This window comes from Pholis gunnellus, assembly GCF_910591455.1.
Source record: "Pholis gunnellus genome assembly, chromosome: 20".
NCBI lineage: Eukaryota > Metazoa > Chordata > Actinopteri > Perciformes > Pholidae > Pholis > Pholis gunnellus.
Genome location: NC_136547.1, coordinates 8,486,224 through 8,630,402, shown reverse-complemented (window position 1 = coordinate 8,630,402; position 144,179 = coordinate 8,486,224). Strand labels below are relative to the sequence as shown.

General features: G+C 40.3%; 2 protein-coding genes across 3 annotated transcripts; one reads left to right on the top strand and one right to left on the bottom strand.

The window, feature by feature from the left end:
* Positions 1–18,583: 18,583 nt before the first annotated feature.
* On the top strand, positions 18,584–32,535 carry cdh19 (cadherin 19, type 2; the record flags this gene model as incomplete). The annotated part of the gene is made up of 11 exons (XM_079181789.1): positions 18,584–18,829; positions 18,963–19,257; positions 20,797–20,916; positions 22,792–22,959; positions 24,027–24,217; positions 25,863–26,116; positions 27,390–27,526; positions 28,826–28,947; positions 29,166–29,283; positions 30,083–30,334; positions 32,015–32,535. 11 exons carry the CDS (start codon positions 18,584–18,586, stop codon positions 32,533–32,535), a joined length of 2,424 nt encoding a protein of 807 aa, XP_079037915.1.
* A 21,958-nt stretch (positions 32,536–54,493) lies between these two features.
* Positions 54,494–136,179, bottom strand: LOC306712379 (cadherin-7-like; the record flags this gene model as incomplete). 2 transcript variants are annotated; one of them, XM_079181627.1, is made up of 11 exons in its annotated part: positions 54,494–55,048; positions 62,698–62,975; positions 65,649–65,766; positions 74,964–75,085; positions 77,358–77,494; positions 78,567–78,820; positions 80,908–81,095; positions 82,931–83,098; positions 92,845–92,964; positions 105,221–105,515; positions 135,943–136,179. In XM_079181627.1, 11 exons carry the CDS (start codon positions 136,177–136,179, stop codon positions 54,494–54,496), a joined length of 2,472 nt encoding a protein of 823 aa, XP_079037753.1. The 2 variants fall into 2 exon arrangements, with proteins under 2 accessions (XP_079037753.1, XP_079037754.1); XM_079181628.1 differs by having other exon boundaries at positions 54,494–55,008; positions 62,727–62,975.
* Between the last annotated feature and the right edge of the window lie 8,000 nt (positions 136,180–144,179).

The following is a 144,179-nucleotide window of genomic DNA, read 5'->3' as shown; positions in this document are numbered from 1 at the left end:
TGTCTAATTTCAATTCAATCTACTGACAATTTTGCCAATTGACTGGTTCGTTAAGCACTGACCCCTAATTACTGTTGCTTTGCGTGTCAAGCTATTTATTCTAGCACGGCACATACTTAGTTTACATCGTTAACAGTGGCAGATTTACCGCTCCTTATCATCAGTAATTCAGTCATTTCTTGCTCACAACAATCAATTTTAGTCCGCTAATATGACAACTGTGGCTAGCAGACTTTGTCAGCTGTAGCTAGCTCGCATGAGCTAAGGCGAAACACTAAAATAGTGGAGTGGCGCGCCAACGCAAGCATGACAGTGTTTATGCCAAAGTGTTTTGAATAGTAAGGTTTCAGCAAAGATGCGTATGTTTGGTAAAACTGAGCATGTGACTGGATGAATGGGAACATGGCCCCCATTTACTTCAATTTACATCAAAGACAAACACATTTCTTTCTTCAAGATTTCAAGGCAACACAGAGGTAGTAATGGATATTTTTAGGGTGAAGTATTCCTTTTAGGTTGTTTTGCAAAGAGTTTGTAGCGTAAATCTTATAGCTGCTTACTGGACATGCAGTTAGCACATCGACATTTCATTTTGCTTCAGATTACTCTTCCACTTGCAGGATATTATGGGATCTGCCTGTATTCGTTATCGCTCCGTGTCATCTTTGGATTGCTGTGAGGAAGTGAGACATGACGTATGCTTCTGTCTCTTGTCATCATGAAATTACCAGAGGCAGTGCAACTATTGCAATTATTCAATTTATTCTGATGATACTGATGTTCCCGCCGCACATGTATTCTTTGTAATCTATGATGCAATAGTTACACAAGGTGCATCAATAAAACATTACACAAATGTAAAAGCCAACAAGCTGTGTGACATATGAATATGCTGATAGGTTGATTTACATTTTTTAAATGGTTTGAAACTTTACTAAAGACGCTCTCTTTCCGCAATCAGATACATCATCAGACTGACAGAATCAGGTGAAATATATTTGAGGTGGCACTCGGCAACCCCAAAGAGACCGGCTCAGCTCCAGTCTTAACGTGTAGAGAGAGACTGAGACGTAGACGAGTTCAACCTCGCTGATTGTGAAACGCAAACCAAAGAGGCCATGCTCACATCAAAGGGAAAGTTAGAAGAGTCAGAGATTTACAAAGTCACCCCCCCCCCCCCCCCCCCCCCCCCCCCACCCTGTTAGCTTCAGATACACTGCTTGATAAGGTCTTTGGATCGATTCGCTGATGGACACTGTGACAGAGGCAGGCTGGTTATGTACTCCCGACCACCGGGATCTTTTTATGTGTTGTGTTGTGTTGCAGGATTGGCTCATCACGCTGCACCTTGGGTGACCCATGAACATCTTCCTGGAAGTAGTGTGTGCTTCTTAAAAAAAAATCTGGATTTCACAGCGCTGGAGAGTAGCGAGCTACAATTTAAAGGTAATTTCAAATGTCCATTCCATGCTGTTCATACTGAATGAATACTATGATGTACTTTTGGTTGCAATGAAGGAAAATCTCCAGCATTTGCCATCTTTCTGCCAACAGTTTAGGGAAGACCTTTCCTATTTCAACATGACAATACCCCTGTGTGCAAAACCAGGGCAACAAAGACATTTTCTCAGATTGGAGAGTAAGAACTCGCCTGGCCTGCACAGAGCCCCTACCTTGACTCCTTCCAACACCTCCAATGTTAACTGGAGCGCCGACGGCAAGCCGAGCCTTATCACTAACATCAGTGTTGGACCTCGCTAATGCTCTGAATGTGAGTAAATCCCCGCAGCCAGCATCCAAAATCTTGTGAAGAGCCTTCCTGTAGGAGTGAAGGCTGTTATAGCAGCTGATATAATGCCCTTGGCTTTTGAGCAAGGTGTTGTAATCAAACAAGGGTGTAACGTTCTGGTGCCCACATACTTTTCACCATGTTTGCAGTGTTATGAAAGGGGCCCTTCTGATAATCTGTACTTAAATAATAGTTTGAATGCAGGGCTTTTGCTTGTAATAATATACTTAAACATTATGGTATTGCTACTGAGAGAGCACTCCAGAGATTTATACAGGTTGTGGACTTCCAAGAGACATATTATAAAAATAGATTGCTCAAAATTGGTGCAGCCGAGGCCAAGATATCTTGACTTTTGTCCTTTGTATGGGTGATGCTCATAAGAACACTGGATCCTAAAACTTGATAGTATTCACTTCATGATATAAATGTGTAGTCTCCAAACCCAAGCTACGATAGCTGAGGGATTATACAACTGTTTTCACGGGCTAACTGCTGTAATACTCCCTGTAATAGATTTTTTTCTCGCATTTGATGGAGTGCCCCTTTAATTTGCATTTGTTTTTCCACCACTGAGACTTCCCTTATCCTATGAACCCACTGTATTTTGTCAGCACCCTTTGAACTGCATACATTACATCAAGCAACAATAGAAGGTTTCCTCTCTTTACCTTCCTCTAAAAACTGAAACCATATTGCCGTGGAAAACATATTGAGCCGAGCTGCAGGGGATGAGCTCCCAAATGTTGTTTTCCTTGCCGGTCTAATGGAGATTTTGCTGTTGCTGACACTAGGCCGTCAAGAAAAGACAGTCCCCCTCCTCCTTCCCCCTCGCAGACTCCTTCTGTTCTTATCAGCAGGAAGGAGATTGAAAGTTTCAATTGGGTTTATCGTATCAATTGTCCAGACTGACATTCAAGGTTCGGACTGGCAGCTTTTGTCATGGTCAACGAAAAATTCACTCTAAACTAAGTTGTGCTCTTAACTTGGATGCAATGTCAAAGTGTTGCAATAACGTGTCAGTGATGCAGTAATGTTATTTTATATAATCTAGTTACTGTATATTACAAAATCTGTTGTTTTTGAAAGAGCATTTATTACAAATAATTAAGTGAGTATGGCCTGACAAGTCTGTCCATACATCATTCTGTCTCATTGCAGGGAGCTGGTGTCCCAGCATGCATTGTGAAAGAGTCGAGATACACCATGGACAGGTTGTCTATCAAAGGGAAAACACACAGAGCCAACTCAGGTTTGAACTGAGGCCCTTCTTGCTGTGAGGCAGACACTGAGCCACCATGCTACCAGCCTTATCCCTTGAGGCGTCGTATCCCTTTGTGCCTTTTACCTTTTTATCTTGTTGTTCTATAGTGAAAATGCATGGTGTTTTATTTATTTCCATGAAAATATGAAAACATGCTGGGAAGTCTAGGGAGAGTAACATCTGACAGGTTTGTTTCTAAACACATTATAAATGTTGGAAATTCATTGCTGAAAACATTTTACAATACGGCCGTCTCATAATGTGATGTAAAAACACATACTATCAGTACTTCTGCTGCCCAATTGCGAGTTAACACTGTAGCCTACAGTTTGCCAGCTAGCCGTGGTGTACTGGCCATCTTGCATCCTGGTGGAAGGTAGAAAATCCATAATGTTTTTATCCGTCCGGCGCTGTCTGTCTCTTTACCGTCCCTCCATGTGTGTCATTCGGGGTGCACATGAGAGCGTGCTGCATGCATTTTACAGTTTAAAATGTGCTTACGTCCATGGCTACCCTATCGCTCGCGTTGTGGCTGTTAAATGGTGGATAGATAGAAAATTACATCATTTCACTATCAGAATTTGATCATTTTGCTTGGATAACATCTGGAAAGTCTGGAAGACCAACACGATTAGAATATTTTATCTGCATTCAAGTTAGCATCGGGCTTTACAGGAAGTTCCCGAAAATCAACCCTAACCCCTCGCCATTGGACGTAGTTTCATTGCCTTCAGTTGACATTCCCTCAGAATTTCAGAGCAGAGAGGACTGCTTATTTTTTCATGGTTTTGAAACCGAATTTAATATACCTTTCTTTTTTTTATCATTCAAATTTGCTAATTAGTACAAACAGGTAAGGCTGAACAGGGAATGTCATTTTGGAATTCAGTAATAAACCAACATGTTGACCTGATGATGGTGCTAGATTAAAAGTCAGGGGATCACCAACGTTTTAAAAATTCATCTTGAAAGGGAAATTAATATTTGTAACAAATATCATGGTAATATATCGTTGTTGAGACATTTCCCTAAAAAAGTCAAAAGTCAACCTCATTAGTGGTGTGGGAGAAAACAGACTCTGGAGAACATGGATATTTGTACCAGTTTTCATGCTAATCCATTGAATAATTGTTGAACTATTGCAGCCTGCACTTCAGTGGTGGACGACCAACAGACTAACATTTCTATCCCCATAGTCAGGCTTCTTGCATGGCTTAAAACATAATATTTGCGAAATCTGACAAAAGACTCCAAAGAATATAGATCCTAGAGCCATCCAAAGACAAATCCTGGAGCTCTTAGCAATTAAATATAAATCACTGGAGACTGAGTCTGTGCTGAGCATTTGTTTGAGCGATCACACCCAAATTAGCTTTTGCAATAATAGTGCTGAAAGGTCTGGACTAGGCGATCAGAGTCTGTCTTATCTCACGAGTCCAACATAGGAAATATCCCCTTTTGGAATTTAGTTCTCTCATATAGTCTTATGTTTGTTTTAGGACGTCCTAAAGTGAAGGTAGAGTTACCGAGGGGGTTGAAGGCTAGCAAGGTTTTACTTTTAAACTGTGAATAATTGAAAACCTGTGCAAGCGTCTTCTTATATTACTGACTTTCATGTTGGTTTTGATCAAATTCCTGATGACTTTTGTGAGATGTTGCACGGCAACACGTTCCAAAACAATATCTCATGACTCTTGAGTGCTCCTGCTGTGGCCTTTTCACATGGACTCTCTTTTACTCACATTTATCTACAGTTCAAATGGTTTCAAAAGACCTGCTCCCACTTTCCACCCCACTATTACCCTGTAGTGTCCTCTTTGTCAGTGACAAAGGCTGCTGCAGCTTCTTGTCCTAATAGGTTTATAGGTTTCTCACGACTGTCAACTTGTGAGGTTGAAAAAAAAGGAGTTAGTTTGTACGTCAGTTATTCCAAGGGCAGGAAGTTGACTTTCCAATATGTGTCAAAGAAGATTATTCAAATTCAGTCCACCATACTGTCAGAAACTGGGCTGCTTGTATTTCTTTCCAATTTAGAGATACATCTCAATGCAGTGATTTGTTTTAAAAATAGCTCCTATTTCAGTTTCCTGACCGTTTGATTTAGGTTTTGCTTATTTTTCACTTGTTCTAAGTTAACTGAAACCTTCCTTGATGATGTAACATTACCATGGTGAGAGATATTTATATAGCATATAGCAAGTATATTTTCAGCACCTTTTCATCTAAATTTTTTTGCTAAAATGTGTCTGAAAGTAGCTGTAGAATGAATATAGTCACACAAAAGTTAACTCTTGTTTGCTCAGTAATTATTCAGTGTACAATTTACAACATGTGTCAAATTGGAAGTAACAGCTGCTCTGCGGGTGTGAGAGGTGTAGAGATTTAACAACAGCATTTTGATTCAATGTCCTGTTCTCTAAGAAGAAATGCGGCGCAACATAAAATCTGACATTCTGCCCATGATTCAATTTGAAGTGATTTATAACAATGCTTACAAAGTATAACAGCTCTATGAATGTAGAAAAGCAACAAACACCTGAGGGAATGCAGGCTTGTGATGGAATGATTAGTGGGGCTTGAAACAGAGAAACAGATACAAGTGTTTATCTAATGATAACATTTTAAAAGGTGCAAATTAGCAATTTACACAATGTCTAGCATGTTTAGCACATAACTTCTAAGCAGGAGTTGGTAATTAAGAAACCAGCAGAAGTACGCGCTAGATTATTAAAATTATGCAACCGAAAACCCAGCCCAGTGTTGCCACATTTTTTCCAATGAAAGCAGCTAGCAGCTAGCAGCACTAGTTCCAAAAGTCAAGAAAGTCGTCAAGTCAGCAACATCGACCGCCCAGCCCTTCAGGCCTCTCTCCAAAGCTCTCCCCAATAGTATTATAATAAATGTAAACAACGAACATGCCTATCATTAGCACTCGCAGCCGTCAAGTTAGCAGGTAGCCCGACCAATCATTGTATCCGTGTCGAATGAAATGATTGGACGGGTCATGCAGCCACAAATGTCAGATTGTTTTCTCTTATTTTTTTTGTTAGAGCATTTAATTAATTGTTTGCTCTCAGAATGTCAAATTTAAATTATCTCCAAAATATTTAGTGCCAACATTTTTTACCTGCTACAATATATTTAGGTTTCAACCACATAAACTAGGTGCTGCAGTTTATATCTGCAAAATAAGGAAAATAAAAACTAAATAGACAGGAAATGAGACAGCCCTGTGACGTCAGGCCACGTAATGGATTTTGAAAGACTTCCCTGCACCACCAGTGTTCCCAGCACTCTGTCATTAGTCATTTATACCTTAAAAAGTGGATACTTGTTTACGTAAATGTCTTGATAAAAATTGCTTTTGGTTTTAGATCAGTTATTCGCAAAAACTGGGCTGTGACACATCAATGAGTCGCAGGAGATTTTATTAGGTTGCCAAATGAATTTGCAGAATTTCTTACATAGTCTTCTATTCAACATGTTATATCTGCAGCCACAAGTATTTAATATGTGTATATGTTTTCAATAACATGCAAACATACATCTCTGCATGCATCTAAATGGCTCATTAGTGATGCAGAAATGGTTGTAAAACTATAAGATACGACCTTTTGTGAATTGGGTCGCTCTGGTTTGTCATTTTTAAAAAGTGGTTACCCAGGAAAAAAGTTTGGGTAACACTGTTTTAGAGCTTAAATTACAGACATTATTTTAACAGCAGTTTTGGAGACCTCATCATTTTTCTTAAAAAAGTCCAGGATGAAGTGACAGTGCAGCCTTCCAGCCAGAGAGAAACGCAAGTGTCCAATAAATCCCCAGAACTATTATAAAATATTAGCTAATCTTTTTACAATTCAGAATGACATGGATGGGGATTTTTTTAACAGGTGCATTACTGCTGAAGTGCCTTGGGGAGAAGAGATTAGCTACTGCGCCAATGCATGACTGCAGGACTGAATGAATAATGCCACGAGCTGAGTATTACTGTGACCGGCTACTGTGAGGACTGATTCTGCTGCAATCTGAATGTCAATATTTAAGCTCATACTGTATATCCCCACGACTGACATTTGTTAACCCCACAGATATGTTTGCAGCTTATAAAAATAATGTCAGAGTCTGTAGTAATTTGTCAACTGCATCTATTATTTATGAAAAACCAGCCGGGGCAATAAACTTCTCGACGTACCAACATATCTATACGCATTAACTGCAAACACATTTTGTGCTCATTTTGTTTTTGGACGTACAGCGTAATATGAAAAGTTGTCTCACCGCGGCAGGGTGGTTGCAAGATTATGTGCAAAAATAAAGGTTGGCAAAAGTTAACAAGACACGCTGTTCTCGCCGGCTTGTCAGCTTGTGTCAAGATGCTCCTTGGCAAGCACTTTAATTTAAAAATATCTTCGGATGGGCTGCTTGTGGCTTTCTAGTTTGCAGACATACCTGCGTTTAGAGTGGTAATGTTATTTGCTTGTATACAAACAATTTATTGAAGTCAAACTGGGCGACACCACAGTGTAATTACCCGCCACTTACCGCGTAAGTCCCCTTAATTCATGGTGTACTATCATTGGATGAATCTGTACAAATAAATACTTACCGGTTCCTACTGGTACTTTAATGTAGATACAGCAGAACAACGGAGTAACAATTGGGAATTTTGGAGGAAACATGAGTTATACTGTAAGTATTTGACTAAGTACTGTACCCACGGGTTATGTAAGAGGAAAGAAGAAATGACTTATACTGTTAGTATTTTGTAGTCATCAGAAAGGGTAAAATGTCTTGTATCAAGATTAGTGTTTTCTTTTGTGATAAGCTAATCTCATTCACGGTAGCTTGGACCGCTAACGTTGTGATCGATACAGTCATGTGATGCAGAGGAGAGGAGAGAGAGTTTACTTCAGTGAGCTGGTTATGGCAAAGGCTACTTAATCGGTATCTTAGTAGGCAGTTCACAGTACATGCAGAGTATATATGTGTAATATGCAGTACGTTTATGGTGCGAAATCCTCTAGCACAACACGTTCTTGGTCATGGATCTCAGAAGCAACACCCTCTTGGAGAAAGACCTTGACGAACAGATCTTAACTGCTCCGCCCAATCATTGCTGCTATGTTGAACAGCTGTCTACCAGCAATACCGGCACAAATCACTCATTAATCACCTGTTTGTCTTAAATACTGCTGCACGGAGGTGGCAAAAACGGGTGCCAGCTATATTATGCTTTCATTAGCGGCTAACAGAGATGATTACCCGGAGGGCATTTGAAGGTAATGTTCAAGTTTTTTACAATTCAGAGGTTATTATTACTATTATTAACTCTCAAACCTGGTCAGGAAAGCTTTGCTGGAATACCAGCAGCTTCACGATAAATACATTTTTTGGTGGGATAGAGAGATTAGGAGCCTCTGCTGCAAACAGAGATGAGATCACAAAGAAGCTGAGATGTTAACATCGGCCCTGTTGTCCTTATATAACGCCTTCCTGCCGCAGGTTTTAGACTTACCACTTTTGTTCATGTCCCCAGAGGTGCCTGCTTTCCCACCAACTCAAGGTAGAGGACATTGTCGGGACACGGCAGCTTATACATGTTAATGTCCCCTTTTTCCTATTCCACTCCTGTTAGATTGATGGCTCAGCAGTGGTTCTCATTGATCAATCAGACACAATCTGCGTCTCAAATGAACCCAGGCCAGGGGGATTGTGCATTCTTCCAGGGGAACCACATCCCTAAGGGTATGACAGCGCGCTGCACTGGATCGATTGTTTTCAACTTATTTGTGTAAATACTTTGTAACCTTGCCGATTTATCATCTTCATTTCTTCGCCACTGTGTGAGAAAACTACAATAGATATCAAGCCAGCCTGCTGACACGGGCCCCGACTTGTAATTTCCATCTTTGCGGTCAAGTCTGGAAAGGATTACAGGAATGATGAGAATTAATTATGCATTTCCTGAGCATGATGGATACTGCACGTTAAACTCAAAACTATATTTCCCCCGAGAACAGAGAGGAGTCGGCTTGTTCCTTGAGTGATTCCTTTGAGAAATCCTGTCAGTTCTCACTCTCAGAAGATGAAACTTTGCTAACATAAAAAAAAAAAAAAAAAATGGATGACTTTCTTACCACTGCGGAAAATGTAGGTAGCGTTACGTCTTGCCAACTTAACACTGTGTGAACAAATCTTCAGGATACTGCACTATATAATCGTAAGTAAATAGACTGCAGAAGATACTCAGACACGGGGACATTTATGACACTTATGTTGTCGTGGAAGTTTTAGGCCACATTCGTCATGTTTGAACATTTTAAATCATGACCTCAGTTCCACATAAGGTGTCCACAACCATGTTGCCTCAAACCTCTTGTGGCTTTGGTCCATCATCTCTAATCTTGATATTGGCAGTTTAGAATTGATATTGTGAGTAAAAGCTGGGTAGCAAACTTACAAATGATTATACAGTCCAAAACAACAAATAGAAGCCTTTTGATTTGGTGTCGACGTGGCATCCTCTCTGTGTTATCAGTGGCTAACACCAACGCAGAGTTGTCGGCCTCCAGTCTCTCCTTGCACATATACCACGGCCACTTTCCAAGGGAAAAAGATTGGATCAAATTTAATTAAAAACAGTAGGATTTTCCTAAAAAACAATGATCTCTACAAAAATAATCCCTCTCAACCCTCACTTATGACCCACTAGAAGTGCAGAACCCTCTGTCTGTGTTTTCTCTTTTCTTTTCTTTTCCCCTCGCTGTGTTCGGGTTGTTTCTGAGCGTTTCTCTGCCCCTCGCTCTGTCCCTGCCTCCAGCTCTCACTCCTCACCCTCCTCACCCTCCTCTCCCTCCTCTCCCCCGGGGCTCTGCTATGCCCTGGTCTATCTATCTAGACGCTAGTGTCGTTGAGCCTGGAGAGGACGGGCTGGCTCTGAATATTGTGTGTTTACAAACCGCAACAGACGCATCCTATTTATTCTGTGAAGTGTTATGGTGTTTTCAACCAATGCTTATTAAGGTCACTGCATAGCAGCATATGGCATTGATGTTGTTGCTATGGTTATCTTCATCTTGATTAAGCTGTGAGATGGAGGTGGCTACCAGGAAGCATTTTTCCCCTCCACTCTAAATGTACCTTTACATGTTTTCTTTCAATGGTATTCTCAGTATTACTCAGCATAGAAATATTTCTCCCGGATAATAATAATAACATCCGATACATTTACTCTAAATACTAGTACACCCATAATCACGCTATGGGTATTTAAAATGCTTTGTTGTTGCGGTTGGGAACAAAATGCTATGCTTGGGTATTTCTATTCAATGCTACTTTACACTTCTACTTGGATGACTTTACTTCACTTCACTTTACTTCTACTTGGATGACTTTACTTCACTTCACTTTACTTCTACTTGGATGACTTTTGCGTATCCTTGCCCTGCCCTCAGTTCGTTGCAGGGCCTTTACTTGTAACAAGCTTAAAGTTCTCAAGTATACATACCTCAAAACTGTATTTAATACACTACTTTATCAAATGCACCTTGTTACTTCCTCCCTCGAGCTACATATTTTATAGACGGACCACTTTATGTAAACAAAACATTGCTGTCTGGTTCCAGGAGATTTCCCTCGCTGCCCAGGCGTGCAGTTAGCGCTCATTTGTGGCAGATTCCTGGAGGATTTAGGAGACCTGAGATGTCTCACAAGTGTCGGTGAGCAGCTGGTCGAGAGTTGGCTGCCGGCCATTAGTCGGCTGTCTTATCTGTTGCTTCAAACATTACTTGAAACCGCAAACAGTGTTTATACATAAACAGCGATGTATGCATTTTAGCTTTCGTTGAGCATTTCCAGAGAAAGTGACGTGAATTTATGTATCATTTATCCGATGAAATCCTTTTTTGTTTCATTTTTCTCTCCGACTTTTGTTTAGAAGTCCATGCAACTTTTCAATTGCGACCCAATTTCTTTTCCCCTCCATCAGCCCATGCGGTTGACAAATGCTCGGTCTCATGTGGAGGAGGCAGACTCTGGGAGGAGATGCTGATGTTTCCTGTCGAATAGAGAGATCCACCTCGGGCAGCGTCAGCTCCGTCCTTAATTGTCATAAGTGTCCACTGTTTCCCATGGCTAAAGACAAAGGCCAAAGAACGTATGAGGTACATGCATTTTTAATGTGACATTCTCATCAAATTCACCACAGTGGACTGAGCAGAATGCCAATGACGCTTTATTCTTCTTCCAATTACAGCGAGACGATGCAACAATATGAATGTAAGCCGTGAAGGGCACGACATGACGGAGCCTGAACTGCTCAGAGCTTCATCTCCTGTGAGTCTGAACTTGTGAACTTTATATTGACGCGTGCGTTGTGTTGGATTAGGCATTAAAGAAATATTCAGAAATCATTAATCAGAAGAGCACAACAGCGGGGAAAAATGTGAAAAACAACACAGTACGCCGGTGTGAAATCATCAGTTTAATGTCGGAGCCACATTATCTTCTCTTTGTGCTTCCTGTGAGCAGAATGATGTCTTTGCTGATAGTGAAATATACAGGATACCAGCATGCAGTTTATCACCATTACAGCCTACATTATTTACACAACATGACATCCCTGTGAATGCTGATTTGACCGGACTCACCTTTATCTTGTCGCAAATATGCTGACCATTACTCTGTGCCCATCATTTGACAGCCCTGAAATGTCACCGGAGACTGAGAGATAGTCCGGTTCACCGCTGCGTTCAGGGAGAAGAAGACAGCGGGAATGTAAATAATCCGTGCTGGCACCAAACCATAGCTTTTCATGTCTGATGTTCTTTTGCAGTGGTCGGTCCACACTCCATCATTATAATGAGGGAGGTTCAATTAGACAAGGTCTACAATGGGGTTTTTAAATGTCACAGTGCAGGTCCTGACATTTCTCTGTTTGATATGGAATCAGAATGGGAGGCGGAGGAGTTCACGCGGAGAACTAATCTCAACTACCGAAATAACAAATTCCACCCTGTCACAAAGTTCTGAGGGAACGATGGTGTGTCCACTGAGGAGACATTTACGCCCCCAACAGTGCTAGCTTTCTCCTGTTAGAACATTCTAATGATTGAATCTATTAGCATTCTGCAGGTTTGTAATTAGCCCTCGGGGGGTTAGCATGTGTACGAGAAGCACTTAATGAATGCTCTTTGTGTATTTTAACCAAAAGGTTATTTGGTTGTCAAAAAAAAAAAGACTCAATAAATGACAAACTTTTAACTTGTTGAAATTGGAGTGACCATCATTAGCGGGGCGCAAGTGGAGGGTAAACGCCGTTCAAGCATTGCTCTTCTGAAAACATTGTACAAAAGATACTCTTTAACAAAAATGACGATTACAAGCTCCGGCAATGTTTTGAAACGACTTCCTGTCACCTAAGTGACTTATATTACTTTACTTTTGTCATGTAACTTAAGGCCTATATGTAACATAACGAACACAGTTATTTTACATAACAAACGTACTTATTTTAACCCAAACCACAATCTTTCCCTGAACCTAACAAAGTAGTTTATTACTCGTATGGTCTTGCACAGGCGCACTGCTCACTCATTTGAAGTTCCACCCGCAACTTCAATTCACTAGCTATGATAAGGGAGAAATCAGTAAATTAGCGCATAATCACACACTTTCGTAATTGTGAAATTATAATTAGCCAACTGGAAAGTGCGATTTTATATGATTGATGGGATTTGCTCGAATCAAAACTCAAGAGGTACAATAACAATAGAAAACCGAACAATTAAACCTTGGAAAACTTTTTTGTCACTTGTTTGTCACTTTTACTATAATGCTGATTCAATCAACTTAATCTGACTTGTTACTATAGTTTAAATTAGCATTAATGAAACTCCGTAGCTAATTAACTCCCACAACATTAAATTAATCGACTGTTGAAGCAATTAACAGTAGTCAAAGGAAGCCGTTTTATATTTAGGGTTAATTAGAGGGGAGACAGGATTTTATAGTGGAGCCAAAGAAACATGGAGAAAGTAAAGAAGGTTACTGATTCAGGATTTAAGAAAAAGGAAGAAAAACCTGTTTTAGAAATAGTTTTTACAGCATAATTTAAATCAACTCAATTCAAAAACAAGCTACATTTAAATGATTGTTTTCCTTTCCTTTTAAAGCTTTGTTTCAGTTATAATCAGTTAAAAAACACAACATTTAGATTTTTCATCCATAAGTCTTCTTGTGATTTGGCTTCAACAAATCCACCGTTTTGGTATTCTGATATATTCCAAACATCGACATAATAAAAACCTTATAGACTGCGTTTCAGAGTGATAGATCTGTCTTTCTATCCAGAGGAGCTGAGGTGATTTGACCCACCCTTTATTTCCCACTGTGGCCCTCAATACATGTACATGTAAACATCCGGGAGACTGTGGAGGACAAACAACGTCTCAAGTTATTTTGCATACTCCGTGTCATGACAGGTCAATTTCTTGAATGCGAACATATCAGAACGTGCAGTAACAGCGTGCCCTCTCGGCTTGAATGTCAAAAAACAGACTGTTGCCTTCCTATCACTAGCAGAAATAGTTGTCATACAGTGGATGAATTACCGTCCCCTGCATGCTCCATCTCAACTCTAATAAGCGCTGGATTGTTCACAAAAATGGGGAGGAAAAAACCAGAGAGGGTGAAAAGATAGAAATCCATTTGTAAGCCTGGCTGTGACTATTTGCATGGCGATGAAGGCCCCGAGTGTTCTGCAGAGTCCCAGACAATAGAGCCTGTGTTTGTTCTTCCCCGGGAAGTTTGAGAAGGGCAGAAACGGGGAGAGAAGAAGAAGAAAAGGGGAGGTCGTCAGCGGAGGGGATTAGGCATTGTGAAAACCAGACGCATTCGCTTCTGCTATTGTGGTGACTGAATTGCTTTCCAGTACCAGGGCATTTAGTTAAGCAGATTGTGTTTCTTCACACCCCTGCGATGATCTCTCTCGACGGCGGTTGGTGACAAGTGGCTCGGGGGACAGCAGAATCACACAAACAGGTGGGTGTGGGTGGTGGACGCTGTACATCCTGTGAGAGGGTTTTGTTCTGTCAGAAGATATTTAGACGCAATTTCATGTATTATCCAGGAAAGGATGGATAGAGGAACTCGAAGAGCAAATGCACCTTTCAACATAAAAGCAACAGCAGGAATTCTGAGATTCATAATCATTTAAAGGGTTCTTTGTGTTCGTCACGCAGCGAGAAATCAGCATCTTTTGAGATGGCTTCTTGCTTTTTTTGTTGCAGCTTCTGAAATGACTGACAATGACGTTTTACACTGTGGAGGAAGAGCGTGCTGAGGAAAGTGGAATCTTAGTTTACCAAAGTGATTATTCAGAGTTGACAATTTGAGGCAGCTGTATTGATAATCTAAAATGTTAATTTCATAGAAATAAACACTTTTAAAAAAGAAATGCCGTATTTAGTAACTGATCTTTTTGTACTAGTTTATATTATAGCAACAAAACACGATCCTTCAGTTCAGTCCACCGCCTGAGTGATGTGGTGTGATTTAATAATTATTTTACAGTTTCCCTGACCTTTCTTTCAGACGTCCAATAGTTTGGTCCACTCATTCAAAGGCAGCAGACAGTGAGGCACAAATACCACATTTGTAACCGCAGAACATCCTCAGTGTACGAGGGGAAAACCTTGGCCAAACAATGAGAGGTGTGGGAACCGCTAACATGATGTAGCAGTTCAGTATGTTGGAAAGAATGTTGTCATTCTCTGCTCCCTGAATGTTGTCCATGTCATATGTTTGATGAAACTTTGTGAGAAATTGTGTTACAAACTTTTATCACCATAATTAATTCTGTATGGATAATTGCCTGTAGTTTAAATTCACCACTCTCTTTTTTTTTAGCTTCAGTTAATTGTTTTTGATGAAAAAGGGAAAAAAAAAAAATAATGGGATGAAGTCCTGTCGCTGATAAATGTCAGAGGAAATTCAGAACACTTTGCTGAAGAGTAATGATTTTTCCACTTGTGCACATAATAAAATAACAAACAAATTACTTTCTAGCGAGTACATGATAGCTTGACATTCCCCTGTTGTTCTCACTCAGTCTCTGGACTCATTTGAGGTCCTGATTTAGGAAACATGAACAACATGTCAGCGCTGTTGTTTTACAGAGCTGAACAGTAAACATCAGGTCCCATGATAGGCTCCCAAATGACCAATTAAGGACATTGTTTTGGAAGGGTGAATTTAAAGAAGCGAGGCTTAACAGATGGATTTGTCTTCAAGGTTGCTCATAGCTATACAGTCTGTATTCAGATCCATTGTCACGTTTTCAGCTTTCCACCTTTTCATATTTTTCCATGATGCTGGAAAAACTACATAATTAATGCTCAAATAGAGTTGGCATTACTTAGCAGTTAGCGTTGGCAGTGCATATTGATGTGTCATTCACAATGTCAAGTAGAAGATTCTTTTCCGTTATTGCCACGATTAAACATCTTTAACAGCATCCCCGAACCGCTTCTACAACGGAGCGACATTTTGTTAACTAGAACACATCGCCATATAGGAAAATAATGCCACGGTCTCAGCACATCTGGTGCTTAACATTGTGAGACTGCAGCTCATTGTCATTCTGTCATGTGGCAGAGAGGCATGTACTGTACATACAGGCTACAAGAGGTGTGCTGGAAGTGGGAGGAAGGCCTAGCCGAGCTAATGAATGGCTGTCAACCACAGGGCACTCTGCATGTCATGTCGAAATGAGAGTTTCTTTTTGAAAGGAGAAAATTGACCATGTAGAGTTTAGCGTTTCTTGGGGATATTTTTAGTTTCTCGTGACTCCTCTCAGGGCATTTAATGATACCTGATTGATTTGTGTTTTTATAGGGTTACACTATATGGATATTATACTTTTTAAAATCGGCCACAATTATGATCAAGCACCATCAAGTTAGCTGTCACACATGCACATGTGTTTTTCCAGCTCCCTAATACCTTTGCTATTTACAGACCTGGAGCTGGAAGTTTTTATGGTCCCCTCATTATTTTCCCAGAATTTCATCACTTATTTCTCGAAAGACCCATCTTGTTAAATTGGCACCAAAACATCTGTTGACCTGTGCACTATTCCAGCCACATCAGTAAAGGCCGATACCCCCGGGAAGGTTTTTTTAAGCAGACTCCTTGGCATGCTGGCAGCCAAACAGTTGCTCAGAGTAACATCATTGAGGGCTGTTGTCTAGTATCGTCTCGAGGCGTTCAGTTTGGGCGCGTGCTTGGCAGCCCCATGAAAGACCATAACAGCTCACGATTCACTGGCTACTAATTGGACTGTCACTCCGCAACGCTCAGAGATTTGAATCTGGCCCGTAAAGACATACATAAGCACAAACACATACTCTCATTCACGGTCTGTATTGAAATTGAATTTCAGAAATAAAAGCCTGCGTCAGTAATTGATTTTACCAGCCCATTACAAATGGGTCTTGGCAGCTAATTTAGTTTTACAAGATTAAACATGAACATTATGAGCTGTTAAGCATTAACGCTGCAACTACTCTAACCGCTGAAACGACGTCCTGAAGTATATTCTAAATTTCCACCGGGACCACCCATGCTAAAAATGCATGCACTTGCGCTCCTGCACAGCACTTTGGATTAAGGTGTCCACATATTTGGGACTCTATATGTTATGTGCTGATATAACAGTGTCAAAAAACTCTATTAGAACGCTTTAGAATTATGGCCGTTACTCCTAGCCCTTAATAACGTCTGATCCCACTGACTGGTGATGTATGGTTTGCTGCTTGACTGGAGAGCAGTAAAGTCGGGTTCAGGGTTTCGTGTCTAGACAAATAATTTGTGTGGCTTCGCAAAGCAAACAACTGTAAGAGACTGTAAGACTGCAAGAGACATAACTGTAATGATGAGAAAGCAAAGGAACATCCATAGTTTCCGGGTAAACACACCTCTGCTTCAGAGGCAAAAATACTAATTTCACCGGAGAAATGAATTGCTAATTTACTGAAATGAAAAGGCCAGTGATCACACAAGTGATATTTTCGTCTCTTTGACAGTGACACGTTGACAGTGGATCATTATTGCTGCTAGTAGAAAGAAAATGAAAAGCACACCACAGTTAACCCCGTTAACGTTGACAGGGGGGGGGTTTAAGATATTGTATTTGTGTTGTCTTGACTAATTTGCTGTCTTGTCTGACTTTCATTGTCCTTTCACTCTTGACCCTGGTGCACATTATAATTGCATCGATTCCACTCATAGTTGGTCAGAGGCATGTGTGTCTCTGTTTTCCATGTCTGGGGAGACATTGATCTAATTAGAAATCTTCATTAGTCAGCTGCAGAGTGCAGTGTCATGCTTTAGGAATGATGTTCAGGCCCTGCTCCCCCCCCCAGTGAAACACAATGCAGGGCCTTGTCTGAATTCAAAACAGAGGGCTGTTTTCAAACGCCTGTTCAGGAGGCAAAAGACGAACAAAGGGTTTGTCTTTCTCGTGTAAAATGCAATCCCTGATCCAGCTTTCTTAGTTGAATTTGTTATACATCTGAGTTGCTGTTGTGCAACAGATTTGATATAACTCTTGGGATGGATAAAAGGGTAATCCTAATGTCATCACAGAGCTCAAGGACAACACTTGGTTCTCAGCCAAGCCCCATAGCCGTGCTGACCTCAAGTTGCCTTCATCGACGCCACCCATCATGTTGAATTTTATTTTTAACCTGGATGTTGTTGAACACTATTATTTACAGAAAAGGGGATATTGTTAGGGTGCAATGGTGTTTTCATACAATTGAACTGTCAATGTTTGGTTTTGTTTGGTAAATGTTGTATTTTAATATACTTAAAATAGCTGAAGCTGCAGCTATTTACATGTAACATGAACCATTTTAACCATTTATATCTAACGGTTGAAATAGTTAGCTTCAAGTAATGGATTAAGATTTTTAAATATTTTAAAAGAGTTAATTCATTCATTCATTCATTTTAGCAACTTTTTTATTCAAACAGCTAACCGTAATAGATAAACTAACACGTTTACTTCACACTCGCTAACTAGTTTACATTCACTCTCAATCACGGCACGTATTCATGCTCATATTTGATTTTTCTTTTTTTAAACCACTTTTTTTATTTACTGCAAGTAAACTCTTCCAAGTCAGATTTGACTTTCTATTATACAGCTTTTAAATGGAGCTTTGTGAAGAAATACAGAATATTACACCTATGTATTTAAAGCTTTGTCAAATTAAACACTTGATTTTTGAATTCCACAGTGCCAGAGACTTAAATTTCCTCATTTTGCAAATGCTGTGCACTGCTGGAGTTTCTCACTGCAGCCATTAATTAAATTGTTAACTTTTATTTCAGAGACATGAGCATGCATACAAACCACATCGTAACGAGATGGGATACAGCACTGCCGGGATCATGAATTACTGTGCTGTTGAATGAAGAATTGGTAATACTGGACCAGTGAAACCTCCGTCCTCTGTCCACTAACCATGGGAAGTGCAGAGGAAATGCACGGATGGACAGTAAAAATGAGCATGCCGAGTGTGTTGGCCATCGTTACGGTCTTTTCTATGATTCCTGGCGGGGTGCTGAGCGATATGGGAGGTACTCAGGGTCTGGAAGCCCAACAATTGGCCCAAGGGTCCACTCATCTGCACCGTCGCCTGAAGAGAGGCTGGATCTGGAAACAGCTGTTTGTCCCCGAGGAAGATCCCACTCCTCGCGTTATTGGCCAGGTACCATTTCAGTTTGAATGTCCTCCATGTCCTTGACACGCTACTTCTCTTTGAAAAAGCTTGTTTTCTGGTTACCTCTGAGTTTTTTATTTTTTCAAATCAAGCTTTGATGTTCCCCCTCTTCTTTTTGCAGCTCAAATCCGACTATGACCGAGGTGAATATTCCATCAAGTACATATTATCAGGAGAAGGGGCCGGAGATGCGTTTGAGATGGATGAGTATTCTGGTGAGATCCGGACACTCAAAAAGCTCGACCGAGAGGAAAAAGCCTTCTACGTCCTTCAAGCCCAGGCTATCAACAGGAGGTCCAATGAACCAGAGGAACCCGAGTCAGAGTTCATCATCAAGGTGCAGGACATCAATGACAATGTCCCGCAGTTCCAGAACGAACCGTATGTGTCCAGCATCCCTGAGATGTGTCCAACCGGTATGTTTTTGAAAGACGAGAGGAAAGTTTTAACAGTAAAAAAAAAAAAAGCACAGGCAAGTTAAATGAAATATAACGGGTCGGTTCAACAAAAGAGATGTTGTCAATACAGTGGAGGTGAATGGATATTCATGACATTTTTGAAATGTCAGTTTCAAAGAAAGCTGAAAATTCAACAGCAGCATCCGTTTCCAACATTCCCTCCTAATGTCCCTATTACTCAGGGTGATCCACAGGCCCCACTCACTGTCATCAGTTTTTACTGGAACTGCGTTGTACTGAATGAATGGTACTTATATACAAATCAGTTGACAGTGAGGTCTGTGCTTTAGCCAGAAAAGGGATTTTGATGAATGTTACTTTTGATGTCGGCAACTTTAGTTCAGACTGAAATATCTTGGCAATTGTTAGATGAGTTGAGAATGTGTACAGCTATTACTCTTCTCCAAGGGTTGACCCCCTTACTTTTCATCTAGCAACAAAATCTAAATTTGTACTTTGGTTCGTGACAAAATATGCATATTGGCTTTCTTGTCAACAGATCTTATGTCTTTACGATACAAATATAGACAAGTTGACTTTTTAATGCCTGGTTTTGGTAAGACCTGTTATATGCTAATGGCTTACTTATAATTCCAATGTGTCAAGGGAATTATGTATTTAACATATTATTCGCACAAACAGGTGATTACGTTGTTTACGGATACAATTTCAACTTTGCTATAAACTTGCAATTGGCTTTATTGTTTCCAGAGTTATACTTTTAAAATGATTTTTCTTAACTTAAATCTTGACTGAAGACAATGAACAAAAGGTTATATAAATGTCTGTCACCTGTCCCCATTCAGGAAGTTAAAAGTATTGGATTCTGAATTGTAGCTTGGATGCCTTTTGTGGATACATTTCTTATATAATGTTATTATAACCACTGCCCTTTCATACCACAAACATTACCATTTCAATTTATATGTAATCTGCTTTTGCAGCAATATCTCGCTCGTAATAAATCATAATGCATTTGACTCGGAAAAAGAAAGCGATAGGGGAAGGTTGAAATGCTGTGGTAAACCCCCTGCCTGTGTAGAAAAAAAAAGCAGAGTGCTTTCTGGGAAAGAAAAAAAAAAAAGAACAAGATGGACGAGGACTGAGGGAGAGGATATGGTCAGTGGAGAAAAGGGTAGTAAGTGTGAAAGATAGAGAGGCGAAACTGAATGAGAATGCGATGGAGAGAAAACGAGCAGCAGGTGGATGGTGAGAGAGATGTCGCTATAGGGCTGTGGAGGTTGTCACACACACCTGCACAGCCGTACGGAGTTGTGAAAGGCCAACATTGCTCCCCCACCATCCTCCCCATTGTCAACATCCCTCCCCGAACCCTACCGCAACCTCCCCCCTCCCTCCTTCCATTCCCACTGCTCCCCCCCTGAGCCAGACAGACAGACCCTGCGGGACTGTGGCATAATCACTTTATTTCCCCGTCGACTGGAACTGCTGCCCGAGCTAACTCTGACGGTGTGATCTGCTCCCCCCCCCCCACAGGGACCACAGTGGCCCAGGTGACAGCCACAGATGCTGATGATCCCATGTTTGGAAACAACGCCAAGCTCATCTACTCCATCCTGCAGGGGGAGCCCTACTTCTCTGTGGAGCCAAAGACGGGTACCCCTTCCAGATAAAAAGGCTTTTAGCTTGAACTGTACTGACTTTAGTCGCTATCAGTGGAAGCTGCGCAAATCTCTCGACAACCACAGTTTGGGCTTTTAGGGAGGCGCACTAGAGATTTGGCTGTGCAGAAATAATGTTTAACTTCATAGCGAGTGGGCTTAAAAAATAAACAGAAGGGCAGACATGTTTTCAATCTCAGACTCTTGAGACTGAAATCTGTTTTGTCTTTCTCCCTCTGGTCCTAGTCACTTTTGACAAGTGATTCACTACTCATCACTTTGAAAATTTTATAAATTCCCCAGGCAACTTTTTTTCCTTTAAACAACTATTCACAGATTTAGCTACTGTTTTGAAGCCATTGGGGAATATGTGAGTGTCGACACCCCTACGAGGAGTCTGGTTCAATTGATGCCAATGCATGTACATTTATTGTGTGATACAGAGGTCAGTTGCAGCACTTCCCACACACATTGTTAACCTCTGCGGTCAAGACTTGGGGAATGGCATTATTGATGTCAGAAAAATGTTAACATGCAAATGAATGCAATGTGTAAAAGGGTAAATCTAACTTTTTGGGGGAACCGACTTTTCATTGAGGAGTGGGCAGCAGTCAATATAAGTTAGTTCTGCTCAAGGCTTCAGTTAAGGATAAGCCTGGAGATACTTTATATTTTTCTTATTTAGATTCCATGTAAAGACTAAAACCACCAATGAATTGATCCTCGGAGCAAATACTGTTTCCAAAGTCCAATATACATTATTCCTCTGTGCAATAGAGCTCCATTGTTCTCCAAAATGTGTTGCATCATCAATGAGGCACAGTGCTGCTCACAATGGACTGTACATAGGCCATCTTCACCACCAAGTACAACCAAATGCTAAATATGACATTTTTTTGTGGACAAAAAAGGTTACAATTAACATCCACGAACTGAAAACAAACTGTGAAAAGGTTAAAAAAGACTTGAAACTAGCGATTGAGACCATAAACTCGTGTTTGTAATGTTTTTCTTGGTAACAAATCAAGTGAGAAGTAGGTTCATGGACTTTTATACAATCAGACTTCTTTTTTTTTAGTGTAAGGCTCTCCCCCTTTGGCTTCACTTTTCAGACCAGAAGGTTTTATACCTGATCGCACTGCTGTTCCTTCATTGCAAAGAACATTGGCACTTCACAGCCTTGATGAATATTTATTACATCAAATATGTAATAACCCTCTGCTAAAACTATAGTCCCCAACAGATACACTATTTAGTTCTTTTTGTGTAACATTTTCTAAAAAAGGACATTTTCAAGGCTTTTTTTTAGGAATGAATAGACTTGAGACGGACAGACAACATAATGAAAGACACACTGACAAATATTTGGTTTGGGTCTTTACATGAGGAAAAATAAACATTGTTATCCTTAAAAAAGATACAAACTGACCAGGTGGCTAAGTCAGGTGTGTTACCAATACAAATAATGTCTGACTATAAGATAGTTAATGGCTGCTGAAAAAATGATGTAATCTAAACACAAGATTAGATGAATAAGTAGTTTAAAAGCTGACATCTTAGGCAAAAATAGCGTCTAATTCTCTTGATTCTAATTGTTCGGTTTACAGTCGCCCACAGTCTCCACTTTGGCCAGACGGAGGAAGCATTAGTCATTAAACAGCTCTCTTGATATTATAATGTATCAATCAAGTTTGCAGACTTTAAATTTCTAGTGGTGCTGTTTTGCTGCAGGCACCCTTGAAGACTACTTGAGGCAAAGTTTACTTACATTTTCAATGAAACAAACACAGAAAACCACCCACAGATACACTTGATGGCATCCTATGAACCTCTTGTATACCTCCTCTCTGTCTGTCTCCTCCACCTGCAGGGATTATTGTAACATCATGGCAAAACATGGACCGCGAGGCCAGAGAGCAGTACCTGGTGGTGGTGCAGGTAAAGGATATGCTTGGTCTCAGCGGCGGTTACTCCTCCTCCACCACCGTCACCGTCAGCCTGACTGATGTCAACGACAACGGACCCACTTTCCAGCATCGTGAGTCACTTCTATGAGTCACAGTGATGCAAACACCGGGCCATACACACTCCGGGAATCAATGAAAGAGCACAAAGCGTTGCAGACTGCGAGGACATGTTTAATATTACACCTAAGAGGCATTTATTTGATAACACTTCTCCGGTTCGGGTGGGTGGGTTTGTGCTGCCGGCGCTGCATTCGGCTGTGCACGTCTTGTTATTCAGCCGGCAGCTGAAATTAAAAGGAGACGGTCTAAGAATGAGACAGAGAGAGAGAGAGAGAGAGAGAGAGAGAGAGAGAGAGAGAGAGAGAGAGAGAGAGAGAGAGAGAGATGTTCATCTGCTCGTGCAAATGCGCACGCGTCGCCCACTGGATGAATTTAATCATTCACACATGAAAGGACATTTGTCATGACCTTTAGAAACAAACCTAGGCTTCTCAGTGATAAACCCCACTAAATGAATGCCCTGGGAAGAAATCAATTCTGTAGAAATGAGACAGCAAGGATGATACCTTTAACTATTAATGTCACATTCGCATTCATTGCCGGTGCTACTGTATCCCTTGGATTCAGCGTTGAGTCAAAAGGCCTTATAAATATTGTATGACCACACTTCACTTTGAACTGCGCCCTCTGTTTTGTAACATAATTGGTAATTATTATCAGGGATTCTTTTTTTTTTTCCAGGAGCAGCTGGTTGCTGTTAAATTCCTCCCAGTTGTGGCAGCCGTCCAAATAGAGTCGCTCAAAGACACGATCACATTTTCTCATCTCCTTATTAGTGAGTTGCTGGGATTACGTGGAGTTGCCACGATTTATCTGTGACTCACACAAATTGACCCTCCACCACAATGTTCTCCCTTCTTATCACTTTACACACTAGCAGACTCTCTTGACAAACTATTAACAACTTTCTGTCAAGCGATGTAGGCGATGTTTTAGTAAAGAAACTTTTTTTAATTTGTCGTTTTTTACCGAAAGTGAGCTTGCGTTACGTGCTGTAAAAGTACCAATTTGACATCATCAAGATTTTGAATTTCCAACGTTCTCCGGCTAATCGTTTAAAACATCCTCGTTTCTTCAGACCTGTACGCATTTGCCGTCCCTGAGAATGCAGCAGTGGGCACCACAGTGGGCAGGATCATGGCACAGGATGGAGACACTGGCATCAATGCCAGGATGACCTACAGTCTGGAGGATGACCTGGAGGAAAGCTCCACTTTTATCATTAAAACAGATCCAGTGACGCAGGAGGGAGTGGTTCTGCTAGCCAAGGTGAATACATACACTACATTATCACTTTGTCTAATATATTAATTTGATATGGCTTTCTTTAATCTGATGTGTCAAGGGCAGCAGTGCAGACAGAAATCAAAGTATCATTAGGTTCTGAGACATTAATTCAACAAAAACTCCTTTTTAATCTCCGGCGTTAGGGATTGAATTAACATTACAGACACCAACGCGAACCAAATTTGAAAAAATCATTTCGGCTGTTAGAGGGCACGGCAACATATCCTGGCACTTTGCGCGCACACAGACAGCTGGCAGACACAACAGCAGCAGCATCAAAGCCGACCAGACGCAACAGTGTAAGAGCCTGGCACAGGGACCCAACAGTCACACAGAGTCACACACCTGGCAGCAATATTGACTCCTTTCCAGGTCACGAACATATAGCAGCGTAATCTGAGCCAATGTGCACAATAAACTCGTGAATGCTAGGCTTCAGCTTGAGCATGGGGAATGTAAATAGCTTGCTTTGATGATTGCATATCAGCCCTGAAATTAGCCAGTTTGTATCCAATTGACACATTAGATGAGGGATCACTGTACAGTTAGTTGTGTAGAGGGACAAGGACTGTATGCCTATTGGGACAATGTGAAATGTCCCACATTTGTCTACTTACTGGCAAAATAGTGGAGTCAGTGGGAGCGGGTACCTCTAAAAATGAGAGCTGAAGTATCACTTTGTTCTAAACCTCACAGTGTTTTTGTGTAACAGACTTGAAGCAAGCTTGGACATTTTGGGGGAAAATGCTTGTTCAATTTCTTGCTCTCAAGTCTTTTTGGTATATATAAGGCTACAGCCAGTTAGCTTAGCACAAACACTGGAAACCATAGTAAACAGCTAGCCTGGCTCCATCCGAAGATCATTTAGAGAACAGTAAGAAGTGATTGATTGACTGGAATTTATTCATTTAATTATTATTATTAGTAATAATCACATAACTGAATTATAATTATTGATGCATCAATGTGTTCATCACTTTAATGTTGCAGCTGTTAAAGGTGGGGCTACATGTATTCACCTTATATACTGCTGGTTAACTTAACCCCTAATAATGCATTATGTTCTATTTGTTGGTTCATATTTCGTACAACTGAACTAAAAGGTACTTGAGTAAATATACTTTGTTACATTCCATCACCTGACAGTCCTAAATATACTCTCAGATTACTCTTGTTTTCCGCTCAGACTTGTGCTCTGTTTTTTTCCCCCCACGTATAGCATACTTCTTCATCGCACAGGAGAATTCAATTTAGATGCCGTGATAATGAAATAACAAACACATTATTGACTCTGTCTCTGAATCATTTTGGAAATGCAATAATAGTTTTCATGCTGTTTTCTTATTACTGGGATCATAATGTTAAAAAAGCTCTTAAACGCAGTATTATTTAAGCGCATGTTCACAGCTGGGAACTTATTGACATTGACTAAACAATTGTAACATCTAGTCAGAGTCGTGTCCTGCTCCCTCAGGAATAATCATCTGTCTTAAATTCAAGTTGGCAAAGCGTATTTGGAAAGCTGTTACTCTTTAAGCCTGCTTAATGATGATGGACCAGGTGTTCTCTGCTTATAGGAGCCTCTGTAATAATATGAATTGTTTAAAGGTATTTCTTTTTCTCCCAGCCTTTGGACTATGAAACCAAAAGACGTTTTGTCATGGCCGCAGAGGCAGTCAATGATCACGTGGACACTCGTTTTCTGACTCTGGAGGAGTTCAGGGACCGGACGACGCTCAAGATTGTCGTGGATGACGTGGATGAGCCGCCTGTCTTCCTCTCAGTGGCCTACGAGTGGAAAGTCCCTGAAAATGCAGCCGTGGGAACTGTCGTTGGCAGTGTTAGTGCCAGAGACACTGACACAGTCAACAATCCCATCAGGTACAGTAATGTGAACCGTCTAAACCAGGAAGAATGGCACCTGCCACCCAACTGCAAGTATGATAATGACGAGGCAGATGCCCAAGCCGGTGGGTGCGTAACGTCCCTAGACAGGTTCCTCCACACGGTGAAAAATCATTCCATTCCGAAAAGTGTTACTGGCTCGGTGCATCCATTTTTACCCTTGATCTCTGGATACCCTGTACATGGTCATATTTATCTCACATTACTTTAGTAGGAGATGATCCCCGCTGAATAAATCATTACGATTCTTTTTTTTTTTCACACCTCACAGGCTTTTTCTATCTATTGCCGTGGTATTATCACAAAGCGACGTGGCTAGGACGTAGGGATGTAATAAAGCACCATACGCTGTGGCATATGGAATTGAGATTTGCAGTCATTTGTAACTGGGGCACGTTGCAGAGGAGACATCAGCAGTACTGGTGCCTGTAGTCCATCTCAGCAGAGCTTAAGAGTGGCAGGTGCTGCATATCATCCTCAGCCTAGCGTGTATTACTGTCCCTTTGGAGACAGTGTCTCATTGATTAATAAATTCAGGCTGACATTTAAGGGGTTTCCACAGTTCTTCTAAATATGATTAAGTTTGCTTTGGTCAAATTGACTTATTTTCTGTGTTGTTATAAAAAAAATGGCTCAGAGAAATGATTCATTAGTCAGTGTGTTTCACTACCTTGTTACCCTGTAACATGTATGAATGAGTCCTAAAGGTATGGTAGTGTGAAAGACCTGTGCAGCACATGAGCAATTCTGCTTGGTCTGTGGATGATGCTTTTTATTTTTTTTATTGTTTATTTTACATTATGTATTTTAACACAATAAATCGCTCGCACTAACTTGTCACCCACTATCAGAAAACAAGACACGGTGATGCTGCACCACATGTTTTTATTTATTTATTATTCATTTCAAAAAGACTGAACAAAGTGTCCCTATATTTACAAGATTCCCTGCCCCACTGTTTTTACATTTTACATTTCCTCACTGAAGACAAATATATATGCTCTGTTGTCAGGTTTAAAAAAATATTAAGAATTCATAAACTTGTGTCCATGCCATCTGTGTGAGACGCTTTGTTTTCAGTGTTGTTGTCACACTAGCTGGTGTGCGTGCTCTCTTTGTTGGATATCTGTCACAGATTTTTAAAAATGAGCAGTTTGCCTAATTAATCTCCCTGTGGTATCACAATGTTTTGTTGGCCCAAAAAGCAACCTCGACTGCTAAATGTGTGTCTCTGTGGTTTTTCTTCCAGATATTCGATTGACAAAAGGAGTGATAACACAAAAGCTTTCAAAATAGACCCAAACAATGGAACTATAACTGTCGCTAAAGCTTTGGACAGGGAGACGACAAACTGGCACAATGTGACGGTTGAAGCCAAGGAAACAAGTAAGGAGAATGTCCGTGCTTTGCTCAATAGCATCTTGTTGATACAGCCATCTTATGGCACTTTCACTCAGTCATGAAACCTGTTCAGAATATATTAACAGCAATGTGTTGATGACACGTATTTTGTCTAGAGCAGTGGTTCACAGCCAGAAGTACCCCAGGGGGCACAGCGGTTGTCTGATTTAATGTGGAAAGACTATGCAGTTAATTAACTAGTTTGAAAAATATAAGCTACGGTTTGGTCAAGAGAAAATGCATTCAGCTGTAACACCTAAACAATACATGTTGAGACTGCGGCTAACTAAACGATAGCTAAAAGTAATGAATGAGTAAATGGTTAATAGTTCAACGTGCCGTACGTTGTCCTTCGAATGTCCAGCAACACGAGCGATCAGGGAGACTGCACAAGCTTGATTAAGTTTAGGCAACAAACCGACTTGGTTAGGTTTAGGTTTGTGATTGTAGTTAAGATAACTGCAAGTTTGTAAAATTAAGATTTGACTTGTAGTTTCCTGGGGACAAGAGCAGCGGTCTCCTGGGTGAAAGTCCTGTGTCCTGTCTGTCCCCCTTATAGACTGTCAGGTTTTATACCACGTCTCCTGACTTCCTTAGAGGCATTCCTTCGTGTCCTGGGTCACAACAGATTACGTGGGTTATATATGAATTATGGTGCATTACGTTTTGTAGGTATAAGTACCAACAGTTAATGAGAACAGCCTGAATAGTTAGCTAAAATTAATGGGATAAACAGTTGTCTGAATTATCTAAAAGTAATAAGTAAAAGATTGAAATAGTTATTTATAAGTTTTTGATAAATAATTGAAATTATTAGCTAGGAGTAATCAATAAATGGTTGAATTGTCCAGCTTCAGCAGCTTTAAGTGATAGTACAAATGCAAACCTGGCAGATCTAAAACTTGAGTGCTCAATTATATGATATTATTGTATGCTAACAATGTCCAATTTTAAAAGCAAAAGTGCTAAATAACATCCAGTTCAAAATGAGCTTAACATAAGGCGATATTAATGAAGGGGATAGCTTCAAAAGGTTGGGGACCACTGATCTAGAGTGAAGCAAAACCTCAAATTTTCTGAGAAGAATTAGCTTTTTCACCGTTTTTTTTCATGTTAATTTTGTCTTCGTTTGAAGAGAAACGTCGTTGCACATTTTTTTGAGTCATGTTTCTAAAAGAAGAAACATTCATCAGTCTTAAGTATTATTTTGACAGAGCTTTTAGAAAGCATTTATGATACATGCACCCAGTGGACTCCAGCAAATGTCTATCTTCACTACTGCAGCGCTGAACCATTTATCCTCCTCCGTGGTGGTGTTCATCAAAGTGCTGGACATAAACGACAATGTGCCAAGGCTTGCAAGAGATTACCAGCCATTTATCTGCGAGGGAACACAGGCGGGAGAAGTATGTATATTATGATCCACTGATGTTCATGATTTACTATATAAGAACATTGAGAATTTACATTTTACAGTAAACATTTTCATATTGCAACATATTGTATTGCATCAATGTACTATTTTTAGGAGCCATCTTAGTATTGAAGAGCTCAAATGATATGAGTGTCAATACAAATAAAATCTGTTTATATTTTCTCAGAGATGTGTCTTTGTGTCTCTCAGCTCATTCAGCTGCTCGGTGCGGTCGACCTGGACGACCCTGTGGAGGGACACCACTTCTACTTCTCCATGGTCTCTGAGAAGCACATCAATCCAAACTTCACTATCAGAGACAATCAAGGTTATAATCATTTAGCGAGGCTGGAAGTAATGTTTGGATCTCTGCCTTGAGTGAAAGTGTCAATAACCACTGTTTGGAAACAAATTAAAAAGTAAATCAAAGTACAAAAGTATTAGCATCAAAATATACTTTGAGTACCATAAATCAAAACTTGCCCATCTCAGTATATTATTGTTCTTGATCCATTCGTATGTAATTTGTATGTGTTTCTGGTCTTTGTGCTAAGCTAACAGCACTGCTGCAGTGACAGACTCAGCGTGAACAAAATTTGTTGCTGCAGGAAATTTCGTGCAGTAAATTACTAACATTTTCTGTTTGGAGGCTTTAAGCTGTGGGACACAAGGGAATACATGAAACCGGATAAAACTATACTTTTTTAAGTTTATGAAAATGGGCAGCAGAGGGATATTTGATTGTATCGAATAAGTCGGAATGAAATGCATGCAGGTGAACTGTTTTGGCGGTTGGCCGTGCAAGCAGGTCACGTCAGCAACCAGGAAAAAACAAGGAATCGCATATTAAATAAAACCCATTTTTGAATGCCACAAGGCATATCTAACTTTCAAAAGGTTATTGTTAGGTGACTTGATGAAGTCTTACGAGATTTTCCAAATTTACTTTTGTACACACTGAAAATTACATTTGAGGGTTCGCCTGCCTTTCAGAGAGCTGGGATTGTATTTTAAATCGCATCACGTGTGTCAGCTGAATTCCAAAATATAAGCGCTCAAAGTGGAAGCAGTCCTCATGTTTTTTTTAGGAAATTAAAAAGTGCACCTCCTGTTTGCTTCATTTCTAGACAATACAGCCAGCATCGTGGCACGAAGGAGCACTTTTACACGCAAGGATCGACCCCAGTACCTCCTGCCTGTTGTGGTGACAGACAGCGGCTCTCCAGCTCTCTCCAGTACCAGCACTTTGACCATCAGTGTATGCAGCTGCCAGCCTGCCGGCCATTGTCCCACAGGGGGGGTGGAGGCTCTCGCCCTGTCCATGGGCGTCAGCCTGCAAACCTTGTTAGGGCTAATGGTCTGCCTTGTCACACTCAGCGGTAAGAAAGCATGGATTTATTTTGTATTCACATTCCATCCAAGTTCAGAATATCCATCTATGATATAATAAGGATGCGTATAAAGGAATACACAGTTTTCTTTGGGTGAGTGGGCTGCTGTAAAGCACCCAGGGACCACTTTGGGGTTCAGTGTTTCACTCCAGGACACTTTGACGCGCAGACAGGAGGAGCTGGCTGGGGATTGAACCTTCAATTTTGTGGTTAAAAGGAATACCCGCTCACGAGAAACATAAAGATGAGAAAATAAGGCTGGGCATTTTGTTTATTTTAATGAAAGATGTCTAAATGTACAAACTGACAAAATCTAGTAGAAGTCAAGTCAAAAATATTACCGAATACATCAATATATAATATTTTGTTAAATAAGTAAAAATGCTCTGGGAAAAGAAAAATAATACTTTCCAATCAGTTTCATTTAACATATGTAAACCTGATTTTTGGGAGTTTGTTAAAATACAGACTTAAAAGTTATTATTAATAATGTGCTTTCAGAAGGAAAAGATGCTGTTTCTGGAGTTTGGCTTCTTCAAACGTCTTTCAAACAGCCAATAAAAAGGCTACCGCAGAATCACCAAAGATCTTGTTCTGCCAATTTTTTGGCAAGAGTTTCTCCAGACCTCAGTGTGATTGACAAGAGCGACGTGAGAGGCATTTTTCAAGTCTGTTTTGTTTACACAAAAGAAGTGCAGAGTACTAGCGAGCTGATTGTTTCTGCACGGTGGCCTCACAAAAGGATTCACTAACAATATAGACTGAGATTTTCAGAAGATAGAAAACATTGACAACTTTGAATAATTGCCAGACAGCTATGATTAATTCACTTATAGTCCTTAGATATTAATTAAGGTAACCGAGGATCAAACTCCCCAAAAGTCTGTATAGTTTGATTGATTGATGGATGGATGGATGGATGGATGGATGGTTCATTGATTGATTGATGGATGGATGGATGGATGTTTGATGTTGGATATTTTGTTGTAAAAAAGTCATTCTTTTTCAGCGGATCTGTTGAGCTAGAGCAGCTCCACCTCACATCATTTTGGCAAGTACATAAACGTGTGTTAAACAGCAGGATTTTTCATTAACAAATTTGCTCTTTCATTTGATTCCCTTTTTAAAAACTCACCAGCGTGCCTTTAACACACACTTTTTAAATGCTGAAAGCTTGCAGAGCGATGATGTCAGGTAATGAGCATACTGGTTGCAATACATCAGTAGCAATGCCATCCTGGGACATTGATGGGTTTGCATAGTGAAGAGCTTTATTATGACCTCGGCTGCTTTGTGTCCCCTCTGTGCCCATCACATGAAAGATTAATGACAATACCTGCTATGCTAACATTCTGTCGGATGAGCACAATACCCGATGAAAACACAGCAGAATAAAATAAACACTCTTCTAGCAGTCTGTTCCGCATGGAGCAAATAAAGAAGTCTTCTTTTATGTGTGAGCTGAAATTAAAAACGTTATCGCCTAATTTCCGTTCATTTCGATTTTCCGCATCCACAATAAGTTACAGAAAAACAAATCTGGCTGCCATTATTTTCGGTGCACGAGTTCATGCTATGCTCCATCAGGCACCCTAGATGCTTTTTATCTCACTAAGCTCATGCCCTGGTGTTTAACGGTAATGATCTCCTACTGTGTTGTGTCTGCAGTGCTGTCAGTTCTAATGCTCATGGTGAGGAGGCACCGGCGTAAGCAGCAGGAGGGATTGGAGGTGGAGGTGATGGATCTGGAGCTGCCTGAGACGGTGTCGCAGAAGGTGCTATATTACGGAGAACCGGGGGGTGGGGGAGCAGACCTGGGCTTCTGCCAGCCTGTTGTCCCGCTGCGACACCACCCGAGGAGGAGGGAGCGGAGGCTGCGGAGGGAGGATGTCAGGGCAAGCATACGGATGTCTCTCAGAGAATCCCACCTCATCGGGCCGGACGACGAGGTCTTCCGGCAGTTTATTCTGGACAGGCTGGCTGAGGCGGATCAGGATCCTTACGTTCCCCCATTCGACTGCCTGAGAACCTATGCATACGAGGGGTCGGGGTCTCCCACAGGATCCCTGAGCTCACTGGAGTCATCCGCTTTGGAGCTTGAACATGAGCAACCTGTTTGTAATCCCAGACCCTTCATGGTTAAACTCACCCCGTGGTATGGGGGAGGAGAGGAAGACACCATCTTCTGAGGTGCTCTTCTTCTTCTCCTTTAATGTCTGTTTATCTAATCTTACCTATATATTACCATAATATTACCTCTAGGCGTTGCACTTGACTCAGCAGCCGCTCCCTGAGAAGAACAGAATGAGGCCGAGCGAGTCCATGAGGCCTTTTTGCCTTGTTTGTGTTTGTCTGCGCACCAATTTTGTTGGCTTTAAATTCATAATGTTGCCACATTGGCACGTTTTTAGTTTTATTGGAGACTAACTCTGCCAGGTCTCGTCTCAGCACCCCCCAAAACACACACATTTTCTAATGAACAAACATGACTTTTTCCGCCTCCCACCTCTACAGACATCTGATCCCCTTCATGTTGCCAGCCTTGGCTCGGCAGAGGCTCCATTAGTCCGTTTATAAGCAAACATGATGTTATGTTAATCAAGTTGTCATATTGCTTATTACTAACGCAATACAAGCTGTATTTAGCGCTGTGGTGCTGTCGGCACAGGTTGCTGACGTCGGCTTTTCATTTTCCAGAAGGTGTCGTATCGGTTCAGTCGGTTTACATAAAATCAAAACCGCTCTAGGATTATAGGCTACGCCAGACCGGACCGGAAAATGTACCCAACTATATGATGGACCAGTTCAGTGCATTTAAAATGAGCACCCATCAAGTTCTACTTGAATTTGGGAAATATGTTTGTTCCCTTTCTTGCCCATAGTTAGAGGAGACGATACCACTCTTATGTAGGTACGGTAAATATAATGCTATAGCATCCTGTTAGCTTAGCATTAAGAGTTAGCCTGACTGTTCCTTTGGAAGATTAAGAGGTGTTGGTCGGCGATTTTCTTTCATTCTTCTGTCCAGCTGCTGGCTGTAGCTCCATATTTATCATGCAGACATGAGATTGGTATCTAATTCTCAAACTACTCTGAGCGACTCTGTGTATTTGACAAAATGTTGAGCATTTTCTTTAAAGATGAAATCAATCCATAATAGTAATAATTTAACTTATGCTTGGCATATTTGGACCCGTTTTTGTTTGCTCTATTTTGATTGTGTTCTTCCTGACAAGCGACCTTTTATGGTTGTGCAAATATTGGCTGTGGGTTTAGCATGACCTCACAACATGTTGAGGGTTATTTACTCTCCAGAAACTGCAGATTGCATCCCCTGTTCCACCAAAAGTGAATGTTTGTGTTGTCCAACCATAACCATGTTCCTTTATCAAGTTGAAGACACAGTATTATCACAGTATGACGTTGTTATGGTGACTGCGTTACTACACATCCAGTTGAAACAGATGTGTAAGAATATAGGAAATAATTTTATGTCAGAGTCCAATATTGTCTCTCCTTCTAGCTTTTGTTCTCTACCAACCCCTGAGGAAAGTTATATTGCTTCTTAGCTGGAAGCTGCATATGTTTAGCTTGTCTGTCTGTTGTGTCACACTGGGCGCACATAGGGTTTACTAGAACCTTCTCCTGAAAACAGCTTCCTGCTGCAGCTGAAAATAAAACTCTGTTGAGAGCTGTCTTTGTTGGCTGGAAAACCAAAACAATTAGTTTAGAAAGGCTAAAGCACTCCTCAAGATGAGGGGAAATGCAAAGGTGGTGACAAGTCTTTGTTGGTTCATCACTACGAGAGGCCGCTTAAAATTGCACATTGTCATTTGATCCATTCTTGATTAATGCAGCCTTTACCAAGTACTTCTTGACTTAATTTAATCAAACTTTAATCAAAAGGTGGATCGTTTTTAATCAGTCACATGGGTTGATCTTTAGGGCATTGACACACAACCTATTGTGTTGTTTAAGCACTTGTTGCATGTACAACAGTGCCAATAGCCTATGATGAGATCCACCCACAAGACATGATACATGATACTCCTCTACTGTACACTCTTTTCTTGCTACACACTCTGACAATTGGTCACTAGTGAGTGCACAGATTAGTCTACGCCCAGTCGTTGAGTCACAAGCTGGTATAAAGTCTCTTTGGCAGATATATGTACCTCACAATCTGAACTACAACTAGAAAAACCATCTTAGAAGAAAGTTGATACACCAAAAAGGTAGATTAGACCATAATGAGCTGGGTGAGAGTACAGCATGCAAGGGGGGTTCCCAAAGAGTGCAACAATGTGATTCATGCTTTAATTATTGGTTATTAAAGTGTGATATTAGTACTCTCATTGTATAATACATACAGTATTACTGACCTGTGAAATTTACAATTCTGATACTATTTGTAATATTATTTACTTTTTTATCATGTTTTATATTTTGTATTTTTGCTCAGAACAGTTTGTACTGTACAGTATTTGTATTTGTATTTTACATTATGAAATTATATAAATTAATGCATACCTCACTTGGGTATATGAATGGAAACATCTTTTTTGAGATAGAGATTTTGTTTCCTGATTAGGCTTTTTTTGCACAGAAATTAGAGTTCACATACAGAAGGGGTTTCCATTAAATATGATCTCTTTAACATGTATAATGCTGTATGATATGACTTTCTGCTTTTTGTTGAGTCACGAGAGAGCAGATCACAGGACTCATGTAAGCCAATCAGCAGCGGAGAGAGATCACATGGGTGACTGGCAGCAAAACTCCAGCAAAGTAAGACTGAGAGAAGACAAAAAGGCTTGATTTGAAATGTATAGAGTGAAACTTCAGAAACACAACAGCTGTAGCGCTGTGAACAAAATTATGTATACAGCGCCTGGCTCTCTCCTTTCTTCTTGGCCATTTACAGAATTATTGGCAAACACGATGGCGTCTGTTGAGTGGGTGGCCGCTCGCAGGGTGACTTGAGGTAATTGCATGGGGCTCAGGTCCAGCCCCCTTCACCTTCTCGTCCACTAATTGGGCTGTTTGCTGTCCGCAAAGGTCGACTTTTAGACCAGAGAGAGTATAGTTCTCACTGGAGGAAAAACTGAGCACAAATATATTTACACACCTATTTGGAAAGTAGTTGGAAAGCCTTGAGGTAAGAGACAATGTGAGGGAAGCAACTAATTGCTTGAATCTGTTCAGCTTTTCCTTTGCTGCCGTGGTTACTTGTATGATAGGTGCGCCACTCAGCAGGACATTTTCCAGACATCAGTGCAACTCAAAGTGAGCTTCAAATAGCTTTCACTGTTGGAAACAATTTATCCGGCCAGTTCTTTTTAGACTAAATCATCGGCTGACGATGGTTTCTAAAGACACAGATGCTCTCAAAAAAAAGGTCTTTTTAAAGTTCTTTCAAACCAATCTTCACAGTCCAACATGGAGGGTATTGAATTTGCCCACAAATGCTCCGTTATATTCCCTTTTCAAAAAGTACCTTAATGTCAAAAGTTATTCAGCTCCTGGTGTCATTTAACCTTCTGAATTTCTGTCATTACCCATGGTGAATATCACGGGTAATTTAACCTAACAGCTCCTTTCTTTGTGTAATTATACCCATTACAGCAATGTGAAGGATTTTGCTCCGTCAACTGTCTCTGTCCTCTGAACAGGTTATAGATTCAGCTCTTCTTTTCAAACCCAGTGCCAAACTCATCACAAAGCACCACAATGCTCACTGGAGGGTCTTTGAGAGGGTACTCTCATTTGGCAGACAGAGGGTTGATTGAAAAGATGCCTGAAAGGATTTTGAGACAGATTTTTATATTTAAAAAAAAGGGGGGGGAAAAAATCATTAATAACATGTATGCCTCAAGGTTTGGCTGATCAGATCATTCACGTGCAATTTGGTAACGTGAATGTAATTAAAGAGTATGAAGATAAAGACATGGACGTGATTGTGAACATCACAATAGTTTATTAGTGTCTCTAATAGTTTTCATCCAACAAAACTCAATGATAGAGGAATATAATAATATGTGTCCATATATCCATCATTTTAAATGAATGGTATGACCCTGAATAATATGAGAAAAGGGGTAAAAACTATTTTAAAAAGTGTACAATGAGAAGGATTTTAATGAAAATGTATTTTTAACCAAATTAGAGAGCTCCATAAATTAGGCCCCTATGTTTTATGTCTGATCTCTGCTACTACAGTAAGATGCTTGAGAAGATGAAGATAAGTTGACTGGTTGAGTAGGATGATATGTGAATAATGTGTATGTTTATATATTAAAATCCTTTGTCGATTCTCCACCTATCGCATTAATATCAAATTGCAAACAACTGAGCAGGAACATTAGACTGAAGCCTAAACGACACTCAGCAAACTGTGAGTCATCTCAAACGTATGAGCCTGAACACATGAGGCTGTTATCACCCCAGCATGTGTGCTGGTGTCAAATCCGACAGCAAATGTGTTAATAGATTATGCAAACTTTAATATTTTGGGATTTACGGAATACATTTCCTGCAAGTTGTTTCATGTCAGCCTTGATGAGCTTTCCCTCATTGCGATGAGACTTGGGGATTGTCAGACTTTAAAAATAAATTAATAATCCTGGGCAAATACTTTAGAAACTTGTTTTGTTGCTCAGCAGAGGCTAATTGGTGTCTGTTTGGGGGATAATATGCGGCCTCATTTACAAGACAGTTGATAGTTTCATATCATACCTGCGGCAACTTGATTATTATCAAGACTATTTGGGCTCAAGCTGAATTTTGTTTTGGGTTGATGGATCTGGCTGAAGAAACGGTTTACAATGCAAATTGACTATTTGCTAAAACCCTCCCCCCAACAGTGATTCAATCATAGCATAGCAACTGAGTTTGGCAGGTGTGTTCTCCACATGCTAAAGTGCACTAAGAGTAATACTCAAGATATTAAGTTTAGAAGGTGGTGTGTTTTATTTTCACCGTTTTCAAAATGCAAAAAACAAAAGAGCCAAATTGTAAGGAATGGACAGTGTGTTCATAGTTAAATGTAAGCTTTAATCATTAGCATGCCTGGCTAACTAACTTACAAAAAAAGGTAACTTCCAAGGCCAATAAGCACACTAAGTGAGGTTACAGTAGTTTGTGCAGGTTCACAACTAGACCATCCAGTGTGTAGTATTTTCTTGCTGTGAGGAAGGATGCTAACTGTTAGCCTGGGACATGCACCTTTAGCCTCAATCGTTTAGCATGTTATTGTATGGTATTTATTTTACAGGGTTCTTGTACCAAAATGAGTCGGTTGTAAACATTAGAAAATCAACAAAATCTAATTTCCATTTCAGTGTATTGTAGCTGGACTGGACCGACACACTAACTGTTGCTATGGATCCTCAGATGAAAATTAGCTTTAAGCTAAGCTAACTAGAATACATAAAATGGTAGCTTGTACATATGTTGTACATTGTCCCTTACAAATACAATAGATTATCAAATATCAAGGAAACAAGTGACTGGTTTCTGCACAAGTGGGTACATTTGATAAAGCTGGGCCGGGGAAAATAGCTGGTCGATGAAATTTGTGATGCTTTTGTCAACATTTGGCGGGGTTTTGACAATATTGTGAAAACAATATTAACAAGCTGTCACTTTATGGTCAAAAACACAGATACTAAAATCAGTAAACCCCCTTGTGTCCACACATATTGTTGTCTCATTTAATTTGAGAGATGTTTGATTGACATTAGTTTTATTAATTTGTCAGATTGACCTACTGATATTGACATTGACATGGCAATTTGTGTATAGCCTATTCATCTCACATTTAATGTTTGGTTATTTTATGCAGATATGAAGTTTTGTATGCTTAGGAAGTGTTATCTATTGCACATGTATTGGTTTTACTATTTTGCGGCAAGGTGAAGATTTAGGCTGTTTTTATTGAATTGGCCAAAGTTTTGATTAGGCTGGAAACTGATATGGCAACATTGTGGGTGACGCACAATTGTATTTATGTTGTTATTTCCGGGATAGTTATTACCGTGAGAGGAATATTCTAATATGAACCATAATGGTCAATGATCTACAGAGCTACAATGCTTCTTTATACTATACTCTGAGTATTTCCTCCTGGCCAGCAGGAGGCATTGTGGAGACATTAAGTCTCTTTGTGAGTTAAATAACTTTGGAAACTAAGTTTCCATCTGATTTAAAAGTTATGTCTGATAATGTACTACCAAGACCACCATAAAATCCGAACTAAATGTGAATATACAAATACTGCGTGAATTACTGCCGTGACATTGTTAGCCCTAATTGAACACACCACACACACTTAAGGTTAGGCATTACCAGCTTTAAAATATAATACTCATCATGATGTTCATTTAGGAAGCAACCATTTTGCAAGCACCAGCCCGACTAGTGTGACTTCTTCCTGAAATTAGAGGAAAGCAGAACAGACTGTGATTCTGTGATGGTAGAGTTAGTGAGCCTGTTGCTAATCACCAATCATCATTTTGACTACAGCATAAAATGAACATAAAAAAGCATGTCCTGCCATTTTCTTTGACAAATCAGATTGCAATTCACCCTGCCTCGTGAAAACTGAACAGCAAGCTGCACACGAGGCAATAGAGTACCGTTATGAGTGGTAGAGAGGTCATCCTTCAACTACAAAGCCTCGGCTTCAAGCCCCATCACAGCCATCATTATCACTGACAAAGTGCGCTTGGCACTTATGTGGTTCTGTAATTTCCTGTTTGACTTTTATTGGTTGAGATGCACTTTTTGTAGCAGCTAACTAACCTTGCACTCTGATAAAACATACAAATAAATGAGCTGTCTCAGCTGAGCCAGTTGGTTTTCGGTTAATTAAAGGTCATGAATACTTATAATCTCAAACAGTTTCTTCCTGTAAGTGATGGTTTCCTCCATGGAAACACATTTAAAACATCTTTGGTTATTTTTACATTAAAGATTTTTCTATTTCTTGTTTTTTCTCAGTGTTCTTTTCACTGGTTTGAAGTGGGCAGGACTCAGTTGACAGTTGGTGGGATGTGTGGTTACTGTCCATCAAATCTGAGCAAAAAACACCCACACACTCCTGATTAAGCAGATTAACTGGGTTCTTGAGTGTTAAACTCTTAATAAGAATACCTAAGATGTTTGTTTGTTTTTATCTTTGATGATGCGTATTAAGCCATCAATATTAAATTGTATAGAAACATACTTATAATGACACATTTCTTGGCCACTTGTGGGTCGTGGAAACAAGTTATAAACAGCGTTCACATATCACCTTTTCAGTTGCATTCACTTTACATGCTCTATTATTTTCACAAACTAGTCTCTCCCTGTATCAGTCTGGAGAACTGAGAGAATTTATAGAATCTGGTTACAAATTTTAGTATGAGCAATATTATTCACACCACACAAAGTAATTGGATCCAGTGTTATTATAACATATCGATAATGGGAGCTTTAAAGGAGCTCAATTCCGAATTCAAAGCAAATCTAGCATTGAAGGATTGACTCCACACAGCTCTCAACATGGGGATGGCTGAGCCGGCAGCTATACGCTAATGATGCGAAAAGCACAAACAGTAAAAACGATGGCTAGGTCCCCTGTCATGTGCAGTTGGGTCTATTTTCTAGTGTTTGGTGTATAGAAGGGCTGTCTCATGCCAAAGTGTATGCAGCAGCCAGTTTTTCCTGCCACGAGGGTTTTTTATTATATATTACTATTCCTGATTGCCCAGCTATGCTTATGCGAATTTTCAGTCTGCAAATGCATGCTTGTGATTGGAGGAGAGTACCACCCATAGAATCCAATACAGGGCGCCATCTGTTATAGACCTAGTGTTACCATATCGTAACATTTGTTTTCTCAAAAAACAAGGCAAGATCATTGTAACTAGTAAACCTGACCCAGAACACAAATGAAATTGATTTTAAACTGAAGCAACAAAATATTGTGTTTTCCTTTGTTCCTACTCATCACAACAAAGGGTTTCCCTCTCCACACATGCCATCAGACTTTTTCATTTAATCAAAATACACAATAAGCTCTTTTCAGAGATTGGCTTCTTCCATCTCATCGTTTTTTCTTTTCCTTCTCGAAGAGGCTTCTTTCGAAAGAAATACTTTCCACTTATCATACGTAACACATCCACTTGATCTGATTTCATATTGTTCTTTCCTTAGGTCTGTACTACGAAACTACTATTCTGGAATACCAAAGGCCTTGGGTCCAAAGTGAAAAGTCCCATTAATAAAGAAGAGATTACTTTCACTTGCTGTCAAGGCCCTGTGCAGCTAAAGGATTGATGCTCTCACATTAAATCAGACCCTTGAAAGGTCCTTCCAAAACTCTATGAGTGCCAACTGTATAGGTGATTTTTGTTTTTCTCTATTTTGTTTCACTTTCGGGGCATGTTCAGTCGTATTATCAAAGCATTGATATTGGGATTTTGCTGTGTTTGTTTGTTGGTTTGGTCATTTTTTTAAAACTGTGTATCTGTCATTGAAGTTTGCACACTTTCTTTCTTTCTTCCTCTCTTTTTTTTTCGTCCTCCATTGCTCTCCTCAGAGCCACAGGGTTTGTTGTTCACTTTTTGTTGTCGGAGCCATCATTCAAAATGCAGGGCTTTCTTCTGACAGGCACTGAAGCAAGGAAATGAGAAATGACTTACACAGTTTAGCTCCTCTTCATTTTCACGTGCTTTATTATTATCAAACACATGCACATGTTCACACATACACATACACACACACACGCACAGAAGCGGGAGCGTGCATGTACTCAAACTGCACGCACTCAAACTGCACGCACTTTTCACAGATGATTAGTGAAGTCTCCTCAGCAAAAAGACACCCAAATCTGTAAAGTGGTGAGAGGTTTTTTGTCAATGTCCATACATGACATACAGTACATTTAGTAGACTTTGACACTGAAGAGAGTGATGGCCCCTGCACACCACTAATTAGCTGTCATTCATAATTGATTAAAGTCCAAATGTGAATAATAAATGGAAATTGGATTTTATTTGGGGTTTCTTGTCAACTACATTTACCTAGGGCACCACTGAGAGTAGATGTAAACGTGGCTGCATAATTGCAAAATAATTTGCCAGTAAAATGTAGCTAATCATGTTAATTAAAGGGCAAAGTGAGGCTAGACGTGTCACCATTTTTATCTTTTATTTTAATTGTATTTACACATTTCTTTTTGTGACTTTCAATTCCTGGTGTTTCTCTGAAGGGTCTTTAACGTCTTCCTGAGAAGAATGCAAAACAGACTTATTAAAAAATGTTCTGTTCCTTATTATGCATGAGTTAGAATGTCAATTGTAGTTTCTGGTGGTAAAAATGATCCAATCAATCAGTCTATTGATGCATACAGATGGTCTATTCTGAAAAGTGTATGCCATCTTCTTCTCTTTCTGTTCTGTTTAGAATGTAAAAGACAAAATATATTGATAAAGTTGGGAAAGGACTTTGGTGTTCACCTATGATTGGACCTGGCACGATGTGCGAAAAACAACCAGACAGACAGATGAACCTGGAGGAGATGTTGGAGAACTTCAAGGTGCACAGGACTCGCTAATGAAGTTCAGACAGGTGAGTATACAATAACACACTTTCATACTGTCCAACTACGCACCTGCGTGGTGTGTGAAACTGTGCGGTCTCTCCCTTTTTGCTGTATTACGTGTTTGTGTCTGCAGCCATTAGGAGTTTATATATTTGATGCATCTCTATGTTTGTCTTGACGATGTTTTATATGCTGTTGATTCTATCATGTTGAGTGTCAGGTTATTTAATATGTGGTTTAATATTGTTTGTTACAACAGAGAAGCTACACCGTGGAAGTGCTCAGGCTCATATTTGAAATAGATAATCAGTTGGACAATAGGTACTTGTTGGCTTGATGTTGTTGCACTTTGTGTACCTTGACAATTACTGCAATACATGTGATTATCCTATAAATCAGTAAAATTAAATCAGAGTTTGTTACTGAGCTGTTCTTTTTTCTTTTATCTTTGCTCATTTTTACGCAAGAGCACTTTCTTTACTTATACCTATTTTTAGTTGAGTGAAATGTCTTTTGAAGTAATTCTTTTACATGAGTATTAGTATGCTTTCCGTAGTACTCAAGAACTGTACCCCACTTTTGAAGTACTTGCACTTTATTTAAATATTTCCATGTTATGCAACTTTATACTTCGACCTACTCAGGTTTAAGTTGTGCAAAGCTATGCATACCTTTTTATCTTGTTGCACAGCATAATAACTTGTGCACACAAATGATCCTCTCTCACTCTGCATAACAACTACTTCTACTTTAGATACTTTCAGTCCATCTTATATCAAGTACTTGAGTACCTATTCTCAACTGGAATTATAAATGCAGGACTATTATTTTACATTGTAGAATTGCTATTTTTATTTAAGTAAAGGATATGAATACGTCTTCCTTGGCTGGCAATAGTGAACTTAATTACTTTGGCCTTTGGGCTACTGCTCCAAAAAAATAATTTGTTTGGACAAAATGATGAATCATTTTATTGACAAAATAATTTGCAGATTGTTGTAGTTGTGGCTCTAACTTTTATACAATTATAAAAGTGTATTATCGGCTTTTCTTTTAGTGTGTATACCGCTAAACATACCACTGATGCAGGGACTAGGTGCTTTTATTTTGAAGGCCTAGTTTAGTTACATTCTATTGGCTCATAGGACTGCGTATCTTAGGTGTGTTTGACCCTTTTTTAAACCATATTATGGTAAAATAATGTGTACAGTGTGAGTGCACTTGCACCATGCAAGCAATTTTAGTAATCACTACCAGCCAGCCAACAGTCTCTTCTTTATTTTGGATGTCTGCGTGTCTCTATTGTGTATGCGCATATTGTGAGGTGCTCTACAAGTCAGAAAAAAAGCCATCGATGCAGTCCTCAGAAGTAGCACATCATTAATAACGGAGGGACCTTTGAAGATCCTGCATAAATGTCTAATTAGGTTTGGTAACCTTTAGGAAACTCAAGTGGGTGAATACTAAACAGGCCTGGGGATCTTGTACTGCATGGCAAACTAAGCCCTCAACATGTGGGAGAGAGCACTGACATTGAGGAGGTTTGTTCCACCGCCTGAAAGGGCATGCAATTTAAGCCACATTACAAGCACGTCTGAACTCATTGGCCAATTTCTGGCCAATTTATCGTAGTTAACCATCCTGTGTATACACGTCATCAAGGAGGTGGGAACAAAAATATGCACTGCTTTTTTATCCTGCCCTTCAAGCTGCGTGGATCATTGTTCTGCATAACTGTGACAAGCCTGTGTGGCATTTAGCAGACCCAGAAGTCTGAGCATGCGAGCCACCAGCCATGTTCGTGCTGATAGTGTTAGAAGGATGTGACCTGGAAACTACTACAGTGAAAAAAGCACAGGGGCTGGTTTACACTACACTGCCCTTGTCTCTTGTTTTATAACACCTGTATTACAAGTTGACAGCACAGAACAATAAAGAATATTGCCATGTTGTGTTTTAATACACCTCCTGTTGCTGGTTAAGCTTCAATCTTTAATTGCAGGTTGAAACGCTGCTGTCTAACTGCGACTTTGTAGCTGGTTAGCAGCAGATTTACTCCACAATTAACAAAGAAATGACTCTCAAATTAGTAGAAACACAGTAGAAACTCTACTTTTGCAAGTATGCTATATAAGTATCTAAAAACATGAAAATGGATTTATTACTTGGGGTGTGAAGCTTTGCTGGCCCCAAGATTCGATTACGATTCACCCGTCAACGATTTGAATGCACAACGATTCTCGATGCATCGCAGTGTATGGCATCCTCAGTTTTTAATATCACTACACATCATCAATTAATATACGCAGCCATACGGCATGCAAAGACCGAGCAACATAACTCTTCCCAATTTTACATTTTTGAAATGAGTACCCGAGTATTAAATTACTATTAAAAAGTACTTACAGTATAAATATTTTAAATTCCCATATTGTTACCCCCTTTCCTCCCCAACATTACTTCACATCCTGTTTCGCTGTACCTACAAGTGTGTAGCGATACATACGTGTACTCTACTGCAACACTGTTAGTTCAAATAATTACATTGCAAATTGGGAAGAGTTACAGGCCGTAATGTAAAGCAAAACATATATGTGTTGTTTTTTTCCAGATCCTCTGAAAACAAACAGATTGTGTCCCCGTCATGATACCTCGAAGCTCCCTGCTATAAAGCAATACAAACATACACATCCCAAGACATACATCACAGGCACTTAAACATATTTATTATATGCACTAACAGACACACATGCAAGCAGAGGCACCAACACACACACACACACACACACAGTTGTCAGAGCACAGTTAAAAATCAGAGGGGCTGTTAATGGAGGCGGACAGCTTGGCGGCTGTTTCATCAAAGTGCAGAGGAAATGCAGATCTGTGTCCTGCAGGATGCAGGGAATTGGATCAGCTTCCTTCAGTCTGCTGAATTTGAAACACATACCAGCGGGGATTAGACAGCCTTTACCACTGAACAGTGACTTTCTAATGGCCGTCCACAGGAAATATTTACTCTATGTCTCGCATGTGTTGGTATGCCCATCAGGAGCCCAAACTCTTCCCCCTGGACAGATAGCTTTATTTAGCTGCCAGCTATGTCACAACCTAGAGGACATTTTCCATATTTGATTGATCCAAGAAGCCCCAAGCGGCTGAAACTTTTCTTTCTGATTGTGTTTGGTATCTGAATTATGATAATAGCAATACAAGGTTATAACTACCTGCAACTTGCTAATGTTACTGATTAGTCTGGCAAATATGTTTAGAAAGGACAGGTGATATGAGGACACAGACAAGATTTAGTCGCCACTTATTATACTAGGTTATTGATATGATGTTCGGATTAATGTAATGAAGGCTTTTTATTTATATTCATATGTAAACTTGCTTGATTAGTCAAATTCTTGCCTTCTGAACAGTTTTCCAACTAATGTTTTCATCAAATGTATCATAGTACGATAATAAATAAATATGAATGTTAAATGGGATTTTAAATGACATGAACCCAAATTAGACGGACACATGTTGGTATTTTGTGTTTCTTGTACTGTTAAAGAGTCAAGGATGTATTTGTCTCATATTCATATGTCTCAATATGTTTAGTGAAATATATCATATATCAATGAAATTGTATGCACATCATATGATTAGGATGTGTCTTTGTATTCCAGTATACAATATGAGTACCACTTTCTCTAGTACTGCCTCTTCTACTCCTCCAAATAATAAATGTGCAGGAGAGATAAGAGAAAAAGATTAAATGGACAATAACTTAATCACTGAGCACCGTTCTGTTATTAGACTGTCAGAGTTATTTGTGACGTTGCTTATTTGTATTTCAATTTTAACCTCTAATTACCCTGGAGTAGAACGGCTTCACTTTAGAGCAGCTATTTAGTGTGTGAGACAACAACAAAAACAAGTTAGACTTCACGCCATTATAGGTGTCAAAACAAGGTATTTACTAAGACTAAATGCGGGAGCTACAGCCATTCCATCACAGCGTATGAACAATCTACCAGATGTTTTGTCATTAGCTATCAAGGCAGCGCAGTTCATCTCCACCATTCAACAAGGACAGGGTTTTTACTATAGCATTTAAACGAATCACTTTAAGGCTGATGTTATTTTAGGAGAATCCACGTCAGCCCTCGGGAACCATATATGTAATTTTATCACGTTCAACAATCTGTCTGCGCGGTCTTTACTTCAAGGTGAAGGTCAGGGGAAAAAAACATCAATTACCTTCTTTGTTATATTCCATCAACTGCAACGACAAATACAAAGTTTTACAAATGAACGTAATCACCTGAAATACATTCTTACTCCCACTCCTCCCTTCATGCTGCTTCTTTCTCCAGAGAACGACAAAGAGAAGGTGTCAACTGGTTTTGCCATATTGATGGAGCCGGGGGTCTATGGAGACCTCTAATTTTCTGAGTGAACGGTCCCAGAAAGAGCTAATGATATGTTAATGCTGAATGGCAGACATTAGGGAGGCCAAATGACGGCAATCCCAATTACCTCTGAGGGACGTGCCTTGTGTGATTTTGTCACGCAAACAAACTCTGTAAATATAAATAACTTGCGGAACATTGGCTGAAAGGACTCCGGGGTGGCTGACAAAATGTCATGGATCTGAGAAAAGAATTGAGGAACCGGAGCCCATGCGACTGATGCTCAAACAGCGATTACGCCTCCACACTTTGTTTAGCAAAAGCAACACCAAAATGAACTGCACCTCACTGTGCGAGATTTACATCTTTCGGTTTCCTGTGAGAGCAATTACACCGGTGAATTTCTTACTTACCGAGAATGTCACCAAACTTTCTTTAACAATAATGCGGAAAACTTTTGCTTGTTCCCTTTGCTCGTAACTTTTGCAGCCCTCAAGTTTGGCAGGAATACGGGGATATCATCAAGTTTACTTTAGCAGCAGTAGCTGCGTGGGGCGGAAGCTGTGGGAGGAGGTTAGTTTTGAATGGCACAAGATTGAAATATGCCACAGCGGATTTTTGGATTCCCAAGCTTCCCTCCTTGTACATACCCCCTTGTGTGGGTTTAACGGTGAATGTATCTGTTAGTATGTATGTGTTCCTGTTTGGCTCGGCTTAGCTGGAGATTGCTTTCCCCCATCCCCACCTCTAGTGTGTGCAGCATATGGCCATTGTGATGGAGGGTAAAAGGAAATGACAGGCCATTTGAAGATGCTCTAGTCCCTGCATCATGAATAATGCAGAGGGTGCAGCGAGCAGGTTCTCAGCGCGAGCTTCAAAGTTTATCGGCCTCCCCTGTCTCCCTTGGAGAGAGACTACAGTGCTGTGGGGGAGATTAGACCGACACTGAGCAGGGACCTGGTCAAACTCAATTAAATACAACCAGGATAATTCCATCCTCTCATTGTGCCATTCGGTTTTATTGGAAAAATAAACCCGGCATGCTCCCACCTTGAAAGGACAATAGAAGGGGAAAACAGCCAGTGAATTATTAAGCAGGGTGTCGACTGTGTGCTTAGTTGCTTCATGTAAAAATATGTAAATTTGTGGACGGCAGAAGACATGAGTGATGAATATTTTCATTAATTATGTCAGACAAACACACTCTGATCGGCAGAGAGAGGCATCTTCCGCAGTAGATTCAGTCTTGTGAGCGCTGTTTCGCAGCCTAAGGCCGTCAGACCACACAATAGTGGTACTAAAATGCACAGAAGTGGTGTTAAACCTTTGTTGATGCGCTGTAATAGTCCCATTGATGGATGATTTATTAATCATTCTGATTGGATTGTATAATTCATCTGAAGACTGATAAAAAAAAAACACCTACACTGAATCTTGCGGTTTCCCTCCACACTTTCCAGAGTCTTATGAGATCTAATTAGCCCCGAAGCCCCTCCTGATGGCAGATGTAAGCCTACAGAAACACCCCCTTCCACCGAGGCTATTGTAGCATGTAACTATTTTCCGTGTCTACATGATAAACAAACACTTATGCCACCCACATATTCTGTGCTGTATCAAGCCAGGCTTGGCTAATGATGATAAACCTACGTAAAAGTACAAAGTGCCGCTAATTAGGCCTATGTCGATTATGGCTCATTAATGCTGATGTTGCCCTGACATGTTTTTGCCAATCATCACTGGAGAGGGCTCCAGTGCATCATTTTCTAATTACTTTAATTCATCATTGTACCGATGCTCTAAGCATGTTTGTATCTGCGCTCACATGTTTAAATGAGGGTTAGAGAATTCAAATAACGCCCCTCAAAAAAAAAGGAATAACTGGGATTGTTTTTTGCAGGGAGCGCGCTGTCCACTCGCTCCTATTGTATTTTGAATGAGACATTGCTCCAAAAGATTTTCTTTCAACTATCCAAGGCAAAGAAATTGGATGATGTAATAAGATTTTCTTTCAGGGTGAGTTTTCAAAGCTTGACAAAAAGTCAAAGTAAAAAAGTTAGTAGAACTCGGATCAAATACAATCTGGATTTAACAGTCCAGGCCAGCCATTAGGATTTATGGACAAGGGACAACATTTTCCCAAATTGGGCCCCTCATCCACACACACACTTCAGCACCACCTGCACCCAACAACCCTATGCTCTAAATCCCAGCTCCTCACCCTTTAGACTGGAAATAGTATTATGCATGACTGAAACAGTTATATGTCTCTGGCTGAATTGGATGTGCAGATAACAGGTATGAAGTTGTATAAACCCTCAACTCTAACAGGAGGAATTTTGAGTTCTCAAAATGATCTTGTTGTTTCTGACCCTTCTGAGACGAACAAAATGGCAGCTTTTGAAAGCTCAACGATTTGTGCATCCTGACGATCACATTTCATATTTATCTCAAAATGTATATCAACATTTTCCTCCACTGGCAACTTTATCACTCCGGCCAATTTCCTTGGACATCAATGTATCATTGATGGATCCATTTGGAGTTATTTTCCAGTTATTATCCTAAATTTCTCCATTTTTACACTCTATTACCCTAATCTTGCCACTTTGACCTACTTTTCCACTCCTTGCATTCCCCAGGCGCCTCAGGAGCAAGCTGTTGCATTCATATTCCCACACACATCTCAAGAGAATTATTTATATTGCCCAGGTCTGGGACCAGTCTAATTTGTGTGGGACTATAGAGTACACAAACCTCAGGTCTGACATATCTCTTGCAGGCAAACTGTGAGCACTGCTGAGACAGACAGAGAATAAAACATGGTGCTGCAAAGGCTTTTGATCTTCCGTTCCCCCCTTTTCTCTTTTTCAAAGGACCAGTGAGGAGTCGTCCAGCTGATGACGGTGCAGGGGCTCTATTTCTCTGCCACTTACATGCACCCCAGGATGGACGGCCAGCACATTATTTATTTAAATTTTTGTTCTGCGTGAGAGCGAGAAAACGGAGACGGACTTTCTTTGGTGTTTTGGTTCACGCTGGGTAATCGCAGAAATAAATATTCACCCACAAGCATTAATATGCGAGGACTTAGTCCCCAGTTGGCTTAGAGTTAGTGTTGTATTTCAACCCATTCCTCAGTCTCTGTGCTAGAGAGGAGGGTATCTAATACATGTGTTAAATGTCTTAAACCCCTGCAGAAAGACATACCTAGGGCACATTTCTTCACCTTAATATCATTAACAAATTCCTCTTATGATAAACTGCCTACACATAAAAACTCTTCTGATTGTGGTATAGTGTGTCGAAAATTAATTTAAAAAGTCATAGTATATATATTAGTTAATGCATTGTATACTGGCACAATCACAACCATCATTATCTTCTTTTTCATGAAATTTAAAACTCAAAATTTTAATTTTAAAAACACAATTAAAGAGAGTTTCTGAAAATGGACACCTCTTTGTCAGGGCAGTCCGTTGATGATGCATGGTTATGATAAGAATTGAGTGAAGTGTCTGTCGCTGCCCAGGGCCTCCAGAGCCGAGGCCAACACGAGTAATCAACCGAGGTCCAGATTGAGCTCCTGATAGCAGGGGGTCCCTGATTGCTCATAAGTACCCCCAGGCAGCAGCTATTTAAGACACTTTCTGCTGATTTTGATTGACAGCTGGTCAATCAAAATCATCACCTTGTCGCGGCCGTTATCAGTGCAAGAGATTACATCAGGTGTCTGTGTTCAAGTCTATCTGCTTCGATAAAAGACATCTCATGAACTCTATGTGATATACCAGCTGTATCTTGCAATAATATCACTAAAATCTGTAATGGTATTATTGCTAGTAATCATTTTCTATAAAACCCATGGCTTTGGAGGAAATAGAGGAGAGTTGTGTTTGAGTTTCATAGTATAGCAGAGTATAGAAGTTTTAAAGTGAGACGATAGCTGTTGCTGAATAACCACTATGGCTGCAAAGAGAACTATGGATGATGCTAAATGCTAAGCTATTGTTCAGATGCTAAAGTATTAACACAGTAGCATAAATACAATTTTAGACTATACAAATTTTAAAGTGAGACTAACAGACCTTGGTAATCTTCCAGTTAGACGACTGTAATGTAACTTTTTCTCAGGCTAATCTCGTTCTAACTAATTGACTCCAGTTTGTCCAAACTCTCCACTGAGATTACGACCATTATCTCTCAGGCATATGGTACCATCACATAGTAAAGCCCCAGATTATTGAAGAGAGATTGATTAAAATACATCAGTAGATACCCCTCTCGTGAAATTTGAAGCTTTTAGGTGTCTTTTAAAAAGATGGTTGCTAACAAGCGGCTAAATGACACAATATAAAAAGTCCTCACAATGAACACTAGTCTGTCTAAAGCTTAGTGGTGGAGAACTGAAGTCATGCAACTGGGGTGTAGTTTGTTTATAGCCTAATGTTAGCCTTTCACATCTGTGATTGCATTTACACTGCACTGACAGTTATTTTCAATAATCCAATGGAAAAATCCAGTTGAGAGAACCGTCAGCATCTCTTTTATTTTATACTTTATGTACTCTCTATTTTTGATAAGTTAAGTTTCCTAACACTAGATAACTGAAGCAACCTTAAGCTACTGGTCATTCCAGACCAAGTAGTATGGTGGTAGAGTCTATTTCCTGAGCAATGATGCTTTTTGTTGCTCATGAATTCAACTTCTTGATCTGTAAGAGGAAGAATGTTTTTCTTCTCTCCACTGAAACATTGTCTTTAATTAGATTGAAACTTAAAAATGGACTCTCTTGGGAAGTGTTAACGTGCAATGATTGCAACTTCGACTGATTTACAAATGTCGTCCATTTCCACTACAAGAGTTTCCACAAGAGCCCTCTATTTGCTATGTCTAGCTTTTACAAGTGTTGTTTGAATTTGCTATGTAAGAGGCTTTCATGTCCGGTACCTGTGAATATGTAACAAAAGACACTCTCCACATCTCTTCCTTTAGCTTTGTCTGAGCTGCATCATAATGAGTACACACCGTGACCTTGGTTACTCCTGACTCACACTTAAAAAATCTCTGTTTTGTTTTTGCCAGGTTCAAAGCTTTGGAAACTATGTCAATACCTGTAAGGAGACGACATATTTACCAAGCAAAGATGCATAACAAGTTCATTGCAAGCTCTTGCATCACTATGAATTATACTGTCAGTTGTATTTGTGAACTGTGAGTGCTGTTGAAAAGTAGCCTATTTTCCAAACTCAAATCAGGATTTTTACTATATTATTTCCCATACTATATTATATTTTTTCAAGACATGTTATACAATGATTTTTTATCACTATTTTAATATCATACTATACTATGCCTTTTTATGACATTTTTCAAGGACTGTTAATTACTTTTTTATGACTGTTTTACTTCAGACTTAGGAAACTTAAGAAAGAGACTTTCAGAAAGAAGTAAAATAGTCATAAGGCCCCCATGGAATAACAGGAAGAAAGACAGGGATTTTTTATTTATTTTTGTGACATACTATACTTTAAGTATTTTATGACATATTATACTATGACATCTTTATGGAACTATAAAGTTACTTTTTATGGCATTTCCATGACAAACTGTACTATCACTTTAGTATGAGATGCTATACAACGACTTTTTATTTTTTTTGAATGACATACTATGAGTTTTCATGACATTTAAATGCCATACTATACCATGACTTTTCAGGACATGGAATACTATAGTATGACTTATTTGTCATTTTACTTTATTTAGAATTTTTAAGACATTTTTTATTTATTTTTAGATTTTTGTAAACATTGACATGAAGCATTCTTTTTATTGCTTCATGTCAATTGAATTATTTTTGTCGAACCATACTCAGACTATTTTAATGACAATTCTTTTAACTTTTATGAAACACTATGCTATGACTTTTGTAATTACTGTTTTCGACATACTATTCTATGACTTTTTAGTGACTTTTTAGAAAATATTCTTCTGTGACTGTTCAGTGGTGCAGAGGTAGACTCAGAGTCTGTTATTGATAAGATCAGCAGTTCAATCCCCAGTTGTTCTGGTACATTATATTTCATACTATACTATGACTTTTTTCGACTTACTATACTATGACTTTTTTGATCACTTTTTTCGACATGCTATTCTATTAATTTTTATGACTTTTTTCAACATGCTATACGATGACTTTTTACAGAACCTTTTTCTAACCTTGTTCTGTTCTCTGACTTTTTTATGACTCTTTTGGACATACTAAACGATTATTTTATGACTTTTTATTTTATTTTTTTCGACATGCTGTTCTATGACTTTTCTATGGCTTTTTTCGACATACTATATAGAGTTTTTTTAACGTACTATTCATTGAATAAACTATACTATGACTTTTTATATAACTTATTTTTACATACTATATCACTTTTCATATGACTTTGTTATGGCTTTTTTCAACATTATACTATGACTTTTTCATGACTTTATTCAACAAACTATACATTGACTTTTTATTCCTTTTTTTGACATTGACAGTGTTATTCCTCCCATACATGCATGAGATGCAGTATTTGAACATATCTTCAAAGGAGCATCTTTTGACTTCATGACGCAGGCTTTGCTTATTTGCAAAGCTCCTCAGATAGCCGACGGTATCACACGTCTGGAGCATCTTGATCAGGCCTTTCAAGAACCAAAAAATCTATGAATGAAAATAATACATATTTTCTACCCCTCCCTCCACCTCTCTGGATCCTTGAGCTTTCCAAAAGTAAGTTAGCATTCCTGTTAGATTCTGGTTGTAGTTTGTTAAATACCCTTCATTTACTCAGATGAACTCAAATAAATCCATTTAGTCTTTTAAGGAACTGAATGTCAATTTTATTGTCAGCAAAAAGGATAAAAACATCATTTGCACAATTCTGCTTTTTCAAAATAAATAATACATATCGGTTGTACATGTTGACACCCAATTAATTTGTTTAAGCTGGGAAAAAAATATCATACAGTGTCCTTTTGCCATCATTTAACAAACAACCCACTGACATTATTGATTTCATTTCAGAATGACAATATATGCTTAAATCTGCAAACTACAGAGGCAAAATCATTTAATTACAAACTTCGAGTTAATGTCACTTCAGAAACAAATAATCTTTTCTAGAATCTAGGTGGCGTGAATCTTGCCATCAAGCACAACAAGGACCCTCAACAAAGCTTTCTCTTGTTCCCAGATCCCTTCCGCCTCGTACAAAAGCAGAACGACCAAATCCTGACATTTTATAGCTCAGCAATCATACATTGGTCTTGTCAATTGAAAGGCGGAAGAAAAAACAGACTCAGACAAACACTACATTGCAACATCTGCAAAATGTATTGTTAGGAGAATAAGATAAATTATTCTTTCCTGTTTCACCCAGTAGAGACATCAAAGACGTGTCATTCTTTTTATTATTTGCACAGCATGTCTTCACTTCCTTAGCACAACAATTACTAGTTTATGTTGTATGAGTGCAGCTGAACTTTTCATATAGTGTTGAGAGGTATGAGTCCATGAATAATGTGGAAAATGTTCATGAAAAACACCTTATCTTTACCTTGATCCACAACCACAAAAAAAGGAGAAGAAAATAAAACCCACAAAAATGTGTTGTCAAATTTCATATGACCAGTCAAGTGACTGCTGATTAGCATTTCATGAGAAACATTTTTTTTTTTAGCACAAAGATAGCAAAGGAATGCATCAAAGCAAGAGAGCTGGGCCCACGCCCATCGCTGGAATGAAAGGACAGGTGCCTCTCCGTAAAAAGGCTCCAACATGTATGCATTCTGCAGTCAGTGGTTGGACTGGAGCCCAAGATCTGAAACCTTTTAATGTCTTTTGCACACAAGGTCTCCTCCTCAGTCAAGCCACTTTTGAAATCGGTGTCAAAACTCACCATCGCACGCTTTTGAAAAATCCACACAAGGAGGTAAACAAACCAAAAACCTTTGAAGTCAAAGTGTTTTCTTTCAATCTCTCTTTTGTTGTCTTTGAATCTTTTCCTCCAGTGCACTAAGGCAGACAAAATCATTTTCTCTGACAATAAATTACTCGTTTTTTTTCTTCTTTTTTTTTTAAGTCCGAGAAATGTTAAGAGAGACATTTAGGGGCTATGAGAAGACACTGGTGCCGTCGCTGTTGCCATACAGGTCGGCCAGCTTTTTGAAGCGTGGTCCCCAGTTGCTGAGATAGTCATAGTTCTGATCTGAGTCTGTACTTAGTGACTCCAAAGAGCTTAGTGACTCTGCAACAGAGCCGCTGCCTTCAAAAGCATATGTCTGCAGAGAGTCATACGGGGGAGCTGACTGGTCCACATCAGCATCCTTAAGTCGTTCCCAAATAAACTCTCGAAACACGACGTTGTCCGGCAGGGATTTATAGGATGGACGAGTAGTTGATGAGTAATGAAAGAAGGTGGGAGTATCTGGTGTTACGTCTCGCCTAATATTGGGGTCTCTGATGACGTTTAGGTTGCGGAGGGTTACCATGTCGAAGGCCTCCGTGTCCTCCTCTCCCCCGCCCTCGTCGTCGTAGCGGACGATGTTCTCTCTTATGTCCCTCTCTTCCTCGAGAATCAGAGGCTCCTTCCTCCTCCGACGCATTGTCACAATTAGCAGAACCATCACTGCAGCGAAAGGGAGAAGAGATGTCAGAGTCAATATTAACTGACAACATGCACATTTTTTGTGCCAGTCAGCTGAGAGGATGCAGGGAAATGGGTTTTTTATGGAGCTGAATACAGTCTGACAGATTCCACACCAGGGTGCAGAGGTAGGTGTATATATATACAGTATATATATATATATATATATGTATGTAAAAGCAATGGCTAAAGGTGAAATAGAGACCAAAGTAATGGATAATCTGTTGAAATTGAAAGAGTAAATAATTGAAAATGATTACTAAAAGTAACAAATATATGGTTGAAACACCCAGCTTCAGTCTCGCTCAATGGTAGTGGTACAAATGCAAACTTAAACCACTCAAACATTGACAGTTAAACTGTAGAGAGATGTTATTGCACGCTAACATTACCCACTTCCATGAAATCGCCAGGGTTAAATAACTCCCTGTTTAAAGTCCATTCAAATGAACACATTTGAAACATGACAGGGGTGTCAGTGAAGGGGTATTTGAGTTCATCTAGCAGGGCTGTGGGGGATCATCTGACTAAAATGGTTGGAAAACCACTGCAATATGAATCCAATTATAGTTTACAAAACTAAACCTGCAATGTAATCTATTGTGCCCCTCTGTGGTTTCCACCACCTACATTTTGCTTCAAGACTTGTACAAAACTCCACCATACTGGAATCGTTGTCCTCCTGAGATCTTACCGGGAGCCCTCCTCTATCCCCTGTTCCCTCTGCCATACATTATTGCTGAAAATAACTCCACGCCCAAGCAAACTGGCAAATGTCTAATGATCCTCTATCCATCAATGTCAAGCTGGTGCCAGTGAAATATCGCTCCGTGGGCCCATATTTCTTTTCCTTCTCGACGTCGAGCTACTGCAGGCAGCCGAGAAAGAGGCCCAGGAACCGAACTCAAACAGCACTTCACATCCTCTAATAAGGGAGCAAATGGGAGAGATGGAAGGGAGGTAAGTGTCATACGGAAAGGCTGCAGGAGATGAATGGGTAGCCCTCTGTTGGCTATTTGTACCCTGCAGCAGGTTTTTGGTCAAATACTTGGAATAGTTCCTCCAGTCTACCACTACTAATATCCATGACACTTTAAGACAGGACGCCAAACATTTCTGTGGAAGATTGTTTCCTTTAATTTCAGGAACTCGAGTCATTCTAAATTCTATTCGATTCAGTAGGGCTTCTCCAAAGTGAATTACAAAGTGGCACATTGAAATAGAATATTCTCAGTGCTTTCCAGCAAAGCTCTTTAGGGTTTAATGCCTAGAAGGCAGCCTTGATGCTTCACAGCCTGGAAACGGGCCAACATCCAATCACATCCTACTAGGATGAGCAGGTGGATGGCTGGGCATACAAATAGTGAGTCTGTGTCAGGTACCAAGGGTCCTGTAAGAAATGATTTCCAGCCCCGACAGTTGAGCAAACACACACACAAGCTACGACTCTTCATAACACATTTACTGTTGATGTACACTAAATTTAGAAAACACAGAAGCAAAGGAGATCAATTTGAAGTACAAAGGCTTTTTGCTGAAATTGAATTGTTTAAATGATCTACTCGGCACAATCGATATTGAACAAGGTGAGTTTTTTGAGCTGCCCTTTCCTTACCAGTATGCATCGTTGAATGCACTTTCTCATTACAGAATTTCTTCTCTCCATGTGCTCCGTGATTCAGGTGAAACTGGGACTGATTATTCATTCATTTTGTGTCTCTATGCTGCAGTTCAATTTCTAAGAGAGGTATCAATCAGCAACTGTCTGCTAGGAAGATCGTCAAAAATAAAACATTAAAGGCCCTAAAAAAAACTATTATCTCAGTTAACGTTTTATGAAAAAATCCTCCGTGAATGCAACATTTTCTGCAAAAAGTCGGACAGTTTTGTTCATATGATTTGGTCATGAGATAGTTCTGTATTTGTGTTTTTCTCTGAGCTCTGCTAACTGGCGGGACTCAGTTGGTATGCAATGATGTCATATTCCTCCATGCAAAATCAGCATTTAGCAACATTTGAATCAAAATAAGGGTCACTGTCAATCAAATGGGATCAAACCACATATACACAGTCATGAAGAAACACACTGGGGGAGGTTTTCACTGTTAAATCTCTTAATAAACACTGTTTTGCTCTAATTTAAATTTTTCCACAAAGCATTCCACACAATAATCAAGTGAATGAAACTCCCTCGGCTACATCGCTGCCGAAAAGTATTTCAAATCAAACAATCAATACGTACAATTTGTCAAATGCATGTTATTGAAAAATGACTGTACAGTCAATTTTTCCTGTGAGGCCATTCATAACTCTGACTGGACAGATCATGCTGCTACAGTTTAGGTTCTGATTAACAGCTCGATTTGATGGGAGATTAATTAACCAGCTGTTCAGTATCCGCTGTACACGTAGAAACAGCACGGGGGGGGGGGGGGGTTCATAGCCGAGTTATTCACAGAGCCGGACAGAATATTTTTCATATACAGATCAAAGTATATATAAGTTATAAAATCTGCAATCTTTGTGCCTGTTTAGGAAGATTCAAAGCAGTCTTTGCTCAACTAATGTCCTACAACAATAAATACATATAACTTATATTACATGCAACTTAGTGATCTTAATCTTTCTAAAACATCTTTAACCACTGGGTGCTGCGAGAAAAAGATTAGTTAGTTATTGATTAGTCTTATGATTATTTTCTCAATTAATCAATTCATTGTTTGGTCTATAAAATGTCTAAAAATATAAGAATGACCGAGGTACTGCACACATCATATGCCCATGCTATAGTTGGATACAGTGTCAACTACACCAAAGAAAGGCTGTCCCACATGAGCCAACAGAATGTAACAAAACTTAACCTGGTAAAGCGCCCTTCAAAACAAAAGCAGTGAGTCCCTAGTGGTATGTTTAGCTGTTAATGCGCAAAGAAAATAACAGCTAATAAACCAAAATAATTACGTTCAATTCAGAGCCACAATAAATGATTATTTACGCTATCAATTAATCTGCAGATCATTTTCTCAATTAATTGTTTAGTGCAAAAAAATGTCAGAAATACAGTGTCTGGCAAACAGTCCAAAATGTAAAGATATTTACTTTACAGTGACATAAAACAAAGCAAATCCTCACATTTGAGAAGCTGGAACCACTAAATGTTTTTTCTCCATAATAAATAACCGAAATGAAGTTGCAACTGGCATTTGTTTAGCTGTAGTTACTGACTTACTGACTTAGGATGTGTAACTACGAGAACAAGAAGCACGGAAGAGAGCCGGCAAGTAAAATAAAGGTGTCTAGACAGAGGTCTCATGCGTCCTCATCAACATGACAGATATCACTCTTCTGTATAGATGGCATTGCAACAAAATGCATTCTGCACCACAACTTGATGAAGGGCATAGAAACAATCACAATCTGCAAACACAAATCCTCCATGTTATTGGCTTCTTTATCAGCGCTGCTGTATGTTTGCTGCATGATTCAAACAGCTTTTATGGTTTCTTTGTTGTTGCTGATGTTATCTGTCACACTTGCGTATCCGTCCGGATTATGGGCCTGCATGTCTTTTTTTCTGTTTTTATTTTGTTCTATGTATCCTTCTGCAAGCTGTTTTTTTACTCCCGACTCCCTTACAAGAGGTCTTTTTTAGCTTCTGCCAGGCTGTCATTATGAAGACAAATCTGCTCTTAATTGACTTGCTTAAAAAAAGGCCATATTTTCTATTCTTCCCTTATTTTTAGCATGTCAACCAGTGTGATAGCAAATAATTGCACAGTTTGAAGACACAAATCTGTAGGTTGCAGTGTGCACTGTGGAGCTTAAAGTTCAGATCTTGAAAAAACAAATGAGTCTGTCGTCTGAATACCGACTCATAAATAGAAACACAGATGGAGGAGCAAATATGAGACACAGACAGTCAAATAAGAGGCAGTTGTATAGACATGAAGATTTATAGAATGAGTCTGATAAGCAATACTCAGACAGAAATAACTGTCTGGAGATTTAGAGTGCTACGTAATGTCCTAATTGGCCCTCTGGAGGATGGAGCCATACCTGACATGTACTGGGAGGAAAAGCCACTGGATCTTAACAAGATAATGATTGTCTCAGTAGTTTGGGTGCATCATCCCAAAGTGATTGTATCATTAAAAAATGTTTTGAATTACATTTACCCCCCCCCAAAAAAGCAACAACACAAAAAAACATAGTTGTACCCAGGCAAATTACTGCAAAGAGTAGAGGACAAGCTCTGTAATTAAATCTAAAAATATCAACCTTATGATTAATGACCACTTAGCTTATGAGCATGTAGAGGCCAAGCCAGTGTGCACGCAGCTCTGTGTGGTTTAAAGGCAGGCAGGTGGAAACTGCACACTTTGTATGAACTGCTGTGATTGAATCTCTCAAACCCAACTGATGGATCCTGGAGACGAGAAGAGGAGTGGCACTCTGAAGAGCCCTCCAATCGCTGCATTGTATTGTAGTTATTAGACTGATGAGAGGTAGGAGTGTGTGATGGAGGAAGGAGAAAGAAACAGATTGAAGAGTGGGTACTTCAGGACAATTTGGAGGTTCTTCGTTGAGAATTTCCATTTTATGCTACTTTATACTTCTACTTCAATTGATTTGTAATTTCTGTGTTTGACTGCTTTAATTACTTTGTCAATTCAGATTATTAATATAAAATATAAATCAACTAATAATTCATGATATATATATATGTTAAGCTACCCAGCAGTACATAAAGGAGTTCTAATCAGCTCCACCGTTACCAACATTTAAGAGATATTAATTAATTAATTACTAGCAAGCTTTTAAATGCGTGGCTTTTACTTACAGTATTACAAAGTATGTTTGTACTGAGGTATTACTACTTTTCCTTGAGTAACAGATGTGAATACTTCTTCCACCATTACTTCAGAGCATCTGAGGACGACAGCAGTTTGGGTCTTATTTCGGCTTGTGTCACATCCAAGACGATACAATCACACGCAATCACAGCAGCAATTGCTACCTACAGATTGAAAGAGGTCTTGATGGAAGAGCATCAAGGAAGATTATAATAAAGGATCACATATGGGCTGTTAATACAAGGGGGGGGGGGGGGGGGGGGGTATGCACAAAGAGGAAACAGCGAAAAGAAGTAAAGAGGCTGATCCAATTGAGCAAAACAGACTGATGGGGACAGCTAAGGACACACACACAAACACAGAGACAAGGCGACTTGGTGGTATATTAAACTGGAGGCCATTAGTTCTAAGCCTGTGGCCTGGGGCCATGCCGTGCAGTGCAGAGCCAGCTTTCATTAGCGATGCTGTGTTCAGGGTTTCACTGCCACATATTTCCCCCTGTTGCTCTTTTGAAGTTTTCATTTGTCGAGAGTGTTGCTCTGTTGCAATGAAGGCAAGGCTAACTTCAAGGAGACTGGAATAAAAAGCAAAGTTGACCCCATCAAAGAACTCATTTCGGTTATTGTATATGCTGTTTAGATGCTCCACAGCTTTCAATGAAGATCACCTAAGCGTTAAACTACGTCTCTGCCCTGATGTGGTAACGCTTTGCCCGTGGGTTTTATGAGCAATAACGGAGACGGCGGCTCAGTGCAGCATCATCTTTAAGGGTTTGTTAATGAATCCTCATTTACAAGTGTCTTTACTAATATCTGTGTTTCACTAGGTAACAGAAGCAGGGGAGTGCCGGTCCTTGAAATGCAGCACTCCAAACAATACTTTTCTCTATGACCTGAAATACTATAATCAAGTTATAAAATACACTGAAATGTGTCTGGAGGAAAGAACCATGAGAGCTCTTTTTAGGAGGGGAAATGATCCAAAATCTCATCACTGACTCAGGCTGCCTTCAGGCACTGCTTTCTCACAATGAAATTACACCTTTTTTTTTTTTTTAAAGAATAATGTGCTCAAGCGCAGGAGGAGCACGGTCACATAAATGACACATAATATTAACTGTCAATGGAAGGTTTTAATAAAAAGCTGCTGGAGACTTAAACATAAAGTATACATACTTACAAGACCCTTACGTTTAAGTGTCCAATCAGGTGAATGTATTCCTATAAAATAAAGTTTAGAATAATGCCATCACAGCTAGCGCGTCTTTTGGACAAATCTCTTAGATTTCACAAGGGTTGGACAAACACAATTAAATATAATCACGGTTAATACCTTGGCAGAACACATAGTCCATCAGACCCACAGAATATATGTTATCATCTGTTGGGTCCGGCTAAACACTCACTAAAAATACTCCACCAAAACCCGGTGTACCTACTTAATTGATCCTGTTGGCAAGATTTCAGTGGTATTTCACTTGTAAACACACAGGCTGCTCTTCAGAGCCGGCTGACCCGGGTCACACGTATTTACCATGGGAGGAAATGTGAGGGGAAGATATCTCCCTCCAGGTTTGACATGTGCAAGACCTCAAAATGCAACTCCGCTTTAGCAAAGCTTCTCACACACATTCAATCGCCTGCAGAATGTATAATAGCGAAGATAAGTCTGAATGGATTGTAAAAGACTGGGCTAAGCAGTGTTTTGTAGTGCAGCAAAAATCTAACATTACCGCCACTTAGCAAATCTGAATTTAAATCTGAACTGAAAAGATTGCTGGCTTGACTATAATCCCGCTGCAGCAAAGCCTGCGAGCTACTTCAAGCAGACAACTGGAAAGGTTTGTTATGTTACAGTCGATATAAGCTGTTAATGACCTACCCAGTCTTCTGATTTGCTAAGAGTCTGTACAAACATTATAGTGAGAGGGGAAAGGGCCACAGAAGGCGTATAAAGAGGATGTTTTTGTCTGACTTTCACTGGAGTGCAGGGAGGGCACCCATCACAGATTCATTCCCCCCCCCCATGTGAGATTTATTGCAAAAATAGGCCATATCAGGCCATATCATATATCATCATAATTTATTATATTTTATAATATTCAAAAATAGTGAATGGCCTGAATATTTAAACATTTTGTTATGTTTGTCATTAATACAACCTTCAAAGACATCGTATTGCTTGTTTATTGTTCATTTGTTTTTGTTTTTTTATTTCAAATCCAGGGGAAAGTCCAAAGAAATATTGTTAGGACTAGGGAGCTACTTACTTTTAAATAGAAATAAAATCAAATAAAACCTTCCGCCGCTTCTCCACAATCATTTTTGCACAGTCCCTAATGTGATGCTGCCTCTGTAAAGTCCATTTGCTTACTATCTATAACTCTGATGCAACAACGTTCTGCCATCCGTGCTGCTGCTGGTCGTATTTCATATGCATAACAATGTTTGTGTCGTGCTTTCTAATGCTGCTTTCTAACATTCAGTGATTTGGTTTTCCTTGTCGTCTGTCATTTTAGCTGTTAGGCTAATCGACTTGGCAACAAACACATTTCGAGCTGAAAGTATAGTTTTCCGGTTACTTTGTTATAAGAATAAACTCACAAACTGCAAATAACATACTTGACATTAATTCCAACTCAACAAAATGAAACAGCAAAAGTTTGGAGCGCAACTACAATACAATTGTTGAATAAAATGTCTTCATGTCAGATAGGAGTAGCGGCCAAAGCTGCAAAAAGATCACCTCGACAGTAAAGATCACTTTATAACAACCTCTTCAGCTCCATAAAAAAGAAAAAATCACAAGTTGTTGTTACCTCCAACACCGAGGTCACATAGATCTTACCCAGAAGTGTGATGATGCACCCTAAAATAGCCATGAGGGCGCCGGTGCTCAGGCCAGTCGCGGTGTAGGCCACAGCTCCACAAGACAAGGCCACGCCGTCAGAGTCACAGTCACACACCCGCACAGAGAGTGTGTTCGTGCTGCTTAACGAAGGACTTCCACTGTCCACAATCAACACCGGCAGCCGATACATAGGCTGCTCCCGTCTCCTGAAACCACCTCGCTTCGTCAGTATTGAAGCTGTGTTGTCTGCAAAGTAGAGGAAGAACATACATTGATCAGACTTGTGAAAGATAGCCAGAGAGCTGTGTTTAATTTTGCAATTTGTTAAGTTCAAATGGCATCAAATGAACTATGAACTGCATGTATATGACTAGCAGGAGGTTCAATGATTGCTGTGCTTTGGTGCAGTTTGAAATGATGTTACAGTATTAAAAGCAGGAATGCCAACAGATGGTGTCATTAACACAATTCATTATATGACACACTGCGGCGCCTCTCCCTGGTTCTGACCACCTGTTGGCTAATAACAGCTTTGGTTTGATGGTAAAAAACTGATATGAAACCTCAGCGTATGAGAGACAAAGAGGCAGCCAGAGGAGAACAATATGCCATTACAGCAGTGGGAAAAAAAATCCATTTCATGACCACTACTTCAATAGATTGAAATGCACTTTTAAATTGAGCAGTCACACTTGAAATGTAGATCAGTCCTTGAAGGACAACTCCTTTGTTTGTCGATATTCAGCGATATTCAGATTGCTCAGATTGCTCTTTGAGTCTAAGAACAAGGTACAAATGAATATAGAGATGGGTTCTCTTGTAAATGCCACAATAGTCAAATCAGCAAAAATGTTTTCACCTTTGAAAAAAAACCCCACAAATTAGTTTGGGCTGAAAATTAAACAATTAGTGTCAAATAAATAGAATCTGGTGTTAAATGCGAAACACTTGGTTGTGTCTATTATGTATAAAAGATGTTAAGGCATTAAGCTACAGGGTAAAAGTACTCTGTGTTACCCTTATATGAGTGGCGTAAACAAAATACTTTAAGTATCAAAAGTAAAAGTACTCATTTTGCAGAATGGCCCTTTTCAGAAAAATATATGATATATAATCAGATTACAATAAGTGATGCATGAATGTGTTCATCACTTTAATGCTGCAGCTGGTAACGGCGGGGCTACTGACTACTACTACTCATAATCGATTTGTTGATTATATTTATTTCAAAGACAAGATTCAGGCCAAATCAGCGTTAAGGCAAAAACGCCAGTTTCATTTCCTCCCATTCATCTGAATGTGGGGAGTGACTTTAGGCTGCGGATGTGGGGAGCGCATTGGGATGCCAACCAGAAACAGAAACCCGACGTCACGCTGCAGTGGTCAATCACGTATCAAGGGATCAGACCGGAAGGACGCTCACGGTAGGAAGAAGCTTCTTTAGCGTGTAGCATTCTGCTGTTAATGCTTCAAATAACAATACACAGAAGCTTCCTTTGGTTCGTGTCCATTTGTGGATTTGGGGGGGGGGGGGGTGAAAGTTCATAACATGACATTACAACAAATAGGACATTTAAGTGACACTCCCACAGATTTAACCAATCCTTTGGAGTAGTTTGATCATTTGGGAAATAAATGTATTTGCTGTCTTGCCAAGAGTTAGATACAAAGGTTGACACTACATTCATATTTGACCATTAAATATGAAGCTACAGCCAGTAGCAGGTTAGTTCAGCGTAGACATAATAGATAAATAACATAATCATACATACATATACATATATAATCAACATATTGGTGGCACAACCTGGCTGCTGCTGCCTCTGAAATACAACACGGTAGCTTTACCCGAGCTCAAACAAAAGACAGGGCATTTACCTCACAGAGTGTATCAGCTCTACACAAAGCATAAAACAGTGGGGATTGTGATGGAGTCTGGCAGAATTATTGTGTATTTTTAAAGCTATATGCAGAATTATCCTATATGAGGAGCTCATTTTCACCCACTACCTTGCGTGTAGGTGGTGAGCGAATCATTACGGTACAAAGGCAGTTTCCAGCCTGTGCCTTGAGGTTAGAGTTATTCTGTGATCTAGTACATAGAGATCCTGCTGTCGTGGATTCAAGCACTCCACTTGCTGCGGAAAGTTTGTTTTTGCATTCAGTTGTGATAAACAATTACAGAAAAGGGCAGTGAGGGCATTGTCATGGCAGAATTATGGTTTCATTTGGCACGGCTAGGCACGCCGGGGGGCACCAGTTACTCTGTACTTCTCCTCCTGAGTCAGATTGCAGAGTAGATTGTGACCAGATTCGGGGGAAAGATATAGAGAGCCAGAGTGAGCAATGGCCAAAGTGTCAATTGCTTTGCTGCCAGGCTCAATTCGAAGGAAGTAAGCAGCAAATAGACCGTATACCTAACTTGACCAACACCCTTTACAGACTCCGAAGGCCACTGGCAATTTTCTCAAGGGTTTAGCAGCTGAATGCAACAGGGTTGATCTGACAGGTGGGTCTTTGACAAGGTCGTAGACCTGTAGCATAATTTTTTAATTAGTGACTGACTCTAGGGTTTCTGCAGCAAAATGAATACAAAAGTCCACTGAAAAGTCTTTAACTTTGAAAAACATTGATTTGATTTGTCAAACTAAGACTCCTGAAGCTTCATACTCTTTATCTTCAGCTAAACTAACATTGCTGCCAACAGCAGGCCAGAGAAAATATTCAGTATTGCACTTTTTGATATCTTCTATGGTCCTTTTTTTGGTGATATTGAATTAAATGCTTTTGAGAACTTTTACAGATTCCCGGGACTTTTGCTGCAAGATAGGAAAATGTCTACATTTTACTCACAGATGATCACGAAATAACAGTAACACCAGGTACGTTTTTTAGTAATAACACAGACGGTTGTCACACCTTTGTTATCACGCAGGGTGAAGTTGAGGTTGCCGGCTACAGGTGCAGCGAGGGCGAAATAAAAGCGGTGGCCGCTCAGAGGTTCATCCTTATCGACTGCGCTGATGGTCTGGATCACCTGAGGACAAACAGGTAAAACAACAAGACATTCAAGATTAGTTATCTTGCTGATCTTTATCGGATCTCACTGGCAGATTAGGTGTCAACTGAAGCTGTAAATTGTTCAACGTGTGCATGCGGTAAGAACTATTGTATGAGAGGAAAGCATTGTATATGCATCACTTTTCAGTCTGTCATAAAGTTATTTATATGGAACTGTAAATCTTTCTTAAAAAGCCGAGCAATGGTGTGAGTGAACTAGAGAAAATCAACTTGATTGTGATTGATGGAAAGGATTTGTTGTATAATGTTTGGCCGTGGTTTTGTGTCATTTATCTCTTCAAGTGCAGTAAGTGCTTATTTGGCAAGAGCTTGGCAACCTCTTAGGGATGAAGTGTTTTCTTTTGGGAAGTGATTTCTTCTCAAGCAAATTATTATCCAGCAACTATTCTCTTTGTCCCCACACCTCAGACCATAACATCCATTTTGTGAAATAATAGCCCAACCCAGAAAAAAGCCCGATGGATTTTATTTTTTTTGCATTACACAGTTCCTTTGGGAGAAACATATATATCTATTTTTCCAGGTGTCCACCAACTATTAGCCTCTACCAAATATTTGAAATGTCCTTTCATGGCAAACATGCATCTCCACCTGAAGTCAGGTTACAGTAAAATTAGACTTTTAACAATCTACATTCATTTTGTTCCATTTTAGTGAAGTAAAAGACATGTTCTGGTTACACGGCTCTTTTATGGTGAAGAGCCGTGTCCAAAGCAAGAAATAAAGCATTTTACATGTAACATAGACACAAAACATGTTTTAAACATGAAAAGTTGTAGTTTTTTGAGCGGTGCATACATTTTTTTTGTGGATTTCTATGAGCCATATCTGACTCGTATACATAAATTTGGACACACCCTTTGGGCAGACGTTGCACTACCGTCAGTATATCAATTTCCTCAACTGTTAAAGTGCTTAAATTTGGCTTTGACATTATTTTATTATTACCTATATATCAGCACCATGCTGGATTTACCTCAGTAGTGACTATATTATCATTGAAAAAGTAAAACAAATATATAACAATGACAACAAATACAATTAAATAACTAATTTATTGTTAACAGTTAACAATGAGACAAAGTTAATCTATGGCAATTTTCAGGATGTGTAAAGAATTGTTAGCAAATGTCACCATCAATGGACCAGGTTTTGAAAAATATCACAATGTATTTGAATAATCCTGTTCACTCAGTCTTCTAAAACCAAACTACAGTTAATGAAAAAAGAAACCATTATTTATGAAAACTGTCTCTAACATCCTGTAATGAAGTCCACCTGAAAAAGTCTGCTTCCGAAAAACTGTTGTGAAACCCTGAATTATCATTTCACATTATAACTCACTTCAACCAAGTACATGAGAAGTTTCAATTTGGTTCACTGGCTTTCCATTAACAAATCACATGCACCTCAAAATGTGCTCCTCCACTTGCGAAGACTATTAAAGGGTTAATGAATATCACACACATTCGTCTTACCCTTATCGCTAACGCACAGTCACATGCACCTGCCTGGATTGATCACCATTTTGAACCTGACATATGTAAAATGTTGTTTCTGCTCCTGCATATGTTATGCCGGCAGACATTCCCACTTCATTATTACAAGTCTGAAAATGACTCATGATAAGAACTGCTATTGCTCGAGGCGATGCAAGACAAGCATTCATATCTTTGAGTTAACAAGTGAATGCTATTTGTTTTCGGCCCACTTTATTTTGCCTCTGAACTCCGGACTGCACAGAATCGTCCTCCCTTTTATTGTATAGCAGTGTTGACGTCTATAAATAATGCAGGAAATCAAATTACCAAATAATCCAATTTATTTACACCCACCAGCATGTGCTGTAATGATTATTTTGATGCATACAAACGTGCTATCTGAAAATCAAGTGCGCTCTTTTAGCAAATAAATACATTTAAAAACACTTTGATTTCTTCTGTGCAGCAGCACTGAGATGCAGTAAGAAGGGGGGAAAAAAAGAAATATCTCTCTGGGTACATGCTGTACAGGAGGAGCATATCACACACAAACACGCCATATGGACGACAAATGATAGCCACCTCGACGGCCATCAAAGTGGGAGTTACTGCAGCAGTGTCCTTATACATTTAGATCAAACCTCCTGAATCCTTTGTAGGCAATCTAGGAACTCAACCCTGTGACAACTCACACCCGTGGACGGGATCCAAGAGATTCTTAGAAGCAATTCACACCAAATTATCACATCTCCCAGCTCCAAACAGCTCTGCGACAAACATCAAGACAAAAACTAAATTATGAAAAAAATGTAAAAAATAACAAGCGGCGAGGAAGAAGAAAAAAAATAAAAGCAAATGATCCATCAGAGCTGAGACATGGATTATCAGTTGTCAGCTGTGATTAAATGCTGCTGGTTACAAGCTGTCAGGTATTAGGGGTTGGTGTAGGTGGCAAACGACATCCTGCCAATTATTAAAACTGGCAGGCGGGGTGAAAATTCATGAATATTTTACTGCTGTTTCTTAACAAAATTAAAATAGTTGCTATTTCATCAGCCAAAGTAATCATAAAGTATGCTTTTTTTCCCCGGTTTTCTGTTTGGTATTGCAGCGCAAGGGGAATTCATACTGGAAGCAGAAATGCAAAGAGGTTATCTGCTCTAGCTCAAGAACGTTTGGGATATCTGTGTATACAGACAGAATTGATGTTTGTGTCAGCACCACATCGGTGCCACAACCACTGAGCACCTAAACATGCAGTGTGTGCATGCCCGACTACATATCATGAAAGCTGCCATTGATTCTGGGATCATAATAACTCACAAGCCTCTCACTCTGTTATGGAAATTTCACATCTGATAGAAACCTCGCTTTGTGGCTCTTACACCGACGATGAATCCTATACACAATTTCAACCCTTTGATGTCCTTTGAATATCGCAGATGGATTCGGAGCTTATCTCTAGTAAGGTTTCTATTTCCCACTGCTGAGGGAAAGGACTGTAAATCATCCTTAAATCAAACACTTTGTAATGTATAATGCCTTTCATTAGTGGGTCTCTGATGCAAGGCGTTCCTGAGAACCTTTGGTGGGGAATTCTCTAATGGGTTGAGCAGCAGACAGGAGGAGAGAGGCATGGATGTAGACATAAATTCTGGCGGAAAGACATTAACGGCGGCGGCAGACTGGTGCCTGTCGCAAGGCAAGTCTGAGGAGGCCCATGAATCACCGAATTAGAGGTATTTTTTTGAGTTCACACATCGGCTGCACATCAGATCAAAAAGGATATAAAAAGGACAAAGGTGCCTCTGTTTGTCGCTTTGAAGAAGGAGGAGGAGGAGGAGGAGAATGTGCAAACAACAGGGGGCATGCACACACACACACTTCCATACACCTTCATTGGTAGTGCAAAGATCGTCATCTTGCAGTGACTGGCATTAGATTTTCTGCTTTTATCTCAAATATAGGGGCATCTGCTGTGTGTTGAAAACCTTTGGACACTCAGTACAGGCAAAAAAGCCAAACAATTTAAAATTGTAACAAACTTTTCTGGGTATAAACAGTGTCCTAAAACAACAACTTTGACTTGCTTCCTCTTAAAAGAAAGCACTACCTACAATACTGGATTTTTGAGTAATATGTGGGAGTTTAAAATAATCTTATAATGATGTACAAATAATGTCAACCTGCGAACCCTTATCACTGGCATGCAATCAACCAAAGAGGGATATTGGATGGATTTTGACAGAAGTGGGCATTTAAGAGGCACACGGAGCGTCTACTAAAAGTTACTCAACGCCAGTATTCACGGAACTAAATTCCCGTAATACCATGTTATGGCCAAATTGCTTGGACAGATGCGCCACTTATTTGTTTCTGATCAGACATTTCCTAAAATAAAACAGTGAAATTAGACACTTAAGATATTTTAATCAGGCAAAGTTGAAAGAATATGCAATGAGCTGTTTAGCATATCCTGTTCAATGAAAAAGAACTGTTTACGTATATATTCTCCACCACAAGGCATTGGTATGAAAGCTCAGGCATCATACCGATATCAACATTTTTCAGGATCGAGAGTCCCACAAATGAGCTTCAGCTACAATCAAAAACAATTCCGTCTTTAATCCAATGCCAACTACTGAGTCCATATTCTTTGATTGAAGACTTCAGTCTATTAATTTGGACACACATTTCTCCAGACTACGTACCACCTGGATGATTGAGCTGAACCTTCACAAACCAAATACTGACTGCTCACTCAAAACTTCCACAAATCAAATCCTGCCAATTAAAATGTGTGTGTGTGTTTTCAACGGTATGGAGTTCAAACGTTTGTGATTTAATCATCCCAAACACCTGAAGTATCTTAGTGAACTACTATGACCATAATTCCTTTGCACCTTTGACACAAAGCCTCCGTAAGCTGTGGTGTGTTTGTGCCGACTGCGACATTCGCTGGAGAGACAGCTAGAAATGTGGCCTCTATAATGAGGAAAGAAATGCCAGCTAATGTAGCATGGCTAGACACAGAGGCTTTGGTGTGTGAAAAATCTGAGAGATAACGAGCTTCAATAATACTTTCCACTCTTTGACACCAGCAGAGTAAATGCGCTGCATTTTAAAATCGACTCCTTTACGACTCTAGAATCTGCAGTGTTGATATTGTCTGTAATAAGACTGTAATTATCAGATAGTCAACCGGATGAGTCGCACGTCGAAATCAAGCCAGCCATTTAAAAAGTTGAACTAAGAGTATAAATAAGCATTGCATCAAATAGGTGGCAGTTGTTGCCATGGCGGCAGCTGCCACCGGGGGGGTTGTGTTGACGAAGGAAGGAAGGAAGGGAGCGAGAGGTGATCCTGTGTTTTTCACACCTTTCCTATGACATCGACGACCCAAACACCACCCGTGTGACACCCATAACTTTGTGCACCAACGAATCAACAGCACCCGCACACCCTGCTGTCATCACACACACGCGCACATACACACATACACATGCACGTTCGCACAGAATACTCTGTAATGGCAGTCAATATGTACAAATCAACAAATGTCAGCTTTCAATCTTTTGTCATTCTTTGTGAGCCAGTGCTCTCATTTCACATTGATTGGCCGAATCATTTGCTGTGATTCGTCCAATTACATGTTTTGTTGGCCTCGTCCTGACAAGCCGAAGCTGCTGAGGCTAAAGAGATCTCCTGGTGAGATCTGAGATTACATTTTCTCCATGCTCTGTCTTTTTATAGAACAGACAGTATGCTGCCACGCACTAATCTTTTCCACGTCCCTCTGCGTCTTGACATATCTGTTTTCATCTCCCACCTTGATGCAACACTCATAATAAACTGATAATTTGAATGAAGACTGGAGGTGTGAAGATGTTTCTTGTGTTTGTGTGACTGATGTTGACAGCCGAGGCAGTAGTTCAGAGGTGTCGAGTAAAGTTTTGGTTTGGGAAAAGTGGGGGAGAGGACACTATAAACGTTCTTGACTCAGAGTTTTCAAAGTATATCCACATGTTTTTAACACAGGGCGAGCACATGTGCATGAAGTCATAATGTCAGTGTTCCAGGTAGAACCATGTTTTTTTCTGTCTTAGTTTTATTTGTGGGATAATCATGCTCTAAGTTTTGGAACTATAGTTCCTATAACACTTTGGGGAACGCAAACAGAAGGTATAATGTTTGCAGTGCATGGATGTCCACAACTCCCAACTGGATTATTTTTTAGAACATATTTAGAAAATCTCATAACAAAGTATCTTTGCCTCACATCTCTCCCCTGTTTCCCAGTTTGAAAACCCCTGTTCCAGACGACCCAACGTTCATGAACCTCGGGAGGATGCTGGGCCTCCTCAGGGAGGCTGCAGGAGTTCAGGGAGGGGTAGTGGAGCAGATTGGGGGCAGCAGAATGCCAAGTCCACTCATGTATGTAATGGTTACACTGAAGTGATTGTACAACGTGACCCCCCTTCCCCCCCCTCCTCCCTGCCATCCCTACTGCCCCGGCCCTGTCCACCCCATCATAATATCAATTAGTATTATGGCAGAAGACAGACGCACCGATGATCCGTAACAAGTGGCATCTCTGGAGAGAGCCAGTGCCACGAGACGGCCTTAATTAGGCCTGAAAAATGGCAGGTTATTCCATCCCTGCACTCCCTGTTAATCTGTGCTACAGAGCCACAGAGTCAACCCCGGCCCCAACTGGCAAATGTTGTTATTTCATCTTTGTCGCAGCTGTGAATAAGCCAATGGGCGTGACAGCCAGTGGGCGGCCTACGATTTTTTAACAACGCTTTACAGGGAAGCAAACACAGTTAGTACAGCCAACTGTTCGGCGCTACAGCCGGACATACAGTACACAACAGGAGCATTTTAATTAATTAGGAATCAGGGAGATGGCAGAGCGCACATCAGGTTACGAGTCCAACCAGTCTGTCTGCTAACAGACAGCAGACACCTAGTTGTAATTCAAACTGGGTTCTGCATTCAAATGTCAACCTCTCTCCTTCCCTTTGCTCTGAATGTGTTTTTGGGTGTAAATTTCATCATGAAATTTCCATTTTGCCTGCCTTCATTATTCAGACTGAAGGTGCAATCCCGCTGGTGCACTTCAGTCATGCCTAAACACAAGACTGTATTTGAGTGGGATTTAATAGAAACGGAGGAGATGAGGAAGCACACATCACAAATGAAACACAAATTTACATTTTATTTTGTTAACTGTACATTAAACATTTGCATGATATTGGCCTATGATTTTCAGATATTTCACGGGTGAAATGTACAAAATATATTACAAGTAAAAGACATAGCCCATGTCATGAAGTCAGATGTGGTTTAAGAGCTTTATTGTGATTATAGGAATAAAAACTCACAATAAAAAAACATTGGTTTTGGGAAATTTCACACGTGAAATATCTGAAAATCACATATCAGTGTATAACATTCACATGAAATCTTTGAAATATTAAAAACATCTATTTCAGTTGTGTTTTTGTGCGTTTTGTATTGATCATGTCATATAATATGTATTCTTTTTTTTCCACTCAGCAATCCTCCATATTTTTTAATAATGTTTTATAATATGTTACACGTTTGCAAGGTATCGACACACATGATCAAGGAGATGAAAGCAATTAAATTAAAACACATTTCAAATGTCATTAAGTCACATAAAGAAGTGTGATTTCTTTACAATTTCACTTGTGAAACTGTGTCTCCCCACCATGTAATAAAATCAAACATAGAGAGACAGCGACAGTGAGAGATGATATTTTTACCCAAGCAGTAATTGTTTTTTGAGCTATGAGTGGTAGATCCAAGTCGAGTTACTAACTAACTAACTTACCAACTAGCTAAATACATTTTAAGCTAACTAAATACCTGCTGCAGCTATTTAAATATTCAATATTCATCAGTCAGATATTCTTTGGAACATTTCCCTTTAGTTATTATGAAGGAGGTTAAAAACAATCCACCCACAACCACAGACACACAAACTATTAGCATTTAAAAAAACTAGCTCGTAGCTCCAGCAGCTCATGCGACGACTGCACCACTTCAGGACTATATGGAGAGAATTTGATTGCAGCACGTCTTCTCGCCGGGTGGATGAGGACAGAGGCCTCCGTCACCAACAGCTCCTCACTTTGCAGCAGAGCTGCTCGTAGCTACACCTCGGGGCTACCTCACAGCTCAGCCATCACTGGCATTGAGTAAGCCATCTGTCAGCTTCAGCTGAGTAATTACAGATATGCTGTACCTTTTCCTGCTGATGATGCTGTTATGGGCCATGGCTGTTGCTATGTCCTCGGGGCCGGTTTGATTGTTGGGGAATTACTTTGTTTCAGTATTGTCATAGGCTCTGCGCCATAATTTATCAGATGCTAGTGGGGAGAAATGTACAAATGATCTGTTGGATTTGAAAGCCAGGGTGTATTGATGGATGATGGATGGTTGCTAGGTATGCTCTAAATTTGATATTACTGAGCAACAACACTCATCCCAAGATAAGTGGCAGCATCATTAACCAAAGATAGACGTTCAGCTGTGGTAGAAACGCATTCTTCAATAATGATGCCAACTAATGTGGAGGCAATGTTTATTTCAGCAAATACTCTGTACCCTAAGGCTAGAATGTGATTAATTAAATATAGATTTAGCAATATCTCAAAGCACCTCAAGGTAGGTTGAATTGTATGAACTTCATTAAGTTTTTTTTTTTTGTTAGACAAACAGAAAAATACAACAGAGCAACCCCAGAAAGCTTCACCTGTGAGGCTCCACGTTGTGGTCAAGCATCATGCACACAGAAAAAAATGCAGACATGAATTATAGTGTCCCATTTTTGCAAATGAAATTTGTTCACCCTCCCGTGAGCACGGTGACAAACAACTCTGAAATATATAAATGCAAATAGCATATTTAAAAGGGCCTAATAGCCATAATCCAATACAATGCATCATTCTGATCAATTGTACTTATTCAGGTCTACACGCCTCCTTTACACTTCGCCTCTGATTGTATTTTCCAAATGCCAGGAACAGACGAATCGCCGCCACACACAAGTCATTTAGCAACAATGAAGCCGAATGCTAACACGGGGAAAATACCATGCATGGCTGCATCCTCTTTTCCTGGATCACATAGTCTTAAACCCCTCAAATCTCTCTGGGTCCCTATTTTGTGATTTTGTGATGCCTCCGCTGCCTCGCTGCCCTCTGTGGTGATCGTTTAATTACACAAAGCCTCAGAACGGAAAGTCAAACCACGGCCGTGCAGCAATCCTTCCCATCATGAGGTATCACATTACGTCGGGATATTATTGTGGATTAGGACCACAGGCAGAGTCAAGCACTGTCATTAATTCAGTCAGCTTTGACAGTATGGAATGAGAGTTACATCTCCAATGAATGATAACACCTACAATACCTGCTATTAAATCTTAAGGATGCGTCTCATACTAATGATGCCGTCTCCCTGGGATGACCTCGAGCTGTGAAGTGGATATGTGCACAGTGGACTTGTTTTGAGGAACAAGAAAGAGTTTTAATGGCTTTGAGAGTCAGCAGGCTGTCTTTGTGAGTCAAACTTCAAGCGAGCATGGGGAGAGAAAAGGAAGGGAAGCTGGACAGACTGCAGGGACATTTCTGGGTCTTACCTGTCCTGGCATGGCGTTTTCACAGAGGATGGTTTCATAGTCTATGGCAAAGACCGGAGCATTATCATTTATGTCCAGCACAGTGATGAGAGCGATGCCTTTTCCAATTTGGGTTGGGTCCTCTGAAGGGAAAAAAAGAGAGAGAAGAGAGTCGCTGTTCGTGTCAGAGCTTTCAGCAAACTTTCTTTAGAACACTTTAATCCTGCCTTAACTTTGCCTTGATGCACTTGGCCATTTTATGGAATATTGATCTTTCTCATGTGTTTTAATTAATCCCAAAAGAGGAGGGTAAAAAAAACTGCTGCTGTAATGAAATATGCAGTGTACCTCCAACAACAGCTGGCGTCCTTACCCGCTCTGCCGTGGATCAGCCAAAGTGATTACACTCGGTGCCGGCTTGTTGTCGGGGAAAGGCTGCGTGTGCGGACGAGCCATCTTTGCACTGTGGGCTTCACGCCTCTGTCTGCCTGACACACACTGATGGCTAAATGGCTGCGTCTGAGTGCAAGATGATGATTAGGCCTGGCGTCGCCGCCATGCCGGCCAGAGATGACGCGCTGACATTCGGGGGCCGGCTGATTTGATGGTGATAAAAAGGACGCGCGGAGCCTCGGGCCACAGGCTTCTTGTCATTGCCGCGGTCTGGCCAGAGCGGATGAAATGTGAGTGACTGCAGCTCATCCCTGAACCCAGGAGTCCCTGCACTCTCTTCAGTTAGAGAGAACCTATTTACTATAAATACTGTGATCAGGCATACAGGGCAGTGGATTATGTAGCCAGTCCGTAAACCCAAAGATGTTTTCAGCTGGAAACAGCTCCCAATGTCACTATGAGTCAGAAGCCAGTACCTCATGCACGAGGGACTGTTGTGACATTTCATACGGCTATTATTATATGCTGCCTTCTCTTTGTTGCTATATCAGGCAAGCGCTCACACTCGGGAATCAACCGAGTGGTGTGTCTGTGTGCTGTTTGACGTAAATAAAAACAAATCTTTGAAGCAAAGAATGATGAAAAATGTTTTTGAAGAAAAATACGTTTCCATACAGTGTTCAGTGTTCAGTAAAATGTTAAAGCAGAGGAACTGCCAGGCTGACAGGCTGGTCTTCTTTTTGAACTTATACTAATGTGACGGAGCTGTCGAGGGAGCTCTGCGGATCATGTGCTGTGGATTGTTGTCCATTGTGTTTGCATGATGGAAGTGGAATGATACGGGGGAAAAAAAAAGGCACTCGTGTCCTTCGAGCTATTGAGAGATAATCAAAAAGGCAGGCGGCACTTCTTCACATCACATTAACATAGTTCAACCGTGGGTGAGATCGCCCACTCTTAGTCAGCATCTCGTCCCCCCAGCTCATGGACACATGGAGGTCGACTGTCCTGTACGTGAATTAACATTCCCCGACAGCCCTACAACAACCCCAACAACTGTATTGCCCTCTGCACAGAAGGCTATAGGACACTATGAGGATGATAACAGGACAGATACAGTAGCACCACAATGACAAAGTATATGAAACCTTAGATCCTAACAAGTATCTGAACATTCGCTAAGCCCTGGTGGCAGATTTACCGCTCAAATGTCTCAGTCATTTTTGAGGATTTTTTTGTATAATTTCCAAAAGGCTTAGACAAAACAGGCTTCTCGTTTCTAGCCAGGAACCATCAATTTTGCAGGCCGAACCGACAACTGTTGCAAGCAAATTAGCTGCTGCAGCTAGCTAAATACGCTAACTTGAGATCCATTAGTTGGTTGAGAGCACTGTTGACAGTTTCAACTCATTTGGAAATGATCTTGTAAAAAAATAAATAATATATGTACTTGATGGCTACGTGCATGATGTACAGAATTGAGCTCAATTTGGACAACTCTAGTATTGCAGTGTTGAGCTTGTTAGTGCTAGTTTAAGTACTCTAAAGAAAAATGTATGATCAAACTGCTATTTCATGGTATCATTACTGCTTAGCTTCCATAAATAAAAAATTTGAAAAGCTTTTAAGATGAGGAGAAATAAATGATTTTTGCAAACGTTACTATCTTGTGAACAATTGGCTGAGATTTTCGGAGCGTCTAACGTTACCTGAACCCTGAACTCTTCCAGGATGAGTTTCAACACAGTCTGAAAAACTACACTTAAACAGGGCCTGTTAAAACGCATTAAACCCACAAATGAATGTAGTGAGCTAATAAAACATGTGGCTTCTACAGTTAGCTGGATATGCTAACAATTGTAGCTTATTCTTTTCACTTTTGCATGTGTTTTTGGTTTTGTAAAGACAAAAAAAAAAGACACCACCCCTTACAAACTCTTGAAATGTTGAGTTTCACTCTAACCACAAACCCGCTCGGGGCTTTAGTGGTAAACGGTCAATGCGTGCTGTAAGTAAACTTACGGCTCTCGATGGCGAAGATGGTGAGGTTATGGATCAAGTTGGCCTCTCGGTCCAGAGGCTTGGCTGTGCTGATGACCCCACTTAGAGCGTCCACGTTAAAGAAGCGCTCCAAGTCGGTGTTTCTGTCAATGGAGTACCTAGACAAAAATACACGACCATATACACAGCCGACATAGCTTTAAAAAATGCTTTTGGATGGAGGTATTGATTGATTGATGACATTTTAGTAGTTCTTCAAAGATGATTCTGATTTTTAATTGATACAGAGAGAGCTTTAATCAATCATCAATGAATTGTGTTTTATATAACGTATAAGATGTTTTCCAATTTATAAAGTACTCGTAATTAGCACACTTCAAATTCAGAATTGCAGAAGAAACTTGGACCTTCACAGCATGAAACAAAACCCTATTATATGTTGATCACATTGCGGTCTCCCTACTTGGCCCCAGCACACAGCACCCTTTCAATGCACAGCAACTCGTATTTCTAGAGAAAATTACAACTTCAATTAGCCTACATCCAAAGGGTATTATTGCAATGTAATTTGACTCTTGTGGCTGCATTAGTTCCACAATAATTTTAATTTCAACAGATGTAGTGAAATATATTGCAGACGCCGATAGCGGTCACAGGAGCAAAAAGAGGCAATTTACAGCAACAATGGTGCAGTAATTTGATTTTCTGATTAAGATTACTTACAATCCTAACAGACCAAGCATGAATACCACACGATATTCATTCAATTAATGCAAAACAGTAGGGTATCTCGAGAGTGACAACGCACAGACCGGCAATATGAGTGCTTGTTTTGACTCACAAATGCCACGACGCAAGTGTTGAGCCTTGACCCTCCTGAAGGAATGCCCTTCTCTCGTTTAAGATGGCATTTCCCTTTTGCAAATGTTGCACTCCTCGGCCTTCCCGCCATCTGGCATTGTGTTTGCGACAGCCACATGGGGGACTTTCAAGGGTCTATGAATTCTGCGTTTGCAGATTATGTGGAGTAGTTGAATAGCATACGAACACACTCATTGTCTTTACTTGATTCGGGTGCTTCATTTGGGATTCTAAGAGCACATTTGTTCTTTAACAAACAGCTCTGGAAAAATATGTTCGTACACTTTTCTGAAAAGTGAATTATGACGGAAGAAGTTACACGAGAACAGATGTTCCACATGTGGAAATGGCAGTTGGGCAAATTGTTACCTGATGGCGTTGTTGGAGGTGTCCGGGTCATGGGCAGAGACCCTCCCGATGGAGGTGCCCACTCTGGCATCTTCCGAAACAACCATCTTGCTAAGCGGTGTGGAAAAGACGGGTGGCTCGTTCACATCTTCCACTGTCACCCTGACTGATGTTGTGTCACTGAATGGGCCCACGCTCAAGAAGTTGGAGTCAATATTCCTGTTCGTGGCCTCGATTCTTAGAGAGAAGGTGCTCTTTGTTTCAAAGTCTAGAGGCTGGGGGGCAGACAGAATACACAGCATATGTGAGAGATGTTCACTTCACTTATAAAATAAGAGAGGAGGCAGAAAAAACGCTCGGTTCTTCTTTGTTGGAAATGTACTTGAAGACTACGCTGCTATGACTACTTCACATTTATTGTCAGTCAAGGGTAAAAGAACAGTTTATATATGTATGTACGTCTGTGAATCATTCATACAATGTTGGGATATTGATCCCTATTAAGGATGTGGATGGAAAGTCAAACTTAAAGTCATTTGCTGATGGATTATAGTTGCTTTGTGCTGTGAAGCAATACTATTGATTTTAATAAAGGCACACAACAGCATAGAGAAATAAATGATTTTTGTCATTTGGTCTGGCTTATCGAACTCCCCATTGCGACGAATAATATACTGCAGAAGAACGTATATTTGACACTTTCATTATCAGTGACTCTCTCCGATGGTTGTAATTGTCTGAGTTTGTGGCAAAACAAATAAAGGATCAAGTCGGCCCATCTGACAAGAATTGCTAGTGTCCAACAATGGCTCTCCCTCTCCCACAAAAGAGCTGCGGCAATGAACTGTCACATCCATGTGGCCCGAGGAGCCCATTTCAAGTCCTCTGAAACCATGAAATGTAAAGTGTGAGCCATGAGCGCCGGAGCCTTAAAAAATGAGGCAAGAATATGCAACGGATTTCCTGCGTAAATGAATAAGTGGCTTTGCTACACATTTAACTTGAGATGTTATATTTAATTTATGTAGTCAGATATCAATTATATTATTTATAGCATCTTGGTGAGAGGAGTGTTTTTAAGTCTCTGCTCCCTTCATCAGTCCTTACACTGATCTCTATGCTGTGTTGTGGTAAGCACAGATCTGGAGAAGCTGTGGTAGTAAATCTTGGAGTGACCATGGGATGTAAACTTCGATCCAAGGTGTTGGAGATAGTCAATGCTGATTTGTCATTAGTGATTATCACTTAATCCAAAAGGTGCAGGAGACATCTTGAAACAAGGTGACGAGAGGAGAAAGGGAAACCGGGAGAGGCAGTTGTCCTTTTCCTCCAGTAAATAAGCACTTGAAATGGTCGTATTATCATTTTATTCTGTTTATTATAACCAAAGAAAAAATAAATGATTGTGCAGGAAATAAAATCTTGCTACAATGCCAGTGTACTATCCAATACACCACAGATCCAAATAGGAAAATGTACAAAGCTGGGGTTACTCGTATGTATTTCTCATGGTGCCAAATCCCATGAAAAGACCAAAATCAACAAAGCTGCAGTCTCTTAATACTTTCTGACTCCCCCACCCTGTCTGTGCACTCAGCCCTATGCCCAGTCATTCCTGCTAAATACTTCAAACATTTAGTCACAAATATGAAGATTCTTTCTGAAATAAAAATGCTAAGTAAGTTCCTGAAACAGCAGCGCACTCGAGTTCATAGACAAATGTTACTCAAACAGGAGTAAATAGTATGTATGTGTTTGTTGGGGGGCTATTATCAGCTGTGGATTATTACACATTTGGTGCTCTAGTAAATATTTACAGCTGCAGGACGTTGTATGCAGGATTGACTCAAAATAAGTTACAGTCCCCAGGTTCATGGTAATGAAGGAGCACATCGCCCAGTGCGACAGTGCGGCTCATTGATGTGTTTTTGATGTATGGCACAGAAGATTCAGCTACGTCAGGCTGCACAGGAAATACTTGTTAATAGGATCAATTTATTGTGGGTTTAGGAGTCTTCACATGCTTTAATATTTCACATTGAGCTTTAGGAATCATTCATATCTGTGGGTTGGCTACACATTACAGTGTACTGTAGTAACTAACACATTAGCTTCTGGATGAATTTTCTTTTTTTTATATTAGATTTAACTGTATGTGGAATAGTCAATCAATATTCCAAGTCACACCAGCTGCTCAAGTACAGGGTTCTACCCAACAGCCGGAAAATGTTGCCTTATGTCTCACTGACTTTCATGGGGGGGAGTGTAGCACCTTTTATGTGCAGACTTCACGGTACAAGGCTTTAGTTTCTGACAAAACCAGAGGCTGTCTTTGTTTCTCATGCGGTTTCATATGCAGTACCTTCAGGAGACTGATGACCCCATCTTGTGTGGTCTCGTCTGTTGTTATGTTGAACATGCCAGGCCCGTCGCCGTCCATGATCCTGTAGTCCATCTCTGCATTGGAGCCTATATCTGCGTCAGCCGCTTTGATTCTGGCCACCACAGATTGCAACGGCAGCGACTCCAGCACCGTGTACTGATAGTTTTCTGGAAGAGGAAGGACAGGAGCGGATGCTGGTAATGGATGTGCTTATTTCCCCACCAACTCACCTTCAAGCAGCTCAGCTTATTTTTTCTTTTTTTTTATACCCCCCTTCAGCTTTGATTCGGCCGTGTGGCTCCTCAATAAATAAAGACAGGCAGCAATTGTGACACACGGGGAATAAAGCACTTTGCTTCCACTTCATACTGCACCATAGGCAGTGGATAATGCAAAATTAAGAAAGCAAAGATCAATTTCAGTTGTCATATTTCTGTAGGTTTTACAGCTGGGAGAGAATATTTAGCAAAATATAAAGCTCCCCTAATGCTGCCTGGATGTAATGGGTTATCCCTCGGACCAAAAAAGACAAAGTAAGAAAAAAAAGAGGAATGCTAAGATCCTTTCCGTATCTTTCATGGGATGAAATGTCCACTTGAAGATTCTATTACTCAAAAACTCTCCATTGTGTTCCCTTGGCTTTTCTCTGACCCTTTGGATTTAAAGTACTCTTATAAGAATAAAGAAGGGAATCATATTCATAATCATAATCTCCCCAATCACCATGGCAGAGCTCATTACCAGACCTTTCTGTGTTCCTCACAGTGTCTCCCTCAGCCACCGTCTAAATGCTAATCTGCCTGACATTGTTTGCCGCCATGTAATCTTTATAATGGCTTTTTAATTTGCCGTGGCATAGCAGCTCTTTAAAAGACCGAAGAATTGCTTTCCTCCCTCCAATTTGCCCCATGCACCTACCTCTTTTCCCATCCCCCACCCCACCCTGTCCGCTCACGCACGCTAACCTTGGCTTCTCTTCTTTTTTTTCTTCCAAGGACCAGCTAAAGGTACTGGACTCTATATCAGCTCTGATGCTCCATAATGGTCCAGTGATTCTGACCCATGAACCTGTGAGCGCAACAGCAGGAGCAAAAAGCCAAATTCCCCCAATGTCTCTTTCTTTCCATCATGACAGCACTGGGTTAAAACTGCATTGATGACTTGTTGTGCAGTCTTGAACCTTTCTTTCCCCCCCCGGGGGGCCAGCAAATTGACTCTGCTTCATAGCGAGTGGTGAGTGCACCAGCCAGACAGTGGTTGGGGTATCAGCGGTAAACCGATTGCCGGCGCTTCGGATTATCATGAGAAGCACTGCATGCCTTTGAATCTTAAAGCTCGGCCTGGAAACCATTTGCAGCCCGTGAAATAGACTGACAACAAAAAAAAAAACGGAGCCTGATTGATCCCGGTATCGAACGCCGAAGCAGCCCCCAGCTCTGATGAAGAGTAAAGCACGGAGGTGCACACCTTGCAGGAAGGCTGCTTTTTAATTTAGTTGTAAAAGTCCAACTGTTTGTTAAAAATATAAATGCAGGGAGGTTGCAAAGATAAAGAGAGAATTGTGTCTGGACGGCAGTTAACAAAACTTTGGACAGCGAATGAGATGAGGTTTAACGGCGAAGATTTAATGAGGGTATTTCGCTTCTAACAGTATTTTCTGTTCATCTTTATTCTACCACACAGGAAAAGTGTTGTTGCAGAGTAATAGAGCAAATTAAATTTTTTCCAATGATTTCCTTTCAAGGGTGGAATAACTTTTGTAACATTTTTGTCCCACCATCCATTACATACAGAGTATGTGCCCTCATTTGGTTCTGTGAGTTCAAGTGGCTTTCCGACGATAATAGATCTTTAAGCCCCATTCAGCTGGAACAAAAGAAAACATGCAAATGACCCAAGGAGCTGATACTGCTGATTGCTGAGTAGCTGTTGAAAACATGGTATGTACTGTGCATGTCAAACTTAATTGACCATGTAGGGACAACAGGAACAGGAGTCTTACTGTGAGTAAACCGAGGCGGGTTGTCGTTGACATCGGTAAGCGTGACAGTGACGGTGGTGGTGCCGGAGAGGCCACCCATCTGGCCGACCATATCTTTGGCCTGGATGACGAGCACATACTGATCCCTCGTCTCCCGGTCCATGTTGGGCAGAGCTGTTCTGATGACACCTGAAGAGAGAGAGGCAGAGAGTCAGACATACTGTCGACATGTTCCAGATGTGTTCTTTTGAACTGATTTTGATTTTGAATGTGGATAGCCTTTAATAATGTTGTCATAAATGTATATATATATACATATTTTTTGGTTCTATTCATGTCTGCAAATGTATTTCTGTCCATGCAACTATAACAGCATGTGTCATCTTAAGGAATCCATTTCATCAAATAGGAATTGTCAAATAGAAACGCATCTTAAACCACAAATTTCTCCAGATACCAATTGAGCAAGACGCTAAATCACAGATGTTTCCACGCTTTTTAAGTAAACTCAGAATGATTGATCGGCATTATTAAAGCTATGATGTCTGGACGTTGGCAAGTATGCTGATCAATCATTGACCACGATTATTGACTTGGCTTTTCATCTATAAGAGCTGTAACATTGTGCTGAACCTGTTAAACAAAGACCCTGTGGGTTGAGTAGTGATGACCCCGACACCTGCTGTGGGTCATTTCATGCAAGGCCTTCTCATAAAATGCACTGATTTCACCCATACAAAATCTCCCAGACTAAATAGAAAACTTGTCAGCCCTGATATACACATATGTTCTCGAAGAAATGTTAAAAGAATCAGCAATAGCTTATTATTTTTGAATAACTGTGATTTAAGTCAGTAGTGAAATTGTTTTGTTGTTTGTGAAGAATTCATTTTTTTTTCAAATTAGTTGAGCTCTACAATCTTTCCACAATGGGAATCACTTATTATAATAGTTATGTTTCAGTTACATGCATCCGTATTTTGCTAGTTCTTCTTCTTTCGATTGTGGTCAGAAATGGGTTTTGCCACACAGCTTTCAATGCCTCCATTCACCAAAAGTATTGGTTTTGAATACAAAAGCATAAAAAGCTACATCTACCTGCCCGTACCAAGTGAGTTGACAGACCACTCAAGCACTAGAAGGCTCCATACGTGTCAAAAATGGATGGTCACATGGGCACATCAACCAAGCAGTGATTACAAGAATACATGATGGGAGGTTAATGGGTTGATGTCCAGCTCGGCTGGTAGCTTCTTCACAGAACAGCAATGAGTTGTGACTCTTCTGTGCCCTCGAATGTGCTGTCACTCCAAACGGTTTAGGAGAGTGACATATGATGAGGTTAATGTTAAGACGCTGTCAGAAAAGAGAGCACATGCAAGGGGACATTTTCGCCGCCAGGGGAGTTATTATCTGTCTTTCCTCCTGTCATGATTGATCTGTCGTCAGAAAAAAAGCATCAGCGACGTGACAACAGTGGCATCAAATGAGCGGCATTTATCTGTCTGTACCTAAGCTGCTGTATGAAACGGCTACTGTTACGCTATGGCACACGCGCACAAAATACTAAAAAGCTTGTCGAAAAAGAATCTTTTCACTAATGGCATTTTTCCAATCTCAACTTTACCTACGGACGGCGAAGATGATAATTCCAGAAAAATTACCCCGCAGCACACATTTAAATGCAAAGAAGGAATGTCCTAATCCCTCAAAAGCAATCACTGTTGCTTTCAACGTTAATGACTTACCACACAATGTGTTTCATTCATTAATGGCACTTATTAAAGATGCATACCGAACATGGGAGATCACTCATTAGGAAACACAAAGCCAAAGCACACAGTTCCTGGATAAATGAATCATTTTTTGTTGCGTTATCGCATTCACGGCCTGATGAAGAAGATCAAAGCGCAGCTCTTGCTTGGAGTTAGTACCTGAAGATTCCTTCATAATCCTTTAAATTACCCGGAAATTTGACATATAATTGAGTTCCAATCTCTCGGGGATGCATTAAAACAAGACTTTGTTGTTTTTAGATTCGGAATCACCAAGAGACAGATTTCTGATAAACAGCCTTAACTCGCTAAGGTCCGCCAATTCTAGCACTATGTATACCATGTTTGTGTGCTCTGTTTTGACTCTGAAGAAGACAGATGCTGGTTTTATATGGGTGCTGGGGGTTAAAGAATAATGTGCCATACACAAACATTTCCTCCACAGCCCAACTGCGTGCCTAACCTTCAACCCTCATTCATGTTTAAACTCGAGTATCTCTAAACATTTAAAATCAGGTTATCATAGGAAAAGTACAAGTACAAGCACACACACTCTCTTAAACACACACTCACACACTCACATACTATTTGCAATTAAGCTTGATCCAGGACCAGAGGAGGAAGGACAAACAAATCAAGTAAAGTGGGCCAAAAGACTTCAAGAGAAAAATGAAGATACCTTTTGACCGTCAACCGCGGGTGTACTTGAAAAATAAACAATTCCATTAAGTGTTTAATTTTCTCTCTCTGCCATCCTGTATTAATGTCATTACAGTCCCTCTGGCTGAAAACTGTTATTGGCTGCTGTAACTAAATGGCTCAGTTAGCTAAATTATAGTGAGCTGTCCACTTTCTTTTCTCCAAAGTCCCCGCCAGTGGGCTCACATCGGGATGACGGTGGTCAATAAAGCAATGATCTTTTGCTGTTGCTCTGCAAAACATGCCATTTCAGTCCTGCTACAAATAATGAACAGTGGGATGTTGTCATGCAGTAGTGGGGAAGAACAAGGCTCCCTTTCTCTCCTTTGGTTAAGCCCCAACGACAAAGTCAAAACATGTCATCTGTTCCTTTCTTTTTAGTGCTTTTATGCTGAGAATTTAGACATTTATCTCTGTGCTGTGGGTATTCACCCATCTGCTCCATTCATCCCCTGCATCCGTCCTCCATCCGTCCTTTGACCACTTCTCTGAGGCTTTTCCCACAGTGTAACCTTGTAGCCAATTAAAGAGCACCACCGCTGCCCTGGTGTCTGCTGCTGCGACACCTGTGAACCCTGTTTACTTGAGTTGCATCAGAAAACTTTCTTCAAGCCTTCAATCCGGCAAGGCTCTCGTAATACTAGTCTGACACAGACAGAACAAAACTTCTCTCTCTCTTTATTCCGTACAACAAGGCCATAGGGACAAAGAATGCATGTCTGGACTTGAAAGAAGAATCTCGGGCAACATGCGAGTTAGGCATTGCTGAGGAGGAAGCTGGATAATGGTTGGATTATAATAACAGCTGCTATAGATGGCTCCAAAAAGGTGAAATTAACTAGGAAAAAGATGTTGAGCTTGTGCAGCCAGCAGTGAGACAAATGAATGTTCTCACTAAACCATAGATAGGCTTCACACACAATTGATATACTTATTTAATATCAGCTTGGTGCGTTGGAGCCTGGGAGATATTGGCCGTGGTTAATGATGCCATGAATCCTGATTCCAGCAGGCTAAAAGAAAAAAAAAGAAACGCGAGGCATGTTTCTCCCTCCGCCTGGCCAGAAGCACACATACTTCTCACCGAGCGACACTGCTAATCCCCACGCCGATGTTGCGAGACTGTTGTTTGTCTGCTGGGTGCCAGCCCCCCCCCCCCCCCCCCCCCCCCCCCCCACCGCCCGCTCTCTATCTCTGTTGCCCCGTGCGGCGCTGGTGTCATTCCTGGGGAGAGGCGATGATTAAAATCCTTCTGTCGCTATCTCGGCACGGCCTCGCATTGCGCCGTGACTCCTTGCCTCCGGTGCAAGCCAGACGCATTGTAGCCGTGCATTTATCTAGCTGTCTCCACACCACTGGCGGCAGACGGGTGGGCCACGCTCCCTGCTAAAGCCCAGATACTTGACATTTGTCTTGGGAAGAGGAAATAAAAGTGCAGACTTTGGAGGAACCCTCTGGCTCTGCGTGCAGCGATGAGAGGTGCTGATGAAGGTGATGAACACTTAAACATGAAGGGTGCAGTATGTGATTTGCTGAGCCCTCAGGCGGTCCACTTACAAAGAATAGATCCCATAACACGAAAAACAGGCCATACAAACTGGGAATAAAACCTCCAGACCAGGTAGTTTATTACCGAGTGACATTCAGGCATCATGCTCTAATCACGGGTCACCATATCTGCTCAGTGTGAAAGGGCAACAACACAAAGGACCCAAGTGTTATAGAGACATATTACAGACCACGGGATCCATTTGTTTGTAATGTTGCGCTGAAAGGGAGTGTGTTCATGCGTGCAAACATCCAGGTGGTGTGTTGTTGTTTGTGATTAGAATTGAAAAATTGCATCTCCCTCTCTATATTACAGGAGACAGCCAGATTTATATCCAGCCTTAAGCTGTAATGTTTTCTCAATTTAGTGCAGTCGCCGCCACAATAGTCTCGTGCGGCCTCAGAACAAAGCGCACTTTTAAAGTAGAGGGTAAAAGAAAAGCGCACGTGGTTTTAAAAAAAAAATACCACGCTAATAACTTAATCACGGGCTGATCACAGCTAACCCGTCTCCTCCTGACCTCTGCGTCACATTTTCACACTTGATGATTACCCAAGGATTGGACCTGGCCTTTCCCTTTATTTGAGCGTATTCAGTTTAATTAGATTCCCCAGCTGAGAAGAGACAAAGCTCGGTCCGTCCTGGCTTCTCTCACCTGAGTGCCCGTCACATTCAGATGTCATACTCGTGTCGCTGCGAGAGGCATGCCGTGTCACATCTTAAATACCCCCTTCAGAGTATAATTAATCCTCTCATTCAGGCACCTGGCATTTTCCACCAACAAAATTCTTCTCTTGTTATTCCAGCCATTGGGGCTGGTGAGCAGGCATGCATGCTCAGCGGGGCTAATGTGCGCGGATAATTGTCTCTAAAGGACTTGCCATAACGCCAAGGTGTACGTGGCTGAAGGCAGCTGTTCAAACCTCCTTGAGCCTGCCATCAATTAGAACGCAGTCCTTAACAGCATTTACCATTTTAGCTTCACCTTCAAACTAAACTACAAGGAATCAATCAATATATATTACAAAATCCTGTCTTAACCGAGCACCTTCAGGTGCAGCAACTTATGTATTTTGCCGACATTATATATTGCTTGGAAGTTATTGGAGCTATTCAGGATTAAGTACTTTTCCCCAAGGGCACCTTGTAGATTCAATTTGGGATTAAGAACCAGAGTAGAGAGACTTGTTAGACAGGATGCTACCCACCTAAGACCGGGTCCCGCGCACCATCCCCCTCCCTGACCATGAGCCCTCTGCCACTTAATCGCTAGTGCAGTATTGCAGCGTGGAGCTCAGAGTGTATTCCAGCCCAGGCACTTTGTCAAAGTCACCCTCTGCTATGGCCCAGGCGTGTGCTGCAAATGGGACTAATTAGTAACTTGCAAAGACAGAAGAACGCTCATCCCACAACACTCAATCCTGCTCTGCTGTCTAAAAAGCTGGTGTCTCACCCCCAGAGAGTATTCTGTAAGATACATGGTATTGACAAGATGTTAAAAACTAACAGTTAACACCAACAATGTGGTCCCTTTCACAGCCAATGCAGAAAGGCAGACACAATATTTAACACCTGTGGGGATTGTAATGCCTTTTAGAGCGAGACTATGTCAAGAACAAAAAAAAATCAATTCAATACACTTAGTTCTTTTCATTGCCTTCTTCAGGTATCACCAGTAGCTTGTGGTAGCAGAGTAACCAAAATAAAAACTCTTTATGCCGAATTATCCATTTCAGAGTCAAAACATTACTGCATTCTAATAAGTGAAGCATGAATGTGTTCATCAATGTAATGCTGCAGCTGGTAAAGGTGGAGCTCATTTTGAGTCATCTATATACTGCCAGGTAGACAATGTTCTCCCATAGGAGACAGTAAAGTAGATATCATAATTTGCTGGTCAATTTTTATTTTGTAAGGATATTCTGAGTCTTCTTGATGGGGAAACGTTTGGATCTTTTTAGACTTGGCTGGTTTCTCCTCACAGGAACCCTACATTCTCTCTGCCACACCCAACCAGGCCGCTTGCGCTTGAAGTTAACGTTGTCAGAACAGGTTTCAAACAAGCTCGAATAGTATTGTACTATTTGTAGATTAGATTCCAAAGATGGCTGTCTAGGATTGTTTCCGACTTGTGTGAGCGGGGTTGTCAAATAGACCACACTGAAACGTTTTAGTTGACTTTAGCTTGTAAACATTTTCTTTTTTTAATACATATATATAGTCTATATACCTTTTTACAGTGGAAATTCATTTTTTTTTAATCAGGCTTGAGTCGGGCTTGAACAGAAATGTAGGTTAACTTGGGCCTGGTCATAGTTCTGCTGTAGGAGAATACAGGTCACTTACAGTAAGCAATCAAAACCCATCAAATCGTTTGAAATATCAAATACTAAAAGAACCCACTTAGCTTAATGAAAAACACTTCAGCAACAGAGGCTGTGAAAGTATGAGCTCTGGTCGTTGAGCTGAATGGCTCTAAGAAAAACATGATATGAGAGTATAATGGAGAGTTTATGGGGCAGACTTGCTGTTGGAGCATCACTTAAATAAATGCCTGCTCTCGCTCTAATTGGTATTGGTGTCATGAAGTCTAATTCGAGACTCGTCGATGGGTTCAAGTGTTCTCGCAAACTTTGTTAAAGATCATTGAAGAGCCAGAGGCAAGTGGTCAAGTTTCTGGCAGTCCCTGGTTTAGAAATTACTGCTTGGACACAACTTGATAAATGAGGCTCCTTTTTAGTTCTTCATGAGATCATTCTAATTTAATTTTAAAATAAGAAGTAGCAGAAAGTGAGATGAGTTGCTTTTGGATAGTTAAATCATATTTGATACTTTAATTGCTGTGCTTTTTCAGAAAAGGTAAAATAAAAAACCCACAAATAGACGAATAAATACAAAAGTTGGAAAGTTTGTAAAAGAGGCTACAGAGTTAAAAGTTGATGACACAACGGGATGTTTTTAAGAGGAAAACAGCAGAGCGTTTTTTAACAGCGTAAATGTTTCCCCAAGGAAGTTCTTCCTGAAAGGAAACTAAATTAAGATGAGGACAAAGCTAACCGTGTGAACACTTCCTAATACATCTATAATAATTACACTTGTGTCTCATACTTTTTCAGGGAGGAAAGGATCTAAGAAGAAATCTATCAAAATAACTTCCACAAACCAACAGAGACCTCGAGACAGTAACAATGCTGCAATGAAAGCCAGCAGGATTTCCCCCTTGTCGCACAAGTTACTGTTCCATAAGCCGTGTTTTTACACTCGGTTGGTGTTAAGGTTACTCTTGTCAAACAACATGTCGTCATGCTTCCCCGGCATCTAGTCCCACACGGAGTCATACCTCTCTGACAGCCGTCCATGCTGTTCGGTTCGGACACCAGCACTGCATCTCATAACCATGAGTCGTCTAAGAGGACGGAAAGAGAGCCAAGTATAATCAGCCGTGGTCAGGAAGAGATGGGCGGCAGAAAGCGAGGCACTGGCGGGGACCCAAGGGCTCTGTCTGGGTGCACATTTAGGTGTGTGTGTGTGTGTGTGTGTGCCTCTGGTTTGACAGGTTAATAAACCAGCCATGGTCCTACAGAAAGAGTACCAAGCTGGGATTTATCTGTGAGCTTCAAGTTTTACGCTTAAAGCAACTTTGCAGTCTTAAACCTATTAAAAAAAACACTTAGAAGACAGCATTTCTTTCCACACATTGGTAGCAAGTTGGGGTTCACTGTCTTGCTCAAAGACACCTTGGAGCCAGGAATCAGACCTCATTGGCCTGTGTAGCCTCTGCAGCAGGAAGCTGACAATTTGACCTATTTGTATTGTAAACTGTTAATTATTAAAGCAGTTTCCACGGCCGGAAGAAGACGTCTATACCCAGCGTTAGCATTACATTTGGGACAATACTGGGAATATGTGGCGTCTTATCAGGGGACATTTTAGTAAAATAAGACATCCTCAGAGGATTATCTTTCAGGTCATCTGCTCCAAATTTATGTTTCGTGGGGTCGGGCTGCTTTAGCAACATGTTCCCAGCATCGTATCAGTGAAGATGAATGAAGATGAAAGTCTTGGAAATATTCAGAAAGAAATTACTTGTAAATTATTTAAGATCTTACAAACTTCTACAAAGTAAAGCGTAGGATAGTGTAGATAGCCATCTGGCCTTATATGGTCTAATAACCACCTGTTTTCTGTCTTTAATTATAAAAAACTGTCCAGATTATCCAACATCTATTGATGTCAGGTGGCTTGATCACCAGCAGAGTTAGTTAAGGAACTCAGAAAAACATTAAAGCACAAATAAGTCACACGTTCCAAACCAAACTCATCTTAATGAAGGTGATCACAGCATTTTTATCACATTAATTAGCCCACAGAAGTTTTAGCTTCAAGCAGCCATGAAGAATCACTTAAAATCAAAGATTTACATCCTTAGAGAAGTCCCAGTGGAACCGTCGGAGCTTAAAGAGTGTCCATGAGGAACTTTTTCATTTAGAGGGAGTAAAACATGTAAATGTTCGCCCCCAAAACCCGGAAACACCGAAATGTTTTTTAATGAAAGCTTCAGCGGGAGGCTTCATTAGTCGAACGTCTCTAGAAAGTGAAAAACAACATAGAAATTCTGTGACTTCACAGCTAAGTGTGCTGAAATTTTGATGCTCACAACATCTTTTCCTCCTCAGACACCACATCCATTATACCGACACAGTTTGAAGCCATTTCCTTTCTCGTGATATAATCCTTTTTCTCGAAGGCTTTACTTTCCTCCGGTGGTTAGGCTCATTGAATGTTTACACTGAACCTCACAGGTCACCGCGGAGGATTTGTTGTCGAGCCTTCCCTCATATTTCTGTATCTGCCTGAGTGTGAAAAAATAACCGACATAAATCCCTGCATTGCAGTGGCTCTCACCAGTTCATGAACTACATTCATGAAAATCCTGCCGTGTGTATGTGCTGCTCCCGAAGCGGAGGATGAAGCCTGTGGGATGGCCCATATTTTTCTGTTTTCTTTGCAAGAGTGCTTTGCATGAAGTAGCCAAGCCTCGGCAGGGCGGTGGCTAATGAGCCAGCTATGAAGATGTAGCGAGGACTGCTGCTGCACTTCTCAGGATGAAACGCCCCACAAGTCAACAAACTACCTCACATCTTATCTTGCAGTTTATTTCAGCCCTTTTTTCTCAGGGTTTGGTTTTTCACTGTTTTCCGATTGCTGATTTGGTTGTTATGCTGCATTCTTTGAAACTCAGTGCTTGTTGACTGCAAAATGAAAGTATTGTGTTTTCATTGTCCGCATCAATGCAATTAGTAAATGTACTAATTTTAAGGTTCCAGGTACTTTAGTTGAGTATTTCAATAATGTGTGTTCATTTTTAAACTCCTCCACCTAGTTCTAGATACAGATTCAGATTATTAATACAAAATATAATCCACAAATATAATATGTATTATTATAGGTTAAGCTACAAAGCAGTTTGTAAAAAAAATCCTGCAGCATTAAAGATACGTACATTAATCTATCAAAGACTACGATCCAATAAAATAATACACAAATTTCTGAAACATGCCATTCTTAATAAAAAATTTGAAATCATGGTGATCTACATTTTTTAAACATTAAATAATGATGACAAAATAAGCAGAAAATATAAATCATTGTTTAAAAAAATAACTAATCCATTATCTATAAGCGTTTACCACTCAAAAGATCACCTAAATCTACCAACTGTCTTCTTCATCCCCCAACTGTCATTTGATTCAAATTCATAAACACAAATATAGAAATTTCCTGTAAAATCAAACAAACCAAATTCACAAAAACACACAGAAAATACGTTTCCAGGTCCTTTTAGATGAGTCACTGTGGCCACATCTGTGCATTAAATCACCACCATTTTGTCTGACAAGCGTCGTTCCTACCTGTCTTGGGCTCCACTGAGAAGTACGGCTGTCCGTGGATGATGCTGTAAACCACCCTGGCACTGTTCCCATATGTTGGGTCATCTGCATCTGTGGCTGCCACTTGCACTACCATGGTTCCTGTGGGGAGACAACCCTTCATTAATTTCCAAGACAGCATCCAGAAGCCAAGTCAAACAGAGCTAAATGTGGAAACAATCATCACATCATCAGAGCGTGTGACCAATTCTACTTGAAAGAGAAGGGAAAAAAAGGGAGAAAGCAATGAAAATGGAACTTCTGAGGCGGTAAATAATCTCATTTGTCATTAGTCATAACACACATTCTTCTGTTGTTTACTTTAGTTTTGTTTGGAGTTTCATTTTCATACAAATGCCGGAGTTGAAAGCACTTCTTCACCACCAAAAGATCTGACATGAGCTGTGTACTGGCTCTCGGCCTCAAACGCTGCTAAACACTTTTGTTTTTTTTGCAATCGTTTGCAGGGATGCTGCAGCAGGATTAAAGTGTAACTCCGAGCCTTTGGAGATCATTTCACTGCCATTGTTTCCATTTCCCTCCCGCAGATCAGTCAGCGGCAGCTTTTCCGGTAACTTCAATCTGTTGATTCAAATTCAGCAGCCAAAAGGGTTCTGCAACTAATCTGAGCTCTGTTAAACTGGCACTTTACCCTCACCCCAAAAAATTATTATGCATCTCATACCACACCGATCACAAAACCTTTTTTTTTTTTTTAGAAGAGTCAAAGAGTTTGAACTTGTCCTCCAGCGATGTCATAGGACGACAGTGTATCTTTGTGTTTCACTAATAAGGGCTCGATAAAAACTTTATAGATGAAAAGATTTTATGACAAAGTTTTAGAAATTGGCACAGTTGGGAAAACGTTTTTTTTCCTTTTTTTCTTTACACTCACTGTATAATTTTTCAGTAAAAATCATTGCTAGCATGCACAGATGGTAGCCCATTCAGTTACTGATTTCAGGATCCGCAAACTGCTTCTGGAGAAGATGTTTGATCTGCAGAGAGAAGAATGTAACTAGGTAAACAAAATAAAATCTGAAAGCGAGAGCCAGGATAGCAGTTTTGCTGCACACACATCTTCAGCGTTGTTTGTTTAGGATGCTCTGTGAAAGTCTGGTGCTAGTACACAGCGCATGGAAGATCTCCTGGATTAGATGGATGGATACGGCTCTTAGTAAAATGAAAAGGGGGAAAGGGGGGAATTTAATTCAACCAAAACAATGCAAGTTATCAATGCGACATACTGAGGCCTGGAATCCATACGGAATAACATGTAAAAGATAATCCCTTATATTACCAGAAATGAATACTTAATCTACCCATGAAAACATGGATAAAAGTATTACGTATGGAGTGCACAGATCCTGTCATTTCTGCATTAATCTAAAAAGGTGAAAAGCAAACCCATTAAAAGCCTCTTAATTTAAAAAGCCCTAAATTGACAAACTAAGTATAGTATAAGGGTTGTATGATTCGCCTATAATTCACACATACAAAGGCCAGCCACTTAAGAGGCTTTCAATGGGTGATTTTAGCTGTTAGATAAAGAAACCAATTCATGAATTAAAGCTGCAAGCAGCATTGACCGGGCCCTCGCACATTCACGCACGTCGAGGGTACTGGCAGGACTCTGGAGGACGCTGCCGTGCGTTTCTTTGACCATCAAACACTGCGTGCATGAGTTAGATGATATTTCCTGCGTCGACCAGCAGCGTAACAAGATCGCGTTGACAGGTCTTAGGCCTCAAATGTGTTGAGGGTACCTCCAATACAATCATAAATGAAAGCCTGTTAAGATCATCAAGAAAATGAATGTGCGTGAATGCGCTTCAGTGTTAGTAACATAACAGACTGTCAGTTTACTGGGATGGGGTTCAACTCCCTGCAGTGTCCTGATTTTATTTGGACTTACATGAAAGTTAAGAAAACAGTAGTATCATTTGCTTTTACTTGAACACTTTAATTTAACACCGTTTTCTTTTTAAGCTCTTCTGTAACTTTAGACTGTTTTGTGAAGCATTCATTGTGACATTTAACCTGATTCTCGTGTAGAAGCTCTGGACAGATCATTTATACTAATGTCGACTGATATGGTTTGGATAACCTACTGTTATCTAACTTTTGCTCTCCAAGCATCTTAGTTTGCACATATTTAGATCAGAGAAGTCTTTTTCTCATGGTGTGCCCACAAACCCTTCTAATAAGTTCAGTTTGGGCCGCTGTATTTATAGAATCCTGCTTACGTCCGTGCTTATCAGTAGGTGGCGCTATGACTATAAGTTAATATTGGCATGCAGAAGTCCTAAAGTCATGACAGTCAACAACCATGTCAAGTTTGGGACAGTTTTGACAAAGTACAGTAGAGTTACAACAGCTTGATGGATGATGGTGAACCATGTAAAATGGCTGCCACACCAAATCCACGTCGTTTGATGAAACCTAAAGCTTTTAGTAACTTTTAATCACTAAGGTCTTGAGATAGTTCCGACCAAATTCTAAGTTGATCTGATTAATTCCCTAGGAGGAGTTCGTTAAAGTAGAGCGCCTGGAAATTGCACAAACGACACTATAAATTCATACAAAATTCAAAATGGCTGACTTCTGGTTGGGTTTAGAGCTTAGACCCCTAAGACCTTTTTTTAAGTCTATATGTGATACACCTACTTCCCAAATTTTATACATCTAGGTGAGACGTACTGCGAGGGCTGCATCGGCGAAATATTGTAGGGGGCGCTATTGAGCCGACTTGCCACTCTGACACATTAAAGTCACATCAGATAACTACATTCATGATTTTAAATGTGTTTGACAAGTTTTGTTATGTTTTGAGCATTTTTAGCCCCTCAAAAACACCTTCATTTTTCATGGCGAAGAATGCGTTGCCACGGCAACAGCTTTTCACGAAATAACAAGTTTTGAGTAACTTTTCATCACAAAGGTCTTTAGATTGTACTGACCAATTTTGAAGTTGATTCGATTATTTCCCTAGGAGGAGTTTGTTAAAGTGCAGCGCCTGGAAATGACAAAAACGACACTAGAAATTCAAAAGAAATTCAAAATGGGTGACTTCCGGTTGGGTTTAGAGCATGGTCCCAAGAGACTTTTATTTAAGTCCACATGTGATACATGTGCCCACCAAATTTTGTAAATCTATGTGAAACGTAGTGCGAGGGCTGCTTCGTCGAAATGTTGTAGGGGGCGCTATTGAGCCGATTTGCCACTCTGAATGAATAAAAGCATTTTATATCACTACATTTTGGGATTGTAATCTGCGTGCAGAGTTTGCTTATGTTTCGAGCTTTTTTAGCCTCTCAAAATGACCTTCGTTTTTCACAGCGAAGACTGCGTCGCCACGGCAACGGCGTTTGACGAAACATCAAAAGCTTCATGAACTGGCATTATGAACTTCTTACATTTGTGTGGAAGTAGTTTGATGTTGATCTGATTTACCTACTAAGAGAAACAAGGCAAAGTATAAAGTCTTTAACTTACTGTTACCAGTAGGTGGCGCTATGACTATGATTAAAAATTGGCCTGCAGATGTCTTCAGGCCTGGAGTCTAATCAAACATGTGAAATCTGGTAAAGATCTGATGATGTGGAGTCGAGTTACATCAGTTTATTCGTTCATGGCGAAGGATCGAAATTCGCCGAGCCGCCACGTCGCCGCCCTTCGACAACTTCTTACAATCTTCACAATGAAGCATGATCAAGGTCTTAAGGCTTTCCTGGCAAAATTTGAGAGGGATCTGATTAATCTGTGAGGAGCAGGATGTCAAAGTACAAAACGTACAACTTCCAGTTGCCAATAGGTGGCGCTCTTACTATGATTCTACATTTTCATATAGATGTGTTCTGAGTCAGGATGATATGACATATGAGAGATTTGGAGCAGATTAGACAATGTACGGCCGAGTTACAACTACTTCCTTTTTCATGGCGAATGGTGTTTTTTTGACGCCACGCCACGGATACATAGTACGATAACTTTTTGATCTTTGAGTAACATTTCACTGCCAAGGTCTCAAGAGCATACTGACCAAGTCTGAAGTCGATCGGGTTCAATCTCTAGGAGGAGTTCATTAAAGTATGATGCCTTGAAACGGTCCAAAAACGTCATACACTTCAAAATGGCCGACTTCCTGTTTGGTTTAGTGAAAAATTCCAAGAGGATTTTTTGTACGCCCCATCACGTTCCACATACCTACCAAATTTCATACAGCTAGGTGAAACCCAATGTTGGGGCTACTCAATAGGGGGCGCTAGCGAGCCAATATTTCAAAACGCAGCTGGACACCCCAATCAGACTGCAATTTTCAAAAATTCTGGCTTGCGTGCAAAATTTCAAAATGTTGCCAGAATCCCAAGCACCTCCTTTTTGCGACGAAACATGAAAAATAATCGGAAGAATAATAATAATAATAATAAACATTACGATTACAATAGGTCCTCCGCTCCGACTACGTCGGTGCTCGGGCCCTAATTAGTCCAACTAATAAGAACCAATTCATGTGTTAATCAGTATTATATAATGCACACATCAGTTAGCTATACTGCTAACACAACACCATCCACTGCCTTTTAGCTACGAAGCGCCAGTTAACGTCGGTGGGTTTGATTGACATGGAATGAGATCGTCTGAAAGAAAATATAACACGTATTGTACTCTGTAAAGAAATCATTGCTATACAGTTATATCCCATAAGTCTCAGCAAAATATAAAAACTGACATTATACAGTGGAGCACTGCTGATACAGTTATACAACCCAAGATATAAAGTCTGATTTTGTTTTAGTGCCCTTTAGAGCCCCGAATCCCCAAACTTCCTCCCAGCTTACAAGAAGGAAATTTGTTTTCAAACTCGACTGTGAACTCTGCTGACAACTGACAACTGTTTCTGCGTGCAGTACAGTATTGTCCTCTCCCACTCTTCCTCCGAGGCAAAGAAGACATCAGACATGACTCCTTATGTATTTCTTTTAAACATACCGGCTGAACGCGGTTGACGTGACTTGAGCTGACAGCCGTGTGCTCGGAAGGTAAAGGCAGAGAAGCGTTTGAAGATTCCACTGAGAAAACATAATCAGCGCCAATCAATTTCAATAGGTCGGCCATAACGCTATGAATTAGCCTTGTTCCCCCAACTGGGCTCATTTAATGGTTGCAGATTTTTAATGTCAGAGCTTTGATATCCATCTGTTAATATATTATTATGGTCCAGGCTATTGTTTGGTGTTAGACTGTACGTCACTGTTGGCCTTAAAGCTGACGCCTACCGAACACTTTGCAGCGGTGAAATCATCAACAAAAGCCATTGATGATATAACCTTGAAAATGAAGAAAAAAGAACGTGCCTTCCCCAGCCTGACACATGAATAGCTGCTGGAATATTTCACTTTAATGGGTAGCTGCACATATACTGAGCTATAATATTGTAGCATCTGACAGAAAGTGCTGTCTTGCAAGTTGGTGATATTTTACTTTGAAGAAAACATTCTAATAAAAATCCCACTTCCTAACATGAGATGTTTTTTACAGTCTTTCTACAGAATGAAAGTGATCATGGAAATTGAAGATTAAAGTCCTCCAATCTGGCCATTAAAAAAGAAAAATTAACAGGCTCTGGCCTGGACAATATAATAGAAAAAAAAAAAAAAAAAAAAAAGCTTGGAGAAGCTGGAGAAGTTATCACCAGGCCGGTTGTAGAAGGACACCTAGATTATATCATCACCTCTTAGTCATGACAGGTTATATTACAGGTAGTTTAAAACACCAAGGTCAAAGGATGGCTCTATGAAAGAGAACTCGGGCGATGGGAAAAATCTCTATTACAGGTTGATAGTTAAAATCCCTTCACAGATTGCTCTGCAGACGAGGCTGCACATTAACATTCAATATGGACTCGTATGGAGCACAGCTTTTAAAGGCTCTTCCTACAGGTTATAGGTTAACAATATTGTCAGAAGGACAGGCAATCCCATCCGAGTGAGCTGGTTGTAAAAAAACAAAAATAAAAAAACAAAACATTTGAAATTTGAATAGATTCTTTCTGCTCCACGGGGCTGTCATCCGCTACTCACTTTGCCCTGTCCATGTCCCTTCAATGTTTGTCCGTCTTCACTGACGTGATGGAGCTGATCTTCACATTTTTTATTTATTCCCCTGCAGCTGTGTACAAAACAGGTTTCCTAATCAATTCCGCATCTTGGGTGAGCAACTGTCATCTGCCAGTAATGAAAATAAATGTGGCATGCTCAAATGTGAAGGGGAGACAGGTATTCTTCAGCCTCTTCCATAAACAGGCCGCATCCAACTGTCAATATGCATTTCTGAGTGCACAATGTCAATTGCACGCGTCCTCAAATGAGGGGCCATCTTCTGCATATAGAAATACGAGCATATCAATAAAGGAGAGCACATTTGGAACCAAATCTGGGACTCTATAATTTAATTGCAACATACATACATTAAAAAAAAAAGAAAATCTATTTTATGAATATTGAAAGATTCCGTTCATGCCAACTAATTCTGCGATGCCTTCATGAGTATTCGAAGATGCCACCGTAGATTAAGTTGATTGTATTTGCTTCAGATAAACAGGGTTTAGAGTTCAATTCACTTATATTTGCAACTGTCAAGTGTGTTTTAACATCCAAGGTACACTCTGTGGCCACTTTATTAGGTACACATGTACAATCTAATGCAATCAAATACAACTGTTCTGCCATAAAGTCCACTTTTATGATGCCTATAATGTTCAGGTCAATGGCAAAAGGAAAATAAAAGAAAAATTGAAACAACCTTCAATATAATGCGGCCCAGTACACCCTGAGGTGGAAGAAGTAGTCAGATCCTTTATTGTAGTAAAAGTATCACTACTGCTCTGCGAAAATACTCCACTACAAGTAAAAGTCCTGCATGCTAAGCCTTGCAAGTCTTATCAGCAAAATACACTAAACATATGAAAAGTAAAAGTTTAAAAGCAGCATTAATGTGTACGTGGCACTATACGGCTGTAGATGGTCAACTTGTAACTCCTTTATATACTGGTGTGTAGTTTAATATTCTATAAGATCATCATATGTTTGTAGCGCCGCTGTCCTGTGAGAAGCACGCATCTCTAATAAGTGAACTTTTCTTGAGCTCAGAAAAACAGCCCCGTTTTTAGCTTTGAAATATTATTTAGCTTAAGAAGTAGGAGAATTGTCACAACACATAAAGGAACACTATATGTTTTAGTCAATCAGACATTTTAACATCCGCTAATTTGTGGATGCATGGTTTTCACAGGAAGCTGAGACAAAAATGTTGTGGAGAAAAGATATTTACCTCTGAGATGTGGTCCAGTAGAAGTATAAAGTAGGATAAAAGGTACCAGGCCCCTTCAATTTGTAATGAGGTTCAGTACAGTAAATGAACTTAGTTACAACACCACATTTGACTAGGATCTCAGAAATAAACGCTATATATAAATAGAAGTTGTATTGGACTGTAGGTATTCCTAATAAAGCCGCCACTCAGTGTATATTAGGAACACACAATGCAAAAAGGAATTAACATGAAAACATAACAATTTGGGTCAACTTTCCCGAAACCGGAGCCCTTTTTCATTACCATTATTAAAACGGCTGTCCCATCTTTGATCGCCGCTCTCATGAATTAGACAGGAACCCTGACAGCTGGATATAGGACTGGCGAGTAGTAAATTCCAGAGCTGTGGCCTTGGGTTGACATTACATCCTCTCCGCTTGTAATGAGCCCTCAAACTGCTCCTGTGGCCCCTTCGCTGTGCAGTGGGGGAGAGAGCCAAGCCTCGCGACTGTCACACCTCCAACTGTCCTCAAGCCCTCTAGTCTTTTATTTGACACCCCCGCCGTGATTAAGACAAAAGCCTTCAGAGATCCCCGGGCCAAAAGGTCTCCATGTGTGGACGAGCGCTGCCTCTAATTACTTTAATTAATTAAATTCATGATTTCCTCTAAATTGAACTCATTCATCAGCGGTGCAGAGCTGTGACCGTTAATGATTTAAAGACATCTATAAAGGAATTATTGAGGACAGGAGGTGCATGCTCTTTACTGCATTGATGATTGCTGTGAGCAGATATTTACAAAGGGAGGCGGTGCATTGTTCGCTCAACTTGTGATGAAGACCTTCACAGGGGCTGGCAGAGTAAATACAGTGGCGAGGGTGACCCTGCGTCTCGGCGCTCGTGGTGTGAACGCAGTCCTCCTCTGTGGTTGATGTACCGAGGCGCTGTCTTATCTCGGGTTGGACATGAGACGCCAAGCCCTTGTACTCTAATCCTCTGGTTCCTTAAGCCGGAGCTCTGTACCCCCCGTTGACAGTCGGCTGTGTAATCCTTCAGAGATCTCCCTGCCTGTGTAGTAAGCAAAGCACTGCTTCCCTTGGAACGACTCCCACTGCCACTGTGTGCCTGCCGAAATGTTCATTTTCACTTTGAAGGTTGCAAGAAAGCCGTAACACCTTTGTTTTCACTCATTTCCATCTGTATGGTGCAAAGCGCGTTTGAGGTTTTGAGGTGACGCTGATATGCAGAATGACCTTTTTAGTTCATTGTGTTTATTGGTGTGCAGAAGTGCAGTGGGCTTTAATTTACCATGCTGGTAAAAACATGAAATTCAAAGTGGCTATAATGAATAATTTTATATTGACATGCATGTGAAAGGGGTCGTGTTTGGTGATTAACCGGCAAGAAGTTCTCCTCTGCAGCTTCACCCAGTCTTTACAGAGCTTTATGGCATCTTTCAATGTTCTGTTTTACTGGCCCGCAACTTTACTGTTCTGCTTCACTCTCACTGATTTTAAAGGGTTGCTCCCAGCTGCTGTTTTCAGCAAAAATAACATCTAAATACCTACTGTACGCTACCTGCTCAGCAGCAACCCGCAGACAGACACGGTTAGCGACTAGCTGGTGATTATCAGTGGAGCATTTAGCAGCTAGAGAGACAGATACTTCCCTCAGCAGTTGGTGGTGACCAAAAACAGAGCTACGGTAAAAGAGAGGGAATATTGGACAAACATTTGTCAGGTGTACAGAAATACAACTCAAAGTGAAGGCTAATGTTGCTCCGTGTTTGCAAGTAGTTGCTAACACTTTTGACATCAAATTAAAAGGTGATAGTATGTCAGTGTTGTTTTCACAGCTTGTTAGTGTTGCCTGAGGTGTGCCAAAGAAATTAATCATTATTACAAGTTTAAAAAGCAATTGAACACCTGCTTTAGCTCAAACAAGCTCTCTTTATACATTCAAAGAAATGCATTCAAATGCAAACATCACTCTCCATGTTCCCCCAGTTTCCACAGGCCCACTAACACACTTTTATTCTCTCCTTTTAAATTACAGTAAGAGTTATGATCGTCGATACATTTTTAGAAATTCTTGATGAAACCAAAGACTGTGTGGCGACATCACAGATTTTTGGCTTGAGTGCAGAATTTCTCAATTTCTTTAGAAAAAAGGCAAAAAGAACGGCCATTCAGTTCACCCCATCGACTGGCACCAGAATATGTTGATAGTATAACAAAGTGACTGACCATGTAGTTCAAAAGGTGGACAGTCTTAGACATTCTCAGACGCTTGCTGCCTGTTGTGCCTTATCTCACATATTTCAACAAAAGTTGTGTTGATTGTGTAGACTGACTAACCTACATCCACTTCTAATCGTATCATCATTGAGGGAGGACGGATTGCTTGCTCCCATTCCGTTAATGAATTATTATTCAGACTGCAGATTGAAGTGGCAAAACCTTTTTTTGTTTGTTTATGACCAGGGTACAGTATTAAATATATAATAGTATTAAATAATTGTTTATTTTCCTCTCGGGGAACACATTGTGTCATTGTAAAATGATTGTATTTAATAAATGTCTCCAGTTAATAATAAACAAAAAACACCTCAAAAGAAAATAAACATAATGCATTATTCACCTAAATGTTTCAAATTGTGTTTGTACATTTACACATTTAAATGAATTGCAACGTATCACATATAACCCTTTTTTTCTGTCAATTGACTCCCAAATTCAATCTTGCCTCCATCCCATCACTCATAGCTCACTTATGATTAAACCACAGCTCCCAGCATGCCTGGGAGCACCTTGAGAACCCTTGGGAGGAGCTGGAGGAAGTTAAGGATGCCTGTGCTGCTGTGTCTAATGGACGGATAGAAATGTATTTTTCCGGATTAGACATTATTCAGAGACATTTTTTCAGCAGAGCGGTCCCTGTAAGTACTGGGCAGTATGAACTCTGAGCCCAATTTGTGGAAAACATGCCCATTGCCTTCAAGCGTGATTCAGACCTTAAGTTTGCTCGAGCCAGTTTTTTAAACATGCGTCACTCATCAACATTTCTAAGCCTAGAGGTCTTCGCTGGCATATGTGAGACGATAAATATGTAAATGTAGGTACATCAGGCTTACTTAAAGAAACCACGAAATAGCATTTTGGCAGCGTTTTATGCTCAGCACCAAACATTTCTTTGTTTAATTAGCATGTATTGGTAACCTAGAAAGAAACAACAAACCTTTAAAAATAACCCAAACAACCTTTGTTAAACTAATATGATAGGTGCTATGTTGAGTTCAAAATAAAGAGCACATACACATATCAATATGGAGGTCACTCTCTCTTACTTACACACCTGCTAAGCTGAAGAGCCTCAGGATGTTGTTGTGGCTCATTTGCATTTACCAGCATTTTGAGCTGGAGCGTGACCCGTTCTAAACCTTAGAGGGAATCTTGACCATGCAGCAAGTAGCAGTACGTTAAAAGGCAGGGTTTGATACGATGGCTTCCTCCAGGACTGCATTTAAAGCAGACAGATAAAAGAAATAGCTAATGTGATGAATGACATTTGAGCTGCTGAGTCCTTACGACAGCTACAGCCGTATAATGTTTTTAACCGTGCTAGCAGAGTTGCTCTGTAAGTGGCAATGTTGGTCGGTTGGTGCTTTGATCCTGACCGAAACATGGTAACAAATATTGGATAGATTGCCATAAAATGTTGTACCGACATTCAAGGTACAAGGATAGATTATAATAACGTTGAGGTTCATTTGTTATGACTTTGGTGATCATCTGACTTCTTTTACTTTGTAATGATAGTATCAGTGGATGAAGACCTACCCATTACAGGAACAGTGTTGCTGCTTAATTTCATTGTATTCTGTCTTGATTGCCAAGTAATGTGGTGGTTCACTTGTACACTGTGATCTCTACGCTTTAGCTTCTATCTTTATCTCTTTAACCTGTTTTGGCTGCTCAATCAGTTTGACATCCTGGATATGTCCTTCAGGTACATATTGTAGAACCCTTCTGTCTACTTCTGTCTGAAATTGCTTTTCCGTTTTTTCCAAAATGTATATAATCTTTATTCAGGGAGTGAGAGCAGTTCGTGACAGTATGGGCTCCGTGGTAGCTCTGACAGTTTGATGGAGTAGCAGCGGGGGAGCGGTTCTTAGGGAAGGGTGTATTGGAACGATGCTGAATAGAAGGTAGATTAAAAAATGTCTGATATAGCTAAATGTAAGTAATTTCAAGTGTTGCTTATTACATATATGGTCTATATCAATTCAATAAATCAAATGGAACTGATAAATAACCCACATAAATAAAAGACCTCTCTGGTCATCTGGCACTTGTCTGCTTGTTGTTATACATAACAGAAAACATGGAGCTGATTTCAGCCACTGCTCTAAAAAAAGGTTTCTGTTCATCATTGCTTGTAATTAGTTTTTGCCAGCTTCAAATACTGATTTGTTTTTTTCCTTCTATTATTATTTTACCTTCAATATCTTTTGTGGAGGTCCTTGAAGTTCTAAATGTTTGTACAACAACACACTTTCAAACTAAACTGAAGGTTTTTAAAAGTTCAAAGACCTCAAGAGGTGAAAAGTACTACTTAGTGCTTATTAATCAGCATACACAATTAGTGAAAAGAACAAAGAAGACAATAAACCTGCATGCTCTGGATGCCAAAATCCAAGTAGTTGAACCTGGACCTCCATTGATGTTGGGCTCAATTCATGCACAAGAACATGCTCATGCAGTTTAAATGTGGCCCAATGTGATTAGTGCATATTGAGTGTTACAAAGCGAACACGCTGGATTCAAATTAATATTTTACACTTCCCGATTCCCCCCATGACCTAAAGACTGAGAGAGATGAAGACAAATTCAGCGAGGTGGAAAATTATCAAATGCAGATGTCGGAGCGAGGGCAAGTCAAAGAGAACGTGAGAGAAAAAAAAGGGATAAAGTAAATGAATGGAAAAGGGGAAGATATACAAGAGGGAACTATATGGGATTATATCTAAGGCTAATGGCTTACCTAAGGGTGACATCTCTGGTACTCCTGCCAAGTACGGTCCATCTAGAAACTTTGGCTCATTATCGTTGATGTCCTGGACCTTGACCACAAACTCAGACCTGGGCTCCACGGGCTTATTGGTGATTCGGTCCACAGCTTGAGCTTGGAGGGTGTAGTAGGCCTGTGCCTCCCGATCAAGGCGCTTTGTGGCGTGGATGTCCCCTGTGTTCTCATCAATGGTGAAGATGGAGGTGGAGCCCTCCCCAGTTAACACATACTTCACCTTGCCGTCCCCTTTGTCCACATCTGAGTGTAGCTGAAGGGACAAAAGAACATCAGATTAAGGCGACTGTAGAAAAAAACCCTTTCATTATTTTAGATGTTTTTTTGTGTTGAAGGATTGATGATTACTTAGTAAGGATATGTTATCTATTCAGAGATAACAGCTATATTGATGAAATTAGAAATTAATTTGAACTTGAATGTATTTTAGAACATTGCATATCGCTTATTTTATTTAATGCAATGTATAAATATCTCGTATTCATTTTTACTAAAATATGTAAATCTTGTTTAAAATATTCATTTACACCATGTGAATTTCATTGCTGATATGTACAGTAAGCACACACACACACACACACACACACACACACACACACACAATACAAGCAAATACACATCATGTTTATTGGACAAACATCTGAATCAGATCAAAGCGAGACACATTTATGCATGAATTCATTTTGCTACAAAATAATGGAATAAAATGAAAATGGTGCCACTTACTGCAATGCCACTGGGACTTGCTTACTAACGTAATAGTCATTACAGATGATCAAACTAGCAATTTTCCAATAAAACTTCCAGAAATAACAAATGACGATTCATCAAATGCATCTCAATAGCATCTTTCTATTTGGAACTTCTAGATGAAATGTTTTTGCCAAACATATAATTTAAAACTTTTATAAAGGTGCACTTGGAAATGTTTCATGCAAAAATACTTCTGCCTGAAGAGACCCTACATTGACCCTCTCTTTGGCATATTTCCTTAAATTACACTGATGTCGATACTTCCTTTTCGCCCACAGATTCAAAAAGCCTTTTACACAGCACTGAATGAAGTCTCAGTGCTCCATGTTGTGCTTCTTTTCATTCATGTTCTGCCCTTTGGAAGAAAAGGAGCACAGATGGTTTGGTAGACGTAAATGTTCTCTTGTGCAATTTCTCAAATGACATACCTTTTTGACATGACATCTGATTATTAAAGTTGAAATGTTATCAACAGTTCCCTCTTGTTTCCATCAAGAGCAGCCTATTGATAGCAAAAAACGGTTCTACAGGTTTTTGCCCCCTAATAATCAATAGCAAGAGCTGAGGCTACACTATCAGATCCGCCATTTTAATGGCCACATTAAACACCCAAATAACAGTCAAATGCAAATCTTCAAATCAAAACTTTCCAGCTCAAAGCATGTGGGCTTACACTATCAAATCTGAGCTTTGTTTCTTGGAGTAACTCAAATATTAATAGGAGTTGTTTTAATGTTTGACAAACAGACATACAGGTCTACAAAGAAGTCAGACAAGCTACATTTGTATCATTGAACTCGTGCACTGACAACAACCGTCTTCTTATGGCAGAGTTTTAATCTCAGAAGAACAAGTCGTGAGTTTCAAGATGACTTTAAGACACTTCCTCAAAGTACGACCCCAACAAAAATAATCCTTGAGCAACTCTAAAGAAAGAACACTTGGAGCTTTTTGAGCATTGAAATTACCATGACAAGTAACCAACCCTGAATAATCCTGTTTGAAGTCAGAGCTGTATGATGGCCACCGACCCCTTCAATGTCTCAACATCAAAGCGATCACAGGAACTGCCATATAGCTTAGACGGAGGCCATTGTTGCTGTTCAGATGGTCCATTTTCAACTGTCAGCATTTAGCAGAGTGCGTATTTATGTCTTTACTCCATCACCTCCAACATGACAAAACACCTCAATTAACAGCATGCAGAGCAAGCTTTTAGTGTTTTTTTTCTCTCTCTCTGATTCTCAATAGTTGGTGTTAAAAGTGTGCAGACAGAAAAAAGCTTCAATTGAACCTGTAATTGCTACTCCTCAACAGTGTCTTCAATCTTCCAAGTGTTTTGCATCTGACTGCTTCAAAACCTATAAAATCAGGTAAGGAGTATATCAATCTGTCTGTTTGTTAAAGTGGCTCTTTTCAGATAATTATTTCCCCTACTCATTACAAGACATGCTTTTTTTCTGGACTATTGCAGACAAATGATTTAGGAGGAGTATCACGTACACCAACAATGTCCACAGTGTAAAAAGCTTCTTCAGCAATTTAGTATTGCTCTTCAATTAAGTTGGAGGGGACACGAGAACATTTGGAAAACTTAGCTTGGAAAGTGCCATTTGGACATTTGATTTTGGCCGTTCAGAAAATAACTATAAACACTTTTGATTTCTGACGTGGTCCGACAACATGTCTCACAAACTAGTTCTGAACAAGCATAACTCGGCCCTAATGTAAATAAACTGGAGATTCTCTCCAGGCCTGTTGCTTGAGATTCTGTCGATCAAATTAACAGACATGATTGGGGGACTGTGCATGACTGAAGATTGAAGAATACTCTTAAATCTCTGCTAGGATTGTAAACGCAGCTCTCACATTGGTTCATGACAGGATATTTTAGGACAGAAACTCTCCAACACGATTTGCATTTTGCTCCACAAAAGGAAATGAAATAGAATGGTGCAACTTACTGTAATGCCGCTGTCACTTGATAGAAATGATCAAAGACGCAATTTACCAACAAAACATCTGGTAATAAATAGCACATCTCATATAAAACCCAACTTCAGCCAATGTTAAAAGCACAAAATGTGTTTGTAACAATGATTATTTGGTAAATGGCATTTTCCTACAAATGCAAATATAAAATGATTCCTCAGGAAACATTTATCTTTCAATTTAAGGCAAAGCTTTTAAAGCTTGTGAACAAAGGCAGACAGGCTTCAGATTCTCAAAGCTGCACTACGAAACACTTTCAGGAAAAATACTTCTGTTGCAGTTGAGACCCGATAGCTAGTCCAGGTTATGAAATAGGACATCCTACACTACTCCCTGGCTGTGCTTCAAGATTATGTCCTTGAAAATAACAAACGCCATGCAGGGAGATGGGTAAGGTTTAGAACGAGTACGCCGAAACATCATCATTTGTGTTCAGGAGATCTTCGCTGTATTCCTAACACTGCTTGATCCCCTGTTGAGGTCAGTAGCCAATTATCGCTGATGAAGAACTGTCAGGGTAAAGGCCAGACTTCTACAGACAGTAAAAGGTACTCAAAGGCAATTTACATAGTAAAAACATAAACAATACTTGCAATAGCAAGACAGATAGATGACATTATAAACAGACAAAAACATAAAGGGTAAGGAGGTTGGAGGTTGCGGATCTGAGGTTGCGGGTGGGAGCGTGACGTCTGAAAGGTATGAAGGGACGAGGTTGTGAAGGGCTTTCTATGTGATGAGGATCATTTTGAACTGGATTCTTTGCCGTATGGGGAGCCAGTGGAGGTTTTGAAGGACTGGGGTGATGGAGTAGGAGATGGGCAGCTGAGTTCTGGATGTATTGTAGTTTGTTGATGATTTTGGTGGATGAGCCGTACAGGAGGCTGTTGCAGTAGTCCAGTCGAGAGGCGATGAAGGCGTGGACGAGTGTTTCAGCGGCTGAGGGAGGTGAGGGAGGGGCGTAGACGGGCGATGTTTTTGAGATGAAAGAAGGCGTCTTTTTGTGATGTGATTGACGTTGCGTTCGAAGGAGAGGGTTTGATTGAAGTTGATAGCAAGGTTACGGACATGTGTGGAAGCAGGAACAGTGGTGCCATCGCTGCAGAGAGAGAAGTTGTGGTGGGCTTTGTTTAGTGATCCGAGGCCAATGATGAGGATTTCAGATGATAGATTTTAATATCCTTACCACACCTGACCCAGTGCTCAATAGCACAAAAAGCTGTTTTACTGTGTGCAGAAATAGTTTGAAGAGAGAGAAATTAGAATTTTTTAAATCATTATGATTATTTTTTTTACCATCAAAATGGAACAAAGTATTTCCGCGTTGTTTACAGTGAAGTAGTTGGCCTCTCTTGTCGTTTATTGTGTAGCGCAATGACAAAAGCCAATTATGATGTATTTCTTTTTATATTACAACGCACTCCCACGGTAATATTGTTGAAACTCTTTCTTCAATTTGTCTGTAAATGTCAACATCTCATTATCGGATAAATAACAATGGTATTTCGGGTTCGGAGCCCCCGCTGCAGGGGAGGTGGAATGATTAGGTCAACAATATATTGTTGGCACTGAAGGAGTACATGCTGAACAGTGGATACAACACCAAAGGTCTTTTATTAATGGAATCCATCAGCCCGCTTGATGGATGCTGCGTTTGGGCCGTGATGATTGCACTGGTTGTGTCCGCGAGCCTCGGCCTGCATATGTTGCCTCTCTTATGGAGCTCGCCGTGTTTGTTCGCTGTCTCCAGCTGTCAGGAGCAAACTTGAGGTAAACTGTCAGTCGTGGAGAAAGTCAACATTTAATCTTGAGGAGGCCATCCGTGGCCGTTGATTTCCGGCAAATACCATGGACGAGAAGAACAAAGCTGACAGGTCACAAAGCAAGCAAGCTGGGTCATAGGTCAAGCACACCATGTGGTTTTGCTCCGTTTCCCCTTCTCTGCCTAGCAGCGCAGCAACTGTCGCCACGTATTCCATCTCTAAATCTCATCAACACTGAGGGCTGCATGAAAATGTGTGTAGCGTGGCAGGGCCTATTAGAAGTATACCCTGGTCAAATACTTCTCTCTCTCTCTCTCTCATTAGTCTAACCCATTTTAAAACCATCACTGCTCATTTTCAAGTGGTATTTGAAGTTTCAACTCTTATTACTTGTACTCAGCACCATAGTTGCTTCACTTGCAAAAAATGCAAAGACTCCTCTGTAATTCTTTTCTCTGCTTCCCTTGAGGTGGGTGTAACACAGCATGCAGCGCGGCGGTGTAGCTCAAAGGCACTCCGAGGGATTGAGAGGGAGGGGTGGAATCTGAACACGAACCCTTCTGAAATCAGTGCTGACACTTATGATCACTTTGTATGCAGGCAGTCCTCCAGGGACCAGCCTGTTAGCTTTGTGTTTGCTTGTTTACCTTGTAGCGAGGGAGAGGGGTAAAAGGCATAAAAGAACCCATAACAACACACAGAAACATGCTTGTCCTATCACTAGCACTGCTGCACAATGTGCTCAAATTGTTCTTGCATTTGAATTTTCATTTTTGCAATTCTACGCTACATGAAATATCATGTTGGAAAGTGTGTAATTCCTTTTAGTTCCTCTTTACGCCCATTTGGCTTGGCTCTGTGCAACACAGCAAGTAGAAAAGTATAAATACATTTGAAAATACAAATGCTCAAACCCCAAGATGAATGTTTCAAGCTTTGTATTTGCACTTCCCCTGAGGAGAGTACAAATTCCCCCATTCAATGGACTGTGCACAATCCAAAATGGATACAAAAGTCCATACCTACAGGCAACCTGTGAGCAATACTGGATCCGGTACACTGAAACAGCCTCTGCCGCTGCTCAAGAGCCCTTAATCAACAATCGCCCTCAAGATATTTCACAGAGCAGCTCAACGTCGAGGCTTAACGGGGTCTCTACGAGCAAGGTATGTTGCACAAACAACCTAAAAATAAAATGTGCAGCATGGGCGACTGCACTCTTGACATTGTTTTCCCGACGTTGCACAAGAAACCTGCACATAATCAGCCTTCCCTCAGTGTAAATCACAAACTGTATAATGTTATTATATCCAACAGAAACCATAAATTTGCCAGCGGAATAAACGTTATTACAGTACTGACACAATAAAACATACATGGAGCGCACATAAAGAAGGAGAGCAGGCGGGGGTAAAAAGGGTCATTCTGCCACATAAAAGAGCCGAAAATGTAGAGGGGGGGGGGGGGGGGGGGCTTCGGTGCAGCTGGTACTGACATGCTTGGCTTTTCATCTATTCACTCAACCATGTTCTGGTGAGTAGCCATGGTGCTGCCGACTTGAAATGAAAGAGGGGAGGCTCAGCCACTCAGCCTCCCCTCTTTCATTTCAAGTCGGGAGCTGGGGAATCAGCGATCGCCATGGAGAAACTGTTAACTGTGTGCAGATGCATGGGATCTGTACACACAAAGGCTTGTACTCGTACTCCTTAAATTGAATGAATTATGTGTTTGTGTTTCGCTTATTGGTCCCCTCTCCATTATCTGTTATGTTCTTAATGTTCTATATTACAACATACGTATAAGGCTGCTATTGAATATTTATTCTGATGCTTTTATATTTATATTTTAGTTTTTTACTTATTTGTTTACTCCTTTACAGTTTTTACATTCATATTTGTATTTGCCCCTTTCCTACTTGCTTTCTTTTCCCCATGTCTTTCTTTGTTTTGCTCTGTTATACACATGTACAGCACTTTGCAACACTGTGCATATATATAATAAGTGTATCTATAAATAGTTATTATTATATTTGTATGTTATTGTAAGTGTTTCATGTAAATCTTAAAGCGTTTGACAGTGTGTGTTTGTCTGACTTTATTGAGTTGCAAAGCACTTTGAGACTTTGTTTTAGAAAATGTGCATTATTGTCATATTCAATCACCTAAACGCTAAACAAACACCATGATTGCATGTACTTTTTGGATTAGTGCTATATGAAATGGAGTCTTTGAGTTGAGGTGGATTCCAGCATAAAGACACAGTTTATGAAAAGCATAAACCTCTCCGCAATTTGTGGAGCAATTTAAGAGATTTACTGACACACAGAGTTCTCTCCAACAAAGCTTCATGTATTTTTCTGAACAGCAGTATCGTTTTTGGACTCATTTGCAGTTAATCAGTCTATTTTCCCAGAATAACTGTAAGTTATTTACTCCGCCAGATGAAAACCTTTTCAAGCACAAAGATTTTGGATGCTGGTGGAGGGTACATTTTCCTTTTTAGCTAAACTCCCGAAAGTATCTGAGCTTTATATGTCATTTGAAGTGAGGCAGTGTGCCGTGTCTGCTAATTTGCTTCCCTAAAGAGCAAATTAGAAGATATTTCACAACAATTGACGGTTATTTCTGCAGTTAGATGTCCCTGTCTGGAGAAGTTAAAATGTGAATTCAGTTTACACAAAGTATCGTGGCCGCAGTTGAAACACAAGTTAAAGTAGTTAATGTGTCACAGTACAGAGCGAGCACACTTTTTAAAATGTATTGCACAATTTAAAAAAGGTGAAATTCTATTTTATGTCCCGAATAAGATAATTAAAAAGTGAATGAGGGTATATTGACCTTTTCTTAGCTCTACTCCAACATGGAACCAACGTCATTTTCAACACATTTGGAGGCTTCTGTCATTACTAGAGATAAGCAAATATTTTGATAACTTCTGTGTTTTTAGAATATTACACAGAATTAACAGCAATGGACAGTTAATTAAGTAGGTAATAAAGGGATCAGCATCCATTTTGATTCTGCAGTATGTGCCTGAGTTGCATTTGTTGCGACATTCAACAATGTCAAAATGTTTTCTTGTCTCCACTCATGTGTGAACAACTTAAAATGTCTTAAAACGTTAATTATTTGCCTGTGAAATATTCTACGGCATTTGCAGTTAAGGTAGAAGAACTTAAAACACTGAAAGCATTTGAAGTGTCAGCTGTTGTTTATAAGCACTGAAAGGAGTTGAGGTGTCAGTTGAACTGTTAGAAATAAAAGCAGTCAGTTTAATCACTGAGAGCATTTTCAGTTTTAAGTTCAAGACCTGTTAGCAGTTGAATCGCCTCTTGAAGTGTAAGCAATGAGAGCAGTTAAAGTTAAAGCACTAGAAACAGGTAAAGTGAGTGCATTGCAGTGACGCTATTGAAATATAAGTAGCTGAAGTGTCACTTTAAAGAGTAAAAATATGTTGAATATTCATCAAGAGAAACACTTTTTTCGTAATAAAAAAAAGGAGATATTCTATTTTCTGTCCCAAATAAGCGGCTTCAAAATGAGTGAAAAAGGGCAGTTTAATAGACTGTTAAATCTACACAAACAGATGTGTGTGATGGTTTGACAGCAGGTACAAAGGAAGCGCAGATAGCTTTTTTTAAGAGAATAAATATGAAAATGCAGAGAGGCAGTTTTCAGCAGGGATAAGGGATATGGGTTCACGGCTGCCTCTCGCTCCGACGAGGGCGACTGTTCACATACGAGAATCGGCTTTCAATCAAAGTCAGAAATGATTTTCTGAATTGTGACTGCCATTTATACACTTTGTCTCCATCCGACAGCCGCGGCTCATATCTGCACCTGCTGGCTGAGTCATAACACCGAAGAGATAATGGCTCTGTTTCCATGTGGCGAGAAAGAAATGGGCTTGAACAATTTTAGTCAAGATCTCAAAGGCACAACAATAGTATATAAACATGTTTTAAATCAAAGTTCTGACCTGAGTATTTATCAAATGAGTCATTTATGTTTCCTTCGGCGTTTTCACATTAAATCAACATGAATGTGAATGTCAGTTACGTGTATTCATACAACGCAATATGCTTTATATAACCCTTAAACATAATGCACTCAGAGCCCGTGATGTATTCAAGAGCCTCTGTTTTGACGAACCGGAACGATCAGATCTGACAGGAAATAATGGAGCAGCCAGTGTGTCGTGTTGGTGAAAGTTACATACATAAATATATAAAAAGGCTTTGAAGAAATAACTGACAGTGCACACCTTTTATTAAATATTTATAAATGTTAAACATATCTGCAAAGTCAAAATCGTAAATAGTAATAATTAACCATTGAGGTGTTTGGAGAATAAAATCTCGTTTTGACTAGTCATAATTTCAATTATTAAATACAACTCAAATCATTAATTCTTACTAATCAAAATGTAATTAAAAAGATGTTATCTGACCACAGTGCACTGTGGATATCTGAAATGTGAATCCCATCAGTATAATAAATAATACATTATGAAACATGCTTTCTGTGAAGTCATTATGGATATCTTAAAAAGATTTCTGACCAGTTGAAATCTATCAGAAGATATCTTGAGCAGCTGTTCTTATCAGCCAGAAAGCAATTACAGATATGTTAAATTGCATTTATGTCTATTCAAAATGTGTTTGTAGATATCCGATACGTACTTAGTTGTGGTCAAGTTTAAGACTTGGAAAGGAAGCAGATGTACAGGCTTTAAAAGTAGTCAGAAATGGAAAAATGTAATTTTTGACCTGCAGAAGTATTAAGCAGCTGTATTGTATCAGTGCCTATATGAATACTACGAATAATGAAGTATCACCGAACGTCTGCGAGCTATGTGAATTAGGTGAAGTGGAAAGTGAGTCCCATCTTCTTTTGTACATATTATAAAGATTTAAGAGAGTTAATGATCCAAGAAATAGCTTGACGGAACCCTGAAATAATGAATTCATTTTGATGTGTATATAAACAATATATTATTGAATTGGTATATATTCTAAATGTTCCAGTACTTCAATGTAAATGTTTGTGTGAGTGATGTATGACCTTTGTTGTGCTCAATGAATTGAAAGTGTCTCTGCTGTAATCTGGTCCTGGTTTTTATAAATGGACGGTGAGAAACATTGCATAGTATGTATGACACAATGATACAAATTGTATTTATCTTTGATTGATGTATTGATTGATTTTCAAATGCTACACACATGCTGCATATGCAGGCAGAAAACGAGATGCAGCATCTATCACATTAAAGCTGATTACCTACTGCCCAAATGTGACAACAAAAATGTACTTTGATTTACTTTTGCACAACACGACGGTGTTCGACGTAGCCTTTGACACACGCATGTTAATTAAAGACATGCTGGAGAGCTTCCCAGGTCTGTCAATCTGGTGCCCCGGCGCCTTGTGTGGCGTGCCAGCTTTGCCACCATGCAGATTTGTCATCCACATCAATGGAAGTAATCAAGCTAGCAATCAGGGCAAGCTTTCACTTATTTTTTATTTTTCTGTCTGTCTGTGTCTTTCTATGTGTGTGTGTGTGTGTGTGTGTGTGTGGCATTCAGCTGCCCTCATCACAGAGATGCACATAAATGGAAGACAGGAATAGGCATCCCTTTCAAAGTATCACGGGTGAGGGAATCAAAGCTCTTTTGTCACAATAAGGCTCCTTAGATGCTATCGGTGTGACGACTGTTTGCTTTTTTTCACGTGCAAGTGAGTACAGGTTTCAGCTGACAGCCTATTTGAAAGGATGAATCACAACCAAAACGTGAACAGTAAGGAGGAAACCGCATTTCCATAGCAGGTGGCGTCAATACAATAAAGCGTCTTTGCATGCTGGAGCTACAATAGTTGTTGTTCCGCTTGGTTAAAATGTAGAAAAATAACAAAACTGAATAAACAAGCAGTTAACTTGTTTACTGAAATTAACAAAATTACTGAACATAAGGTGGAGGTTTGTAACAGTGTAAATGAAGCACCTACTACAAGATGCTAAAAAAGCAAACTGAATTTAACACTATACCTCCATCAGCCTCTCAAAGTCTCTCACGAGCTTCAAATATGGATGTACTGCACATGTCCTTTATCAGAATAACCTGGACTATCTGAAAATGAGTATATATTTGATACGTAGAATTCGGGTTTGTTGGAAAAAAATGTTGCAAAATGCATTTTGTTAGAATTAAATCCATCTAATCTGTGACGTCTGTGAGATTTTTGGTGAAATTGACAGAAACTTTGAGGTTACGACATCCCCAGAATCAATGATAATTGATGAAAAAGAGGTGAAAACAAAAAATGTTGCCATGAAAACCAACGGGGTAGAGCTACAAGCAAGCATCATAGCTCATCATAGCTTATGAGGTCATTGATGTGTTGATTGGCAGTGAGATGGACCAATCAGACGCATTGTGTGGACGGGACAGCCGGCGTTCTGCGGGGACTGAGAACGGAGAACTCAAGCTCAGTGTTTTAATAACTTTATTTGCAAAGTACGCTGCAATAAAACAGTAGAAGTTTGTTTGGGTGACATTGCCGGGGGCTTATAAATGACATAGTTGCAAAACTACATGCAAAAGTGACAAAAAGAGCTGCTAGGGATGAGAACAGGACATACAGTACAGTATAAGAGGCCACGGTGAGCTATAAATATCACTTGACATACTGTTCAACTCTGGTCCCAGACTCAAACTCTGGCTCATCCACTGTTACAACCTTCTGAATCCACTGAAACAATGTGTTTCTACAAAATCACTACTGACAATACCCCTAGCTCATGGATTATGGATACTGTTTTGTTCATTTATCCCAATTTGACACATAATATATCAACGTTATGAATTCCTACTGAAATGTACCAATCTGCGACTTCTGCACAGCACTTTAATAAACGTATCTGCTTTCAAATGTGCTCGGATAATATATTTAATTTGTGTTTCAACAGAATTTGTATTTAATGTGAAATAAAACGAGGAAAATTTGGACGATTCATTTGTGACATGGTTATGTGAAATGCAGGTTTCAATAAAGATTCATAATTACATTAAAGTAAAACAAAGAAACATAGAAACAAAAGGATAAAAAAAATATACTGCAGAGTATAAAGTATCAAAAGTGTATACTGTAGTTAAGTGTGTACGAAAGTGTATATTGGTACAGTGCAATTACATTTCTATAAACAAAAAAAGTCATTTCTAACCTTTAACATTTTATTTTATTGTTAAAAGTAGATTGCAATCTGAAAGCTATTTCCATTACATGGAGGATTTAAAAATGTCACTATTATAAAAAGGAGTCCAGTTAACACAATTAAAGTAAAAGATAAGTTGTTTTTCTCATTAATTAACACATAGTGCTATTGAGAGCAGTTACAAAAATGAAAAGACAAACCATAAATGTGTACACGCGCAGGCTTCAGTTAATGCATTGTGTCTCTTTTTGTCCCTGCCTTGCTATAAACGGACTGCAACGTTATTTACGTTGCTATGTCACATTGATTGATTTTTAGCCTGAGCAAATAAAGTGCCGCACTTTAGCCTTCAAACATGACAAGTCCAAACATGACATGAACAACAATGCATGTTAATGTCCGCTACAGGAATAAAAGCTCATCTCAAGTTTTAAAAAAAGATTCTTTGGACCTAGACGATAAACGTGAATGACCTGGTGGACACTAAAAATGGCGATGTGTTTGAGGAGTGTATGAGCCTCGTCGTCATTTTGCTTTTATGATTTAGTTTGAGTTCTACACTTTTAAATGTGACAAAGTAAGGTGATCCTTGTTTTCTTCTTGGCTCTCTGGAGAAAACATTTTCTTTCGTGCAGACAATAACAACAAGGTGAGTCACGAAAGATGTTCGGCAGACAAAGAATCAGCACAGCTCCACAAGGACTTCAAAACTACTACAAACTGCTCTCTCATTATATTGTTATCATATTGTGTCAGCTGTGTACGGTGAACTTAGTCTGCTCACAAAAACCGCAGTGCACTTTGTGTGGTGACGTCTATAAAGTTAAAATGTTGTACAACTTTAGAAAGAGCACCGCTCTGCCAACAAAAGTGACAGGCCGTTCCAAAGTGGCTGCTTTCCATCTGTCTTGCAGCCACTCACCATTGGCTGTCATATTAAAAAAGGCCCTGGCAGTTTGTTTAAACGCCTTAAAACTGGCCAAAATAAGAAGGGGTATTTCCACTGTACCGTGTAGTGGTATCCACTCTACTTTGTGTGTAAAAATGACAATAAAACAACTGCAGTTACAAAGGCCTCGTTACGTACTTTTTGGGACGTCTATGTGTCTTTGTGTGAAAGGTAACTGGATTTGCTCATTTAAGCCCGTCCAGGTGGTTTGAGTTCAAACGGCGCTCATGAGTCGTCAAAGTCAGGTTTATTAAACTGTGAAGCGGTGTGCAACCGCCTGGGAAGGGATTTTCAGGCCAGCACTTCAAGCTGATAATCACAGATCTGTCTGTCACATCACACAGAAATAACCGCACGCATCGGATGAATCGCCAAGAAAGTTTTCATGGCTGTAGACTCTTAGACCATTGCAAATTAACATAATTTGGCCTGAGAATCAACAGGTTTTTAAGTGTTCTTCAGTATCAAAGTAACCCTGTGATAGTCGTCTGTACATGCACAGGTACATTAAAACAGAGAAGTATTAATAGCTGTTTCTTCATGACTTTTAATGGTGCCAATTTGCCAAATTGTCAACAAATATAAAGCTTAAAGAAAAAAATGTTCTGATGGCATTAGCATCGTCATTGTGAGCACGTCAGCATGCACACTGTGCTTTAAGCATTCACAAGGCCGCTGGCATGGCTATAGAATCTTTTTCGTGTTAACATGTAGAGAGCAACCCCCTTAACTATTCATGTATTCATCAATTCCCATTCTTATACGCACCCTATGTGTCCCATTGTGCCAATACCGTCAATCAGACCACATTGTGTGGCAGCGTTTTGTCTATGACAATGTATATGCATGCTTTATGGAGCAGTCAACAGCTATCCAGCTGTGGAAAATTAAATATAAAAACATATGCGTCCCTGTGTTCATGCCATCGACAAAAGGTTAATCATAAGAAAAATATATATAACAGTAAAATAATCACATACGGTATTCTCACCGTTATTTAAATGACTCTACTTCTCGCGTTTTCTTCGGTGATTCTGACAAATACTGTTTTCACGCCATTCATTTTTTTATTTTTATGCTTCAGGAAGCATAATTGCCGTTGTTTGTTTACTTTAGTTATTCACACGCACTCAAGCTCGCCACAGCAAACAGGTTTGGATGGTGTTTGACACACATTATTTTGATTAAAAACCTGTTCAGCGAAGAGAGTACTCATCGCTGCGAGCACTCGGAGGTGACCGCCTGGTGACAGTGACATCAATAATCTCTTCTCAGGCAACATTCACCGACAATACACGGATGAAGATGACCGACAAGGACAATGGACGATCCAAATATTGGAGATGTGGATCAGGAGAATGATAACCACCTTATTATTACCCATAAATCAGGCTCTTTCAAGAACTGGAGACCGACGTTACTTAACCATGTATGACTCTAACACACAAAAACTGTTTCCCGGGGTTTAGGACATTGGCTATGTAGTCGTGAAAAAGCCAGGTTTCGGGCCGGGACATTTATTGTACGTCATCTTCCATCTCTCCACCCTCACTTCCTGTCGGTCCGTCGACTCTCTAATAAAGCTGCACTTTGTAACTGGAGTGAAACAAGTCGTCACCAGTGATGGGATGGGAAGGGGAGGGGCTCAACGTTTGGGACGTGAAGTGAAAGGGCAGGCCTCCTCAGTGTTGGGAATAAATAGCGTCGGCACCAGTGGGAAATGCTCCATTTGTTTAATGTGCCGTTTTCCGAAGTGGAACCCTTGTAATCGTACAGACATGGCAACCTCACCATGTATACCACCCCTCTGGAATTTGATCAGAGCTAAAACTGTTTACCAATGTTTGCAGCCTGACATTTATTGAAAGTGGCCTTTAGTAAAAGTCATAGCTAAAGCGTGAAGAGGTTTTCTGATGAGCTTCTCTACTTTCTGGGCCAATAAGGCAGACACTGGTGTGTTCAAAGAGCAATATATCATTCAGTCACATCAGCTGAGGAACAGGTGCAAACAATTATATCTGGATTTACTTAGACATGTGCAAATCACGGCTTTCAATCCAGAACCGTAATGCTTTTTAAGGTTTGGGATTGCACCAAGACACAGGATCACAAATGTTTGTGGAAGATGAAAAAAGGACATTGTAGTGTTTATATGCCTCTGTGTGTTTTTAGCCACTGTAGTGTATTGTGTTTAGGGGTGGTCAGTTAGTTGGTCCACCACCTTGTTCCAGACTAAAATATAAATTATTATTGGATTGACGAGGGTGGCCTGAAGTTTATTCGGCCCTTAGCTTTTTGATCCATATGAGCGGTTGGTCACCGTGAACTCTACAAGCGGTTTTCACTGAACTCATGACATACCAAAGTTAAAGTAATTACGTTCAGAGCAAAGCAAAGGTGCACCTTTTAATACTGTGCTCTTGTTGTGTGGAGGCCACTGATCTCTGTATGATCGGAGTCCATTTACAAATGCAATAATAAACTCTTGAAAAACATCTTGGTTCTCGATCTTAATTTCAGGTTTCCACCACAAAAACATCAAAGTTATAATAACGACTGGGAAACTTTTCTGAAAGCTTTGCTTTATCCAGCTTGAACCTTTCTGATGCTCGAATACCAAACTTCACACCAGCCAAAGCCTTCGTTCAACAAAATGAAACCCTAATTTAATGGGTATGGGTCTGTCAATGCACAGAATTTTAATCATCACATAATCGACTCTCATCCCGACAATGTGAACGCTCAGTCAAGTCATTAACATGGGAATCTTTCCCATCACTTCCATCCACCCTAAATGACCACGGCACTAGACTCTTTGTCTAGTTAGCTTACACTCATCTAACAACATTTTCATGCAGCCTGCTGTTAGTTTGGATGATTAACATACAGTTGAACCTGAAAATCTGGCCACTACATTGAGAGGAAACACTGAGCAGTGCCGAGACCTCGGATATCCGAGCAGCATGTATGTTTCCTTTGTGAACAATGTGGTATTATGGGCTACTGTTCAACCTTTTGCTCACATGACATTTGGGAATCTCACTGTCAAGAACAAGTCGGCTTTGATTTTGCCTGCCGCTTGTGGGAAACCGATGTGTTGTACCCGTCGCCGTGTCGCTGCCTTGGAGTACCCCAGACAGCGCAAGAGTCAGCATGACATCTCTGCTGTATGTGCCTCAGTCTGCTGAAGAGACCCCGAGGCCAACAGATGAACAGTCGGCAAAAGTTTGGCCAAACATTTTTTTTGGTTTCTGCCAAACAGTTTTTTAGTACCATACAGTTTTAAAGTACACTATCTGAAAGGAACTTTCTCCTTCAAAATAAAATACAAATGTTTCTCATTTTATTATTTTCGTGGACAAGCGCAATGTCCATGTGTTTATAGAAATATAACAAAAAAATTCTTCAATCAGAATACATGAATATTTCAACTGATTTGTAGAGCTTTTATTTATTTATTTGAATGTTAATACAATGGTTTTGGGTGGACATTTACATAATCTTGTTTTGTAAACCCTCTGAAATTAAAGCGATTTTTCTGTTGCTAAAATCCTCGAAGCCAGTCACCTGTGTCTGATTCTGAACACCGCAGTGCATCCTGGGAATTTGTTTGGGCCTAACACACTGAAACAGAGCGCTAGAGATAGCTCAATCACAGTGCGATAAGTACAACTCATTTTCAACAAGATATCAGGGACATCATTCCTCAGCGCCGAATACCATGTGGGCGAGTTCAGCATATTATCCGTTAGTAAATCAGATGCAGTCCGCCTGTAATAAATGTAATAATTGTGTTTGACAAAGAAATATGAATCAGGTCATAAAGTGCAGCATGTTTGCATCTCAACAACCACCACCTTTGTATGCAGAAAACCCATTTCAACAACGCAGATTCAGATCAGATTTGTTCGCTTATAATAATGTTATTTAGCCGACACAAGAGTCCAATAGAAAGTCTCACTCTATGTCTACAGGCCATCATTAATGATCAGTGCGAGTGCTGAAGAACAGCTTGCCTTCCTCTACTTCACTAAATGAGTGCCTACTGTAATGGTAAAATATGTATTAAGTATAATAATGGTAAAATATATTTTAGTATCTTGGGATGTTTTGAAAGATGTTGTTCTACTGATGGGAAAGTACAGAGATACAGGAAAAGATCACTGCAGTCCTACAGAGGCATTTAATTAGTTCAGGAAACCAATGTCCTGTCTTCCAAGGTTGTTCATATGCACACACGAGAAGAAGATGAAAGGAAACATTGTTTCTGACCTCTGTATGAGACTGACTCCCAGTTGATCGCACCTGGAAGACTCAAAATAATGAGCGGAACAAATCAACCTTTGTCCAAAAGCCTATACTCCCTTTCCTATGAGGTAACTAAAGGCGTGACCTTTTGTATGTATAAAACATGATGTGCCTTGTATTTCTTTGACAGTGGTTTGCACAGTTCACTGAGATACGTGTCTGTGTGTCCGCTCTCCTGCTTGCAAGCATTAAATTGACTCTTACTACTTTGAGCATTCATCAGACTCTGTTTATTTAATCAACTCTTATCCCGCATCTACATAGAAATATTCCACAACACTACATTTCCCAAGATGCACAGACAACATACCAGAGGCAGCTTGTATGGATTTTATGTGTAGGTGGAGAGAGCAGTCTTGATACTGTAAATACATCTCTACAGTAAGTGCAAGAGCTGAAGTGTTTTGAGACCAAACTCAACATGTCTTGTGGGTGCACTCTGGTCTATTGATTACATTTTTGCCAGTATCAGTCTCTTGACAATGTTTTAGACCTTTAAAAAAAAAAAAAAATAGAATCTGTGAATTAAATCTACGTCAGAAGTTTCTTTTGGTGGTATCTTTGCATTAAATCCTGTCTCGATCAATATCCATGGAGGGTGTAGATGGAGACCATCAAGCTCGAGACAGATGTAAATAAATTCAGGAACTTTAATTAAATGTGTGCGTGGTGAGAAAAAAAGAATATGGGTTACATGTAATAACATTAGCGTATCATAAGCGTACTGTGTCTCAGAAAGGATAGTAAAAATCATAAGAACAGAAACCACACATTTTTTTTATCCATGTACACATCTGCATGTGGCCAGTGTACTCAAGGCTTGATCCAGGAGCTCCTGGTAAGCAGACAGCTTTATATGATCTACTTTAATTGATGGAATGCCATGTAAAGTAGAGTTGTGATCATATTTACGAAAATAAAACAGAGGTGAATGACCCCACAAAGCATTTAGCCATTTGCATTACAGTCCACAGCTAATTATGATGAAAGCCTACTGTAGCACACGGTCAACATCGGCTGACGCATGTCCACACTAAACCACATCAGTGTGTGTTGATGCCAGTCTCTTGAATAACTACTGCACTACATCAGACTGTGCCATCCCTTCTCGACGCTGTTGGAGGTTTGAAAAATGCTGAAGTCAATCTTTTCCACAGTTTACAAATGAAGTATATCAGTTAATAAAGACAACGCCACTTCTGTTCTCTCTTTTTAAATACCTTCAATTTGCCTGCTAAAGGCCTTTGTGTGCATATAATTGGATTATTTTCTGACACAAAACAAATTGTCTCAAGGACAATGTCTCCCAGGAAACAACCAGATATGCATTCAACTCTGTGAAGACTTATTTTCATTTCAGACTTCTTGTTTTGTATTTTTGAACAAATATTTGTAAGGCTGCAACTAACGTTTATTTTTTATTATAGATTAATCTGTCAAATCTTAATTAAATTAATCGCAGACGCCCATAAACTAAAAAATGTGAGACGATGATGAAAAATGTCCAAGGAGAGTATTCAACCAAAACCCAAAGATATCTCACTTTATGAGATATGAAATCGTTTAACAAAGTACAAAATGTTTCAGTCGATCCACTAATTAATTAAACTTTTGCCATTTCAGCGTTATACAATGTTATCTTCATCATGTAATGCTGCTCTAAAATGTTCTCTTATTGGAGAGGTGAAGTATTTTCAGCTGAACAGTTTTTGACACATTGCTCTGCTGGACTTTGACTCAAAGAAGTCCAATGTGCTTGTATCTACACCAATGTTCATGTCAGATGGCCACGTGGGAATCAGCCCTCCGACCAGTCTAGCTATGTGCTGCAGCCGGTCCTCTATGTGTAGAGGAGAATATTCAGAGACTGAGAAGAGTACTTTTCTATGTTATTTGTATATTAGCTGTGATTTGCCTATCACCACTGTAATTGTTATATTCGTAGGGCTACAATTAAATTATTTCATTATTGATCAATGGTATGATCATTTCCTTTATTTCAATCCAGAAAAAAAAGTAGAAAAATGCAAATTACAATTTGAGATTTGACAAAATAAAATGTTGCTAAAACTAACACCAAAAATACTTAGTTTACTATCATGCAAAACAAAGAAAAGCAGCTTGAACAATTAAGTAATTATGAAAATGTTACAATATCATTTTGTGAATAAAACACATTTTGATAGAACTCATTGACCTTTACAACCTAGAGGTCCACAAGAATCCAACACTTCAACCTCTGCTATAAACCCCTGAATGCAACCTAGGAAATATCTTTCACATTTCAGTTTGGTAACTTCTAAAAATTGTCAAACTGAGGACCTTGAACGGAGCACTTATAGTATTGTAACATAAATTACTACCTGAGAAGACAAGATTCCTCAGCGAAGTCACAAGGCCGTTGATTTTATTCGTAAAAGTGGTTTTGAATTCGTCTATTTATTTGTTGACCCGGTATAGGTGAAGGGGGCCAGCATTCTTCCACTTGCAGGGATTCGGAGAAAAATAAATGTATTCAGAAATTGCAGAAATTGTTTGAATTTGTGTTTGACTGAAACAACACGGAGCAAGGAGCAACTGACCACGAACCACATCCAGTGTGGCTAACACACAGCCCACCATGAGACAATCGAGGACTGCAGCCGTGTTACGTGAGCTTCTGAAATAGAAACACGTTTTCTTTACCCCAGCTTTCCAATTTCCCTTCCATTCTCTGCGAACATACCATAACATGCCCATCGCCCACCACTGGCATTAAAGTATATAATACGAATCCTGAGCCCTGTAATTCAAGCCTTCCTTTAATTCTGTGGGGAAAGAATGAAAAAGCCCACCTGGATTATATGATGTGACCAAAGACGCTGTGTTGGTGAGAAAGAAAAGAAAACAGGAGGATAATGCCATCTCTTTTACACTACTGACAGTGCGGCTCCGATCCAAAGGGATTATAAACAACTCAAACAAGCAGTACTACTTCAAACAATAAAATACCTTATTAAACCTCAACATGAGAGGGCCTTTGGGAAGGGAGACTTTTGATGTGTACACAATCCCTCCAGTAGTGAATATATTTAGTATAGCACGAAGAAAAAGAGCAAATCACTCTCCTGCCTCCATTCTTCATTGTGAGGGATATCAGGAGCCAAATTCAATAACTTTAGATCATAGCCTAATCCATCTCTGAATCATCACATAGTCTTTGCATAGCCTTAGCCCCTCGGCATAATTTAACACTGTCAGACTATGAACTCATCTCCTCCATAGAAAATGAATGGGCTTGGGTCCAAGAACAGGATATCTTCACAAAAATCCCTCAAACCTCTCTGGAGCCACTAAATTTAACTGACTTCGGGCTGTGTCAGAGCGATATCTGCTGGAAAGACAGAAATAGACTGAAATGGAATCAAATTTTGTCGGATTGGAGGTGAAATCATTTGTTTTGCAGCTTTAATATACTTTTTTAATAGACCCTAACTAATCATACGGCTAAGGTCCTACTGGCAGGAAGTAAAGTTTATTACAGGTAGTTTGGAAATTGTTGTAAAAGTAGTCACTTTTATACGTGTTTTCATGGAATCAATTACATAGGAAGAAAAGGAAAGGAAAATGAAGAAGAAAGGGATCACTGGCTAGCCATATAAAAGAACATGTCCTTGCTTTGTCATTGGCATAAACAAACTACAGTCCACTATGAGAAAGAACAATTATTTACAACACAACATTACTGCACCACCCAAGATTCACTTATCCCTGTTGTCCCTGAAATTGAATGAAGGCTTTGGGCTAAGAGAGTGAAAAGAAACAGAATTGATTCAGCCACCAGCTCTTTCCAATACGGTTATTGTGGTTCTGAATCCCATGAATCAGCCCCGAGGCTCCGACAGTCTAGTCCTGACTGGATCGAATTTCCAAAATCAGTCATGCGGAGTCAGTAATGAGGGGGTTAGTTTTGTTCATTGAAGCAACCGAAATCTAAATAGGGCAATTATGTTTTTACAGGCATGCCTGTTCCTCGGATGAAGAGAGTGAGCGGCAAAGGTCACTTTTTGCATTCTGATTATTTACTGGATCATTTGGATGCCAAGCTCAGGCTTTGAGTGAAATACCATTTGAACAAATGACAGGCTCGTTTCCCCATCTACGCCTTCTCCAGTCAAAATCTCAGCTCTCGGATTGATTGGCATAAATTTTGTCGTTCAGACTCCCAGCCAATAAATCCTTGTGACTTTGGAGATCCCCTGACTTTTCACACATATAAAATATATATATATGTATGTATATATATATATATACACATACATACATATATATGTATATATATATATATATATATATATGTATAATCTGCCAAGATTAAAAAAGGTTTGTCTTCCAGTACCACATGATTGATAGTTGAGGCTATATGGGAATATTTTTTTTTCACATTTCTACAATGCAATTAGTGACTATATGCAATTAAATGGAAAAAAAACTGTAATGTATTCTACACAATGACTCAAACATGCGAGTCAAAGATAGAAATCATGATTAACGCAATCAAGTGCACTATTTATTTTCTATCCGTGGCCGTTCAAAACAGAAGAACAAAGTAGGCTTTATCTCTGTGCACTCCTGCTGCCAAGCCTATTTTTTTCACACAATGAACCGGTGACAGAGATCTTGGGCTGCTACCAACATGGTTTGCAACTGATGAAATACACCTCCAAGAGCAAAAGGTACCGAGGCACCATTGTGAATCACCAGCATTAGTCCGATGACTGGCCCATACAAAACCTTAATTGCCTGGTGTTACTATGCATGGATTCTTTCTCCACAGAGCAATGAGCCGCTGCATAGCCTATCGCTTTTCAAGTCACAAAACATTAGCTGGAACCAGAACCAAAAAAGTAAAAAAAGAAAAGAAAAAAAAAAGATCCGACCACATTATTAAGAAATACTTGCAAACGGTGACATGACATCCTATGAATCTTTTGAAGCCGTTACCTGAGTATGTTAACGAAACCTTGTGTGATGAATATATATATATTTATATATAAATGAAGAGCACTGATATGGAGGTAAGCACGCCACGTTTACTTTCAACACAGCTCAAAGGGAAGTTTGTGTGTGTTTGCCATGCTTTCAGAGCAAATGCCAAGTAAGAAAGCTGTGGTAGAAAGGCTATACTAAGAGCTTTTCCAGTACATGTAGGTCATTTCTGCTCCCTGTGGAAATAAAGCCAGTTTTAGGATTAGGGGCTATGATTCATTATGACTGAATTTAATTACAGCGAGAGGTGGCTAATGCACCCTCCGTTTTAACATATATCCATTGGATGGTAAATGTCTAGTAGAGGGTGTGGGGGTTGGGTTGTATAAAGAGTGTGTGTGTGTGTGTGTGTGTTGGGGATGGAGGAGGAGAAGAGGCTTCAGGTTATAGTAGAGCTGGAATTTTAACACGTTTACATGTGCACACACAAGCAGATTACTGACCGTAATCAAGTCAAGGCGAGAAAGTCTGATAACTCGTTTTTGTATTTCTTCTCCTACCATTTCCAAAAAACAGTCAGACATCAGAATCAACCCTTCGTGCACTATTGTAAATACAAAACAATAGAGTGAATGGCAAATTATTATTAAGACTGTCTACCATTGATATAAATGAAACAACCAGTTAATTGTTACCAGAGATAAGGTCGTGCTGTGTTTTTGTACCTTCAAATCTCAATATCAATTACAAAAGTGGATTTTTGTAACAATGTTAACAGCACGTCTCCAGGGATGGACCTCCACTTTGGTCCAGGCTGAAATATCTCAACAACTAATAGATGGATTGGCGACATCTCGCGCCATCATTGCATCAAAATAACAATTTGTTCGATACTTTGATTTATTACCAAATAACTGCAAAACTAATGATATTCCCATCAGTCTCAGTTTTGTTTGGTTTGGTTAAGTTTGCATGCTACCCGGGGATGCAACCGATATGGAGTTCCACAGAAATCATGTCTCAGGCCCATGCATTTTGCATTTACATGCTACCACTTGATCATATCACTAAAAAAACACAATTATACCCTTCCTTTGACACTAATGACACCAATCAACAACCTCAACATGTGCATTGCACAAATCAATAACTGGATGGCGTCAAACTTACTCCTGTAGAAACTTGGTATTATCTTTGACGACCACCTCAACTTTGACCAGCATCATTAAATGAATTAAGCTGCTTACAGTTTGACCATTGATCCATTATTTTTAGTGATTTCATCTTCTCTGCTCACTTGCTAGCTTTCTATTGCATTATGTGGGCTTAAGGTGTAACTGACTCAGGTTAGAGTTTACTGGGGAGTTAATTGGTTGTTGTGACAATATACTGTATATACTAAAGATCAGCCGCACACCAACTTATACATCTAATTGTGTTTATTTTATTCATAATCACATATATGTAATTATTATAAACTATGTTCAACCAAATCATAATTTCTGCCCAGATTTTCCAATTTTCAATCTTTCCGTCTTCTCCCTAGATACAGTACCCTTCCTTGGGAATCATTAGTGTTCCTTTAGTGGTATTTTCGACCGAAGCATCACATGCAACAAATCCAAGAAGCCCAGATGAGGTTATAATATACCAAGTAAGTTGGTTTCCCCTTCACAAATCTACCTCTGTTAATCAAATTCTTCTTCTTCCCTTAACATGAAAAATGACACCAGGTTTCTCACTTAGATGGATGTCTCAGAAATTAGTCTACGGCTAAAAGTGGAGTACAATCGGATTACTATGGTGCTTCGATGTTTGTAAGAGTCGATGGAGGTTTGATAGGTACTAACCTGGGGTCCCATAAGCAACAGAGGGTAATACAGAACAAACCAATCTAAAAAAAAAAGCTTGATTCTTTGAAGATGAGGAAACTCAATATTGCTGCAATGATCCTTTAAGGAAACATTTATGATTCTGTCTGGTGGTGTATCAGGCTGTATGAAAACCAATTTCAGATACACTTAGATCGAACTGCTTTAATTTCTTACTGATGTGAAATGTAATTAGTCAGTGCATGAAAAATGATCGCCCCTTCATAATGTCTTTGAGGAAAAAAAGTCAAGCAGCCTCTGCACACAGATGCCTGAGCAACATCTTTTATTTTTTTTCTGTTCTCTAACTAATACTAAATACGTATATCACAAAAGGTAAATGCTCTTCCAACCTCTTATTTAAACCACACAACCTTCTAGGAGGAACAAGTAGCAGACATTTAACTGACTTCTTTGTTATACATGAGCTGCTGTTAAGCCCTGCCATGCTTACATTATTCATTGAAATGAAGAAGAGTGCTCGATACCCCCAATATACCAAACACAATAGTCTCCGGGCCACCTGTTATCCATTTTGTAGAGCGAAAATGGAGAGATTTAAAAACGTAACTTTTGTGTATTCATGGTATGTCTGTACTCTCAGCACAGGCGGAGAACCTCTCTTGAATTATTCAAGGTCAGACTTGTTGGGGATGTGGAAAATCCAATAGATCAGCACTTCAGGAAACTTCCCCATACTCAGACAAAAAAGGCATATAAAAGAGGATTCAGACAGAAAACCTGAAATGAAAAACAACTCCAATCTATCTCCCAACTCCCTCTTGCCCACAATATTCCTTACTATTTCATTAAGTTACAGTATTACCAGCGACAAGAAAGAGTTTTCATCTCATACAGTACATCCACCAAATGACACAATGACGGACATTTGTTTTTACAGAGCCATAAACACACCTCCATAAATTTGAAGAATTGAAGGCGGGAGGTGAGACAAGGGGAGAGTGAGTAAATCCAAGCTCTAAATAACAACTCAAGTTTGCCAAAAAGACAAACTGCTTCTGCGATGAATGCAAACACATGTAGCGTAAATCACGGTACAAGACCAACACTCCTTTTTCAAAAATGACTGGGATGCCTTTGTCGCTTGCCTACTTTGTCTTGCACAGGTCTTTTTTTTTTAGAAACATGTAAACAAAGGAGAAAATGCTGCTGTAGTTCATTTCATGCACTGTGTCTGGAGAACAGCAGTTTTATTCGACAGATTTATCAAATTTAGAGTATGCAAGCTACCCACTGAAGCAAATTTGCCTTCAGAGTTTATGGGTCAAAGCAGCTGCAGGCCCACAGTCTACCCACTCAGGTGTTTTTACTGATGTTCTCTGATTAGACCTTTCTCAGGACTGCGTAGGCAGGTACAAATTGTGCTCGAATGACATTTCTCTCACTCTGTTGTTAAAGGTGTTAAAGGCACACTGTCACCATTATCATTCTTACAAAACAGTTTGGTGATCATGTATGTATATGTCTAAAAGCTCCACCTAACATCCACCTGACTGGAGGTCAAATCAGCCTCTTGCATGGCTAAATTTAGACAGCCTTGAAAATAGAGATGCAGCGCTTGATCGGTCCCACCGGTCGATGGTCAACTGATTGACCATGACCATGTCGTATAATACCTGCCAAAAATAAGCCGTAGAGGAACATCCTTTTGTTCTGTCCTGTTTGGGAGAAAGTTAATTTAATAGTCAATGTTTTATTATGAACATACAATTGGATTTCAATTTTCCATGAAAAAAAAGTTAAAGAAAATGGAAATTGACCATATTTGTATGATCATTTAGTCTGTACACTCAATATTTTTTTAAAAAACACCCTGAATGTGCGATAAATTCAACATTTATTTGGCACGCAACCCCGTTTTCTGAACTAGATAAAATAAAGAAAAAATGTAAAGCCCCCGTCATCACTAAAACCACTTATAAAGGTTTGTGACTGTATTTTGCATCTTGTTTGGTTAAAGTGGCTTGTTTTGGTCCCCCATGTCTGGCTTAGTGGGGTTAATCAAACAAAATATGGTTGCCCACACGCTAAGATGAATGTGTCCAACTGTGTAAACTTGGCAAACCCATAAATCTGTTGTAAAAATAACAATACAATCAAAAACAACAATTCTAGCATCTTGAATGTGCCATCCACATGAAGTGGAAGAAATATTTACAGACTTGTGCAGATGTGTCGGAGCTGAAAGCTAAATTTGATCTTTTTAACACACTTTTAACACAGTTTTTATTGGGCGTTTACACTACGTTATACTCTACACTGTCTTGACTTTGTCCTGACCTCTTCGCTGGACATCTATAAATTGCTCCGCTGATGTTGACTCCAGTCTTGGCCCCTATATGTGAGAGAAAGTGTAAACAATGTTCCTCTCCTGTCCTTCCCCCTACCCCGCCGATAACTACCCTCTAGTCTAGTTTACACTGCTGTTTTCATCCACTTTGATTCCCTGGCTCTGATAAAGGCTTTCCCACCATCCCAGAGGCCCCCAGGATGTCTCATGAGCTCCCCCCTCTGTGAGCTCTTGTCTCTGGGTGCCGTGTGTATGATGTCCCCTCTGTCAGCTTGAATCACCCTCCTCTCCGGCTCAACATGCTGCTCTCGCCGCTCCCCAGCTGCACCGCTGTGTTTGCGGCACCAGCGAGTGTGAGTAGGCGACGCTACTGAGACTGACCTTTGCAGCGGCGCCCTGTGCTCTATGATTCCAACCCATTTGACAGCGAGCGTCTAGTGGAATGCTAATGAAGTAGCTCGCATAGTAACATGCTATGTTGGCTCCATTGTAATTATCTGTGGGATTATCCCTGATGCCCATGATGCAAATTGTTTGATTATTAAACTGAATTTCTGTCATGCACGACACCAGGCCCCTGCTGCCAGGGCACAAATGACTCATGATGCACACTCGTGAAAATGCGTAATCACTGGTTGCAAAGAGGAAAAGGGAAATTTCCTGTTTCCTATGTGAGAGAAGTCATTTCCTTTCTGCAGTCTCGCTGCAGTCTCGCTTGACGACAAGCTATAAGAGATTCTACCATCAAGCGATGTTTGCCATTGGAGGTTTGTTTCAGTCTTCTGTGAGTGTGAGCCTGACTGTGGCCTGAATTATGAGGTGATATAAGTCCAACTAGTACTCTGATGGTTAGCCGGATTGCCAACTTTGAAGAAATATCTATAAATAAAGTGAGATTCAGCATAGGGGCTTTGACTGTGCTTGTACCTCAAAGGCATTCTCCAGTCACTTGAATTGAAACTGATCCATGAAAAAAAAAAAAAGAAGGAACAAAAGTTATTGAATAGAAGAGGGGATGTTCCAAAGGGTAAAGCGAGGGAAGTCGGTGCATTAGCAAAACAAAGATCCAATCAAGTGTTACAATAATTGCACGCCTGCTAACGTTGCTTATTCAGCAGAAGCTACAGATTGGTGCGTTTCAACACTTGCAAATATTTAATCACATGAACACCCGGCAGAAAATGTTAATCACATCATGTTTACAAGTAAGTGTTTGTTAAGTGGATGAGTCGCTCCGGCGTTTGCGCTTGTTTAAATATGTGCGTGGCCAATTTGCAGCAGGGAGGCTGTGCAGTTTGTTCTTTAATGTATGTTTCCAATGGCTTGATGTGACTGCAGCTGATTCCAGGCCAGTACACTTACCCGAGGCAGAGTGCCAAGGCATAATAGGACATTTGGTTGTGAAATCCAGAATCTGACAGAATGCATTAAAGCCAAGCAGACTGCAGATGCAAAGGGAGTAGCCAGGCCAAAGTGATGACTTCCCATTTCCTACCAACTGTATCATATTTCCCTTTGCTTCCAGCCAAACAAATGACCAAATTGTGCGGCAACTGTGCCATTGTTTGGACACAGAGTCCTATTGTTTGTCATATTAGATACCCGCACACATCTGACTAAAGCAATTACCGTTTATGTCACTCTATGTCACTCACTTTTGCCTATAACCGGCTGGAAATTTGAGAGCCGAGTGAGAAGCTTTGGTCGCATGGTTTTTATTTTTCTGTTTTCGCAGAAGCGACATAAAAAAATTCATTTCTAGTAAGGTCATTCTGCTGACATGGCAGGACCTTCCACGTCGCTCACACTGAGTCACGAGGTCAGGGTGTCCCGCCCAGACTTGCGGCGGCGGCGTGCCCTTGTGATACCAAACAAACACACACCATGTGACAACTATGATCTTAGGGAACAAATAACGCGACAGCCCCTCAAGCGCCCAGGCAGTCTGCTCTGCCAGCGGGGACTAAATTAATGCGATTTTTCATATTTCTGAAAGGGTTAGATCGCAGCTTGGGCATGAGGTCAGATGTAAAGATGTCACCGGTGTGGCTTTATACACGTTGTCTTCGCCCCCTCGACTGCTAGGGCCACCACCAATACAAACACACAAATACAAAACAAGAAATCAATCAATACATGTGTGGAAAAGAATGGAGAGAATAGCTATTAGAAAAGAGGTTAGAAATGTGTATATTCCACGTGGATAAGCAGGTCTCTACACATATATGAATAAATAATCAGCTTGTTTGCGTCCTGCGGGATTTACCGACAAGAAAAACAATCAGACACGAGCATGTGTAAAATAAATGAAACACTTAATAAAATGTACTGGCCTCTCTCCTGCAACTTTCAAATGGCACACATAGGGCAAGGAGACAACATCCAAATCAGAAAACAGATGTTCACGAGCAAAGAAATACTCTCGCCACAAGTCAGCTAGAGTAGATATCTGGGGACACACAGACAAGATGGGGTTTTTAAGATACTGCGGACGGCTGGACAAGAAGTGACCTTTAGCTGAACTCCAGCAGTGTCACAAAATACACTCGCTCTGGTTTGCTCTCCTCCAGCATCCCAAATAGAGGAGAACAATAGGACAGTCAAATGTACCCTAATTCCAGCTGGAGACGCTAATCCAGTTCAGAGACGGCAAGGAAATGGGCTTGTGAGAGCAGACCCGGCAAATACATGCAGATGAGAATGATTATCCTGCAGATGAGCGGAAAGATGAAAACTAATTTAATAATAAGACCAGAAAATTCTCCAAGATAACAGGGATCTGGAGACCAATCCGAGACCCATCTGGCCCGCGCGGCACACAATGGAGCCGTTTTACTATGCGGGAGCTGTCCACTGACAGAGCGGTGCTGAAAGCTTTGTGTACACCGAGCGCTGTGATGTAAACCAGCAGGTTTACAATGAGCAACTTCAACAAATTGTATATGATTAAAAGGAGAAATCCTAAAAGTTTTGGATATTTGGATCGGAAGGTAACATTTTGAGGTACTTGTGCCTGCATGAGTATTTCCATTTTCTTCTACTTTATACTTCTACTCCTCTATATTTCAGAGGGAAATATTGCCATTTTTACTCTTCATATATTTGACAACTCCGAAATTATTTACTTTCAGTGAAAAGTAACTAATTTCGGAAGGAAAAATTTGACTTTTACTAAAGTGGACCATTACTTGGTACCTATTCAGGTTCTGTATTTAAGCACGTTTGAGGTACCTACATTTTACTTGACCACTTCAATTTCATAATATTATTTCAGCGGAGCGACTGTGGCTCACTGAGTAGAGAGGGTCATCCGGTAACCACAAGGTTGGCGGTTTGATCCTTGGTTGCTACGTGTCCTTTGTCAAAGTGTCCCTGAGCAAGACACTGCTCCCGGGCGCTTGTAAATACATTTTAGAAGGAAAAATTGTGCTTTTTACGTAACAGTTATAGCAACTAGTTACTTCCAGTAGTGGACTGTAACTTCAGGTTCTGTACTTAAGTTACTGTACTTTCATTCTACTTGACTCTTTTACATTTATACTGTCTTGTACCTGTAAGTATTTTTAAACAAGTACTGTACTAAACACATTTATAGGTACTTGTGTTTGTATTTTTACTTGAGTATTTCCATTTTCTGCTACTTTATAGTTCTGTCACTACATTTCAGAGGGAAGAAATGTACTTTTTACTCCACTACATTGATCTGACAGCTCTAGTCAATTTGCTGATTGACAAGAAAGGACGACAGGCTCAGCAGCCCAGCAGTATATAAAGCAGCGTAAAACAGCTCATATAAGAGCAAAGTGCTGCTTACACAACATATAACATAATTAATAGTCATTTTCAGATTGTGGTATCTGAATACTTCTTCAACTGGTGTGCATGCATTTTTTTACCTGAGAAAATGTGATCCATAACAGAAAAGCAGTGTTACCATATCTCATGAATACATGATTAGTCACTTTGTCGCTGCACCCTCACGTTAACTAGCGCCATTTGTGACACAGGGAAGGTTTCAAACATATTTATCTGCCAAAACATGCATTACTTTGATCTATCTGGTAGAACACCTGCTGTATAAAGACACATTTGAGTAATATATATATATATATATATATACTGTACCTTTTTTCTGGGGACTGATTACAATGCAAATTACCCTGTCTCGTTGTACACCGGCATCTAAACTAAACCGCGTTTATACGAGCACATACTTCAGCCTGGCTGGGGGGAAAAAAATGCAGAATACCTTCCTACACCGTCTGTTCATATTTCATTTGTTTTACATTTTATATAGGGCATTGGGAATATGTACAACTCTGTAAAACACTGCTGTGTCCCAGATTTTGCAGGTCATTATGGTAAGAGCTTATTGATATGTGTATCGCTGTACAGGTGCACTAAACCTGGTGCCAGACCTGCAAAAAATAGGATATGTGTGAATCAGTTCATCATGAGGGTTTCTTTTTCTTTTTTTGTTATTTTATGTGCGTGTAGCAACACATTGTGAAGCCGTGCTTGTACTGAAACATTAACAGTCACAGATCGCTTACCTTGCCAACATATAGTGGTTCATTTCCTGTGTACTCCTCCAATACGAAGAACTGGTTCCATACCCAGCTGCGTTTGTGCCTGTGCAGGGCCTCCCAGGGGTCTGGATCAGAGTGCGGGGACTTCTCCAGATCCCCAGAGCTGGGATTCAGCCCCCAGCAGCCCCTCTCCCGCAGGGGACAGAGGAGTGCCAGGAGAGCCAGGGCTCCGCATATGCCTGAGCAACACCACCCCATCATCTGGGCCCCCTCCAAAAAGCACCGAGGCCAGAAGAGGAGCAAAACAAAATGTAAAAGAACAAATAGACAGCAAGAAATGAAATGTCAAAACCCTCAAGGTTTTATCCACACAGTCCTGATCTTGTTGTTCACCACAGAGCACGAGCAGTCAGACCCTGACAAGAGCGCATGGGTTGAAAAAGAGTCAAGCTCTGCATTTTGCCATGTTGCTCTTCTTTTTTTCCTGATTGGAGAGTAGAAGTGGGGTAATTCCCTCCACTTAGGAGCCAGGCAGTTGACATTAAAGCTGGGTAACAGGGTCAGGGGCGACCGGGCATGGCTTCAACACACAGGCTGTATAATTGGCACCTATCAGAACAGAGAGAGAGAGAGGGAAGAGGGGGGGGGACAAAAAGAGAGAGACAAAGACATAGAGGAGAGAAGAGAGAAAGTACCGTCAGCAATATCGCCCCTGTGACCGCAGTCACTTTAGACAGCAAGTAATGTGCTTGCTGATGCAATGATAATGACGTTGTTTCACCAATCCTGAGAAGATTGGTCAAAAAATGAATAGACAGTGAATATTGTACGTGCAATAAACACGGCGTCCTTCACCTACACGCATGGCGAAGAAAAATTGTCCCGAGGTCAAGATGCTAATGAGGGTAACATGGAGGGGGGGGAAATGACAATGATTTCACAGCGGCTCAAACAACAGTGGCCGTGTGGAATAACAATCAAACGGCATTCATCTGGCTCCCTATTATCCGGGCTTCACCTCACCAAGGTCGTTATTTTGTCACAGTTTTTCTCTCTTTGTGTAAGAGAGTGGCGTAACGGCGGCGGGAGCGCGCCGCTCAAAACTAACAAGCCACATGATCTGCGCGGCGGGCTCTCATCGGCCCGAGATTAAAAATAAATCTGGTCTGTCAGCAGCATGACGGCCCGAGCGCTCCTGACCTCTACTCCGAGCAGTCTGTTCGTCCCGGCCCGGGCTCACGCGAGGGGATCTGTCTCCCTGCCGTCGTCATGCCGTGACAGATCCCCCAAGATGCCAGGACATGAAGCCCTGTCAGAGCGCTGGAGAAGAATCAGCTCCTGACAGATAATGTTCTTCATGTCACAACACATCCAGGAAGTCCCGAGCAGTTGAGCAATTACATAAACTTCCTAATGTAGTATCGCTGGTATTATCTGTCTAATTTGACGCGTAACAGTGACTTCCCTCAATGTATTATTTTTGAGGGAGGAATATGAAAACACGTGGGAGAGCTGGCGGGCAAATTTGAAGCTATATCTTGGGATGTTACTGATTCAGAAATGGCATTTAAACTTCAGGAGGTCTCGTAAAAGCAGTCGTTTAAAAAAACAGAAAAAAGAAAGCTGAGAGCTTGACCACACATATTTATTTCCTCGCTGACCTCTCTTTCTCTCTCCTCTACGCTGAGTATTGGCAGGGCCCTGGACTAGGAAGGTAATTACTTTGGCATAAAGTGACCTCTTTCTTCCCACACAGCTTCTTCGGTTCTCATTTTACTTCGTCTCTGTTCCCCGCAGCAAAATAAAAACGGCACACCACAACATCCTGTGGAAGCGATTTGCTATATTTCAAATTTGCTGTAGCAAAAGTAATTATCCGGTGCTAATAATCAACGCGGATATGAATACCATCGGCGTGATTGTCACCTCTGCAGACACCTTGTTGTTTGCGAGGAGCACCCCAAACATTACAAGTTCAAATTGTTCATGGAAGCATCTTGAATTATTTGCCCCCCCCCTCCTTCCCTTTCCAGTCAAAGGGCAGAAAGCACACAAACTGTATCCCAACTTTATCCCAGAAGCCATAAATCTGTGGAAACATCCAACCTGATCTGCTCTAACGTGAACTAGAAAACAGAATGCACGCTAGGGCTGCAACACATGACTGTGGACACACACACACACACTCAAAGTCACTGCCTCTGCTTGACAATTTAATGGTAGAGGTGGAAAGTGGAGCAGATCTGTCTGCAGGGCAGCTGTGAAGGCAGGTTGCAGCGGTGGTATTGTGGGGGAGAAAATCGGCGCAGGGTCAGGTCGAGCCCGGCGTCCAGGTTAATGCTTCTCATTCCGCTAAACCCTGAACACTAGAAGAGATGGGAGTCAGATAGAGACTGGAGATAACACTAATGTAGCTCTGGGTGCAGCAGATATTGGCTTGTTATTAAATGAGTTTTTACCGATTTGCTGTCGAGTTGATTTGTCCAAATTATTAAGCAATTCATGCTGCGGAGAAATCCATTTCTCCAATACATCTCTATTGTTGATCATTTTTAAAGATTACAAGCGCGTAGCGTCAAATCTAGCTTGAAATGAGTTGCTCTACTCGCAAACAAAATACAAAGAGACGCATGTGACGAGAGTGTTTTATGAAGTGTATCTTCTCTCGACTGTTTTCCCCCTCTTCCCCTTCCTGTTGGTGTCAGGTGATTGACAGTAAGCAGAGTGGAACGTAACGCAGCGTTGATGTGAAAACGCTCGACTCGCGCACACTGAGACAACGAAGTAGAAAAAGAAAACTTTGGGCCCCAAAAAAAAACACCAACAACAAACAAATGAAGGCGTCGCTTCGACGGTGATGGATTATCTCACTCGGTGGAAGTTGTTTTTCCATACTGTACAGGAGTGTCAACCAGGCCTGATGTCTTAAAGTATGATGACTGACTGTGGAGCTACAAAACGGGAAAAATGTAAAGAAGAAGAACTGGCACTAATGTTTAAGGAAAAAAAAATAGAGGCACGTATCAAACCGCCTATTCTTCATATAAAGGCAGTTTTAGCCTTCTGATGGGTCCTGCATTAAAGCACTGGCAATATGTTGGCGCCAAATGCTCTACATGCTGTGGCCTTTAATTAACATTAACAGATATCATCGCAAAATATCATATTCTGGCAGACTCAGTCTATACCAGCCTTTTAAAAAAAACAGTCAGAGCCCATGTTTTGACTCCCTGTGGAGAAGCAGACTCATTGTGTCAACGCGAAGACGCCAAATTAAGTGAAAATGTGAGATAAAACCGTGAACGTAAAGCCTCCCCGTCATCCCCCGGCTCTGTTTCTCTTACACACAGTGTTCTAATCCCATTTGCCAGCCTCACAACAGGATTACCAGTGCTGGGGCGCTCGGTAACCAATCACACGCTTCCTCTGATCCATATTCCCCTCAATCATTCGAGTGTCTTCACTCACGGGCCAGATCACACAACACAAACCGCTGTGAACTTAACTTCGTTATGGTTTCAGACACTTCGCGACGGCTGTTTGAGGTTATGGCATGAAGTCAACCAGCATGTGGATCACAACTTTTTTTTTTTTTTTTTGCAATGAAAAGAAAAACTAAAGGCAGCAGATGAACAGTTTTCAACAATGTGGCTCTTCACTGATTTTCTCCTGCACCTCCGGGGGAAGATCAGAGCACAAGTTCATCTACGGAGCCACAACAAGCCTGTAGCTGGTGGGTCGTCAAGGACACCTTCAGTACAGACAGGCGAGACTCTCGCTGACGCCGGAGCTTGAACCCGGTTGGTTCCCCCATTAAAGGATTTCTAATAACTCATCTCGCATTCATTTGAATTCCTCCCTGCATCCTTCGCGAGCAGATTTGAGGCTGACTGACACTGTGGGCAAGACACAACGCAGCATCCGTAAAGAGTTCACTAATTGGATTTTTACAGTTTAATAGACATGACAGACTTGTCTTTTCTTTTGTTAAATCACTCTTGAAAAAGATGCTTGAGCTGCACTATGAAGCACCGGTCTGTCCACCAAACAGCAGTTGGATAATTGATAAATGAAAAGAGGCAGAGGTGCGACGCCGTATGAATCCTACCTTGAATTTTAATTCATGTTCCCCGTAATAAAAGGCAAAAAAAACCTTAATGAATAATGAATATATTTGAAATAATGATTCTTAAAAAGTCATTCAACTGAGACCTTAAGTTCCACACATGCAGACACAAACAAATCCCTCCCTGACCTCACAGCGACATGATGATATGAATTATAAATGCTGCTGATGGGTTGTGCACAATACTATCACACTGTATAGCCTCTCACTGTGGGGACTGCAGGGCTCAGAGGCAACCAAAACACATTTATCGCTCCGCACAGTCAGAGATCTCATAGAACTTGATGCATTTTGCTTCAAAATAAACTTGCATTGTAATAGATATCCATCATTCTTGGTCATCTCATTGTGTATTGATCCATCTTTTGTCCATAAACAAGAGGAACATTTCTTCCTTTTATTCCCACTGCAGTTATCAGATTAATGAATTCCCTTGAAACAGGTGGAGGTATATTAATCTGAAATAGGGCAGATTTTCTAATTTCTAAAATCCTTAGCTTGATTGAATAAATAATATAACTTTTTTTTCCACTGCTTCAAGTTTTTTTTCCACTTCTCATTAAAAAAACTGATTGCAGCCCAGTTCTGCACTCCGTGACTCCGTGACTCGTTGACACGCACTCTTTGCAGTGTAAATCAGCAGGTATCCCTCCGCTCGGCCTTGTGACCTGATTGCTTTGACCCTCCTGTTAACTATCAATCATTGCGCATTCGTTGTCAACACCTGCACGACGCAGAAAAAGTTCGCAGGGCACACCTGTTCCTGAATCGATGAGAGACGGGTTGTCCCGATAGAAGAAAAAAAAAAAAAAACCACAGCTCGCATCATTAAAACAGATCGATTAAACATCTTAACAACTTCGGGGTTTGGAGAAACAAAGCGGAAGAGGACAAAGGAAAACAAGCGCATGATGGGAATCAAGCAGCACGGAAACCAACAGTGAGAACGTCGCCGCAGGAAACCTGTGTCCACGGAATACTAATTACAGACGGGACAACAACAAAAAATGCACAGAATACATAAGTAGACCATAAATGAACTGAGATGCATTATGGGAATGTAAACAAAACAACAACAAAAAAGTGGACACAAGATTGGAACTGTCCTCACTGCGCTGAGAGATCTAATGGAATTACTCACCGACAGAAGATGGAATAACTTCACCGCCGCGCACAGATGGTGTCTGATGCTAAAAGTTGTGTTTTTTTCCCCCCTCTCTCTTCCTCTCTCTCTCTCTCCCTCTTCACGCAACACACAGACAAAAACAGCTTATGTCAAAATAAACAGTTTAAAAGTTGTCATGATGAAAATAGTCCCGGTGGCAGAGCAGGGCTGCTGGAGATCGGCTACTGGATCGCGCGTAAATGCTTTCCTTCGGAGAGAGGGACCAGACTTACCACATCCCTCTCTCTATTTCTCTCTCACTCTCCCTCCCTCCTTTTCTCTCTCTCTCTCTGTCTCCCTCTCTCTCTATCCTGCGCAGTGCTGCCTCCGTGCAGGGAACCCCAGCTGCAGGGTTCGGGCATGTATCTATCGCTCTCTTACACAGGCGTCAGGGGACGCGCAGCAGCGAGGAAGAGTCAGAGCGCCGCGCGAAACGCTCTCATCTGAGTCAAATCGTCGCTGACTGTAGTGGAGGGAGCCTATCTAAAATAGTTTGACCAGAATAAGTTGCCCGGGAGGGAGCCAAAAAAACGCACGCAGCGTTTCTGGCAGAGACAACGAGGCTCCGAATTTCCAAACCTGCCAGGTTATTGGCAGCAGATGGCATGTGTACTGTTAAATCATTGCCTCGCTGGTGAAAAAAGAAAAAGAAAAACCAATACAAATTTCTTGACAGCTTCAGCCAATGAGAAGGACTGAACACCCCCCCCCCCCCCCCCCCCCCCCCCCCCCCCCCCACACACACACACCACCACACACACACCACCACCCTTCACAATGCGAATGAATTAAATCCTGCAAATTGCAAGTCAAAATAAAAGAATTACATTACATTTTGATGACAGAAACACACTTTTCCTTCATTCACTTGCATAATACACACTTCCCAAATGGACTTTTTTTAAGTGCATTTCCACAAAGATATCTGGGCGCTCATTTCTATTCAGAGGTTTGGATTTTTGTCCAATTAGAAGCAAACTGAGCTCCAGCGGTGATAGAAGAATGCAGCATGAGGCTGGCCTCTCTAAACTACTGCACCTCTGAGCTCACAGACCTTTGAAACCAAACCAGTATTAGTTACATTCCTAATTAGCAACAGTAAACATACAGCGTTGCGCCGGCATCTCCAATTAATAACACAGACATTTGCACAGAATATAACACTATTCTTCTCCAGCCTTGCCAGTGCAAAGAGTTTGAACTCTCATTTTTTACATATATTACATTTGACATTATTTGCACCGTTTCTCACGCAAACAAACATTGCACTTCACTTTAAACAGAGTACTGATGACTTGTCATCCACGCATTCTGCTTCCGTGCGTGTTTTTATGCAATATTTCTTTTCTAGAGAGACAGAATACATTACAAATGCGCAGCTCCTTCTGTCATTTAAGAAAAGGAGCACTGACCCAAACTAATAGAAAGAGCAGCCTCTGTCTGTCATACCTGGAAGAGCAGTTAGCAAAGATGAAATTAGACACAGGGGACAATGGACAGGTAGGAATAAGTTACAGTACAATGGATTGTGTGTGTGTGTGGGGGCGGGGGCAGAGGAAGAATAATGTTGTTGGAGTCAAAGGGAACGTACAAGGAGCATAATGCCAAGAAGATAAAAGTGGGGATAGCCGGACTGAATAACAACTCAACTTAAAGGGAGACAGAGTGCAGAGGGAGAGTGGGTGTGTGATAATAGAAGGAGAGGTGAAAGGGAAGGAGAAGAGGGAGGTGTATCGCAGGAGGGGGTGAACACAGTGGTGGTGGTGGGAGGAGGGGAGGCGGGAGGCTGCAGTTCAGCGGTGAGAGTTATTTAATTGGAGAGTGACATTGGGAGCTCGGCTTGTCAGCTCTTCCCCATCAATCACTCGCGGTCAGGAGATGCCCGAGGTGATGTGGCCCTGCGTCACGCTCCCTCCCGGATCCCGCGGCCGGCCCCGGCATTTAGCTGCCGTGCCTCCATTAATTCTCCAGCCCCCCTCCCCTCCCCTCCCTCCGCGCATCAGGATGCTCTGACCTCCGCTCACCTGGCCTACTGTTATCTGCTCCCCTGTGACACACTGCTTGATGGGTCTTTTTGTTCACAGGCTAACAAGAAAAAACAGTGAAGAGTTACTGTAGCAGCCCATCGAAGCGTTAATAAAATATGACCTCCAAGGACAATCAAGTTTAGATTTTTGCATAATACTTGCCACTATATACACTCAATCTCAGCAGCTGGATTCAGTATTAACATTATGGCCCTTATGCATTCAGATGAGGGAGAGGTGATATTGTTTTTTTATTGTTATTGCCTACAATAATGTTGTCATACAGTTTAACCATCAATGTTTGGGTGGTTTGGTCTATCACTTGGAATGGCTGAAGCTGGACTATTTTTAGCTAATGCGATACTTTTTACATTACATTGAGCTGTTTAAACTATAGACTTAGCTAACCATTTTTAACTGTTTAGGCCTATGTAATGTTTCCGTTATTTATTTCAACCACTATTCTCTTTATCCATTACTTTTAGTTATATGTTTATCTGTTGTAACCGTATATATCCATTAGGTTACGTTTAACTATTTCAACACTTAATCCTTTACTTTTAGCAAACAGTGCTGTCTATCCACTGCTTTTTGGCTATCTTGACTGTTTATCCCATGGAAATAAAGAGAGGAACAGGTATATTCCCATTCAATCATCAAGCTAGATGGTCAGAACGGCGGCCATATGTGTGTGTACTGTTGTCTTTGCAACTCGTTCTGTTTCTATGGTCAATGCACAAAGCTGAGCACTCATTCATTCTAATGCTTTGGTTTAACCATTAGGCTGCTGTTAGCTGTTAGCTAACAATCTCAACCATTTATCTCAATACGTTTTAAACATTTATCTCAGAGCTACTTCGCAAACAATTTCCAACTGTGTATCCATTAGTTTTAAACTAGCTATGTCCACCATTCATCCGCTAGTTTAGCTCACTAGTTAAAC